This window comes from Xenopus laevis, chromosome 1L (genome assembly GCF_017654675.1).
Source record: "Xenopus laevis strain J_2021 chromosome 1L, Xenopus_laevis_v10.1, whole genome shotgun sequence".
NCBI lineage: Eukaryota > Metazoa > Chordata > Amphibia > Anura > Pipidae > Xenopus > Xenopus laevis.
In genome coordinates, this window is record NC_054371.1 from 131,547,830 (window position 1) to 131,692,008 (window position 144,179).

General features: G+C 37.8%; 1 protein-coding gene across 23 annotated transcripts; it reads left to right on the plus strand.

Moving 5' to 3' along the window:
• Nucleotides 1-6,034: 6,034 nt before the first annotated feature.
• Nucleotides 6,035-111,074, plus strand: elavl2.L (ELAV like neuron-specific RNA binding protein 2 L homeolog). 23 transcript variants are annotated; one of them, XM_018228496.2, is made up of 10 exons: nt 8,832-9,794; nt 21,495-21,537; nt 29,847-29,937; nt 33,904-34,141; nt 36,805-36,807; nt 48,023-48,126; nt 60,412-60,565; nt 72,070-72,295; nt 81,068-81,109; nt 83,658-86,422. In XM_018228496.2, the coding sequence occupies exons 3-10, from the start codon at nt 29,866-29,868 to the stop codon at nt 83,986-83,988; spliced, it is 1,170 nt and encodes a 389-aa protein (XP_018083985.1). In that variant the 5' UTR covers nt 8,832-9,794; nt 21,495-21,537; nt 29,847-29,865; the 3' UTR covers nt 83,989-86,422.
• Nucleotides 111,075-144,179: the final 33,105 nt, after the last annotated feature.

Consider the following 144,179-nt stretch of genomic DNA (forward strand, 5'->3'; position numbering starts at 1 on the left):
ACATTAATTTGCATTTACAAAATGCAGCAACAAAACAGATTAGAGATCACAAAGTATTGAACCTATTTCTGGCCGAATATCAGTTTCAAAGGATATCATATGCAATTTTGTGAACAATTACGTTTTATTTTATAAACAGCCAAACAGGGAGAAAAGAGTGAAAAACAGACATAAGGCACAATGTTTTTTGAGTGCAAGGACCTGCAATTTTGCATGAATACACAGCAGTCTGGGTTCAGCATGGAGGCCCAGAAAATTGAAGTTGCATCACTACCTTGCAGCCACCAGCACTTCACAGTATATTTTTAATCTGGTACAAGATGCAAAGAGCAGCAAAGGGGAGCACTGTAAATAACTCTTCATTTGACCTACTACATAAAGTGGAACATTCATAGTTTTTGCCACATTTCTCTTGCAGCTAGAGCAACAATCATGAAAATAAACTGTAAGGAGACTTGCCACTATTTCAACCCAGAAAATCAACATTTAATATGGTTTAGTATGTGACAGAAAGCCCCACATGTTACACCTGAAAAGGTCTCCAATAAAAAAGTTCATGATGGCAGCCCTTTTGCAGTCCATGAAAAGAATCCCCACCTATTTTAATCAGCTGGAAGTTCTGCTAAATTTGTTTTGAAAGAAAAGAAATATACGTAGGGCAGAACTTTACCTTTTACATTGTTATTTTAACCCCTCTCTATCAAGGAGTACATATATTTTATGTTCAGTAAGCATACTAACAGTGTGGGAGAGTTTGTTTATTTACATTTTTGAGATCCAGCAATATGATTGATAATGCCAGGACCAGATGCTGCTGCTATATCAGCTAATCTTAGAATATCCTCAAGCATGAGTAATACTCTGTGTTTTGTGTTCAAAAATTCAAAACAAGGCAACCCAATTAATGAAAGTATAATATACACTAAGGCTAAATAAAGTATGTCACCTGATTGTGCCCTCTGTGTTACAATGCATCCAAACAAACTGTTGCTACTCTCTTAAACAGACTGAAATCATAGCCCATGTACATGTAGTCTCCAACCTACCCCCACTCTCCTGCCTTGGGTGTGATGCAAAACTGTTAATGCTTATTGTAAACGTGAAGGCTCCAAAGAAATGCTTGTATTACAGTATGTCACATATTTTGCCATTCCAACAATTTCAGAACATTTAACAAATTAGAATCTATAAAATATTAGCACAGCTGGAGCCAAAGTGACTCAGCACAAATAGGAAGTGATATACTGTAGCATATCTATGCTAAAGATTTTGTTTGTGTAATTTGGAGCTTTCTAGATAACAGGTTTCCAGATAACGGATCACATACCTGTACTGAACTTAAGGGCAGATCCATCAAACTGTAATAAACATGTTAATCTCTTACATGTATTATTAATTGGATCATATTTTTTGCACGTGTAGAGACCCAAAAACTTTATTCTGAAGGAGCACAACATTGTCATAGGTTTTGACGAATATATTTATTAACCCAGCTCAGGTAAGCACATTGCTAAACTCCTGGGTTTTACAGATAGAAAAACACTAGAGACAATTGAGAGATCTCAGAAAAATCTTGATTTTGCGGAGAATATTCTCAAGCATTAGTATTACTCTGTGTTTTGTGTTCAAACATTCAAAACAAGGCAACCCAATTTATGAAAGTATACTATACACTAAGGCTAAATAAAGTATGTCACCCGATTGTGCCCTCTGTGTTACAATGCATCCAAACAAACTGGGCATGAAATTTTGTTGGATATTATTTCCGGACATTACATGTTGGATTACTATTTCCTAACACAGACATAAATAGTGGTTTGATTTAGATAGATTCATTTTGTTGTCTACTTTTAATTTATCAGGTCTTTCCTACCTCTCGTTTGTTAATAAGAAACTTACCTAGACTATTTTGCAATACTAATATCTAATGTGCTTTCAATGGGATACAATGTACAGTATATAAAGAACACATGATTGCTAAAAGAATCTCAAAGTAAATAATGCCAATAATGACTTAAAAAAAAAAAAGATTTAATAAAGTTTGTTTTTCCTCTGCTAGCTCAGAGGATGCGGGTCCTGTGGCATCTCATATTACTGTATTGCTACTATAGCGAGACATCCTGCTTAACAAGATAACCCCTGAACCATTATTCATGCACAGTGGAGTTTTCAGATAAAATGGTTCATTGTTGTTCATTGTAGTTCATTGTAGTTGTATGTGCTAGCTGCTTTGTGTCTACTACTGTTTCTGCCAAACAGAGGGCAGTGGTGGTGTGGAGTAGCAGAGAGTCCCAACCTTGCCTTGAGTGCCAGAGCATCTTGACCCTGCTCATCTCTGACAGTGGTGAAGCCTGTTGAAAGGGAGCATGAATGAAATTTACAAAAAGGGGGGTTGTGGGAGCACTCAAAAGGCTAAGTTAAAGTGTATTTAAGTGTAATGGAAGTGCTACTGATTTGGAAAATGAATCAATGCACATTTTCTGGTCCTCTGTCTCATAAGCAATTATGCAAGTATATATGCAAGTGCATGTGTTTACAAAAACAGCGGTTTTTAGTTACAAAGTCATGATCATAAAGTTGATAAGCCACCATACCACGTCAAGGTAAACCCCATACGGTGGTCCCTAACTTGTATACCTCTGGTCATACTATAAAAAGTCGTTTACTTCTCTGCATAGCAGAATTACTTGTAATCAGTGTCTCTGATTCTGGTTGGTTTTTGTACCTCTACATCTTTCTAAACTGGTTCAGTAAAAGTGAGTACATCCTAAATTGCAAGTAAATAATTCGATATTTTTTGATAACTATGTTCAATAGTCATACCAGTTTCTTTGTGTATCCAGTATAAATCAAGCCACTGCACTCAGATATAGTGTGAAACAAACAATAGTATTATGTCTATATGAGAATAACCTTATGACTGAAGAGCAACACAATGATCCTGTTCAGGTTATTATCTGTAAAGAGGTTTGTGCATTCAAGTCTCTGCATGACCTTGATAAGAGCTTTACAACTTTACAAAGCAATTTCTCTTCTTCTTATCGTTCATTTCTCAGCCACTCTCCCTGTTTCCATGTTTGTTTTCCTAACAATCAGGACATGGAAACCAATCTCTGACATTTCTAATTTTATTTTGGGCTGACACGCATTTCCAAAATTAGGACAGTACTCTAGAGCAAGTACAGCAAAGCCAAATCATTCCACACAACCACTTAGAAAATGGTTGGCAATAAAGTTAGTCTAGTCATTGCAAATGTATGTCTGTATAAATTGCATTGGTTCCAGAGATGACATTTATAATATGTATGTTGTCTCTACAAATTTTTCATTCTCGACAGCTTGTAATAACACACCATGGGTACAGGCTCAAGATTAAATGCAGCATAGTAGCATACTAGCAAGTGCTTACAATGGAGAGAATATGTAATGACTATCCATTTACTTCTGCAAAGCACCATATTACCTGCAACTCAGCTCTGAGTGGAAGGTGTTTACTGAAAAACTGTAGTTTGAGAAAGACACTCATTATGTCTCTGTACTGATGATGCTTTTTTTTTGCTTCTCCAATTACTCAGTGGGAAACTGGTGGTATCCACCAAAGAAAACAATTGGATAATCTGTATTTTGCATATATTTGAAACATATCATATTGCCAACCTTCAAGGTCATGGTTCCATTTGCAGATCCAAAATATTATGTCAATAATGGTTCGGAACATATGTTGCACAATAGCAATTTCTAAAGATCATCTGCAAGTTGCCCTTTTGTACAAGAAATAAAGTAATGGTGATAGCAAAAACCACTGTGTATGACTATATCAATTCATAAAGGGGACGAAACGTCGTTATCCTGAAATTCATATATAATGATGCAGGCAGAGAAGACCTTTAACACAAAGCATTCAAGTTAGAGTTAAAGAAACACTAAAAATATGGCATGGTTCTGGAAGTGAACTCAACAAATGTCTGCAAAGAAAACAACAGTAACAGATCTCGATTATGTATAAAGTTTTACTTCTACAGTTTGCCAATAGAAGTAAAACCTCAAACTCAAAGAGGGTTTTACAGATATGATGTATTCTCTCTTCACTTGATATGTATAATTGAGTATTTGTGTAAGTATTTTTGAAACTCCGAGCCAGTTGCTATGTACGGACTGTGATTAACTTTACTTGCTTTTGTGAAGCTGACCCACCGCCGGGCCAGGCCAGCCGGGCGCTATAGACAACCCTTCGGCTCCCATCAGCAGTGCGCAACCAAGTACGCGCGTGCGTAACCGTGCGCATTCAAGGACGCGCGTGCGTAACCGTGCGCAATCAAGTACGCGCGTGCGTAACCGTGCGCAACCGGGGACGCGCGTGTGCAGCTGTGCGCAAAGCACTTTGACTTCAGAGAGGGCATCCACTTTTCACTGAGGTAACACTTTAGAGGACTAGGGGTAGGCTGCATGTGAGGTATGTGCCTGGCGCCCCCAAGCTTTGCGCCCTAGGCACTTGCCTCTTGTGCCTACTTCTAGTTCCAGCCCTGAGCTGACCGGTGTCACCGCACACGACTTAGTGGCAAAGGGTTGCGTCTTCCAGTGACTCATGCATTTGCTTACCAAGTCATTAAAAGTCAGAGAAGTGAAATTCCCTATGCATCGCCTGAGTGTGCAAGAAGGGAGGAGAGGCAACCGCTCTACGAAGTACCAGGCAGCCTCGTATAATGCAGAGCGCTGTCCGGGGTGCTGAAACTCTCCGAGCTCATTCCTAGGCACAGACCTGACAGCCGCTTCCAACACTGTATAAAGAGTAGGCACCTTGCAGGAGACATACACAGTTTGAGAAGCTAGCTATTGTCTATGGAAGAGCAATTGTATTTCTTACATTGATATCAGCTATTCCTCTAGAAACTTGGCGGTGAGGCATTAAAAGGGGCAATTTTAGTAGTAATGGGGAGGTAGGATGAAGGATCACTGCAGCTCACATAATTGCTACGGGTGCTGTCAACGTTGAACAAACTAACAAGGCACAGCGCAATGTTTCATATGTTCACAACGTGTGTACACAACGAATAGGCCTCTGAGGGCACAAGTAAGGAATGATTTGCAGCGACTGAATTGACATGAATGTAAGTGGCACGTGTAATGTGTTGCACTATATGATCACTGTAATCGCTACCCTTCACCCTCTTCAGTACCTGAACGTCTTGGTTCAGCTTTACTCGTCAAAGTGTTAATATCATTCCCAGCACAGACACTATGTACAATATTAATCGTCATATGAGTCTGCACTGCTCGGGACACTTCATACATTTGTACTGCCTACCTAAAGTATTATAGACTTGAATTGTGCTACGCAAGCTAGAATGACTGTAACGTGGATGAAGCGGACTCAAACCAGAACAAGGGGATGCATGCCATGATATAAATAAGGGTAAAGCCTCTTTAAGTATACACGAGACAACAGTCGAGACCTCCTCCTTGGCTTAAGGATAAACTCAGTCTCAGGTATAAAAATTAATTGGGATACTAATGCAGAGCTTTACTGTGGTTAAACTTACTTTGGACTTAAGGGTGGGTTTTTAGAGAGTACCTTTTGGCTTGTAAGAATGCAGGGCTGTCCAACCTCAGTACCTCCAGTTTAAGAGAGCTGTAGTCCAACACCTGGAAGGAAGGCTGTATAATGGCAGATCATTGCAGGATTGCTTACCAATTTATATTCTGGGTGAATTTAGCCCGCACCTCCACACGAACAATCAAACAATCTATTATTGGGCACTGTGAAAAGAACTCCTCGTTTAATTAAATACATTTTTGCTAAGAGATGCGGGACAGACTCTGGCTAAGGAAAAGGACTGATTGGGGGTGGAAAGAGCAGCCCCTCGCGTTGGATTGCTAGTGAGTAGCAGCTACTCTATCACATCAGGTTTCCCCTAACAAAGCCAGGCTCGCATCATGCTGCAGTCTGAACGCACACTCTACGCCTTATGCCATACTGATAAAGCAGCCACACATCCTCCTAATAGAAACGGATAATAGCATCGCATGCAACTGATTCTATTTAGTACTACCCAACCCCGCTTCCATAGAATTACAGGTAATATAAACGTAAGCTTTTTTGGTGGGGGAAGGGCGGGCTGGATGATAGGATGTTGTTGTGAGTCCTGTGGCCCCGCACAAGGTGCAGTGTTTATATATACACGCCGCCTGCCCATGACCTTGGCTCAGTCCTTTGCTGCCAGTGCTCTTTCTGCATTGCACACATACATATACTCAAGTAGCCCGTGCCTTTGAACAAGTGAAACTTTATAGGTCAGCAATTAGCACTGGTAGGGAATGCTGAAGCGGACGCACGCCCATCGCCTTATCTGCGTCCCCCAGTGGGCGTGGCCCGCTCTCGCCAACAGGAGCGCTGAGAGCCCAGAGCAGTAGCAGTAGAGCGGGCAGGTGTCTGCAGCAGCACAGAGCAGAGGAAAGGGAGCGGGCAGGCTGATTGCATTCAAGCTCACCCATAAGGGGCTAATAGAAGCCGGCCATCCGCTCCACCTCCCTCTTTCCTAAATCCCTCTCCCCTTTTCATTTTTTTATACATGAGACCCCCCACTCTTTCTACCCCCGCCACCCATTTTTTTAATGCACCGGGTCCTAGTGGATAGCGCACATCTCCTCTGCAGCGCCCAATTAAAGCAGCAGCCAGGATCATCAGGGTTCCAAGGGAAGCAAATGCTAATAATAAAGAGAGGCACACGTACACACACGCATTGGCATCCCTCCCCGTCTCTTTGTTTTTGCAACCCTTTCATTTTTTCATTAGCAACACCGAGTAGTAAGCCAGGGGCTGCTCCCATTCACTCGCATTTTTTCCTTTTCTCTTTCTTATTCATTTGCTCCATTTTTTTTTCTTTGCTTTCCCCGGCCGCAGGTTTCTTTGTGTAATAATCCGTGGCCGGTGTCATTGTGTGGGGTTGCGATTACAGATCTGTGCAGTTAGGCGGCTGCTTCTTTTTAATTCATTATTGCTTCTTTTTTTTTTTTTAACAACCGACCTGCTTTCATTATCTGCTTTACACCCATTTTTGCGAAGACTGAGCTCATCTGTGCCCTGACAGCAGAAGGTAAGTGGGAGCATTTTTGTCCATTTATTTCCATAGAGATGCAGGACTGCATGCATTCTGAATGGGAGTTTCCATCAAAGCGGTCGCTGTCCATAGCGAGGTGCTGCTGGCACTGCAAACATTTAGGTGTTGGGCACACACGTTTAACCCAGTCACTGCTGGAGGGCAAATGTCACCCTGGAGTGTTAGGATTGCCTCAAAGGCGCAGAGAGGGGCAATTGAGGATATTATCAGCTAACTAAGCAGTGTGAAATCCAATGCAAGATAATAGGTTTTCACTGCACCATGTACCCATACTCATTTAACACTATGTACCCCAAACATACCTTACACTGGTCATTTCTCCTAATGGCCGTTTATTTTTCATGTCATGGTACTGAATGAGCTAATCAGATACACAATGGACTCATACTTCTAAGTAGTTTTGCCTTGATCTGCTTAGGGCTGGGGATTAGTGGATTACTTGGGATACTGATATCCATTACATTGGCCGATTATGTCTTGTACGATCAGTTTAAATTAATGTTTCACATTTCTGAGCCTAGTAGAGTGGTGTGCATTGTTAAAAGATGCAACAACTGCATTAGTTACATTTCCTGATTTGGGGAAGGGGTGATGAATCCCTTCTTGTGTACCATAGCCTTAATCGTTTAATGAGCACTCAGTTGTGAGGACATTGTAGAAAATGTAGCTAGAGGCAATATACATCATGTGAAGAAAGATAGTGGTATTTCTGTAGGCAAAACTCCAGGGCCATAGCATGCCTTGCAAAAGTGATGTGGATGGACCACATAACACTTAAAGCATAGAACTTTCCTAGTGCTGCCATCTGAACTCGTCTACCCGTGCTTTGCTATCCTAATTCAGAGTACACTGCTCAATAGTCACATTCACACATCGCAAATACTAAGACTTTGTGGCAGCATACTGCAACCAGCAAAAGCAGACATGCCATATGAAATATTCAGCAAGCAAAACGGCTGAACCCCTGCAAAGTCAAGTTCCTCTTCTACTATGCACTGTCGCTTTAAAGATCTCCAGCAAAAACGTTTTTCCCCCCTCATATTCGTTTTCCGAAGTCGCCAGAAGTTTCCTCGTGGGGCAACTTTGGAAAACGAATCGCCGCTTGTGATTAGCGCCTGCGTTTTTATTTTAGCAGGAGCAGAGTGAGGGAAGGCGTTTGGGGAGATTGGTCGCCGCAAAAACGAGGCGATTAGTCGCCAGGCGACCAAATCTCCCCAAAACACCCAGTGTAGCCTGACCCAAAGATTCGGGTAGATTTTGTCGCCTGGCGACTAATTGCCCCGTCTTCTGAGCGACTATCTCCCCGAACTGCCTCAGCGTGTGTTTCCATAGGCTACAATTCACAGTCGCCAGCGCTAATGCACACACGGCGATGTGTTTTCTATAGTCGCTCGAAGTTGCCTCACTGAGACAAAATCTTCCCGAATCTCCTTGTGTGGACTAACCCTGAAAGAGCTTTTTATTTCAACCAATCTACCAAATATCCAATTTAAAAAAAAGTATTGCCGCTGAAAGCAGTTACCCGTTTCTATTTCCTCTGCTTCCGACTCCTGAAATAATGTAGCAAGTCCAGGTCTGTTGTTCAACTACATTGTTGCAGAAGTCATAACAAGTAGTGCAGAGACTATATACAATCTAATTTGCAAATACATTGAAAAAAAGAGAATTTATGTTATGGATATAGGACCTATGCTTCGAATGACAATGTATAAAAATCGATTTTAAATGGAGATTCCGTCAAAATGTGGCCCCGTTGCTTACATTAGTGAGCCACTATAATCAATCGTATGTGTGACTATAGCAGCATTGCAGTAGCCTTGATGTAATGACAGAACTCGAGCCTAGAAGATCGCTTGGTATGATAGAATGGCAGAGAAACGTTCTAGCAGCAGGTGTTTTCTATTGTGGCGGCGGATGGATTGTTGCCACGAGCCCTCGTCTCAGTTAATTAAGATTAATCACCTCGTCCGCTACCATTGCAGTCCGGTATAAATAGATTTCATTTAGTATAGTATAGAAGTGGTAACGGCCGAGTTATTATCAATCAAATAGTAATTCACCAGCCAGTAACTTATTTGCCTTTGATAAATAATGACCAGGGCTCATGATTAAGGAGAGTTGTGGGAATTGTAGTCCTAGTAGCATGGGCTGGCCCATTAAATCATTCATGCGGTGTTCTATCATTGCTTTTACTGTCCCAGAAGTGCGGTTATGGGAGCAGTGTTCCCAGCCGCTGAGCCACAGGTTCCTGATCCCCCACCCGTAACGCAGGTGTTGGGAATTCCCAAGCGATCATCTGTTGCTGGTTGGAAGAGAAAGGGAATTCAATGCTGTACGGCGCTCAGTGCCGAGGAGGGAAGCTCCCATCTGTTTCTCAAGTCGGTAAAATGCGAAGGCGTTTTCTGGGCACCTACTCCAACCTGGCAAACTTCAGCCCACGTCCGCACTCTGCAGGGTTAATCCCCTATTCGCGCCACCTTCTCGCTGACGTCACAAGAGGAAGCTTTATCTTGCCCTCGCGGAGAGCGGGAGCTCGCTGGCGGCCTCTGCTGTTGCGCGGGAGCACACAGAGAGCAGGCGGTCCGGCAACTTGCGTTCGGTTTACGCTTCCTTTTGAGCGGAATTCTCGCCTCCCGAATGACGAAACGACAGGCTCACCTTGGACGCGTGAGTAAAGTGAGCGTCAACACTAAATTATTCACTCGTTTGTTCTTTACAAGTCTCCTTACTAACCCACGGCTTTTTTTTTTTTTGGTGACTGCCATTGTAGAGAATGTCGTCTCAGATACTAGGCATTGAAAGTAAATTGTTCCCTAGCGCGGGTCTCTCTTCAGAGCTTACATCTACTTTCCGTCATTACCCGTTCGCCTTTCCACCTGCGCAGTGGGCCCCGCCCATCTTCTCTCTGCGTTCCACCCAAGGCGTATTCACAGTACTGCTTTGTACGCGATCATTGCGGCCTTCATTTTTACGAAGGAGGAAACTTATTGAGTTGTCGGTTTGGTGGCAGGAATATGTTCAGCGGTGAGAAAACCACAGGTCGACGTTGTTGGTGAAAACGCGATAGGGCAGGGAGTCATTTTTTTTTTTTAATTTCCCCCCATGGGCGTGGCTGGAGGAGCGTGCGGGAGTTGCGCAACTTCGCGCGTGTATATCCACGTATGGAGTGAACCCTTCGGTTTTCCTGTCTGGTCAGATAATTCGTTATAGCTTTAAAGGAACAGTTCAGCGTAAAAAGAAAATCTAGGTAAATAGTCTGTGCAATATAGTTAGTTAGCGAAAAATGTAATCTATAAAAGCTTGAATGAGTGGACTTGAACAGAACACGACTTCCTGCTTTACATCTATCTAACTTAGACTGTTAGCTGCTTTAAGGGGCGCTTCATGGGACATAACTGTTCAGTGAGTTTGCAATTGATTCTCCGCATTCAACTCAGATTCAAAAGCAGCAGATATGACCCATGTGGCCTCCCCTCAAGTCACTGATTGGTTACTGCCTGGTAACCAATCAGTGGAAACCAAGAAAGCTGAAAAGCAGGAAGTAGTGGTCTGGCTATTATGTTAGACAGCCACTTCAGCCTTTATACATTACATTTTTTGGCTAACTATAATACAAACGTGTTTTATTTTGCCCTACGTATTCATTTACCAAGTTTTTATTTTTAACGGAACAATTCCTTTAATATTTTTAGCTTCTGTGGTCGATGACAGTTCCAGTGTTATGACTAGGGTTGCCATCTTTGCTGAGGGCTAAACCCCAACAGGGGTGGGGGCAGGGCAGATAGCACTGAGGGTGGGGCAGTAATGTAGGAACAGGCATGATGACATCAGAGGTGGGCACAATAATGTTGGTGGAGTTAATGACACCCGGGCCAGGCTATTTAATCTCTTAGATGCAACTGGCTGGATTTCTATCCAGTTTTCACAATGTGTTGATGCCCAGTTAAAAACCACACAGGTGGCAACCCCAGTTCTAGCTATATTCTGCTTGATGAGTAAGCCCAATCCTTTAATTACTAGTATGAGATTGATTATACAGAAATCCGTTATCCTGAAAACTCTGAGATACAGCAATGCTAATTTAGATAAAAAAAATCTTAATTTTGATTGATTTGCTTTTTCTGTAATAATTAACTGCACTTGATAGTAACTAAGCCATGTTTAGGTGAGTGTCTTAGTATTTAAATGTTTTTTATGTATTGGACAGATTATTGTTTGGGTTTCATAAGGCTGAAAACCTAACAAAGTTCAGACCCGAATAGGCCTTGCAAAAACCGAACTGTTCTGGTCAAAACCGGACGGATGGCAACCCTAGTTATGACTGGGTGTGTGTGTATTGATTCAGTGTCTGAACTACACGGTGATCTTCTCTCTGGGACTTTGTTAGGCCAGATCCTGTTAAACGCATGTGGACGTGACACCAGCCCTCAAATAGAGGGTTATATAGTGAAAGGTTTAACGTTTGCTACAAGCCTAGTCACCTGCAGCAACCAATCAGCAGGTAGCACCTGCTTCAAAGCAAGCCTCTCATTGGTTGCTATGGGTTACTGCAAATGGCCAGCTTAGTGCCTTTTATTAAATAAAGGGAATAGGATTTTACGGCACTCAAAATATCCCATTCAATAAAATGTCGGTCATAATTGTAGGCAATGTTTGGTTTTTATTTTTTTCCCCAGTTAGGACAGTAGGTGGTAAGTCTTCAGGTACAACTTGGCATATGTATAATATTAGGAATGCTAAACCTCTGTACATGTGGACTTGACACCAGTCGACAAATTAAATCACATCTCTTTAAGTGATTTACAATTACAGCATCCTGAAGTTCATATCAAAGGATGCTGTTTTTTCTGAGACCTAATTATCACATTTATATATCGCATGAGGCTCTCCAAAGATATTTATTATAATTTGCCTGTAACTACTTTCTTCAGAGGTTTTTAGCACTTTAGTGTGTAGCCAATACAGTCCTGAATTAAACAAGATCTTCCTCCTCAAACTTATTCAAAATGTATATTACTTATTATACTGTTTAAAGTATCGCTTTTAAGAACCTCCAGTTCCCACTCTCGCTTAACCAGGGGTCACTTGACACCCTGAAACAAGCTGGGGGCATAATCTATACAATAAAATCTGTATATCTGGTTTGTTGAACGTGTTAAAAAATGTCATGCTACTGCACTAGCGCACAATGTATTGCCAGTTATGAAAGTAAAGGTAATCCACAGATCTTTCTTCTCCTAAAATAGTTTGGACGGTATGGTCACTTGTTTGGTATCCATCAGTTTGGCACACGGGTCCGATCCTCTACGATCATCAGTAGTTGATATCTATGGTGCCATCTCATCACACAGGGCAGTCCTGAAGCACTACTACTTATGCCTCTTTCTCTCTCTCTGTTTATTGTATTTCACTGATCTAATTGGCAGAATTGTCTTTCACCCATCTAATTGGCAGTATTGTCCATGCAAATGCAGAGGGCATTTGCATTAGGCTTCTGTAGAAAGGTGCTTGCAGAACATATGGGTAATTAAGCAGGGGTTGTAGGTTGGGTCCTGTACAGAATTTTGCTGTATGTCTATTAAAACAACCTTTTTGATGTTTAGTCAGCAGGTGGTAACAGTTAGGTGTGGCTTGTTCCAGCCACAGGCAGCATTGGCTAATTTAGCTAGGGGATTGGTGACTCCATGTGTATATAGTTGAATATGGGGACCTGATCGCCTAAAATTGCTACTTTCCAAAGTATACATTTTGAAAAAACGAATTTCTAAGGAAAAGCAGTTTAAAGTACAACAGAGTCAAAAGATTATTGGGATTTGTGACTTTCTGCATAAGGTCCTTCCAGGCCTAAAAGGAAAAGTTGGTCCTTTCTGACATACCAAAATTTGCAAAACTTCAAGTTTTCTCAGATTATATTTTTCTTGGAAAGTTGATATTTATATACTGATCTCATACCCTTTTTTAATTGCTATATGCTCCACCTTTATGGGAGTGCTGTCCCTTCTTGCAAATGTCAACGATTCATTTAGCATATGGGATTGTTTTTGTTGTGTCTTCAGTCGTATAAATAGCTTTCTTCAGAGATTTTTCATATTTTGCTGAAGTCCTTCATTGTCTGTATGAAATGTATATATGTATGAAGAGTATTTTTGTGGATCTGTAGCTGAACTTGTTTTAATATCTGACATTTTATTATATTCTGGTTTTAGTGATAGTATTTTTTTGTATTTGAATTAAAAAATAGCTAAATTTGTGTGATCAGTTCTGATTGTTAACTTCTTTGAGACACATTATAATTTTTTTATAATTACTTTGTATCCCCCAGATGATTGAACTGTAACTAACAGAATTTAGCGATTATATGTTTGTCTTGTATATCTGGGAACCCAAGCTTAGGAAATAGGTCTGAGCCATAAATACAAGTGCCATTCATACGGAATTCTTTTCACCCTTAGAGTATAGTTACACATTGCTAACGGATTCCTGAAAACCAGTGTAAAGGATGATTGTCTATAAGCCACACAGTACGAGGAGGCACATGGAGCTGCATTACAAAACAATGGCATTAAATATAGCTATTATGCATTGTCTTAAAAAAAAAAAAATGTGGTCGGTACTTGAATTTGATATTCTACAGAACAGTCTCACCACCTTGGTGGCCATTAAGCAAATATCTGCAATGGATTTTTGGCCAATTAATAGAGGTTTGGTCACTTGCTTTCTGTAATCTTATGTTGGTTTGTTTTACCTGTAATGTATTTTTGTAAAATTAATGTGTTAAAGGGTTTGTTCGCCTTTAAATGAAATTTTAGTATTCTGTAGTCCTATTCCGAGACAATTTGCATTTGATTTTCATTTTTTTGTGGCTTTTTTTTAGTTATTTCGTTATTTAGCTTTTTATTTAGCTGCTCTTCAGTTTGCAATTTTAGCCATCTGGTTTCTAGGGTCAAAATTATCATAGCAACCCTGTGCTCATTTGAATAATTCTGGAATAGGAGAGGGCCTGAATAGAAAGAGGAGTAATAAAAAGTAACAAATGTGTAGTCTTACAGAGCATTTGTTTTTAGATGGGGTCAGTGACCCCTATTTGAAAATTGGAAAGAGTCAAAGAAAGCAAATAAAAAAAACAACAGTGTGCGAATCTGACACGTTTCGATTCGGTGGAAATTCGTGAAACTGCAAGAATTCTACAAAATGTCTATGGGCGATAATTTTTTTCGCAGAGTGACAAATTTTTGACACATTTTTTTACCCGTTAATCTATGGCTTTAATTTTCATGGAAAAATTTTGCTCCTCGTTAATGGAAGTCCAATTGAAACTTTACTTACAATTGGCCATTTTACAACATAGATAAAAGAAATGTATCCAACAACATATGGTAATGGTAATGGTAGAAGTCCAGGTGCAGGAAAACCATGAGATGAGGTCTGAATTAAAGGGGTGGTACAGTAAAAATATTTTTTATAACATCAAAAGCCTTGCACGTTTCATGTTACACGAGTGTGTAACACGAAACGTGTAAGGCTATTATTAATGACAAAAATAAAAAAATATTTTTACTGAATCTTATTGCCTGGTGGAAGATTGCCTTCATTGGAGTGTCTGCTCTATAAATTCCCGGTTTTGATCATTCTACAACATATTAAAAGTTAATTTAAAGGTGGCCCACCCCTTTAATTCAGTCCTCATCTGGCAGTATATTCAAACCTGCCTGATTCACAGATAATCTTGGCTAGACTTAGACTTGACCATGCCCAGTATACTATAACGTTAAGAAATGTATGCTGCGCCAAGTCTAAAGTCTGTGAAAGTAATGCCTGAGAACTACAGGTAAGATTGAGATTGAGGCACAGAACTGCTTTAAAAATTCTCCCGCGACTGGTGATTTTTATTTTTTTTATGTAGAGGAGCACCAGTCTGGGGAAAAGACTTGGCATTTTAATTCACAGTGGCATTCAGAGACAACAAAATTAAGTATTGCACGCACAACGTGTACGAATAAAAACATTTAATCCAGAGCAATGCATAATTCAATAAGTGTAAAATCTAATTTAACCAATCAAAGTAATTAAAATTACACAACGGATGGTGATCAAAGTCCAAGTTCCACTTGTAATTTTAAGTTTTACAGGTACAATTAAAGAATACCGTTTTGCATAAGATAAAATGTTAGATACATTAACTAAAAATTCAAAAAAAAATTACTGAATTGATATGATCACTGTGACTAGCATGTACAGGTGTGTACACTTATCACATTGTGTGTATGCTGTGAGCGTTTCAAAGGCCCCCTCCCTCAAAATACAGTTAATGTAAAAAGTGTGAATCACTTACCAGAGGGCAGGCTCAAGCAGGGACAAGAACGGATATGTTTTTTCGTTTAATCTGGGCAGATTGGTGTGATCATGCTTTAGTGTGCTAGTTGCCTAGGTGTGAAAGTACAAAGCAAAATCTGTATATCATCGAATCTACAGTTTATGGTACTTGGGACCCCATTTATAAAAAATGTAGCATGAAGCTTGTACATACCTTACTTTTTACATGCTCATTTCTGTTTGTTTTAGAGTAGAAAAGTTGCATAACAGGGACCAGTTCCCCACCCTAGTTAGGCTTATGGTTTAGCCATTTCCTCACCTTGTTTAATTTTGAAGTGATGGATTCTGGGGACTGGAATTACCACTAGGCTAATGTTACAGGCACATTCTCATGACAAAATCCGCCCCATGTTCCTGTACGTGAGGCGACACTGGTTCCCAGTGCAGACAGGAGGCTGATTCTCAGCCTGTGTATTTCAGAATGCCAATTTCAGCTCCCAATTGGCATTAGCCTTAAAGAGAATCTGTGTCCACTTACTGTAAAAAGCAGAGTGACTTCAGTACCTAGAATTCCTTACTTTACAATGGAACACGGTGAGGCTAAAGGGCCTTCATTTTAATTTATTTTTGGTATAATTTAAAAAATTCTAAGGTTCAAACCCTGAGAAGTGGAAAACTGTGGTGGTCCTCCAATATTACCCAAGGACTGGTTAATTATTATTTTTTTTTTAGAGAAACAACTGCCTCTAATAACAGGTTAGCAACTGGAATCAATGGGTGATAACTTGGCAACCCCAATGATTTTTTTATTGTCCTTTTAATACTTCTGGTTGCATACACATATCTAATGTCTTTACAACTTTAGTTTTTACCATTTGGGTGCAGGTGCACTAACCCCCCTGTGGACAAAATAATTCACAAGGCTGCTCTTTTCATCAAGTTTGTGAATAATCCCTATCCAAAAAAGCAAAATGTGGTTGAATACAAAATTACAATTTGCAGAGACTGAATAAAAGCATGTTGAATCGGGTGTTCATAAAAGCATTATCTCTTCTTTTCACATTTGATCACTCCATAAAGATGTAAAAGTCTAAATCTACAAATACCTGCTTCAACTGTGCATTCAAAAGCATCTTCAATATGAACTGATCATGGCTTCTTTAATTACTGCAGCTGCACGAAAAATATTTAAAGTTAATGTATACAGTCCAAATGGGTGCAGTATTTTTACTGCAGAGGAGGCTTGCTGACAATACTAGTGTTGAAAAATATACACAAGCCATTGCTCTCGAATGCAATTGCAAGCACATTGGAAAAGCACAGGGGCACATTGACAAATTGTGGCCAGCAGTGGGCTATTTGAGGGAATGCGTTTGCAACCAGTATTGCTAAGCAGCTGCTTACGTCGGCTAACTATTTGGCCTGCTGTGCATTACTTTGGTTGTAGAAATAGTGTCGGACCCCCACAAACCTAAATCTGTCGGTTCTGGAAAAATGCCAAAGCGCTACCGTAAGTTGCCATAGACTGCAGGGGGGCTGTATGGGTGACTTGTGTACATGGAATGCTAGGGCTTATTTCCGCTCCCTGTCCAGACCTGACTGGTCCATCCACACATTTAGATAAGTAGAACTGTGTAGTTAAGGGGTTAAGTGATTGTAATATAAATAAAAAAAATATCTGAATGGTCCAACTTCTGGTCAGTATTGTCTTAACCTATGCCATAAAGAAAAACTCCAAGCTGCTCTGTGTAAAAGTGTTTGAAAATGTACTAGCCTGGAGATAAATGCAAGAATATTTCCTTGGAGCACAGTTAAATCAATCATTAAGAAATTGACAGTGGCTAAACCTGATTAAAATAGGCCTTCAACCAAAACGGTGTGGCTGTGCAAGTGAGAGAATAGTTACAAGCCCCAGTGACTTGAGATTTGTGCGACTATGCATGCAACCTCTTTATAGAAGATTGGCAAAAAGAAAGTGAGGTGATTGTCATGAGTTGGCTGTCCATCATAAAATTATTAGAAAATCACGTGCTTAGGGTTGCCAGTGTAACTTAAAATGAAAGTGCTATACCGAATAATTATCAATAGATTTAGATGTTTGCGATTGACTGCACTCTGTTCTTTATATCTTAGAGATACTGACACGAAATAATAGCAACGTGTCTATCGGAGATAATGCACGCTAACCTTTTATATCCAAAAGCCGCCCTCCAGCCCCGTGAACCTTTGTGAAGCCGACCCTCTGATATTGCTAATGGATCTTCTGTGGTTGTTTGCCATAGAGTCCTGTGCGGGTCCATTTTTTGGGACCCGTACACGCAACCTGCAATCCGATTGGAACAGCTACCCGACCCTACCTGCAAGTACCTTATCCGCAACCCGGACCCGCAACCCACTGACCATCAAGTATCAAAGTGCTGTCATTGTAAACCGGAAGTGATGTCATTGGAAGTAGCTATGACGAGTAAAAAGGAGTAAATATCGCTATTGAGAAGGGCCGACCCGCGTCTTTACCCGCATCCGGAACTTCTCCCATCAACCCGCAAGGTACCGCAAGTACCCGACCCGCTACAGGACTCAAGTTTGCCGGGCAGGGGCGTAGTTATTAAATAGGCTAATTACAAATGAAAACAGGACCTAGCCAGCCCAGCTTGACTGAAACAACCGTTTCCATTAGCAGTCTTGGAGGGTCGGCTTCAGGAAGATTTGTGGGGCTGGGGGGCGGCTTTGGGGGTGCTTTTGGATGTCAATATTTGGTGTGCCGCACCTCTTTGATGGATGGATACGTTCCTATGATTTTTATAGGAACATGTCTTATCGCTTTAAGAATATTCACTAGTTTTAATGAAGAATGAGATTGTGTCCAGTTTAGCATGAGACCCTGGTGAGTTGACATGCTTTAATGCATTTTTTAGCGTTTCTGTGCTTCAAATATGCAGTATAGGTGTGTTTTTATTTTATTTATCTATTTTATTGTAGTCTCTACAGTTATGCCCACCCACCAGCTCATAAATTAAAATTGTGGCATTGTGTAGTGTGATACAGACGACACATTTCCATATAGGGACTTTGTTTAAGCACTACTGCCTTTCCAGGCTTGTATCCTTTGTTTCTATCCTTGAATTTGTATTTCCTCCCCATGTCTGTGGGATTCTCTGAATTCTTTGGTCTTCCATCAAACCCCCAAAAAAATAATAAAATAAAAATGGGGACTTTAAGCTTCACTGGGGTTTTTTTAACCACAGACTACAGTCTGTGGGCACAGCTTACTGTGTTTTATCTGCTGTGTAAAACATGTGCCATTTATCCTATTTAAAGGAAGAGCATCACCAAAAAAAGTTTTAATGGAGTGACAATATAATGTACTGTTGTCTTGCCGTAGTAAAACGGGTGTGTTTGCTTCAGTAAGACTACTATAGTTTATATAAGCTGATTTGTAGCCATCGGGCAGCAGTTCAAGGCCAGGATACACAGTAGATAACCAATAAATTCTGAATCCCATTGTATACTACAGAGCTTATGTTATCTGCAGTGTATCCTTTGTTTGTCATTGTATTGTCATTTAATTAATTTATTTTTTGGTGTTATTGTTCCTCTAAGTTGATTAGCTTAGCTGTATAACTTGTAGTGGTGTTTCTGAAGCAAAAACTATCCCCATGTGGTAGAGAATAATTCTATTTAAAGAGGTAGTGCTAAGGCTAGTTCTACTTGTCTGCATACATGCGGACAGGCACAATATAGGTACTGTACTTTAGCCTCCATAGATGTTTGACTTTTAATGGAGTGAGTCAAACCTTGAGATTATGTATTTTAAGTGCTCTTAAACATGAGCTTTTGTTCCTGCAATTCCACCTATGTTTATCACTTCCCTGTGGTAGAGTGTTTACAAACTCAGAGAATAAAAAGCTGTGGCCAAAATATACGCCACTAGGGACTGCAGAAAAAAACGCTCCTATTACAGTCTGCAGTACCTGCACTAATTGTTTTACATCAAAACATCTGGTCTTGATGTCTGCTCCTTTGGGTGCAGGCCCACCGTGCAGAGTAATTAACATCTGGTCTTGATGTCTGCTCCTTTGGGTGCAGGCCCACCGTGCAGAGTAATTAATAATTACATTCCCTTAATATAAAAAAAGAGGATGCTTGTCCAGGGCAAAAAAAGTAGTTTAGGGCCACCATGATTCTTACCTTTCCTGGTCTTCCCTAGTGCAGGCTTAGACTCTTGAATTTGCTGTAGAGTAAAGGTGGCCATAGACATTACAATCTTTCCTGGAAAGATCACTTGTTTTAGTACACACGTGTAGAATGGAATAGTTCGATATACTTGGAGATTCCGCACCAACGATGGCCAATGTTCAGGTGCCTTCAAAGGTGTACGATCGATGTGCTGACCAATATCCAAGTTTTCTGCCGATCAGTCGGCTTGTCTCCCACTATACACACAATACGAATATTGAACGCAAATGAGTTTCCTACAATATTATTGGTGTCTATGGCCACCTTAAAATTGTGCTAAAACTTGGATGTGCAAGTCGAAGTCTGCTGAGAGATGATGGGAAAAGATCTAGTTAACATGAATGTGCCGATTGCAAAATGTGAATAAACAAATTTCTTCTTTCCTCTGTGCAGTGTATTGATGTGTCCAGTGTGTTGGCTGCTGCAGATGGCTGTATCACCCCTTGTTTAAAACACAAAAAAAAGGGCCAGTGCCTTTTTACCTATTTTAATCAAAGGTGTATTAAAAGCCAGTCCCACCTACTGAGAATGTACCCTGTGATAATTAGTCAAGTAGCCAGATGTCAATTGATCACTGCTGATTTGTACGGTTTGGAAGGGAATGAGGGGTCTACAGTGGTCCAAATAGTAAAATGGCATCGGGAGGAGGTTAATCATCCTTAGCTGCGGTTTTATTTCCTTGTCTGTACAGGACAAAAGACTGAAACTGAAAACAGGCTTACTTTTTGCATTATCTAGTTCTTGTGAGCAACTGTTGGAAGAGGAGTTAATCAGGCTACTATTCCACACAAGTGCATACAATTTGCTTCGGTTTTTCTAAATGCTGAATCAATTCCATGTTTTTTAATTCCATAAAGGGATATATAAAGGGATCCATATAATTTACAAGAGGGGGTACTTTAATCAATATATATATATATATATATATATATATATATATATATATATATATATATATATATATATATATATACAGATGAAGCCACTTGGATTTGTGAGTTAAATGCGTCATGACTCAGAGTTAATTGAAGAAACTGTGTTATCTAAAGTTATCTTAACTCATTTAATGCATTTAACCTTTTCATTAGCATACCAAAGCACCATTGTTCACAATGGTGAATGCTTTAATTAGATGGGATGTTGTGTCACAGTTTTCTGTGTTAAATGAGATAAATGGGATATCTGTGTTTAGTTATTCTGTGTCAAACAGACAAACCAAAGTGGCTGCATCTGTATATATATATATATATATATATATATATATATATATATATATATATTGATTAAAGTACCCCCTCTTGTAAATTATATGGATACCCCCTCTGGTTTTTCTGGTGTGAGGTGTATGTGCTAGTGTGTACTGTGGGCGAGGAAGGATAACAAGGAAAAGGTGGTACCTGGGGCAGGCAGACAATTTGGACACGGGGAGGGGTAGGCAACAGTCACTACAGGGTAATAAGAGCTTTGTTTCTTAGCCATTTGGTCATCATTTCCCATTTTTAACAAGTTAAATTCAGCCTTACGAATAAGCAAGTATCGATACTGTGTGAAAAAATACTGATTGTGCTATGGAGGCACTGCATTTTCGATAACCAGATTGGGGAAGTCTGCAGTGCTGAACCACAATCTGCTCTTTTCACAAAAGAAAGCTATTGGGAATTACACAGTGAATTCTGTGCTTTCATATTTTGCACTGTACTGGGAGTTCCAATTGTAGATAAGAGCTTTGTACACTAGAGGTGTTAGAGCTGTTTATAAGGCTTTAATATGTCCCAACCCATGTTTGCTTGTACTTCAATTTAATTGTTTCCTTAAACATTTCAATAGGCACAAGTAAAGCATCTGCTATAGTGTGCGGCTCCATTTACAGGTAGGGAATATTGTATGTACCATTCACTTACATAATTTTATATCCTAATGAAAAATACGTTTTAAATGAATGTTTAAAATATGAAACAAATTGAAGCCTTACAGCTTGAGTGTGGGGGGAGGGTTGTTTAAATAGGTCACCGTGGCTATATTTAAAAATGTTCTGTATTCTGCATGGATGCAGAAATTTGCTGTAATACAACAAATTTCAGTTGAATTTCATTTTTTAATAACTGGTAGACCTTTATATACCCAATTTTAATTGAGAAAGTTATATATCCCCTGTTAAATTTTTTTATGAATCTTAAAAATCTCTTCTAAAATCTTAATGTCTTCTAATGTTTTGGCCAAATCCTTCATGAAAGGTTAAGCCGAATCCTGAACTGAATTTGAGTCCTAACTTTTACAGGTATAGGATCCATTATACGGAAACCAGTTATCCAGAAAGCTCCAAATTAATGAATAGCAGTCTCCAATAATCCAATGTTTTTTTTTTTTTTAAATGTCCTTTCTCTGTAATAATAAAAACCACACCTTTTACTGACCCCAACGAAGGTATAATTAATCAAACCAGCCTACTATTTTAAGGTTTACATGACTTTCTTTTATGTCAAGGTATGAAGGTCCAAATTACAGATAGATCAATTATCCAGAAAACTCCCAGTCCCGAGCATTCTGTATAACTGGTCCCATATCTTTATATGCAAATTAGGGCCGGGAAGGGCTAAAGAGTGAAAATTTTTTTCCATGTACTTGTTTGTGCAGCAGTCCTTGATTTTAAGAATTCAGTTTGGCCAGGCACTTGAATTTGGCCAAATCCTGCTGGAAAAGCAGAATCCCGAACAAAATCCTGGATTTGAGATCGGTATACAGGTATGGTACCTGTTATCCAGAATGCTTGGAACCTGAGGTTTTTCAAGTTAACTGATAACATAATTTGGATCTTAATGTCTTCTAGAAAATCCGTTAAACATTAAATAAATCCACTAGGCTGGTTTTGCATCCATTAAGGATTAAGTATATCTTGGTTTGGATCAAGTACAGGCTTATGTTTTACTCTTACAGAGAAAAAGGAAATAGTTTTTAAACATTTGGATTATTTGATTATAATGGAGTCTATGGGAGATGGCTTTCCTGTAATTTAGAGCTTTCTGGATAATTGCTTTCCAGAAAACAGATCCCATACCTGTTCATCATTAAGCAATAAATAACATGTAGAAGAAATTTCCATATAAATTGCTTATTTGAAGTGTGCATTTTTTTTTTAAGACATTTGTTTCAAGCTTAATACTGTACAGCAGCCTCATCTGATTTTATCAACTTTGAGAACCGGGCACTGGATGCTTATGATCAATGGCATGTTGGATATTTTGCTACCTGCAAGAAATTGTGCTCTGCCTGGATGCCAATATGTCTGTCAATATTGCTGTCAATATGATTCCATTTGGGCAATCGTGTGAAAATGCTCCCATCCACATCATAACAAACCAACAGTTTTTTTTTTTTTTTTTTTTTTACAAGCATCGGTTTTCATTGTTTCTCAAGTTTCTTTTTGAGCTTTTCCTGCATGTTGCAAAATGTCCTCCATTGCCCTTAGGAGTAATAGATGCAGAGTTTGTTTTATCTGCATGCCAGTAAATCCTAGAACCGTGGCAGCAGTTATTTTAATTTTGTATAAAGACACCTATTTGATTGCAGTGACTAGATTTGTCACCCGGGGTAAATCTGTGCTGCTGCAGGTGAAAAAATTCCTGAAAATGGCTTTCCCCTTCAGAAAACCTTGGCTCACTGCAATTACGCATCATATCTTGCTGTGATCCAGCTTAATTGAGGTAAAATGCCTTCCTTAAAATGGGATTATGCCCATCAAAACACACATCAGTGCACTTGGTTGATTTCAACACAAAAATGCAGTTAGCTTTTCTGAATGAGAACTCACTCTGTTTCTTGACAGGCTGAACCTGTGCACTTATATTCAATGGTGTGGCCAGGGGCAGCTGGGAAATTGACAATATGTCTAACCCCATGTCAGATTTCAAAATTGAATATACCAAAATCTGTGTGCTCTTTTGAGAAATGGATTTCAGTGCAGAATTCTGCTGGAGCAGCACTATTAACGGATTCATTTTGAAAAACCGCTCGGGAACCAGTATCATATTTTGTAGAAATTACAAATTTATTCTCATTACTCTGCTGACTTGCCTGTCCCTGTCCATATGCCTGCGCTTTGGTAAGAGATACATCCAATAGATCATGTTTATAACCTCTTTCCACAAAGCGTTTGCCCATATCAACTAGTTGTTCCTCACAGATATCCTGATCCGAATTATTTCTCATAGTTCTTAAAAACTGGGAATATGGAAGAGATTTCTTAGTACCTGGGGGATGAAAGCTGTTAAAATGCAACAAATTGTTGCGGTCTGATATAGTTTGTAACCTAAGCCACTGTCTTTTTTTTTTTTTTTTTTTTTTTTTTTTATAAACACCTCAACATCCAAAAAGTGAATCCTCTTCTTTGTCTGCAGAAAGTGTAAAGTGGACTGGGGTGTTTAACCCATTTAATTCGGTTACCATTTGATTCAGAGACTCTAGCTCCCCCTTCCAAAGAACAAAGACATCATCAATGTAGCGTAAATAAATTACCAGGTTATTTAGGAATAATGTATGTCCGTAAAATGCCATATAACAATAGGCATACACTGGGGCCACTGGGGCTCCCATCGACGTGCCACTCTTCTGTAAGTAGTACTGATTTTTGAAACGGAAGTAATTACATGTCAAACATAAATGTAGCAGTTCACAAATATATTCTACAGGGCGGCCATTATAAGAATTTGAATTTTGTAAAGCCCACCGTACTGATTCAACACCCTCTCGGTGGAATTATTGTATACAAACTGCATACATCCATGCTCGCCAAAATCCAATCACTTTCTGGGGTAGTCATCCCAGAAATATATTGTAGGAAATGGCCAGTATCTTTCAGAAAATAAGTTAATGATTGGACTGTATGTTGAAGATGGTAGTCCAAAAACAGACCTATTGTATTTAGTAAACTGCCCCTTGATGATACGATTGGTCTACCTGGTGGGTTAACAATACTTTTATGGACTTTTGGAAGACCATATAGAACAGGACAAATGGGTTACTGTTGCACCAAAAACAATTTCTCATCTGGTGTAATGAAACCTTGTAACAATACCCTGTCTAAAATGGATACTACTGCCCTCTTAAATCTTTCCACTGGAGCTGAGAAATTGACAATATGTCTAGCCCCATGTCCGATTTCAAAATAGAATATAAAAAAAAACTTTTCAGTGCAGGATTCCTGGCCATGTATGGGGTTGTTTTTGGTACTTGTGCAGTGCTTTTCCAGTGTGTTATACCAAATTTTGTCTTTGGTCCAACCCTGCCCATGGTGCTGGGCCCCTCTAATTTCCCCATTCTTGTGACATTGTTTTGTACACTTCATCTTTCCCTGCTCCTCCAGTGAGTCGAAGAAGGGCGATTCAGGTATGGCCCTATCGGCAAGGACTGTATGCCAGGTCTGATGCAGGTCAACCCCTCCCCCATTATAAAATTGTTAAAATTAAAGCTTAATTTCAGTGCAGAGTATATCCGCATTGGGGCATATTATGCTTTTACAAATGCTGTTAAAACAATTGTCAATGATTTTATATTGGTTAGAATATCTTCTTTGTGTAAGGTTTTTTTTTTTTGTATTTTTTTGGTGGAGATCCCTTTGAGTGGATGTCTTCTGTAGAAAGCATTAGTTGGATTCAGTAGTTAAAGATGAAAATATGTATTTTATTGTGGTCAACATCCAAAATTTGAGTTGGGGGACATATCTAGTATTTGCACAGAAGACTGGATTAAGCCTACCATTTTATAATTTCTTTTTTGGCTAACTATATTAGGAACCTTTTTTTTTTTTTTTGCACAGTCTATCTATTTAGCCAGTTTTTAGTTGTACGCTGAATTGTTGTAAAAATATGGTTTGTCATCTAACATTTTCCAGATAACCCAAGGTTGGAAAAATTCATTTTAATAATGTGATGTCTTTACCAACTGAAAACAAGTATTGTAACATTACAAATAAAATTGGGATTTTTGTTTTTGCAATTGGCCTAAATTAAACTAAGCTAAAATAAAGTGCATGCATTCATGTATTATTGCAGATAAATAAGTTATAAAGGTTTTCTATTTTTTTAAATAGAACACGACTAATGATATTGTGCTATTTCTAAGCATTATGGCTGCTTTGTTTCCATACAGTGAAACCTCAATTTTACATACCCTGATTTTGTTTTGCCTCATTTTACACTTTTGTCGACCCACAGAGATACAATGCATTTCTTTTTTCCCTGCATAGGATTACCAAAGTATCTGGCGCCAAAGACCCCAAAATGAAGTTTGTGCATACAAATTGTCCACGCCAAACTACTGAGACTCTATGCTTTTCCAAAATTGCCAGTTTTGATGAAATACTAGAAAATTGCCTTAAAGCTTCCACATTCTAGCATCTTTTCTCCCATATAGCTTAAGCCACCAAAAAAAAAACCATCCTGAATATGAATGCCAGGGGTCCACTGAACAGTTTGATCCCATTGTGAATAGGATTACTAAAGCATCTGGCGCCTAAAAGACCACAAAATGAAGTTGGCGCATACACATTTCATAGCATATATGAAAGAAATATTGCCTGATTGTATGTGGGGTAAAAGCAGGGAATTAGTCATCCTCCAGAAAACCATACATTTTCTGGAAATACACATTCTGATGAATCCAAAATGGGTAAATACGCCTTTCTACACCAAAGGGAAAGGCCATGCGAAATGTAGGGGTCTTCTGAAAATCGTCAATAAGCTTGAATTTTATCCCATTATATACCCCAGATTTTGTTATGAACCAACATAAAATATCCTAAATAAGCATGCCAGGCGTCTACTGAGCACTTTAATGCCCAATATGCATAGATTTACGAAACTATGTGGCACACAGAGAACCCCAAACTAGAGTCCTGCAGTGGGTCGGGTACCCGCGGGTTAACCGCAAAAACTTGTGGGTAGAAGTTCTGGGTGAGGGTATAGATGCGGGTTTGCGGGTCAGGCCGCGGGTCTTCTCTCTAGCGATTTTTACTGATCAGGTCTACTTCTGATGTCACATCCGGTTTACAATGACAGCACTTCCTGATTCTTGATGGTCAGCAGGTCCGGGTTGCGGAAAAGGTACTTGCGGGTCCGATCGGGTAAGAATGCGGGTACGGGGTGGGTATGGGTTCCAAAAAATGGACCCGCGCAGGACTCTACCCCAAACTGATATATAGCAGCCACAATTTCACTTTTAAAAAACAAGTACAAATGAGGCGTAATGCAATAAAATCACTAAAACACCCTCTTCAAGCCCTTAATTAGAAACTGTGGTCTATATTGAAACACTAGACCACAGGGTTGAAACATAATTTACAGTCCAAAATAATGACCAATTGAAAAGTTGCCTAAAATATTCTTTAACATACTATGTTAACCTTAAGGTGAATCAACCCTTAAGTGTCCTCCAGCTAAACCATGAGGCAAGGATATTAGTTTTTGTAGAACTTGATATTGAATATTGAGAAACTGAAAATCAAGTAATTGAAGTCTTGCGGCAAATATCACATGCTGTTAAAATTCAAACTGTACTTTGCTTCCACTCTGAGATGCAGATCCACCTCACAGCCAGATCTCCAATGACCCCAGTAGGCAGTACTTTCATTCCTTGAGGGAGCTCGGTGGCAGTTAGGAATAGAGGGTCATCTTTAAGATCCTGCTTAAACATCTGAGTTTTAAATGCATGTGGGCTTTTAGAAAGGTGCTGTGTGGAAATATCTAGGGATACTAGAGTATGCCTACTGGGGTCTTACTGCCTTGATGCTTAAAATGTGTGTGTTTTAGATTTTATATAGATATTATTTTGGAGTGCAAGTTCAAAGTTTCAATCCTGTGGTTTATAGTTTAAATATGTCTTGTTCTAATCATATGAGATGGTGAAATGCCATGTAGACTGATCTTGGAGCTTAATTAGGTTGACTGTAGATCACACACGGTTCACTTTTTTGTGCACGGCAACCCCCCAATTATTAACTTGCGCAGTGCGATATTCAATCTGTCACATTTGTGTTGTTGTCGTTATGCCAATAATGTCAAGTCTGCCACTGGTGAGATTTTCGGTGTATCCTCTACAAAATGTTTTTTCTTTCTTTCAATGCATTGTTCTTAACAGGAGCACCCATGATCCACCCCCAGCATCCAGATGACATGTCTTGAGTGTGGGGGCTAAATTATGTATTTCTCTCTCGCTCTTTCTCTCTTTCGCACTTTGCAAGAGGTATGAGTGCAGTTTCATATTATGTTATGTTTTTTTATTTATTTTTTTGGCACCCAGGCAATTAACTTATAAAACAAAGACTATTGCAAAACCTTTTTATTTTCTTCAAATAGCACATGGTGGCTTTGAGTTAAGTACATGGAATTTTTGTTTTAGGAGCCATCCACCTCTTAGCCGGACTGTTTTCTGCATTTGTGCTGCTATATTGACCCAAAGTTTAATAGCCCCCCCCTCCCATTTACTGGTTGGCAGTTTTGTTTTCATCAAGTGCTGCTTCTATTTTTTTCTAAACTAACCTTTGGAGATTATCGGTGGACTAATACATTTTTAATCAGTCCACAGCATTTGTTCCCGAAAATGGTGATGGTGTTTTGAATAGCTAAAATGTTGATGACTTTAATATAGATCATGTTTGTGCAAGCAATGCTGCACCATGAGACAGTGCAACATCACTCCAAACCTTCCTGCATATGAGGGTTTGCCTTTCTGTCCAGCATACAAGGTGCAGAAACCTTTGCATTCAACTGTATAGAGCAGGGGTGCCCAGGACGTCTTATCGCAGTAATGTTCCTGGTAGACCGCAATCTGGGGCCCGGCGTCGGGACTCGGCAGGGAGGCTGAAGAGCGACACGAAGCAGAGGGAGGAAGGGCAGGGAGAGAAGAGCGGCATGAAGCAGAGGGAGGACAGGGAGGGAGGAAGGGTGCAGAGAGAAGAGTGGCACGAAGGGGAGGGAGGAAGGGCGCGCAGAGAAGAGCAGCACGAAGGGCGGGGACACAAGCACAGCATGGAGGGAAGGTGGGGGACAAGCACAGCATGGAGGAAAGGTGGGGGACAAAAACTTCCAAATTTGCAGTCACTTGTATTTATCGCATGAGGGGACCAATGTGAGTATATAAATTTAAATGTGGGAGCTAGAGAAGCCTATCAGACAGCTGGTGAGAGGGCATTGACAACATAGTCCTGTTTAGTCACCTGCCCTGTAACCTGCCCAAAATGTAAAGTCTGCCCAAACCAGACCTTCCTGTGAGTTTTGATCAGTCCACATACTACTACTTATTACTACAGTGTTCTCAGTATAGATTGAGATTGTCTGTCACAGTATATTTGTAGTCATTTACATTATGCTGCAATCGGATTTTAGTGGGATGCATGGTACTAGGAGGCGTGTGGTTAAAAAGACATTTATTATAGAAGAGCCTTTTACAAGCCATATACTATTTTTCATTTTCTTTTGCAATTTCAGATTTCCGCAAGCTATCTCTAACTAACCCTGTCTCCAGTAAATGAGCTACCTTCAAAAGCCAAGTGGGTAAAATAGTCCTTGGCATTTCAAGCACACTGAGACCCAAACAGCCTACTGCAAGGCTGAAAACATTTCACAGTCTGTGGCATCTTATTGCATTCTGGCGTTTGCCAGAATAGACAGATTGCCAGTCTGGACCTGAAGCCTAATATAAATTCATGAGCCAGGTAACCATGGCTCCTATATTTTTCTCTTTGCATATGTATAATATGCTTCACAAAAACAAAAAAAAAAGTGTGTGGGTTCTGTATTATGTTGGCTGCATCCTAATTTTTTTTCTAAATATTTTAACACTAGTAATGCTATGTACAAAGATTCTGTACGTGTCTGTTGATGTTTTCTATACTTCCTTGGTTATGCCTGTTAAATCTGTACAATAATTGCAATAATCTCAATATGCAACAGGATTATGTTGGTCTTTGTATGGACCAAATATGTTAGTGGTAATTTATGGCAATGTACCGCTTCTTTCGTTCCCTATCTGCTTTGTAGTTTATAAATCCTCTTTAAAATGCCTATCTAAGTAGGAATTTTCACATTCTCCCTTCATGTAAGAGTTAGGATGATTGTATACATTTATGAGTACACTTGTATTTCCTTCACAATCTAACATGCAGTACTTTTTGTGTCCATATTGCAGACGGCAACTCCAAACTAACATGGCAGTCAGACTGTGTGATGTGGCTTCTCTGCTTAGAAGTGGCTCGTGGGCAGCAGAGCCTTGGACTGGGGTCTGTGGGCATTTTTCTTACATATTTTATACAGGCTGTTATTTCCTAATGTAATGAGGTCATACCAAAATTCCAAAAAATATTTCACAATCTGATAAAAAAAAGTAACCTGGACACTAAGCACAAGTGTGCTTAGATAAAAAGCTTTATAAAACAAAGTTGTGGGTGTTCGTTGGTCAAATAGCATCACATTCTCATGGTCATGGGACAACATTCATGCTAATTGCGTTTTGGTATGGTCTCAAATTATGTTATAACCCTTTATCACTGCATTTCTGAACAGCATACATTACTGTGCAGTTTTCACATACCTTTAAGGAGATAGAGATCTGTCTAATAAGACATTTTGCCCGTTCAATATTAGCATTATTGTTGACTACCATTGGAAATAAACTGAACAAGAGTATCATTTTAGTAAGAGACAATGGTGCTTTAGCAACCCTATTATGTCTGAACATTCAGACTACTGCAGCTGTTCACTTAAGTATTTTACATCACGCGCCACCCAAATAAGAATAAATGAACCGTTAGGAAGTATGTTTTTCCAGTAATTCTCATTTTTGGAGTGACGTTTTCTGCCCTCTGTTAATAGGCATGCAATAATATTGCATGAGTTGTCCATTCAGCCAACGTATTTGAAATTTTCCCTTTATTTTTCCTTTTATTTATTTTATTTAATGCTCTAGCATACTTCCCTTTGGTGTGTGCAAAGTGTGTACTTTCTTCAATAGTTAAATAGTATTGCTGAAGATTTTTTTTTTTTAGTACTTTTAAAGAACTCCAAAGCTTCTGCAAATGCTTACTTGTTCGTTTTTTTTGCTGTGTCACTATGGGATTATGCTCATTCTGCAAAATGGCTTAAGGCAAAATTATGCTATTGCTAATTTAAATAAAACCTGTACAGTTCTGCACCGCTGCCATAAATACCCGTCTGGGGCAAGGTGCAACCAGGGAAACAATAGTGGACACAAATAAAAGATCAGTGTGAACACCCTGAAATCTATTCTCTGTTGTGTAAAAAATAGATTTATTGAATTATTTATAAATACAAAACACTACAAATTTGTTCATTATTTGCATGGCAAAAATCATCCCTGCACTTTAATGAGAATAGTTTTGTGCCATGAATAAACTGTATATCACACGAGGTTTGAAATGATGCAGTAAAGCCTTTATACTTGATGTTCTAAAAATAGACAAGCCATGGGCAATTTAATCCTTTACTTCTCAGGTTTTCTTTAGAGTAGATTGGATTTAAACTTAAAAAACAAACAAACAAAAAAACAAAAAACAATGTAGTATATTTACACACTAGTAATAAAAGGACATAACTTCAAGGTAGTGAAATAGACACCTTTTTTTAACCTCTTCTCCCACCCAAAACATTTTAACTGGTTTACAGATGTGCATATTTTTGTTGTTGCAACTTCATTCTTTTAACCCTATCAAGTTGCAAATTATTTTTAAATTGATATTTGACATCCAGTACATTGTATTGCAACATTCCCTGAATAGTAAAGCTAGTATGTTATGTTTTAGTTTTTTGTCTTATATAATAGCCAATATTTGTGCAAACAAAAACATTTGGTTCTTGGTTTTTTTTTTTTCTACAAAAGCTCCTGTAATGACTTTAAAAGAAAATATATAATTACCTTTAGAACAGCATATGTTTGGAGATATAACAATAGCCCAGTGTTCCATAGTAAAAGTAAAATACTGTAAATGGGCAGATATCAGATTCAGGTTGGATCCAGCATGGAGTACACCTTCTCACACTACTGAAATAGTTAAATCTGTGGGTAAACATTGGTTGTTGTACAGCAAAATTTATATATGTTGTGCTTTACTTATCCACTTTCACATAAGGGTTACATGTGGGGAAGCAGATGGGCAACAAAGCACATCATTGTTATAACCATAGTGAACTTTTTTTGTACTACTATGCCACCTTAAATTATTTGCACATAAATGATACAAGGGAAAGAAAAATGTTTTAAAATAAATCAGCCCAACCAAATTCAGCAGTGTGGGATAGTCAATACTGACAGGGCAGGGTTTACACAGAGCTGTTCTGCCAGGGTTGCAACATTTTCCATTGGTTCTTATTAAATTATCACTCACTATTCCTACCAGCTATGCCCACAAAATACAGTGTATTGTAATTGTGTGCATATACAATGCTATGGCTCTTTTAACATGGTAGGCCAGTTAACACTTAAACATTTTTAGTGGCATTTGTGGGCCGTAAATTCATATGTATAAAGCTAGCAATGGCCACTCATAGGGCTAGCAGAACAGCTATAAATAAAACATTATTAGTTCCTATAGATCATGGAAGTAAGTCTGCAGCAATTGTAAAACAAACATACAAGACACATAAGGGAGTAAATGTTCACAGTAGAAAATTCCTCTGTGTGTTAAGTTTGAACACTAGGGGTGTCATTTAACAAATGATTTGTCTGAGGGCCAGAGAATAACCTGCAGCTATTGTGGCTGTTTTGACTGTGCCTAGCTCATTGATGGTAATGCATTTTACATAGTCCTGTTTCATACTAGTGTTTTGATATTTTATACATTCTTTGTGGATGTTACGGAAAGGGCCCAGTTTGGTGCCTGCACATGCCTGATTAAGATCAGGATTATTTTCACCCCTATTTATTATCACTACCTAATTAAAATGCTGCAGTGTCCTAGAAATTGATCTGTGATAATACAGGTGTGTCCTAGTGTCAAATAATGGTAAACTTATCTTGCTGTTTGGTGTAGAAAAATCTCACTTTTTAATCTTGTTTGGAACATAGTATTTAAAAACACTTGTGTATACAATGTGAATGAAGGTGGATTACATAAAACAACGCATAAGACATATACTTATACTTTAGGGACATGGGTAAAAAAAAAGACAGGGCAGACAAGGGGTGCTGTTACTCCAGATACTGTTTTCATTTGTATATACATATACAAAATGTATATCTTGTTAAAAGTACAGTGACACTTGCAAATGTGTGATTAAACAATCCCATTCATTTCAAACTGGAATGGATTTGGTTAAAACTGTTGAAACCAGATTATGACATTTTTATTGTAGTTTCCATTAGGGATGCACCAGGATTTGGTTGAATCCTCGTGCCTGTCTGAACCGAATCCTTATGTCACATGCCTTTTTGTCACAAAACAAGGAAGTAAAAAATGTTTTATTTTTTCCCCTTCCCAACACTTATTTGCATATGCAAATTAGGATTAGTTTCGGTATTTGGCCGACTCTTTCATGGCCAAATCCAAAATAGTGGATTGGGGCATCCCTAGTTTCCATGTGGTTCTATGGACATTGAAGTTACACCAAGCTTTCTTGCCATGAGTTGCTACTATATTATTTCCAATAAATTTGTTGTAGTAGTATATTATGCCTTCCTATAGGAAGGTTTAACATGAACAAATCCTAATGAAATTTAAGGTACAGGTATGGGATCAGTTATCTGGAAACTAGTTATCCAGAAAGCTACCAATTACGGAAAGGCCATGTCCCATAGACCCCATTTTATCCAAATTTTTTAAAATGATTTCCTTTTTCACATAGGAACTAAACAGTACCTTGTACTTTATTGGAAGCAAAAGCAGCCTATTGGGTTTTTCATTTTTACATGATTTTCTAGTAGACGTAAGTTATGAAGATTATGGAAAACCCCAGGTCCCGAGCATTCAAGGTAACGGAACCCCATACCTGTATAAAATTACTATAGGCAGAGGCTTAACAATTTTGTTTTTTGTCCAGTATTCTATAACTTCAATTGAAAATGATTACAGTGCTATGAGTTTGTTGGGCCTTGCTAGGTGCTTCTGGTTATGCTGGAGCAAATAGGGTTGGGCATTAAAAAAAAAAGGGGGGGGGGCTGAAAACCATGTGTTATTTAAAAAAATAAATAAATAAATAAATTGACAGCTTCTCCTGTATCCTCTCTATTTTAGCAGGTAATTGCTGCAATGGAAACACAGCTATCCAATGGACCCACTTGTAACAATACAGCAAATTGTCCAAATACCATAAACTGTTCATCACCAGTTGAATCTAACAACACAGAAGACAGCAAGACCAATCTTATAGTGAACTACCTTCCGCAGAACATGACACAAGAAGAGTTGAAAAGTTTGTTTGGAAGCATTGGTGAGATAGAGTCCTGTAAGCTAGTGAGGGACAAAATTACAGGTATGTATGTATGTAACATTTTATTTGCATGTCAGATGAACTGGTAAAATTGTATGGTTTTAACACTGCATTATAATTTTTATGCTCTACCCTCTAATAAGGTATTTAGTATTCATGTAATAGCTGAGGCCTAAAGCTGGACATAAACCGCAGTAAACTCCCAACAGATTGCTGTGCAGGGCTTCGTCAGAAATCTGCTGCTACGGTTCAAAATTTTCATGGGCAATGCTACATCCGACTGGATGGAAACTTCCTTAGTGAGTCTGTACATGAACATTGTTCCTGGGATCCATGACAGATTTGACTGCTTCCTTGGTTGCCAAGGATCTTGTTTTACTAGGTTAGCTGCTTCTAAAAAGACTAATTTTCACACGCTGGCTTTCAGAGGTTATTTTGCCAGGCCACCATATGTTCATCACACAGTCTTTCATTTTATCTCGAAATGCTCCTTTTAAGATGACCGTTCTGTTATATTTATACTTGCTGTGCTCATGCATTTGCCTTCCTGTTTTTGCTACAGTAGTTTTAAATTGTTGCACCTAAAATAAAATAATTACATAGTAACATAGTAAGTTAGGTTGAATAAAGACACGGGTCCATCCAGTTCAACCTTAGAGTGTGTGTATATATGTGTGTGTGTATGTGTGTATATATGTATGTGTGTGTATGTGTGTATATATGTATGTGTGTGTATGTGTGTATATATGTATGTATGTGTGTGTGTGTATGTGTATATATATATGTGTGTATGTGTATGTGTGTGTGTGTGTATGTATATATGTATATATGTATATATGTATATATATGTATATGTATATGTATATATATATATATATATATATATATATATATATATATATATATATATATATGTATATATATATATATGTATATATATATGTATATATATATGTATATATATATATATATGTATATATAAACCCATCTGAGGCTTCTCCAGTTTGCCTCAGAGAGTGAAAAAATGAATTCCTGACTCGAAGATGGCAATTGGACCAGTCCCTGAATCAACTTGTACTATAAGCTATCTTCCATAGTCTTATTCCCCCCCCTTGCTAAAAATTCATCCATCCCCTTCTTAATGCTATCTAATGTATCAGCCAGTACGACTGGTTCAGGGAGAGAATTTCACAGCTTTCACTGTAAAAAATCCCTTCAGAATATTTAGATTGAAGCTCCCTTCTTCTTATCTGAATGGATGACCTCTTTGTCAGCTGGAAAGACCTACTGGTATTATACATAGTGTTCATATCCCCACATAAGTGCCCCTTTTCTAGCACCAACAACCCCAACTTGGCCAGTATTTCCTCATAGCTGTTTTTCCATACCTTTTACAAGCTTAGTCTCCCTTCTCTGGACACTCTCTAATTAAATAATGTCCTGTTTTCACACTGGAGACCAAAACTGTACGGCATACTCTAGAATGACCCCCTCCTCCCGTGACTCTATGCCCCTTTTAATACAGCTCAAGACCTTGTTTGCCCTTGATGCCACTGACTGGCATTGCTTGCTACAGCTAAGTTAATTATCTACAAGGGCTCAAAGGTCCTTTTCCATTATGGATTTGCCTAGTGTAGTCCCATTTAGGGTATAGTCGTGAAAAAGTTTGGGTACCCCTTTCAGCCTGCATAATTACTTCACATTTACCAAAAAACAAAACCAGGACTTGATATTCTATTAGGATTGTTTGAAACACCTTCTGTATTGGCACATTGTGTGGGCTACTACTAAAAATCTCAAACTATGAAATTACCAAAAGGCTAAAACCTACTTAGAATGTGCAGTCCTTGGGGCTCATTTATAAACACTGGGCAAATCTGCACCTGGACAATAACCAATTAAATGTTTGATTTCATCATTCAACCTGCAGCTGCCTGTAAAAAGCCAGTCACTGGTTGCTATGGGTTACTGCCCAGGTGCAAATATGCTCAGTGTTTATAATTGAGCCCCAAAATAAAAATGAGTCAACCCCAAAATAAAAATGTGCCTAATAAAAGAAAACATCATTCTAAGCAACTTTCTAATATATATTTATTGAAGATGTTCAGTGCTTTTAAAGTTCTAGTATTTGCTTAACTCCTGGTTGGTACTTTTTAAACAATGTTGCAAAAGTCTTCATTCCCCAGCAGCAAAGGCATTTCTCTTAATCAGCTGTCTTGTCTTAGTTGTATCCATAGTCTGAGCCATCAGGACAGAGAATATAGAGGGACATCCAGTACATATACAAATAATTCGAAAACCATAGAAAAATGTATATTTCAAAGTTAGTACATTTTATTTTATATGGCAAATTTTTTTTTTTCGGTTAACATTCCCTTTAAAGGGGTGTTCACCTTTTGTATTAAGTAGATATGGATATTCTGAGACAACCTGCAGTTGAGTTTTCATTATTTATTATTTGTGTTTTTTGTTATTTAACTTTTTATTCACCAGCTCTCCAGTTTGCAATTGTAGCAATCTGGTTGCTAGGGTCCAAACTATCATAGCAACCATGCACTGATTTGAATAAGAGACTGGAATATGAAAAGGCGAGACGAGTAATAGAAAAGACGAGTAATAAAAAGTAGCAATAACAATAATTGTGTAGCCTTACAGAGCATTTGTTTTTAGATCAGTGACCCCATTTGAAAGCTGGAAAGATTAAGAAGGTGGCAAATAATTCAAAAACTATAAAAATTAAAAAAAATAATGAAGACCAATTGAAAAGTTGCTTAGAAATACCCATTCTATAACATACTCAAAATTAATTTAAAGGTGAACCAATCCTTTAAGGCAAAAATTAAAGAAATTGCAAGGTGACTAATCTACTTTTTGTCAGGACCATTATATTGGGACATTTTTACATTTTTAGTGTTTATCACATAAAAGGATAGGTGTTCCCTCCGCAGCGTTACAGCATTAATGTGCTGCCAGGGGTTAAAAGCATAGCCAAAAAAAATGGAGAGGGGAGTAGGACCTCAGTAAGAAATGCAGCAATGCATAAGGCTAACAGCATGGAAGAAATGTTACAATACCCCCCTCCTTTACTTTAAAGAACAATTATTTATGTCCCACTCCTACTACAAAAAAAAAAAAAACACTGCTTTCCATGACCCCTCAATGCCCCTTTATCCTTATGTGCTTCCATGCCCCTTCACCTTCCAAGTTTCTCAATCCACAATGTCAATCTATTTCCAAGCACATTCTTTTCCAAAATCTCCTTTCTCCGTGCTCGGGGCAAACCCCCCCCCCCCACACTGCCTTCCACAGTATTTATTATAATATGCAGGGGGGTAACTGAGCTTTCAACTTTTCTTTTCACTAATACTCTGTTCAGAAGGGACAGGGATGCAAAGGGACAGATTTCACCTCCCATCCGTTTGAATCCTCGGAGCTGCAATCTCGTGAGATTTATAGTTTTTCCCTTGAGGCTTTGCGTGCCGCCTTTCAGAAAGTCGGACTGGTAGTCTCATGCACACTTTGAAAGCACTGCATTAGTTACATTTATTCAAAAAAAGATGGTGATATGTGAGTATTTATAACTCTTTAATTACAGTCCTACTGTCAGCAAAAAAGTGACAGGTTTCCTTTAAGGTGGCCAATAGCAAGTTGTCCTTCTCTTTGACTCTCCTCTGAAGAGTGACAGCATGGGATCCTCAAAGTAACTGTCAAAAGATCTGAAAACAAAGATTGGTCAATATCATGGTTTAGACTTTAGGGGAAGGCTACAAAAAGCAATCTCAGAGGTTTAAACTGTGTTTCAACTGTAAGGAAATTGAAGGCCACTGGCACAGTTGCTGTAAAACCCAATACAGCATATGCAGAGGATTGTGAGAGTGGCTACAGACAACCCAAAGACCTGCAAGAACATCTTGCTGCAGATGGTGTATCTGTACATCGTTCTACAATTCAGTGCAGTTTGCACAGAGAACTTCTGTATGTCGGGTTGACGAGAAAGAAGCCCTTTCTGCACTCACGCCACAGTCACTTGTTGTATACAAAAGCTCATTTAGACAAGCCAGTCATTTTGGAACAAAGTGCTTTGGACTGATGAGACAAAAATGTAGTTATTTGGTCATAACAAAAAGCGCTTTGAATGGTGGAAAAAGAAAACCGCATTCCAAGAAAACACCTGCTAACTACTGTCAAATTTGGTGGAGGTCCCATCATGCTGTGGGGCTGTGTGGCTAGTTCAGGGTTGTTAACGTAGAGAGTCGGATGAATTCAACCCAATATCAACATTCTTCAGGATAATGTTGAAGCATTAGTCACAAAGTTGAAGTTGCACAGGGGTTGGATATTCCAATAAGACAATGACACACTTAAACACACTTTGAAATCTACAAAGGCATTTATGCAGAGGGAGAAGTACAATATTTTGGAATGGCCGTCGTCCCCAGACTTGAATATCATGGAAAATCTATGGGATGATTTGAAGCAGGCTGTCCATGCTTGGCAGCCATCAAATTTCACTGAACTGGAGAGATTTTGTATGGGTGAATGGTCAAAAATACCACCATCCAGAATCCAGATCCTCCTCCAAGGCTATAGGAGGCGTCTAGAGGCTGGTACATTTGCAAAAGGAGGCTCAACGAAGTATTGATGCAATATCTCTGTTGGGGTGTCCAAATTTATACACCTGTCTAATTTTGTTATGATGCATATTGCATATTTTCTGTTAATCCAATAAACGTCACTGCTTAAATACTACTGTTTCCATACGACATGTTGTATATTAAAAGGAAGTTGCTACTTTGAAAGCTCAGCCAATGGTAAACAAAACTCCAAAGAATTAAGAGGGGTTCCCAAACTTTTTTATATGCCTGAGTGGCTTGCATATTTTTACATCTTAGGTGCATGACTTTACATTTATCAACATTGAATCTCATCTGCCACTTACTGCAGCTGCCAGTTTGTCAAGATCTAGTTTCAAGGATGCTGCATTCTGAATGGAATTAATTGGGCTGGATAGTTTTGTCATCTGCAAACACTGATACATTACTTACAATACCCTCCCCTAAGTCAAAAATGAAAAAGTTAAACAGAAGTGAACCCAATACAGAGCCCTGAGGGACCCGACTAAGAACCTTACTCCAAGTAGAGAATGTACCATTAGCAACCACCCTCTGTACCAGATCCTGTAGCAAGTTTCCTATCCATGTGCAAATTACCTCATTAAGTTTAAAGTGATGGATTTAATTTAGTTTTTTTTAATTCGTGTAATGAAAATCACAATGTAGCAACACCTGCATGTATAATAAATGTCACTTAAGTTCTTATATGCAAATATAAATACAAAAATCAGTACTAGAATTAAACATTGTTGAATGAACTCCATTTGCCATGTTACTTAATTTTGGAAAGGGTGATTTTGTGAAAAGTAGTGTACTACTGCAGGAATCTGTGTTAAAAACATTTTAGGAGTTTTAAGAACCAATAAAATAGTAATTGTGTCATATAAATGTTTGGACACCCTTCTTGTTTTAAAGGGCACTGACTACATTGAGCGAAGGCCTTAATTGCTGTTAGGTATTGTCACCTGTTGATAGTTTAAGGCTTGGTAGAATCTGACACCCAAAAATTGCAACGCTTACCGTAATGGAATCTCACATCCAAACTTTTGAATCACTCAACCATGGGCTCCCCGAAGCAAATGAGCGAGGATCTAAAAATCAAGATAATGCTTTCTGCTTACAATTTCCACTGCCATCAAAAAACAATAGGGAAACTGTGGAAGAGCAAGAAACGGAGCACTGCTTGTAAGCAGGCCAAAAAGGCAAAGGACCTGCAGGAAGGTTTGACTAAGCTGTGAGTCGTACAAACCAGCATCTAGACTAGCCAGAGGCCTTTTGGAAAGTTATCTGGACTGATGAAGTAAATCTGGCCACAGTCTTAATTTGATGAGGAAAAAACATTGACAACTCTTAAAGCTACACTTCACAGGAGATTTTGTAGGATGGTGTCTGACAAAATGCATCCTACAAGTTTGATGTAGTCACATGGTCACATGGGACATGTGTAAACTACATGATGCATGAACAAACTACACCAACCGAATTTCTAATCTGACGTTGCATTCTAGCTTCATCGATTTCAAATCTCCTGCTGTTGCACGGTGTTGGATGGCAAGATCGGATAAAATCTGTACCACAAAATCTGACCAACATCTCCTGTGTAGTTTTACCTTTAAACACAGGGGTAGATCATTCTGCTTTGGGATTTTGTGGCAGCCATTGGTTTTTTTTTTATGTAGGGGGAAGAAATTATTCCACTAAAAATCGGCAAATTCTGGATTTCCGTGAGAACGTCGGCCAAGAAGCCGAAAAAGGGATGGATCCTATAACAAGACAGTGATTCTAAACATACCTCAAAAGCCACCATGTACTACTTGAAGAACAGAAAGCTGAAGGTTTTGGAATGGCCCTTAACTGTCACCTGACTTACACACAGGGTCGGACCAGGCCGACTGGACACCGAGGAAAAACACCGTGGGCCCCATGCTCTTGTGGGCCCAGATCCACACCCTGCATTTGTTTACATGCTGCAACCTCCCTTGTTTGGTCCGGTTGCAGCAAAGACAGTGTGCTCTTGCATAAGCGCGGGGTGGCCCAGCGGAGGGGGGGGGAGCATGTGACAGCAGCCCTGGTGGGCCCTGGGCCCTCCAGTCCAACCTTGCTACATATCATTGAAAATCTGTGGCAAGAGCTTAAAGCAATAAGCAAGACGGCAGGCTGTCCATAAAATGTAGCTGTGCTGTAACATTTGCAAATACAGGTATGGGATCAATTATCCAAAAAAGTTATTCAGTAAGCTCCAAATTATTCAGAAAGCTACAAATTACAGTAAGGTTGTCTCCCACAGACTTTAATTTTATCAAATTAAAATTTTTAATGTTAAATGTTCTCTGTATTAATAAAACCAAACATTGTACTTCAGCACAACTAAAATATAATTAATCCTTATTGGGTTTACTTAAGGGGTTGTTCACCTTTGAGAACTTTTATTATGATTTAGAGAGTGATATTCTGAAAGAATTTGCAATTGGTTTTCATTTTTTATTGTTTTTGAGTTATTTAGCAGCACTTCAATTTACATTTTAAGCAATCTGGTAACTAGGGTCCATATAACCCTAGCAACCATGCATTGATTTGAATAAGAGACTGGAATAGGAGAAGGCCCCCATAGAAGGATCAGTAATAAAAAGTAACAATACATTTGTAGCCTTACAGAGTGTTTTTTTAGAAGGGAGTCAGTGACGCCCATTTGAAAGCTGCAAAGAGTCAGATGAAAAAGGCAAATTAACTATAAAACTATAAAAAATAAAGAAAACCAATTGAAAAGTTGCTTAGAATTGGCCATTCTATAACATACTAAGTTACCTTAAAGGTGAACCACCCCTTTAATGTGTACAGTATATTGGTAGACTTAAGGTATAGTGATCCAAATTACAGAGAGTTCTCTTATCTGTAAAACTCCACGTCCCGAACATTCTGGATAAGAGGTCCCATACCTGTATGTTTATTTTAACTACTGATTTCTGCAGCAATACTTTTCACTGGTTAGAGGCTTTAATTTTTTTTGTATTAAACCCAAAGCACTAGCACAAATGTAATCTACTGTTTATATTGTGGATGGTGTGATTTAAAATTAGATTATGGTCTGGGGAGCAAAAGGTCAAATCTTATGTCAAAGGAAGTTAAAACTTCACATGCTGGCTCTATAGTAGTTGATGTACTGGCTGGCCAGAAACCCGTGGGTTGGCTGTTCGGCCGGCTACCGCAAAAATCTTCGGGCAAGTTTGGGTTGAGTGCTCCCTTCGCTCTCCCCGCCTGTGACCTCATACTTTGGCTTCCGTTCCCTGAATTTATAAACTCTTCACCTGCCCCACCCCTTTGTCACAGTGGGGTGGGCGCAGATCTATAAATAGAGGGGATGGAGCTGGGCGGGTTTGGGTCAGGTGCCGGTCGAGGGAAATTCGACCCGCACATCAGGTGCTTAAGGGCTGTTAAAAGGAAATTAAAGGGGCATGCACCCTAAATGTGTTTTTCACAATAAAAGAAAATGTAATTCTAAGCCATGTCCCACTATACATTATAAATGGTTTGCAAGTAGATTACTAGAAGTGTAACTGCTATGGAACAGTAACACCAAATAGTGTAAAGTAATAAAAATATAATGTTCTGTTGCCCTGTACTAGTGTGTTTGCTTCAAAAAAAATTACTTTAGTTTATATGAACAGGCCACTTTGTAGCCATGAGAGCAACCAATCAAAGTGTGCACAGCAAATAACTTGATAAATTCTGTAGCACACACAATGGGATTCTACAGAGCTGTATTCTGATTTTGAAGGCTAACTCCATGGCTACACAGCAGCTTGTTTATATACTGTGAGACAGTGCTGTCCAGTTTCTGTGGTACAGAGGGTCAGCATTTTTCTGATCTCTGTGGTGGAGGGCCGATAATAGAAGCCAGTGTTGACCACTCCCCTCTTTAAACCACACCCATGTTACCACAAGACCATATCCACATTAAAGGTGGTAGCACCAAAAAAAAACGTGTGAACAGTAAAGGGCTTTAGAATTGTGAACAATAAAGGTGCTACAGGTGTGAACAATGGAGGGGTATTACAGGAATAGGAAGGAAATATAAAAGTATAATGGGGTATGGGGTGGGAGGGGGTTGAAGAGTGGTGGGGTTGATGGGCGATGGAAAAGGGGAGGTAAAAAGAGGGGGAAATAAATAAGTCTACAAACAGGTAAAACTGTAAATTCAGGAAGAAAATAGTGTTTGGTCAAATAGGGCTGTAATTGTAGGTTGGTACTTCCATTTCTGTTCAAAAGGCATCTTTGAGTAATTGAAGAGGATCCATCTAATCCATCTGCTAGAGAATTTAGTAAATTGAGTGGCTTTTTGTGTGGATTTCTCTTAAAAAAAAAAAAACAGTTCTTGTATAACGGCCATTCACGGGTAGTCGGGGGGTACTGAGATTTCCAGTGTTAAGGCATTAATATTTTTCCAGAGTTTGAGAGAAGATTCTGTAGTAGAAAAGAATTTGGAGAGAGGCTTATCTATTTGGAACAGCAGAATGTATGCTGGGTTATTTGGAATAGTGGTCCCCAGTATTTCTTTAGAAATGTGTAATATTCTATCCCAATATGCATGAATTGCAGGGCATTCCCAGAAAATGTACTTTTTTTTTTTTTTTTTTTTTTATTGCCAGCACTGATCAGAGGTGTGTGCCTCAAAACAAACTAATATAGTACCATCTGGTCAGTAATTTATAGGTGAATTATTATATTCTAAAACATCCAGAGATACTATAAGTTATTAAAGCACAAACCTGTTATTTCATTTAGATCCAGCTCTAGATCTCTAAGCTTTTTTGATTGTCCTTTTTAGTCAAACCACTAAAGTGGGGGGCACCTGAAGCAGATTCGCTCCCTTCCCCCATTACCATTGATTTGCACTGAAAAGTACAGCTTCCACTTGTGTGCAGCTAAAGCAGACTTGAAAGTATTTTCGGGCCAACCTCCACTCCAAGTGTTCCTACACACAAGCGGAAGCTACATTTTTTTTCCCTTTGGTGCAGATAAACTGATCGGGGGAAGGGAGAGGATCCACAAAAAAGACAGCCCTCAACTTATAATAACAGTTGCTATTAATCTTTAAATTTGCACTGGGCCATAGGAATATCTCCTCTGGTGTGTAAAAGATTTTTCATAGCACACATTTTCCTACTAGTGTGTGTATCATTTATCTTAGCGCATGGAATGCAGCCTAGTGAAAGAATATGTTGTTACACAGAAATGTTTTACATGCCCATTTCACCACTTTTTTACTATTCCCAATGTTTGTTCCCCCCCCCCCAGAATATGTTGGATGTTCTTTCTAGCACTGCGTATATTTATAGATGTGTGTTAAAAGCTGGTACGGGTAACCTTTAGATGTTTAGCTGGACTAAATGTTTTAAGAATTTCGTTCTAAAGGGAAAGCATTTTTGAAAACTACAAAGCACCTTTCTGTTACTATTTGTGTACTTTTTGTGTCCCATTTTAATGTACACAGTATTTGGAAAATGAGTCCCAGTTTCATAAAATGTAAAATATGCTTTAAACGGCCTTCATGTCTTAATTTCTTTTTAATTGGAACATTTAAGAATCAATTGTATGTTTTCCTTTCCTCCCACAGCTTCTTTGAATATGGCCTATACTGCTATTGTCTTTCAGATGGGCTGTTCTGTGTGTGTGTAGATATTTTCTTGCACAGTTCAGGAGTATTTTAGTGTAGTAGTACTTTAAAAGTGTTCCAACTCCAAAAAATACTTAAATGATTATGCATTAAAGTGCATGCTGCCTTTGTGAATATGTGCCCCCTTTTCATTGTCCACCCCTGCTGATTCATCTGCATTTTCTTTTCTGCCATGCTTTGCGGACTTACAAACACTGGCAATCACTAAAATAGAAGGTATGTTGTTCAAATATATGCACACTATGTTCCCCTGAACTGCTCATTTTCTTTAACGGTCACATTTTCCCCTGTGTACCTATGTATTTTAACAAAAGAAAAATGTTAATTCTGAATCAGCATGTTTTATTGTTCTCCTTCTATAAAGACTTTACTTTAGTATCCCCCCCATTCTGGGGGTAATTTATTTCCATTTCCTCCTACATACATTTATAATCTAGTAATATAAAAATGGTTTGTCCTCACTACACAAAACTGTTATAATCACTTATAGTGCCAGCAATATATATATATATATATATATGTATATATATGTATGTATATATATGTATATGGACTTTAAACTAATTAACAACTAAGTAACAGCAGAAATCCCCAAGTAAACAGAGCCTATGTTATGTTGGCGCCCCTGTCGAGTGTACAAAGAGATGACTTTGTGGTGCAAAGTAGGAGTGCTGGTATATCCTGGTACAAAATTATAAGCTTTGTGAAATAGCATTCCACTTTGTCCTATTGTGTTATTACCATTGGCTGTTCTTAGAATGTTATAGCTCGATATATGTATCTATTTGCCCCTAGTCAATAACTGCTTACTCCTGTTACTTACTGCTTTACTGTATAGAAATATGACTTCTGCATTCTACCAGTCCGCATCCAGTCCTAGATATTATATACCGGTAGTTCATTAATGTTTATTATCCTAATTTTCAACTATCCTTCCATGTGCTACATATTTACAATGTAAGCATTTCCTAAACCATACATTTTGTGAAAGGCAGGAACATATGAAACACAGATTTAGATTGAAGGTAATATACAGATATGGGATCAGTTATCTGGAAAATTATTGTCCAGAAATCTCCAAATTACCAGAATGCCATCTCCCATATACTGTATTTTAAAAAAAATCAAATTTTTAAACATTTATTTTCTCTGTACCTTGTTCTTGATCCCAAATAAGATATGATCTAATCCTCACTGGAGGCAAAAAAATTCTTTTGGGTTTATTTAATTTTTCAAATTATTTTTAGTAGAATTTGCGTAATCCAGATTACGAAAAGGTACCTTATCCAGAAAACCCCAGGTCCCAAGCATTCTTGATCACAGGCCCTACACCTGTATAAGTATCCATTTACCTTGAAGTTGAAAGGGGGGGTTACAGGTTCTTACCTTAATAAAGCCATATTGGGGGGGTTTGCCTAGAGATGAAACAGGCATTTCTTTCAGTATAATGTTTTTGTTTTGTTTTTTTACTAATCTTCTCTCCTAGTTTGGCAGAAGACCTGATTTACCTTTACCATTATGCTCTAGTAATTATTTATCAATGTTGCTTTTGGTTCAAAAACATCTCTAAATAAAACTTCCACTTAGCAAATTAGTCAAACCTTGTTTCCTTTATTGTTTCGGAATCCACAATCACAGTAAGCAAATTTGCAGCATTTGGTTGAAGCTGTCAAGGCAAGCTTAGTATCCGTCCCTAAGAGTATTACTACATTGGGTTGTTTTTAAGCATGCAGAGTGAATTGACTAAATTAGAAACCTGAGTAGCATACTTTACAAGTAAATTTGAGGACGTTATAAACAGAAAGCTGTGTGATCTCCCCCCCCCCCGCCCAAAAAGGATCAATGCACCAGAGCCACCTCTTCAGACTTGAGCAGCGCTGTACAGTTCTTGTGGCACCATGGACCGGAAATGTTCTGGCCTATGTGGTGGAGGGCTATTATATGATCAAATATTTTTGGTGCCCCCCCTAGATTTCTGAAAGTGTCTTCAGCCTTTTTTCTAGCCCCTGTAGGCTTTGGTTTTACCAGCATTTTTTTTTTTTTTACTTTTATCAGTTTATATACCATACCATTGAAAAGAGTTTCTCTGGTGGAATGGGGGAACTTTAGTGCTGCCAGTGCCACTTGATGGGCAAGTTCCTCTCCAAGGACAGCTAACCAATTGGCCTAACAGGAAGGGGCGTGAAAGAGATGAGACATTCTCAGGTCTTCACCAGGCAGTAAAGCAGCTACAGTGGTCACTGGGCAGAGTAGATATTTGTTGCTTCTGTTTGAGGAGAGATCAGCCTGGTGCTTCTGTTATATTTGGGGAGTGCCTTTTCCAAATGCATGCCAGGGCCTTCTGCTGGTGCATCTCATTTTTGTACTCTGTGTGGTCACTTCACTCGTCGGCTAGTCCTCCTAGTTGGGGACAGTCCTCAGTCAGATGCATAGATATCCTCTGTTCAGCGCAGCAGGTACTGAGGAATTTGACAAAGCTTATATATTTAAGGACCTTCTCAGGTATTCTGGTTGAAAATGACAAGGCACAGGCTTTAAATTAAAAAGAGTAAAAAAAAATGTACATTTAATTGGAAGGTCAATTTTAAAGGGTTAGGACAGAAAGATATTTTTAAGGGTAAGATGGGTAGATAAGTTCTAATATTTGGTACAAGCCATGTTCACCTAAAAAGAGCAGCTAAAAGCGGTTTTCAGATAAACGGATATGAAGTCTAAATCAATGTATCTTTTGCTAAACCATCTTTTTTTATGTTTGTGGGTTAACTGAAAACAGAAAAAAATGCATGAACAGCCAACGTGACGTTTCGGTCCCCACTGGACCTTTCTCAAGGCAACCATGCCTACAACCCAAACACACACACATACCCAATCAATAGGAAGTGACAAAGCAAGTGTAAATTAGAAACCCTGTTTTTTTTTTTTTTTTTTTTTTAGAAAATAGAGGAATGTGATTTCCTATAGTGCCCTATTTAAACAAACCTTCACTGTTCACTTACTTGATTATTTGTAAGAAGATCTGTACATGACAACTTAGCAAGCATAAATCTACAGTATAGGTATGGGATCTGTTATCTGCATACCAGTTATCCAGAAAGCTCTGCATTTACAGGCTGTCTCCCATAGACTCCATTTTATCCAATAACTACAAATATTTAAAAAAAAAAATTTTCATTGTAATAATGAAACAGTAGCTTGTACTTGACCCAAAGTAAGATATAATTAATGCTTTTTGGAGGCCAAACCAGCTTATTGGTTTTAGTGTTTACATGATTTTCTAGTAGACTTTTTATGGCATGAAGATCCAAATTAAGAAAACACCAGGTACCGAGCATTCTGGATAACAGGTCCCATACCTGTACTTTTTTTTTGTGTGCGTTTAGCCTTATCGTAGTAGGCTCCACGTTTGAGAACTTCCATGTCCTAAACATTCTGGATAATTCATCCCACACCATACGAAATATTGTACTCTTTAAAGTAAAAAGATCTTGGAAGTCTTAATGTTCAGTGACTTTAGTATAAACACGTTTAGCTTTGTGTATTTTCAAAAAGCTCCTTGCTAATTTCTGTATTTTACAGTGTGTACATTTATAACCTGTAATAGGCAAAAAACAAATGTTTTTAATTTTTTTTGTTTAGGACAAAGCTTGGGCTATGGCTTTGTGAACTACATTGACCCTAAGGATGCTGAGAAGGCTATTAATACACTGAATGGGCTGAGACTCCAGACCAAAACAATTAAAGTAGGTTAAGATTTATTTTTATTTTCTGTAAAATTCCCTTTTTACTATTTGTTTGGCCAAAGGTTTGTGATTATTGTTCATTAGAAGTTTAGGATGAGAAAGTAACCACAGAAATTTCACATGCAGTTTTAACTATTATGAAATATCGTGTGAAGGAATGTTAGTCATATGCAAGGACTGTAAATTGGCTATTTGTGTTCAAGTGACACTGTTGAATAGTAACATTTTGCACAAGTCCACGCCCTTCTAAGGTAAAGGCTGTATTTTGCAGTAACTTAACTGACTGGATAATGCTGGCCAGCATTGTAATGATTTTAATCTTTGTATTCGTTGAGTGTTGGATTGTAGAATCAAACATAATAGAAATAACCACAATGTTTTTAAATTGTGCCTAAGTGTATACTGTTTCCTGTATTTTTGTTACCTATTTTTACATGTTTGCAAGCTTAGAGGAACAATAACACCAAAAAAGTTTGTTAAAGGAATTACATTATAAGGTTTTTTTGCCCTGCATAGGTAAAAGTGGTATGTTTGCTCAGAAATTCTACTAAAGCATATATAAACAAGCTGTTTAGCCATGGGGGGAGCCATTCAAGCACAGGATACACTGGATAAATAAGTTCTGAAGAACCCCATTGCATACTATAGAGTGTATTCGTTATCTGCTCTGTATCCTGTGCCTTTTCTCCTTTTTCATCTTTGAATGGATGCCCCATGGCTACTCGGCAGCTTGTTTATATAAATAAACTATAGTAGAGTTTCTGAAGCAAACACACCAGTTGTACCAGTGCAGTACAACAGTACATTATATTTTCATTATTTCTTAAATTTTTTGGTGTTACTGTTCCTTTAACCAGAGTGTTGATCTTTTCTGATGGTTTTATAACGATCTAAATACAATCCTTAGAAATGGTGGTTAGCGATGTCATCTGTAATCGGTGCTTTGTGACTTGTTGGTGCTTAGTGATGTATTTACCTTCAGGTGACTCACTTGTGCATTATTATGGTCAAAGGCATTCAGCTTTTTTTTTTTTTTTTTTCACACTAGGCCTGAGACTGTGTAGTGAAGAACAAAATACAAATTTATGCAAAAAACACATTATATATCTTGTTATAGACTGAACTAATAAAATTAAAGATTTGGTAGAATCTCCTCTTGCAAACTCTTCCAAATCTATCCTGTTTTTGATTAATCCAACTTGACACTACAGAAATCATAGCCAACACCTTAAAAAGTCGAAGCCTAGTTAACATGTTTGCAGATAGTTGGTTGTCATTACCAAAATCTTAAGTATACCGATAAAACGATGAACCCCTCTATACATTGGGCATAAACTGTATACGTTTTGCCAGAACAGGAAACATGAACTTGGATCCTGGTGCACCAATTCTTACGAAATGGATTGTTTTAACTGTGACAAAATCGCTGCTCATTACTTCAGGCCATGTATGCCACAAGTACAAATAATGGGAAATTACACAGCAATTCAATTTTAGTATCTAGAGCAGGAGTTTCCATCATTTTTTACTAGTACACCTAGTTTTTATGCAATTAAAAACTTGCCTCCAAGTCTGGAATTCAAAAATAAGCACCTGCTTTGAGGCCACTGAGAGCAATATCCAAGGGGTGAGCAAAATGTTGCTAGCGAGCCACTGGTTGGGGACGTATTACAGTATATAGAGATATAGAATCCGCAAGGCTTAACTAACCATGTCCCCAAACACCTTTATGGTTAAAAAAGATGATGAGCACCTGTCCATAAAATTGGTCCACCAAAGAGGAATGGATTGGTGCTGGGACAACATGTACAAATAGATAATGGCATATAACTATAATATGTATTCACATATGCCTTTTATTATAAAACACACAGCCCTAAACGGACTGCACAAAATAAAAGGGACATTTTGAAAATTTTTGAAATTGTAGGAATTTGGATTTCAAACAGATGAATTCTACTTACAAAAAAGTGAAACAGCGCTGTGGTAAGTTGCAGGTGCCTACAGTATAATAAGCTCACGTTTAGCCAATTTGAATTGTCTGTGCACCACACTGAGAATATAGAAGAGAAGGAAAAGGAGTTGAGAGAAAAAAATGTTGTTAAAAGCACAAACAACTCAAGGATACTAGTTCAGAGGCCTTAATGCTCCATAGTTGGAGGTCCTTGCAACTATGGTCTTTCTTCTGGATGTGAGCGAAGAATTGATTTTAAATTGGAAGAAAGGATTGTTTATCCTTTGCTTTGGATTGCGGTTAAAGAACCGGTTGGCTGCCATACTGATAGAAGCTGACCTTTAGACACAATGTGCAACACTTATATTTTTCTGCAACAGATGGTGCAACTTGATAGGGGGTGGGGGTCTCTGGTAAGAAACCCAAGAAAAGTGTACTGATTACTGTACTCTAATGATCGCTCAACTGGAATTTGCCAAAACACACACTTGAACAAGCCAAATGGTTCTGGAACAATTGAGGTAAAATTAAAATGTTTGATTAAAGGACAAACTCTAATAACAGAGGAAAAAACAGAAGCTTCCAAAGAACAGAATAACATACCTGCAGCCAAACATGAAAGGGTCACTGATGGTTTGGGAATGCTTCACAGCTTCTGGAACAGGGTGGCATGAGTCTGTGCATGACCAAATAATATTAGATCACCAAGGCATTTTTGGACCGTTTTATTAAAACTGGTGTAGATCACAGGACTTCAAGTAGGAAAATAAGCACACTTCTAAAAGCATCTATGAATGTGGACGCTGCACTGTTTTAGGTGGCTATCAATGAGTCCAGATCTAAATCCACTGAACACTTGTGGAAAGATATGAAAACTGCAGTTAGTAAAGGGCATCCTTCAAATGTGGATGAAGAAATCTAAAACTGTCGGTAGGGTTGTACAAATGGGGAAGGACTTTGTTTGACTTATTCTTTCTAATAGGTGCACTAAATATTATGTCTAGTGTATAGATTTTCAGTCAAACCTTTTCAGTTCAGGAAGGAAAAACAGTGTTGTAATATTATTAGTAAAACAAGTAATTGTAGAAATATTTTGTGTATAAAAAAAATGGAAAAAAAAAGTTGCCTATGGCTGTGTATATATAATATATTTTATAAAGTTCAGAAGGAACTGCACTCCACTCTCAAGTGAATCACAATTCTTTAATCATACTTGAAGGGGAGAAATATTGCAGCATTGGAGATCAAGGACAGAATGCAGGAGAAAATTCAGACTGAGAACAGCAGGCAAACTAGCACTGGGAGACAGAGCCGGGTGGGGGCACACAAATGTAGACAGGAATGTGAAAGGTAACGTGAGATAGATGAGCAGAGACATGTTTGAGAGTACCGAGACACAGAGAAAGTGGAGGGGAACAAATGTGGGCAAATAACTTAAAGGAACAGTTAAGTGTAAACATAAAAACTGGCTGTGCAAATTAAAAGTTTCTAATATGGTCAGTGAGTTTGCAATTGATCCTCCGCATTCAGCTCAGATTCAAAAGCAAACCTTTATGACCCATGTGCCCCCCCCTTCAAGTCACTTGATTGGTTACTACCTGGTAACCAATGAGTGGAAACCAAGAGAGCTGCAAATAGGAAGTAGTGTTCTGTTGTGTATGGGATGACTTTGACGTAGTTGGCCAGCTTAAATATATTGCAATTTCTCAGCTCAGATTCAAAAGCAAACCTTTATGACCCATGTGCCCCCCCTTCAAGTCACTTGATTGGTTACTACCTGGTAACCAATGAGTGGAAACCAAGAGAGCTGCAAATAGGAAGTAGTGTTCTGTTGTGTATGGGATGACTTTGACGTAGTTGGCCATCTTAAATATATTGCAATTTGTCGGTCGTCCCTAGGCAGCACAGGGTACCAATGGGTTAATACAGCAATCCCTCTAGGAGGCAGGATGGAACTAAAACTTCAATCCCTCATAGGGGATCCTCCTCTAACCTGTATTGACCCCGCCTACTTTAGTTTTTTTCCATCCTGCTTGAAGGAGGTAGGATGTGTGGGGAGTTAGCTCCCTTACATCTTATAATAATTGTATTTTCTTTTTTTGAAAATTTTTGAGCATAACTACGTACATTTGGACTGGATTTGGTATGCTTGAGCGCTGCCACGCATTTATACTGTATGTAATGCATATCCATTGCAATGCAAGCTTCAGCGCTGCCATAAAGGGAACAGAGTGAAAGGTATGCTTTAGCGCTGCCAGAGTATCGTTCCTCTAAAGACTTTCAGTGTGAATACCGGCTGTTTCAGTCAAACACTGCGTGGATAACGACAGGATTTGTCGTTCGCGCCAAAACAGTTCCGCCCGCCATTTTGGATACGCAGCGCACGGAAGAACGGAAGCGCATACTTGTACCAAACGATCTAATTACATCGTCGCAGACGGTACAAACAGGCGGCCGGAACCTAGCGGAAGGTATTGTCTACGTATAGTTACTACTAGTACAGCTTATTTCCTTCTGCTTTACTATTTCGCTGATTCTTAGCATACTTTTCTGGTTTCTCTTATTTACTTAAGCTATATTTATAGCCTAACATGGCCTCAGACCCTACCAAAACACGTGTCCTCACAGGACAAGCTAGACACGTTATCAGGCTCTGATACGGCATCAGTGTCGGCTAAAAAGAGACAGAAAGAAAAGGAAATGCAGCAATACCACAAAAAACGCAAAGCCAATACAGAAAGTAAAACCGATTCTACTTCAGAGGACAAACAAATTCCTGAATGGTTCCAACCTTTTCAATCATCTCTGTTATCAATGTCAACAGCAATAGAAAAGCTAGCTACAGCTCAGGTAGCACAAGCCTCTACTTCAGTAGCCAAGACATCTCATGTTTCACATAGAGTAGAGGAGGAATCTCATTCCTCAGAAGAAGGAGCTGTTCAGGATGATGACTCTGACTGGGAAGATTCAGAACAAACTAATTCTCATTCAGAAAACACACACAAATCCCAAGCTGAAGCTATGCACTCACTTCTAGCAGACATGTTTCTGACATTAGGTATACAAGAGGAACACAAAGAGGCTAATACTCTAGATAAAATGTTTGGTCCGACTCAAAGAAAACAAAAGTTTTTCCCAGTACATGAAACAGTACAGGAGGCCATTTCGAAAGAATGGAAAAATCCTGACCGCAGAGCAGTTAAAGACAAAAGAATGGATATAATGTACCCATTCAACCAGACTCATAAAGACAAATGGGAAACCATACCCAAAGTTGACGCACCTATTGCCAGATTAGCTAAGCGTACCACTATACCGCTAGAAGATGGCACGGCCTTCAAAGATCCTATGGACAGGAAGGCAGAAAATCTATTAAAGGGCGCATTTGCTTCCTCCACAGCTGCTTTTAAACCATCAATTGCATCAGCATGTGTTTCTCGTACCATGGTCCTATGGTTAGAAGAAGCTTTATCAGCTGACGAAGCGTTTGACATGCAAGGTCATCTCTCAAATGTGCTCAATGCAGCACACTTCTTATGTGATGCTTCCATGGATATACTCCAATTACAAGCTAGGGCATCAGCCCTTTCAGTAGGGGCAAGACGAGCACTGTGGCTCAAATCTTGGAGTGCGGATCCGGCATCTAAGAAAAATCTGGTTTCTCTACCTTTTTCAGGGTCCTCACTTTTTGGCCCAGAACTAGATGCTCTAATAAGCAAAATTACCGGAGGAAAGAGCAACTTTCTGCCTCAAGACAAAAGATCCAGACCTACAAATACCCAAACAAGACGACCTTTCAGGTCTTCAAACTTCGGAAGGCGTTCTCCACCACGTTCCAGACAACAGTCATACTCCAACCAATCAAAGAGCAATTTTCGTCACCCCAAGAAATCGTCTTGGAATTTTCAAAGGCGTACACCTAGGGGTACACCAGAAAAACCTCAAGATGCATGAAGAACTAGCCTCTCCCGAAATATCAAAAGAGTTAGGAGGGCGCCTCCTATGGTTCAGGGAGATGTGGCTATCAACAACATCAGACGCCTGGGTTCACAATATAATAACAGTGGGCTTTACACTTCAATTTCGGAGGGCTCCTCCACAAAGATTTCTCCAGTCATCGTACCAACTCTTCCAAACAAGAGGCTGGCCTTAAATTCAGCTATACAAAACATGCTAAAAACCAAGTCCATAATAGCAGTACCACCAGATCAACGTCATCAGGGATTTTATTCAAATCTTTTTCTGATAACCAAAAAAGACGGTTCACTGAGACCAGTGCTAGATTTGAAGTTCTTAAACAAATTTCTTCATGTTCCATCATTCAAAATGGAGTCCTTGCGGTCAGTAATCGCAAACGTAGAGCAAGGAGATTTTTTCACAGCCATAGACTTAAAGGACGCTTATCTACACGTACCTATCCATGTAGAGTCTCAACAGTATCTACGATTCGCGATACAGAGGGAACATTTTCAATTCCGTGCACTACCCTTCGGCCTCGCTACTGCACCCAGGGTTTTCACCAAAATATTGGCGACTCTTGTGGCACACATGAGACAATTAGATATTTGCGTTCTTCCATATCTAGACGATCTATTAATTCGGGCACCATCATACGCAACTGCAGTTACTCACACCAACCTCTGCAAGAGAACTTTAGAAGCTCATGGTTGGATGATCAACAAAGCGAAAAGCACATTGATTCCAACACAAACCATCATTTTTTTGGGAGTCAGATTCGACTCATCTCAACACAAAGTTTTTCTCACTCCACAAAAACAGCTCATCTTACAGACAGCAGCAAAGCAAGCAATGTCGCAAAAATCAATCTCGGCCAGAGACTGCATGTGACTTCTAGGACTCATGTCCTCTGCCATAGAGGTCGTACCCTTTGCACAGGCTCACATGAGGGAACTCCAATTAGATTTTCTTCGAAAATGGCGCAGAAATTACAACAAACTAGACTACCCGGTATTCCTTTCAGAAGTCACAAAATCCTCCCTTCATTGGTGGCTTCACCCAAACAACCTATCCAAGGGGAAACTTTGCTCGGTGGCAAGCTGGGAAATCATCACCACAGATGCCAGTCTTTCGGGTTGGGGAGGTGTTTTCAACCACAGAACTGTTCAGGGTCGGTGGTCCCAAGAAGAAACCTCACTACACATCAATGTGTTGGAGCTACGAGCAATCTACCTAGCTCTATTACACTGGTCAGATCTTTTGAAGGGATCTCCAATAAAAGTCAAAACAGACAACGCCACCGCAGTGGCATATATAAATCATCAAGGAGGTACACACAGCAAAGCTGCCTGGAAAGAGACGGCTCGCATCTTGCAATGGGCGGAAAACAATACAAGCCGATTAGCGGCTGTTTATATCCCAGGACAACTAAATTGGGAAGCAGACTTCCTAAGCCGAACCACTCTAGACCCAGGAGAGTGGATGTTACACAAAGATGTATTCCAACAACTTAGTCAGATGGGGGATACCACAAATAGACCTTATGGCAAGCAAATTCAACCGTCAACTAACATGCTACTGTTCCAGGTACCAAGATTCGGAAGCATGGTCAATAGACGCAATGGCTACTCCCTGGGAATTTCAACTCGTATATATTTTCCCACCCATTCCAATGATCCATCCAATCCTCAGAAGGCTTCATCTCTTTCACACAACTGCCATAATGATAACACCGTTTTGGCCCAGAAGGGCATGGTTCTCAGATCTCTGAAAACTGTCAATTGCACCTCCATGGACACTACCCCTCAGACCAGATCTCCTCTTGCAAGGTCCCTGCTGGCACCCTACGTTGGAGACACTCTCCCTGACGGCATGGTTATTGAAAGCTCCATATGGAGGAGCAAAGGTCTGTCAGAAAAAGTAACCAACACTATGTTAAAAGCACGCAAACCAACAACCAGTACCACATATCATCGTATATGGTCCAATTACATTACATGGGCCAGAATAAAGAAAGCATGCTATCAAACTTGTTCAATTCCGATGATACTGGAATTCCTTCAGGAGGGCATGGACAAGGGGCTCGGAGTAAATTCCCTCAAAGTGCAGGTATCGGCACTTTCAGTGTTCTTTCAAACACAAATAGCGTCTTTTCCAGACATAAGGACTTTTCTTCAAGCCGTAGGGCACATAAAGCCACCGTACAAACACCCTCTGCCTCCCTGGAATTTGAACCTGATCTTACAAACACTGCAGGGGCGTCCTTTTGAACCGCTTGATACCACAGAGGTGCAGTTTCTGACTTGGAAGACGGCTTTTCTGGTGGCCATTTCGTCAGCAAGACGAGTATCTGAGATTGGGGCTCTAAGTTGCAAGCCTCCATACTGTATCTTTCATGAAGATAAAGTGGTATTAAGAACAGTTCCAGCATTTCAACCTAAGGTAGCAACAGAATTTCACCTCAATCAGGAAATTGTATTGCCTTCATTTTGTCCTAAACCAGACTCCGAAGCGGAACACCGTTTACATAGTTTAGATGTGGTACGGGCACTCAAATTCTATTTTCACAGAACAGAAGGATTTAGAAAGACGGATGCTCTTTTTGTGCTGTATGGCTCGTCTAACAAAGGTGACAAGGCTTCAAAAACATCCATTGCGAGATGGATTAAGAACCTCATTATATTCATTTACAAACTCAAAAAGCTACCGACACCTCTGAAGGTAACGACTCATTCCACGTGAGGTTTAAGTGCTTCATGGGCACTCTACAATCAGGCGTCCATGGAACAAATTTGTAAGGCGGCTACTTGGTCGTCCTTACACACTTTTACAAAATTCTACAAATTCAATGTTTTCGCATCTGCTGATGCCAGTTTTGGCAGAAAAGTTCTTCAAACTGTTGTTTAATAATATAGAGTCTGTTGGCCATGTTAGTGCCTTTGTTCCAATACATTTTTCTAAATTCTAAATCTAATAACTTTCTTCTTCCCACCCTTTCTTCTGGCTTTGGGACTCACCCATTGGTACCCTGTGCTGCCTAGGGACGACCGAGAAAAGAGGATTTGTTATCATACTTACTGATAAATCTCTTTCTCGTAGTCCCGTAAAGGCAGCACAGGGAGTTTCCCACCCATATTCTTGCTATATTCCTACTTATAAGCTGTGCTAGTCGAAACTAAAGTAGGCGGGGTCAATACAGGGAAGAGGAGGATCCCCTATGAGGGATTGAAGTTTTAGTTCCATCCTGCCTCCTAGAGGGATTGCTGTATTAACCCATTGGTACCCTGTGCTGCCTTTACGGGACTACGAGAAAGAGATTTATCGGCAAGTATGATAACAAATCCTCTTATATGGACAAACAATCCCTGTTTTGTTTAAAGAGTAAGGCTTAAATATATTGATAATGGGTTGAGTGCAGAGGACCTCTTGTATTTGTCTGTGTTTTGTTGTGTTACACATCCAGTCACTCCAGCCTTTATACATTACATTTTTGGCTAACTATTAGAAACATTTTTTTAATTTGCACAGCCTATGTTTAAGGCTATCTTTATGGGTAGCACTACATGGACGTTTTCGGCTGATGCGCATGCGATGGAAATAAAGTAAGAGAGAGAAATGTTGGATGAAGTTGCATAGTTGATCCGACGTGACACGACTGTCTGATGCAGCGTGCAGTGCTTGCATCCGACAGTGGTGTTGCGTCGGATCAAGGCTGCAACACCATCCGACATTTCTATCTCTTACCTTATTTCAGTTGCATGCGTTTGGACGCAGCGCGATGGATCGCGCCAAAAACGTCTGTGTAGTCCTACCCTTAATCAGGGTCCTCTGTGTAGCAGGGCCCCAGAGGTTTGAGTAACAGACTAACATTTTCAAATTTGAACATATATGTTCAAAGTTGAACATCCCTGTTATGTCTGTGAGAAAAGGAACCTCTTGTGATGTTACTCTGCTTAGAAAATGAAGTTTGTAAGCTGAGAAGAATTTGATATTGCTCTGTTTATGACTGACACAGAAACATAACAAGAAGTTTTCTTTTCTGCTAACTTAACTTTACACAAACTGTAGCCAGTTGTCCAAAATTAACAGGTGGTGCTGCTTCATTTTCGTTATAGTGACCATTTTATAACTTGTAATTTAATTAATTTTTTCTAGTTTTTAAGATGAAAAGTGCTTAACTGAGCAATTGAATGTAGTATTGGTGCTGTTGGTGACTCGTTGATAATATGCAAATTCTTTTTCAAAATAATTCTGAAAACCAAAGGCTTTAGGGCCATTGGTCAATTATTCACTCCATTATTTGCATACTTGCCTTATATACTAGAGTATAAGCCGAGTCTAAGAATGGTCGCCGGCGTCCAAGAATGGTCGCCGGCATCCAAAAACGAGACGCCGGCACCTCCAATGGGAGCAGAAACCCTCAATTTTTTGATTGAAACTTACCAGAAGCTGCTGCATTTCTCACCCTTGGCTAATACTCTAAGTCAATAAGCTTTCCCAGTTTTTGGAGGTAAAATTAGGTACCTCGGCTTATACTCAGGACGGCTTATACTCGAGTATATACGGTACATTACCAGCATTGGCATAGTGCTTGCTAGCTGCATTTTATGTCTGAAAGTGTTTCCCATAACTGAAGTGCAGGGGAAACATTTTTCCTTAATAATGCTTTTTTTTATGCTTTCAGTTGGGTCTGTTAATGGCTTCATGCGGTTTATTGTGGTTAGCCTTGAATTGTATTGTCTCCAGGGTGTATCCTCGGTGTGCAAAATGTAATGTGGGCAAAATGCCACATTTTACATTTTACAAAGTGCTAAAACATTGAACCACTGAGTAAAACCCCATTGGTGGTCAGGTCCTTCCTTACAAGTAAATTGGTGGCCAGCCATGACCCCTTCAAGTTAAAACTAAAACGAAAAAAATAGGAGGGCAGTGTCCCCCCTATAAATTAAAAAAAAAAACATTGGTGGCCAGGGTCCACTAAACAAGTTTACAAAAAAGTGGTGGTCAGGGCTCCTGCATAAAAATTTAAAAAAAAATGGCCAGGGGTTTAAAAAACATTGTTTTTAAAGTGTCAGTTGGTCTTCTCCTCGATGACAGCATCTTCTTGGTTCGCATGGAATACAGTGGGCCAAAGGCGACTGGTTTCCCACTGATGGCAGACCTGCCCATCACAAAAGCAAAAAATTAGAGGAACATTCATTTAAAACACTTGTCTTGTCTTCTATGGACAAGTTACCAGTGAATGGACCCTTAAAGAATGCTCAGTAATAGTGCCTAGAAACCATGATTTTCTTTTTTTTTTTTTTAAACGGTAAATGCTGTTCTGTTATTGGACATACTATCCAGAATGCTTGGGACCTGGAGTTCTCAAGGTGAAAGTGTTCCCACTTACAGAAAGACCCTTAAAATCTACCGTATATACTAGAGTATAAGCCGAGGTACCTAATTTTACCTCCAAAAACTGGGAAAGCTTATTGACTCGTGTATAAGCCTAGGTGAGAAATGCAGCAGCTTCTGGTAAGTTTCAATCAAAAAATTTAGGGTTTCTGCTCCCATTGGAGGTGCCGGCGTCTCGTTTTTGGATGCCGGCGAATATTCTTGGAGACTATTCTTGGACGCTGGCGACTATTCTTAGGCGCCGGCGACTATTCTTAGACGCCGGCGACCGTTTTTGCGCTTGACTCGAGTATAAGCTGAGGTAGAGTTTTTCAGCATATTTTGGGGGCTGAAAAACTCTGCTTATACTCGAGTATATACGGGTACTAAAAATTATTTAAACATTGCATTAACCCAATAGGATGTTTTCAAATAAGGAGTGACTTGGCATCATGCACAAGGTACTGTTTTATTAGAGAAAAAGCAAATAATTTTTAAATATGGATTAAAAGTCTATGGGAGATGACCTTCCTTTAAATCTGAGCTTTCTGGATAATTGATCCCATACCTGTATGACTATCTCGCTGCTCGGGTGGCACAAATATACTCATGGTTAATATTTAATTATTTGGCCTCTATAGGTCACTGCTTTTAGAGTATAAATTCAGGTTGCAGCTATTAGAAATAGCATAGTATCTTTTACTCTTATTAGAATAAATACCCAGTTCAATAAAAGTATTCTAGAAACACCTGTCCCAAGGTTTGTTGTAAGATTATAAAACTATACTCTATATAACAGTTTATAATGTAAGGAAAGTGTGATGGGACTAATACCTTGAATTCTATTTGACATGTAGCCTCAATTAATTTTTATAGTTTTGCCCCCCCGATATCTTCATGACTAAATATTTTTCATTATTCCCCACTAAAACGAACAACTTATTTGCAATAACTGTGTTTGTGATAAACCTTTAACTCAAAACACATTTATTCAATAGGTATCCTATGCCAGACCAAGTTCGGCATCAATAAGGGATGCAAACTTGTATGTCAGTGGGCTTCCAAAAACCATGACCCAAAAGGAGCTGGAACAGCTTTTCTCTCAATATGGCCGCATTATTACTTCTCGAATTCTAGTCGACCAAGTTACTGGTAAGTTTGAGTATGTTAAAGCTGTGAGCAATGTCTGTCAACTTTGTTTTCCTGGACCATAGCCATCAGTGTGCTTTGATTCCAATGTATGAACATTCTCAAGTACTGTTTATAAAATGGGAATTATGAATGACAGGATATTACTACTGTTACTTTGAATTAAACCGTTCTTGTCAGGAATAAATCTCCATATGAGCATATAGCATCCAGAAGTGTTTTATTCAACATAGTGCACGGTTTATATGAACCTTAGTTTCTGCCTGATCTTCTGGTTTTGTGATGCAGAGGGCGACGGGGAGATGTGTTGCCTGCGATAAAAATGCACGACTGCAGATGACAAATCTCCAGAAAATGTGTCTCCATTGGAAATAGCTGAAATCCCCTGCAGTAAAATACTCATTGCTTTGTTTTTCTGAAGTTGCCTCTGGAGGAAACTTCAGGCCACTTCACAATATGTTGGTTTTACCACCAGCGATTTTCAGTTATTTACAACAGAGATGCATTTTCGGGATACTTGTCGCTCATAAATAATCATGGGGGACAATTCTCCCTGTCGGCCACTGCTCTAAGTTGGTGGAAATGTATTTTAAACTTTATATTTTATAAGTCAAAGTTAAATGTAAAACCAGCACACAGCACACAATTTCAGTTTGTGTAGTGTTTATTTCAATGTCTAACCAATGCACGTGTCAGGGCATCTAAATAGTGAACCTTCTCGGCAGTTGTACTCCCTGTGTATGTTTAAAGGTAATATGTGGTCCAAACAATTTAATTTGCTGCTGAGATTTTAAATAAATATGCATGTACAAAAATAGATTGTCCAATAAAATGAGCAAGTCTGAGTTATTTCCACCCTGAAGGGTACAGGTTTGAAAGCAATTTTATGGGCCGTAATAAATTTACAGCTGTTATAGTTACTAGTGTTCTACATAAAAACATTACACCATAAAAAATGCTAAAACTATTTTTAAAGCGATACGGACAACTGAAATTAAACCAATTGTTATATCTATCATAATATTGTCTTTCCTTGCCATTTATAATATTTGCCATAAAGTATTTTTCCAATGCTTTTACATTACTTATCTAAGAGAGGGCTGCCATATTTGTTCAGCAGTGGTCCATAAGCATTAGAAACTCTGACCACCTTTGAAAGGACAGTCAGGTTGGAAAACAAGTTAGGTTTAGAAACTTCAAGTCAGAATTACTTACAAAAGCAGAACTATTGGAGAAAAATCATCCACATGACTTATAGATAACGTTTAATGCACATTAATATTATAGAGTAATTTTTTTAGTGTCCAATTTTTTTGGGTTATTTTATATATTTTAAAAATAATTAGCATTATAATAATTTTGGCTAACTAGTAAAAAGTGGTTTATAAAATCCCAAACAATTACAAGCATTCTTTTTTTCATTGAACATCTTTCTAATGACATTCAAATCTAGCTGAATGCTAGAAATGTTCTGAATAAATAGTAGATGCCAAACAAAGTAGAATAATTTTAGGTTTTGTGTATATTTAATTTATTGACCATACCTGAATCTCTTCAAAAAGTTGATTCCTCCCACATTCCAAAAAATTGGCAGGTTAATTGACTCTTTAAGTGTTCAGTCATGTTCAATTTTTGTAGCAATGTCACTTTTGTAAGCAGCTACTGAGATTTGGAGGATTCTACAAAATCTGGTCCCTGTATAGCTAGAATGTAAGTCGGTTCAGATAGTCAGATGGTGTAGTTTGTTCATGCACCTACATCTGACATATTTGACCCTTGCAACTTTATCTGATTTATAGAATGCATTTTTTCAATCCAACACCATCTTACAAAATCTCCAGTGGGGTTTAGCCCTTAGTTATGACAGAAAGCTGCCTGCATTTTTAAGTAAGGGCCTGTTCAGACTTATGTTGGCTTGACTTGTATGAAGCCCATAGACAGTCATGAGTCATCTGAATTTTTGGGCTACTTTATTGCAGTTTTTGATATTTGTAAGGTGCTCTTTTATTACCTTCTCTCACCTTAGGGAATGGATAAAAGAAAAAAGAGAAGGGTAGGCCTCCATAGCGCCCCAACTTCTGTTTCACTCCCCATTTTTTGTAAGCTTTGTTGAGTAGGGCCCTACCTACTCTTCTGTCTTTTAATGCTAGTTGCTTCATTTAAGATACATCGCTTGTTCTATTTGTATCCCCCCTACTCTTCTTAATAACTGTTTTCAGTGTCTAGCCTGTTTATGCTTGCCTTTACTTTCTGTGTGGAAAATGAGACTGATTTGGTTGGTCGAAACTTTTATGTAGGAAAATTCATGCAATCCCTAGACTTGTGTGGTAGCTAAAGTTTCTTTTGTAAGATCATGTAAAATCGGGTTACTCTTCTAGATTTTCCATCTACAAAGATGTCAAATCCAAACTGACCTTTCTGGTTCACAGTTATTTGGTAAAAGCATATAAGCCCTCTAAAGCTACAGTTACATTTTTTTTCTGTGCCAACCATGCTTCTCAAAACTAATGGGAATTTCCCAAAGTTTCCGCTTTTAAGAAATGAAGCCTTAAGATAAGAACTCCAGAGCAAGCTGTTTATAACTTGGAGACATGAACATTATTTGGAATCTCTCCTAGCACAGACTTTCTCTGGTCTGGTGTTTTTTCCAAGCTGCTTTTATCACTGCCCTGCTCTCCCTTTCCACACCACTGGTGATTTGGGCTACTTGTCTGTGTCTCTCCTGCACTCTACCCCACCAACCTGCATCTTTCTCATAGCCCACACCTCTTCCTGGTATCCACTGCCACCCCCCCTTGCTCTTTCTCACTGGTTTCTTTGTTTTGTATGTGCTGTCTGTTAAGCTTATGCTTTAAGTTGTGCCCCATAGTCAATAAATTGTCTGTTTGGGAGTAGAATTCAAAATAACATGACCTCAAACTAGTTCTCCTATATTGGGCTAATTTTATATGTTCTGAAAAAGGATTGTGGAACACACTTAGCGAAGGAAAAGCACTTCTTGAAGAGATGCACATGAAACACAAGGCTGTGTGTGAATAATGAATAAAGTACCCCACCTACATTTTTATATAAATGCACTTGGTTAATTGTAAGTGAAAAGTAGTAAACTAATACTACCTGAATAATTGTGTGAAACAACCTATTTGCAAATGTTCCATATTATTTTATGCACATTATGCACATTAAAACAGTTCAAATGAAAAACATAATTGTGGCATGTTCAAAAGTTTGGACACCAAAGAGTTTCTTGTAAGGATTTTTGCTCACCCTTGCAGATCACTTCTCATTAGGGCTCATCTTGGGTAAATTTATAAAACTGTAAAGTAAATTAAGTTTTTTCTTTATCATGTATTATACTTCATAAATCCATATTGGGGACACAACAATACTTTTTGGTTTAAGTACAGTTATGATTTGTTGATCCAATATACAGAAAAAATGCCTTATCTGGAAAACCACAGGTTCCAAGCATGTCGGATAAAAAATTCCCATGAACAACCCCGTTTTCCATTCCTGCATTTTATTCAGTTTGAATGAGCGCCCCTATGGGATTTTTGTGAATAACAAGATGATTAAAATATTAACTGTGTGGATATTTTTCCGTGGCTCCATGTGAATAGTTGCTGTTTGCCTTTAAAAGAGATCAGGCAAATGCTGCCCAATTGTTAGTATCTTAAACCTCCGTAAAGCAGTGTGTTTCAAAGAAAAGCCCATGTGTTTATAACCTTTAAATACTTTAAGAATAATCTGATTTAACAACACTTACCTTTGGTCATTCGTCCTATGCACTAAAATGATAGAGCAGTGACGTCCAACTTCTGTGGTACAGAGTGTTGTAATTTTTATGGCCACGTGGTGGAGGGCCGATAATGGAAGGCAGTGATGATCACTCCTTGTTTTTAAAATACATGTAAGTTATCACAAGACCATGTCCACATTAAGGGTGGTAGCAAACAAAAAAAAACCAAAAAAACAATATGGTTGGCGCTCACTGCAGGGATATCACTTATCACTCGTGCAAAATTTAAGTCACAAAAATGAGTTGTGTAAAAATAAAAACTGGTTAGATAGGCTGTGCAAAATAATAAAAAAAATTCCATAGTTAGCCAAAAATTTAATGTATAAAGGCTTGAGTGAGCGGCTGACTAACCTAACCTAATAGTCAGAACAATACTTCCTGCTTTGCAGCTCTTGGTTTCCACTGATTAGTTACCAGGCAGTAACCAATCAGTGACTCAAGGGGGAGCCACATGGGTTGTAACTGTTTGCTTTTGACTCTGACCTGCATGCTAAGGATCAATTGCAAACTCACTGAACATTTATGTCCCATGTGCCCCCCTTAAAGTAGTTGACTCGGTTAGAGCTCTGAAAATCAGGAAATTTTGTTCTGTTTTATGTTAGACATCTGCTCACTCCAGCCTTTATAGATTACATTTTTGGCTAATTAGCTATAAAGAAACATTTTTTATTTTGCACAGCATATTTACCCAGTTTTTATTTTTACTCAGAACTGTTCCTTTAAAATATAGCCTTAAATCCATATGCCTCCTCCCCTGTGGATAACACAGCAACCCCCAGCACATAATTAAACACCTTAGGAGCCCCTAACAACAATTTCCGAACGCTAACAAACCCCCCAAATAAAACCCTACACAGGGCTGGATTTTTATTTCTGATGCCCTTAGGCCAGCCTGTGTCTTTTCGCTCCTGCCTGTCGTCTCCCAGCGGGGGGATGTCCGGACCAAGGAGGAAGTTTGAGGCAAAAGTCGCGGTAACAATGGTTTAGAAATAAACATAGTGAAATCCAGGCAGTGGTTCAATAGACAGGCAGATAAACAGCAAGGTCAAGGTACTGGCAGGGTCAAAGTCCAGGAATGCAACAACAATAATTTAGGAACACGATTCAGCAATTTCTATAATCTGTTATTGAACTGGCGTCCATTGGACCACTATGACCCGGTTTCTGGGGAAAGTGTCTATAGACCTCTCGCACCAACCGAGGAGCATGAACATCAGAATGTTTCTCCCAGGAACACTTTTCAGGACCAAAGCCCTTCCATTTGATGAGGAACTGTAAAGACCCCCTGGAAAATCTGGAGTACAAAATCTTCTCTACTTCGTACTCCTGTTGACCGTCCACAGTAATAGAAGGAGGGAGAGACTGATCTGGAGAGAACCATTTGGAGATTGCTGTTTTCACCAGGGAAACATGGAAGACATTGGGGATTCTCATCTCAGGAGGAATTTCCACAATGGGGAAAAGGACCAACAAATCTTGAGCCCAATCCTGAGATGTTTCTCATAGAAAGCCACACTTTGTCCCCTACAGATGAAGCCACTTGGATTTGTGAGTTAAATGCGTCATGACTCGGGGTTAATTGAAGAAACTGTGTTATCTAAACTCATTTAATGCATTTAACCTTTTCATTAGTATACCAAAGCACCATTGTTCGCAATGGTGAATGCTTTAATTATATGGGATGCTGTGACGCAGTTTTCTGTGTTAAATAAGATAAATGGGATATCTGTGTTTAGTTATTCTGTGTCAAACAGACAAACCAAAGTGGCTGCATCTGTACCTTATATTGGGAAAATTATTTCTGTCTATGGTCGGCATACTCCTTGTGGGTCAAAGAACTTGTCTCCAAGTTGGCCTTGGTGCTAGACCAATTAGACCTATGGGCCACATGGGTCGTCTGCAGCAGAAATATCGGAGGAGGAAATCTTGGGGAAACGCTTGAGGATGTTGTCCATACACATTCAGGAAGGGCGATCTCCCAGTGGATGTGTGACGTGTTATTATGGAGGAATTCCACCCAAGAGAGAAGATCAGACCAATCGCCATGACGGAGGGAGACGTGATTCCTCAGGAATAGTTCCAGTGCTTGATTCACCCGCTCTGCTGCCCTATTGTTTGGGGATGGTATGCGGAGGAGAATTGGAGTGCAATACCCAGAGTTTTACATAGAGCACCAGAACCGGTATATGAATTGTGAACCTCTGTCAGATTATTTCCACTGGGAAGCCATGCAGATAAAAATAAATTGAATGAATAGCTGGGAAACTTCCACTGCAGAGGGAAGTTTCTGATGGGGAATAAAATGTGCCATTTTACTGAAGCGGTCAATAACCACCCAAATGATGGTGTCTTTGACATCCTTTCGTATGGTCGGCCTCCAAACGAGTCCATTCAATAGCTCAAAAGTCTCTTCAGTGCCAGGATGTCCAGTCTGCTTGAAACAATGAGTCTGCTGCAAAATGGGAAGATGGGTCAGGATGATGGAGGACCGAAGCAGAAGTGAAAGCATCCTTCAGGGATTGGAAGGCGGCCACGAATAAGGTTTACCCCCTTTTCGAATAAGACCGAGGATGGGGGCTATGCGGGAAGAGAACCCCTTGATGAACTGCCGGTAGTAATTTTCAAACCCGATGAATCTCTCTCTATGGCCTTGGTGCTCAATGGAAGGAGCCATTTATGGATCGCAGAGACTTTGGCGGAATCCATCTCCAATTTTTTTTGCGCAAATTTTTTTTCTACAAATACAAAATGTCGCCATACATTGTTATAATTAGTGGAGCTATTTAAAATTAAAGGGGTATAGAGTATATATCACAGTATATATCACAGCTTATTTTAATTTATAGCCATAGATCTTAATCAATACCAGTATGAATTGGATATCTAGAAATATAAGGTTACCACATCAGCCTAAACTTATTCACCCCATTATTTACAAGTGCCGTTATTTTCTCCATTACAATTATCTCCCCTATTTTAGCCTGTATTAGAGCCCACATCTGAGGAATAGGACCTTTCCAATGTTTAGCTATACACAATCTAGCAGCTAAACTTATCTTGACTCAGCAATGCAGTACACTCCTTATAGACTTTATTTGTTGGTCTTAGATTACGTAAAGCAATTTTGGGACATGGAGAAACATTTAAAGTGCATATACTAATTTCCCAAAATACAAGCTTCCAAACTATTTTTACCTGGGGACACTCCCACCACATATGCATTTATGTACCGGTCTCCCCACAGCCCCTAAAGCATCCGGGAGACTTCTCTTTCTAAACACTTTTTTTCTTTCCGTTTACCTCCTTACCCCCTTTTTTCATTCCCATTCTACACTTTACCATTCAAAGTTTGCCGTTCTTTTCCACTACATACTGCTCGTTAAAAGCCGAGTTGATCTACAGTATGGATACGATACATCTCGTTACTCAGCGGCTTCAGTTTCCTGCTCTCTCTTCTCTCCTTTTGATCTCTTGTTCGATCCATATCTTTAGACACTACTTTGTAACAAAAAAGACTTAGATGGTTTCCCTATATGAGCTACATGATAACAGAACAGGTTTGATTGTTGTTATGCTCAGCGGAGCCACACAATGAGAAAGATATATGCGTATTAGCGATTCAATGCATTAATATATAACTACTCATGTTCTACACACTTAAATTGTTAATTAATTTACTTTGTATTTGTACAATATTTTTCACAGAATTTTCTCTTGTATTTTTTTCTTTTTCGTATGATGTCACATTCACTTCACTTTCCTTGCCACCTGGCTGTTTTCTTCCCGCCACATGTATTTAATCCGTTTAATACCCCCCCCCCCCATCACTTTGAGAAAGGCTGTTGCATCAGCCGAAACATCAGCGATTATCCATTAATAAATATTTTTTATTTAATCTAAGTCTTGCGATCTCTACAGTTCTCTTACATGGTTATCGTGAAAGACTGCACCCAGGCGATCGTGATCACCTTTTCGTGAGTGCTGGTTTCTTCCAATTATATATGTATATATGTATATGTATATATATATGTATATATATGTATATATATATATATTATATATATATATATATATATATATATATATATATATATATATATATATATATATATATATATATATATATATATATAAACGAAAAAAGTCTCTCGCACACCTTCAGGTACTCACAGTAACCAGGTGCTGCTGTCTTGTCAATTATGTAGAATTCCGGTTGTAGTTAACAGCGCACACTGGAATTATTTAAAAGATTAATTTATTTATCAAATGTTAAAATTCACATGTCTCGACGTTTCGGTCCGGATCTTGGACCGTTTTCAAGATGCAACATGTGATTACAAACAGCATTTTATACCCTCACCTAATGCAAGACAGGAAATGAGATATATCAAATTTTACTTATAAATTTCCACAGAGTCGCAACCAAATTTTCAGTGTATCAAATCACGTTTATTGCATAATTTGTGTCCAGTGTTTCAGCCCACCTTTGGGATCCAAGGATCCTTGAAAAAGGTCCAAAGGTGGGCCAAAATGAAGGACACAGATTTATGCAATAAATGTGATTTGATACACTGAAAATTGGGAATGCTGCTCTATGTGGAAATTTATATCTATTTTTCAAGGGGAATGTTTAAATTTATCTTTCTGCTTATAGGTTGACCATAGTTGTAAAAAATGTGCTACACATGATGTAGCCTGTTTACTCTCAAATGATAGGGAGGATTTCCACATAGTCAGCCAAATAAAATTTTGAATGTAACTTCTGTTCTAGTATCTTAGAAACTTTTCAGTCGGCCTTCACTTTAGTTTTTTGGGGTTTTTTTCAGCTTTTAAATGGGGTTACTAAAATCAAATGCTCTGTAATCCTGCAAATGTATTGTTACTGTTGCTTTTTATTACTCTTTCTATTAATGTCCTCTCCTATTCATATTCCAGGCTATTATGCAATTTAGTGCACAGTTGCTAGGGTGATTTGGACCCTAGCAACCAGCAGAAAATTCCAACTTGAGAACTGCTAAATAAAAAGCGAACCACAAATTCTAAATTAAACTCAATTGCAAATTGTGTCAGAATATCACTCTCTACATTTTACTAAAAGTTAACTCAACGATGAACAACCCCTTTTAACGAGTTGCAAAGCACACAATTGCTCAGGTTTCAGCTGGTCTTACTGATTCTAGCATGAGTTGGCTATTTGCAATGCATTACTTACAAACTTAATTGCCTTTTGCACTACAGTCCTCAGTCTCCGCTACAGGGGACAGCAGGTACACTATGATTTTGTGTGCCTCCACCCAGGGTCAGGACAGACTGGGCTGTGATGCCCCCCCTCCCTGGGAACTTCCCTGATCCGCAATCAAATACACACAGAGGAAAGGTTGATAAATGTATTTGCCTGAGCTATATAGGGCAATCCCCACTTATGTGGCAGTTTCTTATGAGGACTCCCTTTGGCTTTCTGTGCCACTGGGGTTCTTTGCTGACTTTTCACACAGTGATATGTGGGACCTTGCAGCACCTTGCTTTCACACTCTGCTGCTTCATTCTCCCAGCACAATTTAAAGTGTGCAATCGGCAAGATTCACTATAATCAGACTGGTAGTTCTACCTGTTCAGGTAAGAGTCTCTCAATTGGTGGCGTCTACCCCAGAATCTTCAAAAAGGAAACAATCTTTTCCAAAAAACAAGCAATTGGAGCTGGGGAGCCCATCTGGATGGCTGCTACAGACAAGGCTCTTGGGGTCCAAACTCACTCTCCCAACCTTTAAATGTTTTAGTTTTAGGCAGTCTGGAGGGCAGTTCTGGCCTTCAGATATTCCATAAGAAGTCACTTGGTAAGAATCCAAGGGAAATATTACCAGCAGAATGGAGTCTCAATTCAGCGGTGTATCTCCAGATTTGTGCCCTTTGAGGTACCCCAGAGAAGACTGCATGGCCACAAAGCAAAATGGCAAGTGCCGAAATTTTACTCCTGAAAGGAAAACCAGGGAGAAGTTGCTGTGGATGCTCTGATACAGCCATGGAACTTCAGTTTAGCTTCCCTCTTCTAGCAATAAAACCTAAGGTAATCAAAAGATCGAGCAGCACTGTAAAACAGTAATTATAATTGCACCGGCTTGGCCAAGAAGGAGATGTATGCTGACCACAACAGTGGCAACATCTTTAATTAGTAGATACCACCATGGATTTTTCAGTTGTGGAATCAGGTTAAAAAAAAGTTTAAAAATGTCATGTAAGAATGACACACCTTCAAAAGTATCCTCTGAAAGAAGGTTTGGGGTAGAGTCCTGCGCGGGTCTGTACCTGCAATCCGCAACCCGGACACGCAACCCGTATTCTTAACCACTTGGAACCGCTATCCGACCAAGTACCGTATCCGCGACCCGCTGACCAAGAATCAGGAAGTGCTGTCATTGTAAACCCGAAGTGACATCCTCGGAAGTGGACGTGATCAGACAAAAAAGATTAAACCGGGAAGTGATGTCGTAAACCGGAAGTGATGTCATCGGAAGTAGACGTGACCAGAAAAAAGGAGTACATATCGCTATTGAAAAGACCAACAGCGCGACCCACAGAACCGCCGACCCAGGTTTGGGTAAAGACGCGGAACTTCAACCTGTAGGGTAACGCAGATTTTTGCAGGTACCCGCGGGTACACGACCTGCTGCAGGACTCTAGTTTGGGGTCCCAAAATTGATGTTCTATTATAAGGCAGTACAGACTTGACAATTGACCAAATGGCAACTCCCACTGTTTACTACAGTATGGGTCTAGATCAGGGATCCCCAACCTTTTGAACCCGTGAGCAACATTCAGAAGTAAAAGGAGTTGGGGAGCAACACAAGCATGAAAAATGTTCCTGGGGTGCCAAATAAGTGCTGTGATTGGCCATTTAGTAGCCCCTATGTGGATTGTTAACCTACATTGAGGCTCTGTTTGGCAGTACAACTGTTTTTTATGCAACTAAAACTTCCCTCCAAGCCTGGAATTCAAAAATAAGCACCTGCTTTGAGGCAACTGAGAGCAACATCCAAGGGGTTGGAGAGCAACATGTTGCTCGCGAGCTACTGGTTGGGGATCACTGGTCTAGATGGAAACAATGGGCGGTCTGTTACTTTTTAAAAGTAAATATTCAGTGCAGTAATTTCTCTTAACAGTAATGGGGAGTTGGTTGCCAATTTAAATTATTGATGGTAGAGAAGCATTTTTTGGGAGACTTGTCACCTGCGATAAATTCACACTACCGCAGGCGACAAATCTAGCAAATGTTTCTCTACAGTCAATAACTGAAATCGTCTGGCAAATTTATTGTGGGAGAGAAATCTTCCCATTACCTTAAGTTGTATACCGGATGTGTTCAAACATGATTTGAGCCCTCTGTAATATTTCTTACTAGGTTTGTGACTCCAAAGACTATCACATGTATGCCTATATCAGCATTTGGGAAACTTAAATGCAATATCTGTTTATCTAGGAACTATGATTGCTTTGTACTTGCATTTTGACATTACTAAAAGCACAGGTTGAGCATGTGAAAAGAATATGTATGCCATGTGTGATGTAGTGAGTCTTATGTTTGTGTTTACTTAGCAATTAAAATTACACTGACAAGCTTATACAACTTTGAAAAAATTAATTTTATCTGTGATTTTGTCCCTACATCTGTACCTTAATTTTTGAATATTCCGATCTCATTTTGCCCAATCAGGTGTGTCAAGAGGGGTTGGCTTTATACGCTTTGACAAGAGGATTGAGGCAGAGGAAGCAATCAAAGGACTGAATGGACAAAAGCCGCCTGGAGCAACAGAGCCTATAACGGTGAAGTTTGCCAACAATCCAAGCCAAAAAGTAAACCACACTATTTTATCTCAATTGTACCAATCCCCAAACCGGAGGTACCCTGGACCACTAGCTCAGCAGGCTCAACGTTTTAGGTTAGTATGCACTGTAAAACAATTTAGGCTAATGTTTAATTTTTAGGGGAGGGAAGTTCAACAAGCTATTTTTTTTTTTATTTTAAAATTGTCTGGTGATCTTAATAGTTTAAAGAACATATGGGACCTGTTATCTGGAAAATAAGTTACCTAGAAAGTTTCACATCATGTACATCCATCTCTTAGAGTTTGTTTTAAATAGTTCAATAATGTCTGTCTTTTACTAATAGATAATTAATGGCAAGTAAGCCAACATCAATCAATATTGGTATCAAAATAATCCTATATTTTATTACTTTTTTTTATTCAGACTTAAGGTATCACAAATTTCAGAAGGATCCTTAACCCTTTCACTGCCAGCCAATTTGGCTGAGATGGTAGTTTATTTGAACATTTTGCGTCTTTTAGTTTACTCAGGAAAACAGTATTAATTTTTTTTTTGTCCGTTCAGTCTGCACACGCTGTACCAATCTTCCTAACTTCCGGGCGCTGTGTAATGGTTGAAGCACCGTAAAATACCATAGTCCCCACGCACTCTTGTATTGGTAAAATACTCCAAGCAGTAAACTACCAAATTTCCAAAGCACCTCTATACAAACTGCATACTTACTGATAATTACTGATTTCAAGGCCAAATGTTCCACCAACAGTAGGTTTAACCTAGAAAACTACACATTATTGGAAACAAAAGATTCTGACAAATCCAAAATGGGTACATGTGCCTTAGTATTCTAAACTTCTAAGTTGCACTTCTTTCCTAAAGTTATTTTTTTATAAAAAAATTGTGACATTTTTGAAAAATTACATCAAAGCTTCCAGTCTACAGTATCATATCTCCCACCTATCATTAGGTAACCAGATAAAATGCGCTAAGCATAAATGCTTGGGTCCGCTAAATAGTTTGATGCCTGATATGCTTAGCTTTACCTATGTATGTGGCATAAAAGACCCCCATAAAAGCTATCAGTTCTGTTATTCCAGATACTGCCAAATAAACACATTTACAGCATTTTATGAAGGGCCAGGGGTCCAACAGTTTGATAACCAATGTCTATTGAGCTACCTATGTATCACATACGGACCACAAAATGAGGACACCGTATATGAGCCATCAGTTATGTAATTCCAGATACTGCAAAATAAACACATTTACATAATTTTGAGGGACGGAAAAGTACATTCACCACCAGAAAACCATATTTTTGGAAAGTACATATTCCCCCGAATCCAAATTAAAGGAACAATAACATCAAAAAATGTTTTTTTTTCTTAAAAGTAATAAAAATATAATAGTGTTGCACTGGTTAAACTGCGGTTTGCTTCAGAAACACTACTATTGATTATATAAATAAACTGATAATGCCATTATGTCCTACAGAGTTTATCTGCTATTTTTTCTACTATTTAAAGGGGACCAGTCACCCGAAAAATCCAAATTCTAATTTTATCATGTTAGTCAAGCAAAATGAACTTTAATTACATTGTATAAATTATTTGAATCTGGTTTCCGAAAGTCTGGGTACTCATAATTGCAGCAAGCAGGCAGGAGACATTTTGTGGACACTGTCATTTTTACACAGTTTTTACATAGTTATATGAACTATAGTACAGTTTCTGAAGCAAACATCAGTTTGACTAGTGCAAGCAGTGCATGATATTTTCATTACTTTATAACACTTTCATTTTTGGTGTTACTGTTCCTTTAAGTATGCATGTATTTCTACTTCAACGAACCAAGACGCAAAGCTTTCCTAAATTTGGCGATTTTAGTAACATTTGCAAAAAATCACCTCATAACTTCCAATTTGCGGCTTCTTATCACCCTTGTATCATTATGCAACAAGTTAAAACACCCTAAATATGCCAGGGGCCCACTAAACAGTTTGATGCCCAATGTGTTGTTCACCCAAATATGTTGCTTGTGGCTGCCCCAAGGTGAAGACGTCCCATATGATCTGTCCTTTCAGAAACTGCAAAATCAACAGATTTACAGCATTTTGAGGGACAAAGCTCCAAAAAAGTACACACCCCTGAAAGCCGAATCCAAAATAGGCAAATATGTCTTTCTACAACAAAGTACCCAATTAAAATTAACACATATATAACAAAATAATGTGATGTGTGTGTTTAAAGGCTGCAGTATGTGTGTAGTACTACAGATCTCAAACTTGGGGGCAGACAAGGCTGGTAAATCACCAGGAGGGCTGTAGGCAGACATCCAGAAGCAGCTCAGCAAGGAGTGGGTAGTGCTGGGGGTTTGACCTTACATTCCACATGAGCAGACACGTGCTTATTCGTTGTTTGCTGTTAGGGGTAATTGCGCAGGCGATCTGATTGCATGGAGGGAAGAGAGAGACCTCTGCTTGTCGCATAGGGGATCCAGGTACTGTCCGTGGCTCAGGGAAGGGGGGGGGTTGCACTGTGGGTCCGTGCTTATCTATCCCAACAGCAAACAAATATTTACGTCGTCTTGTTGTTGGGGGGGGGGCTATGATTGGGTGGGCAGGAGGGTTAATGAGCAGCCTCTGCTCGTTCCCTAGCGGGTTGCTGTGAGTGGTGATGCTCTTGACTCAGGAATAAAAGAGCTGATGCAGAGAAATAAATGAAAATGCCAAAGAACATATTACTTAATTGATGCCATACCTGTACATATTCTAGATTTGGTCAGGGTGGTTTTTAAATCTTTTCATAAATTTACATTTTTTATTTTCGCACAAGGGTTCCCTTCTTAGAGAAATGCATAAAAAATATTACTATGAAACTTGATCAGAGTATATGCTGTTCATGTCCTGTGCTAGCTATCACCTTTTTATATAGAAAAATTCTGTAGCACATCAGTAGATTGCAGAAATGAGTTTTTTCAGCCCATATACACATGAACAACAACCTTTTGGGCAATATTTTGGCTTTAAGGAATTTTTCAGTGTAAAAATAAAAACTGGGTAAATAGGCTGTGCAAAATAAAAAAAAATGTTTCTAATATAGTTAGCCAAAAATATAATTTATAAAGGCTGGAGTGACTGGATGTCTAATGTACCGGTAATAGCCAGAACACTACTTTCAGCTCTCTTGGTTTACACTGACTTGTTACCCTGGTTACCAGGCAGTAACCAATGAGAGACTTGAGGGGGGCCACATGGGTCATATCTGTTGCTTTTGAATCTGAGCTGAATGCTGAGGATCAATTACAAACTCACTGAACAGATATGTACAATGTGGCCCCCTTTCAAGTCGCTGACTAACTCGGTTATAAAAGCTGAAAAGCAGGAAGTTGGATTCTGGCTATTACAGTATGTTAGACACCCAGTCACTCCAGCCTTTATACATTTATGGCTAACTATATTAGAAACATTTTTTTTTTTTTGCACAGCATATCTATTTTAGTTTTTATAAACACATCTGCACTTTATCTTGCTGCTTTAACCAGCTTTTATTGTATGATTGCAGCCTGAGATATTATCACACAAATATTTATATTTTATAGAATTGACATAACTAAGTTGGCATATTCTGCCTAGTAAATATTCAAGGTCTTTATTTAGCATTGTTTTTCCGAAGAGCCATTTATTGGCATTCTAAATTAATAGCCTAACTGTTCATCTAACTGTTCATCCTTTTCCAGTCCTGTCTTGCAACTGAAAAATGCTATTTTTGCTGTTGGGGTCGCTGATCCAGAAACCCAAATCGGTAAATCTCTAAAGATGGCCATACACATACCAATATTGTCATACAAAATGACTATATTATATTTGGTGTGTTTGTGGTGGGAGACAAGGCAACAGAAGTTGGCAAAAGCCTTGGATATCGGACAAGAAACTTTACACCAGAAAAACATTTTCAGTTGTCCGATAGTCCAGGCTTTCTGCCTGAATATCTGACGATACAGCTCTTAAAACAGTAAAGAAAACAAATGTTATTTTCCACAACCAATGGTTGCGGGAAAAATTGTTACATGTATGGCCACCTTATAGGGCGATGGTTCATCTTAAGTTGACTTTTAAAGGGGAAGGAAACCTCGTCGGCGCTAACCCCCCTCCCCCCTCCTGTGTATTGCCCCCCCTCCCTCCTCCCCCCTGGCCTACCCCTCCCGCTGGGCAAATGCCCCTAACTTGTTACTTACCCTTCTGCGCAGGTCCAGTCCAGGGAGTTCACAGGCGACATCTTCTTCCACGCGATCTTCTTCCTCCTTTGACCGGCGTTTTGGCGCATGCGCAGTAGGAGCATTTCGCCGGTACGGATCTACTGCGCATGCACCAAAAGTCACGCGCATGCGCAGTAGATCGTACCGGCGAAACGATCCTACTGCGCATGCGCCGGTCAAAGCAGGAAGAAGATCGCGTGGAAGAAGATGTCGCCTGTGAACTCCCTGAACTGGTCCTGCGCAGAAGGGTAAGTAACAAGTTAGGGGCATTTGCCCAGCGGGAGGGGTAGGCCAGGGGGGAGGAGGGAGGGGGGGCAATACACGGGAGGGGGGGTGGGGGGTTAGCGCCGAGGAGGTTTCCTTCCCCTTTAATATGTTCTAGAATGGCTAAATATAAGCATCTTTTCAAGTGGCCTTCATTTTTATTTATTTATTTATTTATTTATTTAGCCTCTTTTTGCTGACTTTTCCAGCATTCAGATGACCCCATCTAAATAAGAAATGCTCTGTAAAGCTACAAGTTTATTGTTATTGCTATTTTGTATTTCTCATCTTTCTATTTAGGTCTCTCGTGTTTATTTCATTCTTCCTCTTCCTCAAATCAATGCATGGTTGCTATGGAAAATTAGACCTTAGCAACCAGATTGCTGAAATTGCAAACTAGAGAGCTGCTAAATAAATGAAAAGCCACAAGTAAAAAATTAAAACCAGTTGCAGAATTTTATTCTGCATCATACTAAAAATTAATTTGAGGGCAAACTACACCGTTAAGGCTTACTTCTGCTTTTATTTATCAAACTTTCTAGGCTCTCGGGCTCTTTACTACTGTTAGGGAATAATCCAAAGACCGGAGATCACCGAGGTAAAAGGAATAATCCAAGTTTATTATTTATATAATAAACATACACGAGCTCCATGGGTTCTGATACACAAGTAGGTCAGAACTGAGAAACAAAAGATTGACCACACATTATATACCCTCTGGTGGGGAACTTCATGGGAATGGTATGTGAAAGGAGTACGGAAGGGAGTATAGGGAGTGAGGAGGAGTACAAGTCAGTGTGATTAGCTAGTTATGTGAAAATAAAGGGAGTACCACTATGTGCGAGCTTCAAAGATATTGCACCTTGTTACTGAGAACAAAAACATAACAGTAATACGAACCTTCTCACAGATGTTACACATAACCTTGAACAGTTTCTAGAAGGGCCTCATGGGCACCTAGAAACTGTTCACTCCATTAAGGGGGGCCAAGCAAGGCCTGCAAGACTTTTCCCCTACACTACTATGCATATTCAATTCTGCTTTCCAGACTGGAAGGGTAGGGTAATAAATCCATAGTAACCAAATAGCCATTAAAAGTGCAAGGCTGAAACCACTTTACAATCAAAATGTTAATTGAAAATTCACTAACTGGATTGATAGTGTGGGGTAATTTTACTTTCTTAATCTTTAATTACAAATATCTTAGCTTTTTTATCTAATTCAAATGTATGTGGCAGTTTGCCATATATATTGTCTACCATGTATTTCTGGGATGTAATGCAATTCTTTTTTTATGTATAATGCTGTGTGTGTGGGCTCATGTATTACTCGTAGTTTCAAAGAAGTTACAAACACTGATTTACTTGTTGCCCTATCATTCACATTAAATCCTGGTAACTGCTGAGAGTTCTTCTATAGCTCTGCATTTGGACCAAAAATGAGTCTCTGACTAATATCTGATTGAGTTCCATCAGAAATTGGTTGGGATAACTGGAAAGAGACTTGCATCATACTGTGTATATTTATCCCAAGTGGTCAAAAATCTGCATTGCAGGTTCCAGTGGCATCGGTGTGGGCATGTGTAACTACTTTGTCTGAGGTGCAGCTGGCTCAAGTAGCAGCACAAGATTTTTTACACTTACTGCTCAAGACGTGTGCGAATTAGTGCAAAATATTCTGCAGCATAGCTTCTTAGGATATGTGTGTGTTAATATATAATTTGCCATGTTTTATATAACCACCTGTGTATTGAAGGAAATGTGTGCTCACTGATTATATCTTGTCCAAAAAGATTCATCTAATACAAAGCCAGCTTTCAGTTTACTCTAGCCTTTTTCTGCAATACAATTGCAATAAAAAATTGATGCCCGTGTTATGATATATCCTTGAGACACGGCATGTGCTGTTAACGCACAAAGCAAAACAAATAAACTGAAAGCAAAATGGTAATAAAATTGGTATCCAGAAAAAAACCCCATTTTATGTTTTTCTGGTACACTGAAATAAATGGTGTAAATTCAGTGACCTATGTGGGACCACAAAACATGGGAGATGTAAAATTGAGATTTGACTGTACTTTTTGATAGAATGAGTTTTTATTAAACCTAATCTGTTTATCAATACATGGCTGAATAACACAGCCATGATACAATGTTAATTCTAAAATGAACATAACTGGGCATAAATTGGTAACATTAGATAATCCCACAAACCAAATGCAAAGTTATTAATAAACATTAGAAACTAAAAGGTCATAAATTTGAGAAGCTGTGTGGTTCAGAAATATTGTGTTAATAAAACACACAGTTCTTTTGCTAAATACTGAGTTTAGTTTTTCTACAATTTGTGATTATACCTGTATATTTCATAATAAATCTTTATCAGTTTCAAAATATTGTTCGAATTCCCCATGGCCTGTATAGAGTATTTTAGTGGTTTGGGCATTGTCAACAAACGATACTACGTATACTGTATTTTCAATTTAAACTTTTCTTCTATTTTAGCCTTCGGCTGCTGGATATCCCACACCTCACAATGCTGTGCCCGGCATCAAATGTCCTGTTCTTTGGGGCGACTAATCTCCCCGAACTGCCTTCCTGCCGACTAGAATGAAAATTGCTGGTGGGATGGCAATCTGAGAGCTTCGGTTTCTGAAGTCATCCAAAGTTTCCTTGTGAGGCGACTTCGGAAAATGAAGTGCTCAGAGTGCCATCCAGCCAGCAATTTTCATTCTAGCCAGCGGGACTAATCTCCCCGAATCTGACAGTGCCCTAATTGTTATGTGTTCGGAGACCAGCAGTGATTTGGTTTTGGCACGCACTCACTCACACTATTTAAAGGGGTCCTGTCACCCTAAGTTACTTGAACTATATAAATTCTTTAAATCGTATTTCTGTCTTGGAATTACACACACAGCAAGCAGGCAGGCACCATTTTGTGAACGCTGTTAAGCTTTGCATAGTCCTAAAATCATGTTTATGCACCAGAATCGGGTACATGATGCACATTCCTATGCACTGGCTTCACAAACAGGTAGGAAAGATGGATAGGCATTGAGGCAGGGCAAACAATATAAGATTGTCAGCTGAGATTAAGTGCCTTTTTATACCAGGTATGGGTGCTACGATTAAAAAAAGGGGTTTTGGGCTTTGTATCTGGTAATTGCCCCCTTTAGCAATGTTGGCAGTGCAGTACAACTCCAACAATACTTTGTTATTGATATGAAATGGTACTGGCTTTAGGCTGTGGATCATAACAAGATCTTAGGCTTTTTTCCTGCTGTCTTTTTGTGATCAAAGCACCTACAAATGATTTCCAGCGGCCCCTAATAGTACAGCTTTTTAATTTATTCTCATTGCAAACATTGCAGGATGGTTTAAGGCAGTGCTCCAGCTCATGCCCCTCCTGTGTGGCCCTCCATTACTGCTTACCTTTATGAACTAAGATTTAACTGGCCCCTGCATTGTTCACACTGCAGATTCAGGCTGTAAAAGCCCTGCACCTGTAAGGACCTCCATTATTCACAACTCGCATTGTAAGTGCCCCCATTGTTCACATGGCCTCATTTCAAATAGACACTAGGAGCAGTACTGACATTGGGCCACTGTACATATTTAACTATGTACTGCTTATGTTTGTGGTCCTGATAGGTTTCCCTGACTCTTTGCCTACTCTGCCTGTCGTGCTCTACTATACCTTTACCATATTCTGCCTGCCCTGCTCTGCCTGGGTGTTCCATATTCTGCCTGCTCTGCCCTGCCAATGGGAGGTAAACCTGGTGGGGGTTTGTCCTAGGGGTTTTAGTATTTTGAAATACTTGTAAGGGGGTCCTCAAGGTGTTTGTGCTGGGGTGGTTGTGCTATCCACAGGGGGAGGAGGAGGTACATTGATTTAAGGGTATGTCTTGATATTCACCTATGAATGAGTGTTATCACCAACCTTGTGAACCTGTGATTTTTCTTTTGGTGTGCTAGCACCATTACTCTGGGTATTGTCTTAACATTTCTTGTGATAACACGGGCCTGATTCAAAGTGGGTGTGGTTTTAAAAAAACGGATTGGCCAACAATGGCTTCCATTATTTGTGCAATTGCCCTTAGATTTCCATGGTAATTAATGGCAGTTTCACCTCAGTCATTTAAAAAAAAAAAGTGTCTTCAAACTGGATTGCTAGTTTTAAAGACCGCAGATGCATCTGAAGTAAGATATGTATAGAAATGGTAGGCATACATAATGATTTAATGATTACATATTGTCTAGACACACTTTGCACAAATTTTTATTGAAATAAAAAAAAATTACACATTATGTTCCCTTTCTAAATATCAAGGGAGCAAAATATTCTAAGACAATCTAAATGTTTTGCAGGTTGGACAATCTGCTCAATATGGCTTATGGAGGAATAAAGAGGTAAACTGTAGTAGATGTCTCCTCTCTACCACCCCTATGTATTTCACTGTTACATTGTGTTCTCAGGTTTATTTTGTTACTCCGTCCTATTTGTCTGCATGCCTGATATGATTGCTCATCTATGGGACCTCACCCACAGGTGTTTTACATGTTTTTGCATGGTTTTCATATGGTGGCTTTTTTCTGCATTTCACAACGTGGGGACAATTTAGTTTAACAGAGCCAATTCTATCCTCTGGAGCCTGTATCAATGGGACCATGGTGCAATGCTGATTGCATCTCATGAGTGTACAGTGGTCCTCTCGGTACAGGCATAATAGAGAATAGGCTCTGTTAAAGTATGCGTACCTATACTGTAGAAAAAAGCCATCCTGTAGGAGCGCAAAATAAATACCTGTGTGTGGTTTTTCGTTTTTGCAGGGTCTATTTTGAAGCACACCACCTAAAAACCTATGTTTTGGGGGCTGTCTTTACTTTTTGTTTTGCTCTGAATTTTCCAAATGCATTAAAATCATTGACACTTTAAAGTTAATTGGAAATGTTAAAATATCTGTCACTGCTGATTCTGACACCTGAAACAGTGTAGCAGAAACCAGCTGATTAAGAGACCAAGAGTAGTAATGGTGACTTCAATGTTTCAAGAGTCGGAGAAGAGATTAGATAGAGAAAAGAGATACATACTACCAGTACCTTCAACTGCAGTTTAGTTTACAAATAACTTGTAAAACAATGTAAACCTTTTAATATGTATAGAAAAGTTGCTTAGAATTACTTTCATTTATAAAAAAAAAATTTGGGTGGAGTTTTCCCCTTTTGGAAATCAGAAAAACAAGTTAAAAAAAAAAATGAACATGCTGCAAATATATGGTAATTTTAACAATTTAGAAAATAAAGTGTGATGTTTCTCTAGTTCCAGCTCTCTTTTCTAGATTAAATTTTATTTTAATAGGCCTGTGGATCAGGGTCTCATGGGTCTGTTTACAGTAGGGATGTACCGAATCCACTATTTTGGATTCGGCCGAACCCAAGAATCCTTTGCGAAAGATTCGGCTGAATACCGAACCAAATCCAAACCCTAATTTGCATATGCAAATTAAGGGTGGGAAGGGGAAAACCTTTTCACTTGTTTTATGCCGAAAAGTCACGCGATTTCCCTCCCCACCCTTAATTTGCAAATTAGGATTTGGATTCGGTTTGGCAGGATTCGGCCGAATCCCGAGCCAAGTGCTGGATTCGGTGCATCCCTAGTTTACAGTAATAATTTCTCTTTCCCTTTCTCTCTTTCTCTCTTTTTCTCTTTCTCTCTCTCTCTCTCTCTCTCTCTCTCTCTCTCTCTCTCTCTCTCATAGTAAATAAATGCCCCTGTGGAAAATATTATACATACTGTATTTTCATTGGGCCAACATCCTTTTAGCAAATGGTCCATTTAGGTTGGAACGTTGCATGTAGGGTGCGTTCCAGTTTCATTGTGTATTGAGTTTGGACCCATGGGAGATGCCAGTGCTGAATATAAAGTGTTCAGTTGGAGCAAATTGATGGCTCAAAACAATTTGAAAATGTTTGCCATTTTCTAAAAAGTCTGCAAATGCAAGTGAATACACCCTGGAAAAATATAAATAGATATATGTGTGTGTGTACTTTTTGGTCCTAATACTATATTTGCATGGTCTGATAGAACAGTTCTTTCAAATTGGATCCTGATGCTTATATCTTGCACTAAAGCATTTCCACTTAAGTTTTGACTCATTTCCCTATTCCAATTAGTAGTTGTAGTGCTCATTTGACTGTCCCAAATTACTGATAACAATTACTGTACTTATTTAACTTTTTGCATTTAGCTGGGTGTGCCATTTTACGGTTATGTTCATTTTTGAAAAGCCAGGGGGTGGGATGGCAGTAGTAAACTGTAGGCTTGGGTGAATTTGACCAGTTTTGTTTCACCAAAAATTCGCCGCTGGTGAAATGTCGCCGACACCATTAAAAGTCTGGCCCTTAATTTTTATTTTGACGCGCGACGCCATACAAGTCTATGGGCGTCATTTTTGCGGTGAAACAAGGCAAAAAAATTCACCCATCCCTATTGTTCTCTAATTGATTTGATACTTGCACATTTGCTTACGTCTGTTAATGCAGTGCAATCCTGTTTTACATATAGAAAAACATATTATTTTATACTGACCCCTTTACTATTCTCCCAAGTAATTTATTGACATTGTGTCATGGTCAATTTAATTTGTCTATTGTATAATGTTGACGTCTTGTGTATTATTGTACTACACTGTGGGTGCATTTGCATGGTGTGAAATGGCATGTTTTGTATGTATCCATTTTTTATTGTTGTTTTTATGGTCGTTGTGTTCCTTTACAATTCTGTTGATTGTAATGCTTTTGTGTTTGTTGCTTGAACGTTTCAGTAGTGACTGGGCTTTATTTTGTACTTAGCTATTCATCACCGCAAGAACCCAAACATTGATCTATTTTGTCACCAATTATATCCATTACCTGGCACATGTTGAAGAAACCTAACATACTTTTTTTACTTTTTTAGTAGATTCTCTCCGATGGCGATCGACGGTATGACTAGTTTGGCTGGGATTAACTTTCCTGGACATGCTGGTACAGGATGGTGCATATTTGTTTACAACTTGGCTCCTGATGCAGATGAAAGTATCCTGTGGCAAATGTTTGGCCCCTTTGGAGCAGTCACCAATGTAAAGGTCATTCGAGATTTCAATACCAACAAGTGCAAGGGCTTTGGTTTTGTGACTATGACAAACTATGATGAAGCTGCAATGGCTATTGCCAGCCTCAATGGGTACCGCCTGGGAGACAGAGTCTTGCAGGTGTCGTTCAAAACGAGCAAAACACACAAAGCTTAACAAGTTAACTTCTCCCATTATATACACACATGCAACAAAGGCAAGTTGATAAACTTTATACTTTTTGAAATTGTCTTTGCAAGTAAGTGTTACACCAAAGTGTGTGGGTTTGAGGGAGCCACGGCAAAATGAGATCATCATTTAGCATCTTTAGAATATGTGAGATTGTTATTGTTGGATTTTGGATTTTTATTTTATGTTTGTGTATGGACCTTGGGTAACAGGGTTTTTACCGGTCATATTACATTATGCCTTCTATTGAGGGGGATTTTTTTTAGATATTTCAGCAGTGGGAAGACATTTATGTTCCGTTTTTTTACATTCTTACCTTCAAACCTGAGTTAAAGCTTTGGAAGGATTTTTGTTAAAATGGTTAAGTATATGAAAGTTATTTCATTTTTATTATAATTTATAAATGTGTAAAACCATATTTATTTTGCGGTTATTTAGGGAATTGGAGGACTCCACTATAAAAAAAAAAAAAGCCTATTGTAAGAATACTGGAGACTTTTCATAAAGCAGTACCTTGCCAAAGAGATAAGAGCCTCTTTGATGTAGGTTTAAAGCATCTATTTTTATAAAAAATAAAAAAATGTTCAAGAAACTTTTTACTGGTCCTGGAACAAAATATTTTGACTTGAATACTTTGCAAAATCTACTTCATATGACAGCCTTGTGAGCTTTTAAAACTTACCAGGATATTTGTGTGTAATCAATATTTTCTGAAGGGGGGGCTGCAGTCTAGCAGTGGGAGGGAAAGAGCGATTTCTGATACGGGAGTAATTTTCCTTTTTGCTTAACATACTGTATTTATATTAAGGGTCACTATCAATAGGGCCCAACTATTTCTAATATTTATCTTCCTGGTTATTATGTGATAAGTGCTCACATCAATTGTGAATTTTTCAACCAATTAAATGGACAGGAAAATCAATCATTTAAACATAAACCGCAAATGGCAAGCAAAGTAAATTGCCAATTGTACTTTTGGGGGACACAAGAAATCTGTTCTTCCGAAAGCATTCCCTTCAGAAGGAGCTCATGGTGTTTAGTGATGTACTTTCAGTATTGTTTGGCAATTTTATTTTGAATGCAATTATTTTACTTTTTTTGTTGAAGGAACAAAAAGTTGCGCACATGGTTGTACTGCCAAGCTGTAAACTGATATAATTTCTGTTTAAAAGATTGTTTAATTCTAGCACCTGAGCTTTGTGTATTGTAAATAAGATCAGGATCATTTTTTTTAATGGCATAGCTAAACATAATTGTGCAGTTTAACGGTAGATATGTTTTACTGCTGCCAGATGCTGCATATATTTAGTTCTGCCTATCAAATGGTCTCCTTTTTTATGTTTAACCAAACTGACTTTGCTTTTTCTTATGCTAAGTGATGTTGAAACTTTAATAGTTTTGTGTATTGGTTTTCATTTTTCCCCCTTTATATATGGAATTATATTCTCATTCATGTTGTTGTAATTTAGGACCCCAATTATGTAGCATCAGATTTGTTGCTAGGTTTTTTTTTTCCCCCCCCACTTTTTACTTTTCGTTCTTTGTGTAGTTGTTAACTTTGATGCATCAGATTTTCACCAATCTTATGTTAGTGGTATAAAATGAGAATCCATAAATTTGTTTTTATTTGAACTACATGAATGCTATTAAAATTTAAGTTTGTATGGTGCATAAATCACTGTTGGGGAAAAATTAATAAAAAAAAATAAATTAATAAATCTTTCTTTGCATCTGGTTTATAAAAGTGAAATGTTATACACTTTCCTCAAAGACAAAAGTAATTCTTTATATACCGTTTTTTTTTTTTTTTTTGTACAAATGAAAAATTTTGTACAAATGAAAAATCTTCCCCCAGGATAAGCAATGTGCTATACATTACATATTTGTAAATTGTTCGAAAATTATTTTTTTTTTAACATGTAGTTCACCATATATATACCTTCTTTGGTAGTCCATATACTGTGACGTGCGTTTCAAAGTGTCAAGGTAAATTTTCATGCTCTTTCCACTATGGTTTTGAAAATAACTCTAGTTTTGAGGGAATGTTAGAAATATTTTCAGAATCTTTGTAAAGCAGTGGAAAGCAAATGATTAAACTTGAGTTAAATTTGTTAAAACTTTCATTTTCTCCAATGGACTAATTTAATTTACTTTTATTATGTATCTAATCCAAAGTCATACTGCTTGTAGCAGTATGGTGCAAAGAGCATGGAAATTGGGCCTCTCTTTGCAGTGTCAGAGCACTTATCAAAATGTGAGGCTGGTATTTATTTGAATTGTACTATATGACTTGATTAACGCATCTGTTGAAATAGAATATATATTCTGTTGAGTATTAAACAGGCTGTAAATTTTATTTTGTGTTTGGATCCTTTGTACTTTTCCATGTTCAGTACATCAATAAACAAAAGTTGAAGGGAAACCTGTTGCAAATTTTAATTTTTTACGGCTTTGTAATTTTTCCTGTACCAACTATACAGAAGTTTTACTATATTTTAAGTCTTATGGAAATTCCTGACTCATAGTCGAAAAGCCTAGAGTGGTACAAAAGCTAAATTTTCACTGCACAAAATTAGCACACTTTAGATTTTAGGGCCAAAAAGGTTATAACGGTAAGTTAACCCTGAAATCTTTTTTGTAGACTTTTACATGCGAAAAACATGTAGTTAACTTATATAGGTATAGGATCTGTTATCCAGAATGCTCGGGACCTGGGATTTTCCAGATAATAGATCTTTCCGTAATTTGGATCTACATACCAAGTCTACTAAAAAATCATAAAAACATTAAACAAACCGAATAGGCTGGTTTTACTACCTATAAGGATTAATTCTATCTTAGTTTGGATCAAGTACAAGCTACTGTTCTATTATTACAGAGAAAAGGGAAATCATTTATTAAAAATTTGGATTATTTCGATAAAATAGTCAGACTGCCTTCCTATAATTCTAAGCTTTCTGGATAACGGAACCTATACCTGTAATTGCATCCATTTAATGACAAAGTAAGCAGTGGGTTTTTGAAAACACAACATAGTGACCTGTTCCTGTCAACATTGCTTTAAAATGACTAAACGGTAAGGTGATTACAGAAAAATATATTTTTTTGCGTACACATACTAAAACCACAAATTCTCAATTAAACATGAATGCTATGCTTGGCTAATGGGATTTTCTAGTCCATTTATAAACAAGCCCATATTGGGGAGGTTATTAACACTTGGGGGCAGATTTATCAAAGGGCGCGTTGTGTAAAAGAGATTTTTTTTGTTTATACTATACCCAGAAGCTGGAAATAGCTTGAATCTGAAAATACTCCAGCTAAAGCCCGTCTATGTCATGTAGAAGTCAATGGCAGAGGTCCCTTGAACCATTTGAACATGTTAATAGCCTTCATGATGTTTGTTTGTTTTTCCTGTGGGTTTTGCTCCAAAACTCAATTAATTCTAGCGAGTCTTTCCATGGAAAACTTGATTAATTCGAGTAGTCAGGTTTTTCACCCCAAATTCACTGATTCAAGTTTTTTTACATTCGTTTTTTCATAAATTAAAAAACTTGAGTTTATTCGAGGTATAAAAAAAACCTTCCAAAGCTAACAAACTCGAACTTTGATAAATAACCCCCTTAATGTTTTTTGTAAAAAAAAAAACGTAAAAACACACTGTGGCAACAGACTCCAGATTTAATATCCATAAATTAGAGCATAAATCTGACACAAAAGATACAGATATTGTTTAAATATTAAATCCTATTGCCACCCTATGTGGCTTAACTGATAAGTTTACAGGAATGAAGAGGAAAGCATTTAAAATCTATTTGGCAGTGACGAGCTTTGAATAAAGCTAAAAATACTGCAAGTGTTCTTTAAAAAAAAAAATGCAAATATAGAAAATGAGAATCTGATTGCTTTACAGGTTAAAACTAGCCAGCTTTTTTAAAAACTGCGTTGTGTGACTCCACTGGAAATAGTTTAGTTTATAAAGGATTCAAAAAAGTAAATGCACTTAATCCGTTCTTCAGTGCATACAATAGAGGAGTCAAAGCTTCAAGACAAACTGGTCGTGAGACAAATGACAACTCCAAGTCATTGACTGACCGGATATTGCTCTTAAATGTCAAACTTAATGTGAACCAGGACCTAATGGAATACATCCTCGAGTGCTTAGAGAGCTTAGTTCAATTTTAGTTAACCCACTTCCCCTCCCCCAGTCATTTTTTATAGTATGGTAAGGTAACTGTTTTGGAAACATAAGTTTAACCTCTTTGGTGGGCAAATGATTTGTTATGGGGATTGAAATTATGAGCAGTAACCAGCATAACTTTATGAAGGACAGATCATGTCAGACCAATTTTAATTGCTTTTATGGTGGAGTAAGAATTTGGCAAAAACCGAATAGATCACATCTACTGGAACCCACTGTCCAAAGACTTTGCTACAGATGTATCAAACAGGATATTTTTGAATGAGTCCAAAGAAGATATGGAGATCAAAGACAATAGGCAGTAGCTAGGGATCTACACGCAGCAGCACTGATATTGGGTGCATGCTGGAGACTTGAGCGCTGTTGTCTTTAAACAAGTGCATGGAATGGACAAGTAGGAAAAACCCACACTTTGGAGTTCTAACATGTTTGATTATATTGATAGCAATGAACATTACTACATTATATTCTTTACGTAGGATTTAAATTTCTAACTTAACAGTGGTTCAGAATTATACTATTAGGATTGATGCATCAATTGATGCACAATAAAATCAAAATCATGATGGGCGTCTTGTAAATTGCAGCTCAGGCAAGACGTAGTGGTAATAACAAGCAGTCTGTATTTCTTTGGCATTGCTAGTATTCTGGGCTATATACCCTTTACATTAAGCATAATGATTGTATTTGTTTGAAGGGAACATCACATTGATAATGTATTTAAATTGTCATCTTGCAGCAGTGTTAATTTTATGCAAATTTGCAGAGAAAGTCTGTTCTTTTTTAGTTGTAATATTGGTGTGTAAGCAGACATTTCAGGTAATTTTGCCTGGTCATGTGCTTTCAGAAAGAGCCAGCACTTTAGGATGGAACTTTAGGATGGCAGGTTGTTGTTTCTCCTACTCAATGAAACTGAATGTGTAGCAGTGGGACCTGGATTTTACTATTGAGTGCTGTTCTTAGATCTACCAGGCAGCTGTTATCTTGTGTTGGGGAGCTCCTATCTGGTTACCTTCCCATTGTTCTGTTGTTAGGCTGCTGGGGGTGATATCACTCCAGCTTGCAATACAGCAGTTAAAAGTGAAGTTTATCAGAGCACAAGTCACATGACTGGAGACAGCAGGGAAACTGACAATGTCAACCCCTATGTCAGATTTTAAAAATATATAAAAAAAAAAATGTTTGCTCTTTTGAGAAATGGATTTCAGTGTAGAATTCTGCTGGAGCTGCATTATTAACTGTGTTTTGAAAAAAACATTTACCATGACCGTATCCCTTTAAAAAGGGATGCATTTCCTTGGGAAAAAAGCTTCCCCTAATATATGCCCCAAAAGTAGAACACAATGTTGAAAATTTGGCTTTCAGAAAGGATGCGCACACTGGCACAGCGTTTAAAAAAAAAAAAAAAAAAAAAAATCTTATTGTAATCAGTATTTTTTTTTTTTTTCTTTTACAAAAGTAAACTTTTATATAGATTTATGGCTTATTCTTAAAAACAGTACAGCTGTAAGTGGTTTTCATGTTTATTTTAAAGTTTCTAAATGATTTGCTTTTAATTTTGCCCGGTTTCCAGCTTCCAATTTAAAATGTTTTCTGTCTGACGGGGTCAATGATCCTGGCAACCAAACACCTGTTGCTCTGTTTTATCTGTATTTTTGTAATTTCCAGTCTCACAGCCACGGTCTGGTTGTAACGTTAAGTGGGACCCTACCAACCAGGTAAAAGCTGAAATTACAACTTGAAGAGTTGTTAAAAACCGTTAAACTATTCCTACCCCCCCATTAAGAGAAATTGGAAATGATCGTAAAATATTTTTATTATACAAAGTTTGTGACAGATCATTGTTGCACATGTAGGCTTGCTAAGCACATTTTCAACACTGTTTTTACTGTTAAATCAGACATTTTCTTCAGTGTATGCAAAAGTGGAGGCAGAGTTCTAAGATCCACCTGGTAGCTACATTGTTTGATAGGCTCAATCTAGTCAGTGGCTGACACAGGATATTATGCATAAAGCTTTATTAAAAATGTAATGGGAACAAGGGGCTAGATGGAATACACCCTTGGGTATTGAGAGAGCTTAGTTCTGTTTTAGACCGGCCTCTATTTCTGATTTTTTTTTCTCAGTATGGTGCCTATCGATTTGAGGAAAGCTGATATAATTCCTATATTTAAAGAGGGATTACGAGCTCAGACTGGTATTAGGCCAGTAAATTTGACATCCGTGGTGGTCAAATTATATGAAGGCTTGTTAAAGGATCACATTCAAAATTATGTTCTGGAGAGATTGGAATTCATGAGCAGTAATCAGCATGGCTTTATAAATGATAGGTTATGTCAGACAAATTTGATTCTTTTCATGATGAGGATAGTGTGAAGCTGGACCGTGGGGGTCCAATAAGTGTGATCCATTTGGATTTTGCCAAAGCATTTGATACAGTGCCCCACAAACGACTGCTTTCTAAACTAAAGGCTGCTGGGCTTAATGAAGTTGTTTGTACCAGATCCTGTAGCCAATTTCCTATCCATGTGCAGAGGGTGGTTGATGGATTCTCTACATGGAGTAAAGTTCCTTAAATATTTGGAAAGGGGTTTTGTTTATAGTGAGAGCTTACTTTGTGAAATTATTTTCCCTGAATCGGTTGTACAGGCTGATACATTGGATAACTTTAAGAAGGGGTTGGATAGCTTTTTAGCAAGTGAGGGAATATAGGGTTATGGAAAATAGCTCATAGTACAAGTTGATCCAGGGATTGGTCTGATTGCCATCTTGGAGTCAGGAGGGAATTATTTTGTCCCTCTTGAGGGAATCATTGTACCAAACCATAAATACCCCCCCCATTGTGCCAAAACCATGCCACTGTGACGTCATAGAAAAAATATATATTTGTTTAAAACTTGGATGTGTTTGCAGTGGTATTTTTGATCTATTCATGCTATTTATGAATTTGCGAATTGATCTCAATTATACTATAAAATTGTATAGAGCTGTGTATGATCGTAATGCTATATGTTATACAGACATACATTTTTGGAAACTTCCATTAAAGCTAATTTTGCAATTGATTTGCTAAATAGGATTTTGAGCCAAGCAGTGGTTTTTGTTTTGCATTTTAGGTACAAAGTTCTATTTAGCAAATCAATTGCAAAATTAACTTTAATGGAAGTTTCCAAAAATGTATGCATGTATAGCATTACTATGATACGCAACCCTATAAGTAAAACTAACCTTTAAAGTACGGTAACCCAGGTGCAAAATAACCCCAAAAATATGTGTTCTTTATCTTCAAAAGTGGGTAATAGTAGTTAACATACCCGATATTCTAAATGAGTCAGGTGTACAAACTCTGGGCCCTGCTCTCATAGGGAGCAATTCCAATCAAGCCACAAGCAAGAGCGACACCCACATGTCCAACCATATGGCCCAAGTGTATTGCCCAAAATCCATAGCTAATGGTTAAACTGCGTCTAGTTGATCAAATAGCAAGCACTTTTGGAACCAGCCTATATAAAGGTAAAAAACACGTACTGATAGGCTCGGTTCCAAACTACTACAAAAAATGTTTAAAAAGTGTATTTGTTTGAGTCCAACAATGACCAAGGGCAAGGATATCTAAAGGAAGAGGCAGATGGGAAACAGAAAGAAGATTAAGTCGCCATTGCCAAAAATCCCCAGGTTGTATGTACAAACTGCCTCTGTTCTTTTATACCTTTTCCTTCCAAGCACGTACACTGTATGTGCTGGCAAACTAGGGCTCAATCTGCCAAGAACGTACCATGTATGTTACTTTGTAGATGAGTCATTCTCTCTGCATCGGCAGCTTTTGCTACTTCCGCAGAGCGTCTGGAGGAATGACCTTGCCTTGGCGACGAGGCTGGGGCTGTCACGTCGGTTGTGTTTTTTTTTGCACTTGCACAGGCATACATTTATATATTTACACATTTTTAGTGAAGATTGCTCTTTTTTAATTTGGCACACTATTGCTTCCTTTTGCAAAAACATTTTGGTGGGATTTGTCAATGTAATTTCCAAAAATATATGGTGTTTTTGAATTAGTGTATACGTAAGCATGAAAGATGTATTTACCAACATTGTGGAGGGGGGATATGTACTTTTTCTTAAAACACATGATTTTCCAGGGTTACCATGTCTTTTGTAGCATTACCCTGCATAAAATGCAGTCAATGTGCTTTTGAAGTACTGTAGCTGGATGATGGATCATATGGCGTGTCTTCTTTTTGGGGCCCCTAGAGGCCACATACTTAGGTAAACCTATGCACATTGGGCATCAAACTATTCAGTGGACCCCTGGCCTTCATATTTAGGGTGGTTTATCTGGATACCTAATGGTATGTGGGAGAGAGGATGCTGCGAAGTGGAAGCTTTGAGGTCATTTTTAAAAACTGGTAACTTTAAGCATTGTGGCAGAGTTGTTTGGAATAGAAAGACATAATTTATTATTTTGTGTTTTTTCTGAAAATTTATAGGTTTTAGGGTAAACCCACCCTTGAAATTAGAAATGTTTAGCTTTTGCTTTGGAATATAAATCAGAAATGTCCAAAAAAACTATACAGATTTGGTATTGGCGTGTTCTGGAGACATGGGCCTTTCCCAATCAGTTGTAATTTCATGAAATACATTATCTACTTTAACTATTTATTAATATTTATATAATAGAATAAATGGTTTTTTTGACAGAAGCTTATAACTTCTTACAGAAGTGGAATTGCATCAAAATCCTAGCATGTCATTATTATTAACATTTACTTATATAGCGCCAGCATATTTTGCAGCGCTGAATATTATGAAAGTTTTAGGTTGTTCTGGGAAAAAAAACAACTAAGTCCCCTCCAGGAAAGGTCCTTAAAATGAAAGAGCACAAAATGTTCAACTGTCTGGCAGCAAAACACACATTAACCTTTTCACTGTCTGATGTATGCACAAGTTGTGCTATAAATACAAATGTTCATAATCAGTAGGTTCAGGTGGGGGTGGAATTGATCACTGCCTAGTAATTGGTACTGTGAGGTAAACTGAAGTAAATAATTTACTCTTTGGGGAATCTTGCTGGTGATCATAAATGCTATGAAGTGTACTACCCAGAACATTTGGGTTATAATGTACAAGCTTTTAACATGATCCATGCTCTTGAAGAGCCTCAGTTGCAGGTTTTCCCGACAGTACTTTTAATTTACCTATATAAAACAGGAATAGTCTGAAAAAGTTTGTATTTAGATGGTAGGGATGATAATATGAAGAGGGAATACAAAATTACATTTTATCGCAAGATTAATTTTTACCCAGAAATCCTAAACCTAGTGGTTTTCCCCAAAGTGCATGTATAAAGCTCAACTGCATACCAAAAATAATTTGTATTGTGAAATTACGTAATTCAAGTTCATACATTTTGATTTATTATACATTGTACAGGTATGGGATCTTTAATTTTCTGGAATGCTTGGGACCCAGGGGTTTTCTAGATAATTTTTTCTGTAATTTGGATCACCTTTCCGTTAAGTTTGCCAATAAACGAATTAAACATGAAATAAAACCAAAAGGATTGTAAAAAAAAAGTACTGTTATTACAGAGAAAAAGAAAACCATTAAAAATGTATAAATTATTTGCTTAAAATGGAGTGTATCTAATGAATAATAAACAAAACAAATTTAATGTGGAATATATGGCTATTTAGAGAAAGTATGCTACATATACAGATGAAGCCACTTGGATTTGTGAGTTAAATGCGTCATGACTCAGAGTTAATTGAAGAAACTGTGTTATCTAAAGTTATCTTATCTCATTTAATGCATTTAACCTTTTCATTAGCATACCAAAGCACCATTGTTCACAATGGTGAATGCTTTAATTAGATGGGATGTTGTGACACAGTTTTCTGTGTTAAATGAGATAAATGGGATATCTGTGTTTAGTTATTCTGTGTCAAACAGACAAACCAAAGTGGCTGCATCTGTACTGGTAAAATAACACCAACCATCGAAACCTCCCCTTAAACCCCACCCCTCCCTGTTTTCTTTTTTTCTTTTTTCCCCTTGTATAATTACAAGTTCATAATAAAAACGAAACTTGCACTATACAGAACATAAAAATACTAAGAATGTATATCAGAAATGTTCTTTATTGTATTGAAAGAAAAGAAAAATACATATTGTGAAGTATGTGTAAATATTTCAATATACACAAAGTTAAAAAAAAATATGGGATTGTATCCCTTCAAGGGCTGCTTGCTTGGAACTTCATACTGACTTGAGCTAGCACCAGGGTAACACTGCTGCAGACCAGCAACACCAAGGTTTCTTATGAAAATAGTGTGCAATTTAAACAACACGAACAGCCAATGTAACATTTCTGTCCCCATCGTTAATTCTATGGGGACCCAAGAGTTACTTAGCCGTTCATACTGTTTTGATTTTTTTTCATAAGAAATATTGGTGTTGCTGGTCTTTTGCCATATTTGAACTATAGTAGAAACCCAATTTTTATGTACCTTGCAACTACACCAATTATTTGCTGTCCAGTGCAGGTAAGCAGCATTGGTTTTGTTTTTTTCCACATTTTAGTTTTTGGCTGAATTCAAGGCACGTCTGATTTTTATCTGATATCCAGGTAGGTGAGAGTACATAATCATGGGTTACCACGGGTGGCCTGCAATTTATAGTTGGGGAGGTCCCAAAATATATGCCACTGCCGCCTCATGTATTTTTTTGCTGATTCAAGGCACATATTCTATTTGTCTCAGTTACCAACTCACAATATATAAAGTATAATAGTTATGACACAGCTGATTAGTAACTAATTCAGATTCACATTACATTGTTTAGAAAGCATTTCAGTTTGCATCCGAATTGAAGAATCAATCGACTGTCGGATCGCACCAAAATCGTTCATGTAGTCCTACCCTTAAAGGAATTGTTCAGTGTAAAAATAAAAACTGGGTAAATAAATAGGCTGTGCAAAATAAAAAAATGTATCTAATGTAGTTAGTTAGCCAAAAATGGAATTTATAAAGGCTGGAGTGACTGGATGTCTGATACAATAGCCGTAACACTAATCCTGCTTTTTAGCTCTCTTGGTTTACACTGACTGGTTACCAGGCAGTAACCAATCAGAGACTTGATAGGGGGGGGCACATGGGTCATATCTGTTGTTTTTGAATCTGAGCTGAATGCCGAGTATCAATTGCAAACTCAATGAACAAAAATGTACCATGTGGCCCCCCTTTAAGTCGCTGACTAGCTCAGAGTTAGAGAGCTGAAAAGCAGGAAGTAGTTTAGTTTTCTGGCTATTACGTTACACAATCAGTCACTCCAGCCTTATACATTACATTTTTGGCTAACTATATTAGGAACATTTTTTTATTTTGCACAGCCTATTTACCCTGTTTTTATTTTCACACTGAACTGTTCCTTTAAAGAACAAACCAAAATATCTTCCAAACATACCAAAAAAGCACTTAAAGCTGCTTTTGCTTAAAAGGTGGTTTTACACGATATTAGGGTGTGGGGGCTCAAATATTTCAGAACCCTTTAATTTGCGTGTTTTCCTAGCATGTCAAATTAAAACTATGTGCATGGGCACATTGAAATAAAAATATCGGTGCAAAATTTCACTATTTTTAAATAAACTGGTCTAGGGTCTAAATTATGAATGCATGGTGTATGGGCTGTTTACTTTTTTAGGATACTGGTATTAGCAGTAGAACTATGGAGCTCTGTTCTGCCAAGTTCTGTACTGTATTTGATGTGCCAGATTTAAATCGCCTTCACTGAGTGTAAATCCAGACTAATGACAGCTGGTAATGATAATGCAGTGGGAAATAGACAAAAAACCCTTTTTATCATTGCTTTTAAATTCACATAAAGTACCACATTACTGTATATATCTTCTAAAACTGGCCAAACTGCCAACCCTTGAGCAGTTTGTCATAAAGAAAGTTTCTTAATCATTTTTCTAAATAAAATATGTTAAAAAACAAAAAAAGTAGGGTTATACCTTACATGCAATGTTTAACTGGGTAGGGGACAAGTTTAAAGAGTGGAAAACAGTGTGCATCGCTATTTAAAATATTACTTGACTTTCACTAAACAGGTACCAAAGTCCAGCCAATACTTTGGTCCAAATAAACCTCCGTTATAAATGAAAACCAACAATTGATAAGCATTTGCAGTCACGAGTTGTACTAAAAACAAAGCACTGCTTAATTGAAATTTCATTGGTTTCCATGGTTTTCATGCGTTGTAGCAACTTAAGCTTCAAAGTACATAAGCGCAGGAAAGTTGCAGAAAGAGGAGCTCAACCTGCACCTACCGACGACCCGCAAGCATTGTGTAAAAGTCAACCCGAACCCACCGACCCACACATCACTAGTGTTTGACAGCTTTTAATTAATTGCCCAGAGAGACCATAAAAATTGGTTTAATATTGAGCATAACTTTTTACATTTTACTAATATAAAGTACAGAACAGCACATTTATGGATTGTTAATACTGGCACCAATTTTCCTTCTAATTTATAGCGCGCTACAAAAGTAAAACAATTACCTCGTGATTAATTGTATTTTCCTGTCAACTAGTCATGTGGTTTAATTTGAAACAATCCCATAGTCGCAATAAAGAAAGCCGCTTATATCCTGGATAGAAAATCAGGGCAGTTTTATAAATGTCACACCTGTCGCACAAAACACAAAATCTGACCAGCAACATTAATTACCTTTAGATCAAACTGCTTAGCATCACGGTGCAAACCAGCTGTTGTGAAATTCATTAGTGCTTAGCTGCCAAAGCATTTTCTTCCTGTAGCAATTGGGTTTGTTCTTTGTAATGCTGGGAGCAATTAGCTGGAATGGGCACAGCTGTTAGAGGCTGCTCCAGCAGTGCTTATAAAAAAGGCAGTGATTGCATTTAGGCACTCTCAGGCAGATACTCTAATGGGTTCTTTTTTACTTGGGCATTTTCTCTATCCATTAAGAAAAAAAAAAAGCAGCACAAATTAAATGGTTAGAAGATCCTATTGGTCACCTCTGTGGTTTGATTGTAACAAATCTATAGCACCTGCTGCCCAAGCATTACACTGTTAATTTTCATTTGTCATTTAATAGAGTTTACGCAACAGCAGCAATATCATGTACAATTTAGAGATAAGAAACATTGATTATAGTTGTATAGCATACTGTACAAATAAGCCTTTCTAATAATAAGAAATTATTGTACAGGTATGGGATCCATTATTCAGAAAGCTCAGGATTATGGAAAGACCATCTCCCATTTTATCCAAATAATTACATTTTTAAAAATGATTTTCTTTGTAATAATAAAACAGTACCTTGTACTTGATCCAAATTAATATATAATTAATTGGATGCAGACCCAGCCTATTGGGGTTATTTAATGTTTACTTGATTTGCAGAAATCCCCAGGACCAGATCCTATACCTGCACAGGCTTTATTTTCTCCATCGTTATGTATTCTCACATCTTATACATAAAATGTTACTGAGAATGCATTTTTTTTTTCCAAAAAGATAAATGACTACTAAGGGTAAGTTATTTAAGAAAGGTATAGCTGTTCTGTGTGCAGTTTTGCACTTCTCAGGCAGTTGCTCACTGCCTCTTGAACACATTTTTAGGAGAGAATTGCCTGATGACCACTAAGGCGAGTAAGGTGGAAAGTGAGCACTGTGCCTTCCTAATAATGCCAACAGGTTTCTCCTCACAGTATGTACACTGCATGGTTGCATACTGTATACAAAATGTGTTTTGTTTTTCATCTTTATACAGTGTCTGTCTTATAGTAATTTTTACTGCAGAAATATTCTTCCTCGATGTTTTAATTTTATAGCATGACTTTTATTATTTTTCTTATTAATGCTGTGTTCTACTTCAGAGACAGGCAGTTTGATATTTATCTTTCCCTTAGTCAAATTCATCTAAGCATGGAAAATGTGATTAGTAAACAATAGCTGATGTCACATTTTCTTTGCAAAAAAATTGGTCTGAAGAGCTCACATAGAAAAAACATCTCAAAACTGCAGCTGATCACATCTCATTAATATTAATGATTATTTTGTCACCACCCCAGTTTTGCCAGCCATGATTGCCATCCTTAGCCTTTCCACCCCTTCTTTTCGGTCTCTTATTCGTTAAATGTAATTTTTTTTAAATTTAGTGTTTTTTCAGTTTCTTTAGAAGCAGATTCAGAATAAAATATGTACAGTATTTCTTTTCACATGACCAATGCTATTTGTTAGAAAATTTTCCATCTTTGTGATTGATCCCTAATGTGTTTTCTTTAGGAGCAGTTGTATGACCTTTTGTGAAAAGTTACCTTTCTCACTTTTTATCATCACAGAAAATCCTTTTTGGACAACTTTGCTCATAGATATGCATTGTGATAATTTTCCCACAATTTAAAATGTAATAAAAACCTTACACAAACAACAGAACATACGCTACACTGCAAGAATGTAAAATAGCAAAGCCCAATATAAAACATCTTTAGCAAACCCCTTTATAATCGCATATTGTTGGTTTCAAATTTCAAACTTGATCTAGAGGGAACATTAGCAGAAATATTTATCAGAAGCATATTTTTCTATTCATTGTGAGCAGCCACATAACCAACCATTGGCAGGAATGGTCTAAAGCTCAAAGGATTTTAGAGACGGAAATGGGTTGTGTGCAGTGGTAAATAGTGCCTTGGGAATCTGGGCTTGGAACCGTTGCCTGCCTGAATGGGTAAGACCAGCTATAAAGTTTGGGGATGGTTTTTATTGTCTATCAGTCCATTGGTTCCAGTGAGAAGTAAACCTTATTGCTACAGCATGGGATTACATTCTTGACAATTTATTCTTCCTACTTTGTGCATGTGGGTATTGTTGTTATCATGCTGAAACAGGAAGATTTTTCCCCAAACTTTTGACACAAAGTGAGTTAATGTGCTAAGCTAGTTTTCTGAGATGTAGAACTCCCTAATTTACACACAACCCTGTCTTCATCCCAACTGGACACTTTTTGGATGATTTGGAACACCAAGTGCAAGTTAGGATCCAGCAGCAGTATCCATCACAATGCTGTTTGGGCTGAATTGACAAAAATCCCATACAATGGAAAACCATCCCAGCAAAGGTCAGTCCAACTTCATATTGATACCACCTTTCAATGAGATGTTGGCCAGAAAGTCGTCTACACACTAGCCCATATATGGTAGTATAACAGTATTGAAAAGAATCCAGCGTGATCTAGCATTCACACCAACTCTCAAAAGACGGTGAAAGCCAAAAGGCAGGGGAGCAATGAGGCTGTGACCTACGATGCAGCAGACCCTGCAGTCTGGGCGACCCTGTCATTCCATACCCTGTGACCGCTGGGTCTGCAACGTAGTTGTGCCACTGATTAAGGCTGTCTGTGCACTATGCAACTAAAATGCCCTCCCCTTTAAAGTAGTGAAACTAAACACTCTTTATAAGAGCTGGAGGAGATCTGCTTGTTTCTCTACTCAAAATACCTGGGTGTGTTGTATTGATAATAGTAGTGTTGTCTTATTCCTTAATATTTTTACCCTGTTATCAACAAGTCCTTATCCTAAATCATTGGTTATGGATTAAATGAAACTTGTAGGGCTCTTACAGACGAGCGTTTTTACCTGCGCTCCCCTGTGTTCAGTTTTTCTGCGCTCAGCCGCAGGGGAGCGCAGTAATAGACTCATAACATTTTTTCCAATGGGGCTGTACTCACACAGGTGCGTGCAGGCGCCGAACGCAGGTTGAGACGCAACATGCTGCATTTTTCCTGCGTTCGACGCCTATGTGAGTACAGCCCATTGGAAAAAATGTAATGTGTCTATTCCTGCGCTCCCCTGCGGCCGAACGCAGAAAAACGGAACACAGGGGAGCGCAGGTAAAAACTCTCGCCTGTTAGAGCCCTTAATCTTTGTTTCTAAGTGGTTTGGCAGTTAAGCTTTGGGAAAAACAACTGCATAGCAGGGTTGTCAATATTTAGTGCATGTATCAAATTTAATCAATGTTTTAATTTATTAACATGCCTGTATGATTATGCAAATAAACTCGCCACAGCTGAAAAGTTTGTCTCCTATGCTTTTGCTGTAACTGACTCATTACAAATTGTAAATCCTTGATGGCTTACTAATGAATGAAATAGCCGTACAGTTTTGTTAGAAACGCTAGTGATAACAATCTGGAAGATACAATGAAACAAAAGGCAACTAATCTCTCTTAGGATTCTGATTTTCATGGTGCCTTGACAACTTACTGCCAGCCCCCTCTTTTCTCTAGAATTATGAATCGAAGTGCAAAAAAATGCAGAAAATTGCATTTTAAAAATGCAGTAACGTTGCTGCAATGAAGAATAATTCTAAGCACATATAAGTACAGGCTATGACTAAGTGCCCATAAGGCACGAAACGCGTAAGGCCACCCTCTGAGATGATTCTTTCTGTACGATAAAACTTTTTTATTTGCATCTATTTTTTGGAGTGAAGTCCAGTTTTTGTGCCAGCCTACCACTGCAATTCGAACACACATAAGTACAGACTGGCAAAATATAATGGAATCCATTAGCTAATGCTTTTTGTGCACTCAAACCTGCATCTCAAAAGCTGAGAACTTGTTTAAGAGCTGTTACGCTTGCGGAACCAATACATCACAGCCATCTTTAATCTATCTATTTAATCTCGGACTTTGAATTCACAAATTTTCTTGCTGAACTTTACTTTGAAAAAGAGCAATTCCTTTACTAAAATTATCAAGTCCGTGACCCAATGGGCCATGCTTATGTTTTTTTTGTTTTTTTTTTAAATAAAATTATGAACTAAAGTATTGGGGACAAAAAGGTAGTATAACAAGACCCTTAAAAGGGTTTAAAGGTTTTTGTGTTCGAGTCTTGTTCTGACTCTCAACCAAATTAACCATAGGGCTAGCATCAAACAGTCTAATCAACATGCCAACTTCAATGACGTTTATATCAGTGATAGCTCACCAAAGCGATCATAAATCACAAATACATATTTGAAATGAAAATCAATGTACATATGCTTTTACAGACTGTTTAAAGGGGCAGTATACTGGCTTTTTCAACATCAGTTCAACGAATAGAGCTTGTGTGGCACATCCTTTTTGCCTGCTCTGTTTAATGTGTACCTTGATAATCTGATCATTTTTGTGCTAAATAGGGCAAAATTTGATATTGACAGTGTCACCTTCTGCTTTCCTTTCATACCAGTACAATTAAAACCAATTAACAGTCCATTTAGAAGCCCTTTGTATAACTTTGTATGCGTTTTATTACAATAAGCAACAGCTATACCCCCGAACAATGTAGATCTCTCAAAAAATATATAGCTTAAAACCGGTCATACAGTATGTAAAACCCTGCTTCATTTAAATAAACCATTTTCATTATATACGTTTTTAGTAATATGTTGCCATTTGATAATCCTAAATAGATCATTTTAAGAACTAAGGGACACCCCCTGGGATCCTACGATTTACAGTGAACGCAAACAAACAACCGTACATGTTGGGTCACTGGACAAATTTCAGTCATCGGCTTCCACACTTCTTCTTCTTACAGTTAGAGCTGTAGTATTTGTGGTGATTTTTCTGAGGGAGCACAAAGAATATCATAAATGGTGGCTCAAAGTAATAGATGTAAAAGGGCATTATTAACTGATATATTGCTGAAGTATTTGGGGGTAAAGTTTTCCTTTAATTTATACAGAGGGCTCCTCAGTAAAAATAAAGACCAGCTTAAACACCACTTTACCGTGGCCTGTTGAAATTTTCTTCTTATAAAAGTAAGCTATATTTACATGTAAACTAGGCATTTTCTTTTTTGGTAGCACTATTTTTAAGACGGTTATATCCACTTTTTTAATTATTGTATAATTATCTGCTGCTAAAACTTATGAAATTGAATCAAACAACTGTGTTTCAGTACTGAGACAGAGAAACTAAGTGTTGTTTATCAGATACTTGAGGTGATGGCAAAATGAAATGAGAATGTGTAATTCTAATTTGCACCTTTCTCTCGTGTGCCCAAAGTATCTCCTTGCCTTTGCCGGCACTTCAGACCCATGACAGGGATATGTTTTCTGGATGTGCTGCTAACAGATGTGGCAGTCACTCTTATGGTGTTTTTATTCTCACAGTATGCCACTCTTGTTCTAAAGTTTCCTTCTTGTATGTGGACTACAAGAGAGCAGCATATGATAATTAAACATTATCACCCTTGTACAAATGTTTCACAGCAGGATCTGAATAGGGTTTTCAGCAAATCTTTAACCTCCAATCATTTTGACTTGTTCTTGATAGCTGAATACCCAGGTGTGGGTTTCCAAGTCACATAGTTTGTGCCATATGTCTAATATCTATAATAAGTGGCTAATTAATATGCCAGTCTTTTACATTTTGAAAACCACTCAAGCTTTACAGGAAGGGAGATAACGCGATCTATCTAATGTAATTGCTCTAAAAAAATATCTGAGCAATTATCATTTACTTATATGTCATGCTCTAGTCCTTTACTTCCTCTGGCAGGTTAATGAACATGGTAAATATAGGTGGCTGTTTTTGTCTAAATTATCTCTTTCCAAAGAAGACAAGCTACGATTTAAATCATATACTTTGTTGTACGGTGGGGATTACACTTCTTCCCAGCTGTGTATAAAAAAGTAAGTTTGATATTTTCTCAAATGTCTCCTATAAACTCATGAAGCTGAGAAGGTTTCAGGATATGCTTTAATTTTCATTACCTCAATTAACACATCACCAGTGGATGTCAAATGACACTTTAACCTGATTTGCTTTTCAATTTCCTTCAATGTTTTCAGTACAAGCAAACAGCCAATTTATCCAGGAAATACATTGTGTGCTTTATGTAGTTTTCTTCCATTTAGCAGGAAGATCTTGTCCATACAGAAACATAAAGAAATACAAGCACAATAATAGAACATGGACATAAGTATTTGGACTGTTCTTGTTTTATGCATTTGTCTTACGAAGATACAGTGAAACCAAATTTTCATACCCTTATTACCCTTTTTCTGGTCTCCTGAAAAATATAAAATGTGAGCTCTACTAATTTAATATTACAGTATATATATTTTTTATTTCTCTAAAAAGTTTGAGAATTCCAAAGTGTAAAAACCGCAAAAAACTTTGGTATGGAGATAAAAAGAAAGCTGTGCTGATCCTACGGGACCTTTTTTAGCCATTAAGAGTTTGAGGGTTTTTGATATTTTTTTTCCATATTAATTGACCCAAAAACTCATTTTTAGAGGTTTTTGGATTTTTTAAGCCCATCATTCAGCATATTTTTCCGTTTGGGCTTTTAATAAATTATAAGACATTTATGATTTTAGAGTATGTTTCATCGTAGTTTAGAAAAACACTAAAACCACTAAAATGACAGTTGATAAATGGGCCTCCCAGTGTATGGAATGGTGAGCTAGAACTTTATGATGATATGTATTAAGCTACACAAATGTATTTCACCAAGAGTTCTAAAAAGTTGTTGTATATTCACTTTTTTCTTTGTATTCCATAATGGAAATAACAACAGTGTAGGGTTAAAAATAGTAAGTACTGTGTATAAGTAAAATTTTGTAGGCAAAAGACTGGAACAGAAAGCTTTTATTCTATAAAGAAAGAAATACAATGTAACTTACACTGCATAGATTTTCTGCAGAATTCAGCAGGAGCGATGTAGCAAGAATATCAACTTGTACATTACTTGTACTCTGGAAACAAGTTATGAGACAACATTTAATGACACGCATGAAAATGTTCAAGTTAGCATTGTTATTCTGTGCTACGTTAATTTAAAAATCACAGTATTATATAAAAATGTTTCATTTTGAAAGGGCTTGCTATTAATGCTAAGCTAATTACTTAATCAAGTTCAGGTCCTGCATTTTTCTATATACATGAAAACACTACTCTAAATTTAGATGTTTACACAGTATGCTTCCTTGCATTGAAAACAGAAAACAATACACAATGTGAAAACAAAAAGAAAACATCTAATAACAAGTCTAATAAGGAAGGAAAAAGGGGAAGCTGGAACTTTTTAGAGAACGGGAAAAAAAAGGAGTAATGGAGGATAAACAAAATGACTGCAGAACCAGCCAACGACTTGAATGGTGGAGAAGAAAAGTGATGAGGAATATAAGAGACAATTACTTGAAGACATGAAAAACACAGACCTATGAATCATTTGAATAAAGAGTAGAAATTGGTCCAAAGGGTGAGTATGAGTGGTAACTGGAGACAATAGAGATGGAGCATATTACATAACAAGCTAGTAAAGGGGATAAAGCCAAGAGAAAAAAAAAGTATAACATTAGAAAAAAGAAAAACATGAAAAAGTAGGTGAGGAACACAAAGTTCAGGAAAAACAAAACCTTAAGGGAATGCTGTGTTTAAAATGAAGTGTTCAACAAATAGAAAACTTTTTAGTGGAGTATTGTTTTTTCTTTTTGGTGTGGTCCATTAACACTTATCAGTTTACTGCTGCTGCCCAACATGTTTTTGCCCTCAAAGTGAAGCACCACATGTTCATAGTGCATATTCCTCTGTTACTATATGAAGGATGCTCTATATCGCATATGGAGGGGAATTGAGCAACAGTATTACTGAATTTATTCACATAATTTTTCTTTTGCTTTGATAAGGCATAAGCGTAGTCCAGTTCAGGCAAATGTTCAGCAAGGCAGACAGCAGAAATCGGGGTCAAGCCAAGGGTCAGGAAGCAGGAATTTAAGAACACGATATAGCAATTCCTATATTCAGGCATCGAACCCGTGACCTGGAAGTCCTTTTATTTAAAAGTTTGTGATGTCAAGACGCCCGCGTCGATCCACGTGGAACATGGGCACCGCCATCTTGCCTTGGAGACTGGAGCGCCAATGGGCACTCCTGACAAAATATATGGGGGAAAAGACATGTTGTGCAGCATTTACTAGCTTTATTAATCTGATTACCCAAATCCCATAAAAAACTTGCTTATTGAAAAATCTTTTTCATGGTACATTTAGGGGCAGATTTATCAAAGGTCAAAGTGAAAATTCAAATGAAAAAAATTCAAATTTCGAGCTAATTTTTGTGTACTTCGACTAGGGAATAGTCCAAATTCGATTCAAGTTTGAGAAAAATTAGAATATCGAAATTTATCATGAACGGTCTCTTTAAAAATTTGACTTCGACCATTTGCAGTTGATGGAAATCCAAGGTTTTTTTTCTTAATTGAATTGAATTAGATCGATTGCAATGTTACTTAGATTCGTACGGTTCGAATTTGAACAAAAACGGCCTATTCACCCGAAATTAAACTTCGATTTTTTTAATACATTTCAGTTGGTCTTTTTTAACTAGAATTTAAGTTTTTTTAATTCGAAATTCGACCCTTGATAAATCTGCCCCCTATTGTAAATATAATCAAAATCATGGGTAAAGGCGGCAGCTACACTGACCTGCCTGACTGTTGTCTGGCTACTGTTATTTTTGCCATACCCATACCTTGTATACCTTGTATACCTAGTCCATATGACTACGTTTGCCTTTCATCATGTTCTACTAACTAGGAGACCCATTAAAACAGACATCTGGTTAATTTTTTTTTTTTTATATATATACGATGCATTAAAAATGTCTAATATGACTTAATAAGCTAGTTCTAAAGGAAACAAAATACACAATCAAAGAAGATTAAAGAAGAACTACTCAAAGAGGAACTCTCAACAATCCACTAAAGTTTAATGGATAATGATTAAAGTATAGTTTTGATTTTGAGCAAAAAATGGCGTTTTGCTTTATAAACCTACTGCTTTCCTACTCCATATTTCTCAACCATGGTGCCACTTAAGTATTGCAAATAGCTGAATCTAGCCAGTTAGAGCAGCATAAAACTGTTAGTGATTTACTTTATATGTGTGTTTGTTACAAGTGATTATAAAGATATTTGATAAACTCACAAATCCCTAAATATACTGAAAGAGTAACAAAAAACTATCAACTAATTTGGCCAAATTATTGGGCCTAACCAATATGCTGGACCCTGGGCAGACCTGTTGAGAGCGAATAGATATCGAAATCATCCTAAGCACACTTAGGGGCCCATTTATTAAACCTTGATTTTTTTTTTCTGGTCAACGTTTTTAGGGGGAAAAGTAAATTATTATTTTTTTTTTTAGAGATTTATCATACCCCAAAGCTGCTAAAAATCCGAAAATACACAGCAGATGTCCCCTAAAGTTGTTTCTTAACATGATGATTTGCACTGGCTAATCTGAAAAAGTAAGTTTTTGCAGCAAAATGAGATGAAATCAAGTTTTTGAAGCACCAAACGTTTGATACGAATTGATGCTCAATTTTGTCTATTTTTTATGGTATTACCTGTTGTATTGTTCTCACTGTGTTCAGGCATGTTCATACTGTATTGGGTTTTGAAAGGTTAGGAAAATAAGCCTGGCTGCACTGCAAAAGGATCAATAAGCAAGGAGCAGCACAGCAACTAAAATAGCAAGATGTACAGGCTCAGATAATAGAATGTTGGCACAGAACATTCTGTTATATGCATGCTGGTTTTGTTTGCAGATTTGCAATTTAATATTTGGAGATGTGTGTCATCCACCGGCATGAAAACCAATTGTGTTTATCACATTGCAAAATGATTAAATGCCAGTCTTGGGAGAGATAATGCTTTATTTTTTGATTTACTGGAAGTAGTTTTTGCATCTGTTTTTCATGCTACCCAAATGCAATAGAAAAGCTGATGCTGTACTATCCATTCTTTTTTTTTTTTTCAAATAATGTTTTTTTACCAGCATTAAATAGCATGGGTATAACTATTTGCATATATATTAGTGTACATCTGAATGCATGCTGATCTAATGGAAAAGTCAGCCTATTAAGCGCATTTTTCCCTGAAGACATTGTTTGTTTTCACTTATCTTTTAGCTTGCTTAAAATAATTTCCTTGATGTGCAGTCTACATCCCTACCTTAATTTTCCCTTACATGGTAAAGCAGGTTCCTTTGCACAGCTTTTCTAAGGGATTTCTCCATTTTAAAAATGCAAGTAGCTTTGCAATTTAGCTTTTTCAAAACAATCTACTTTACTTTTTACTGTAGAGACTATGAATGTTTATGCCTTAAGGCATGCAACATAGTCCCACGATTTGTGCCCCACTTTCTGCTCTTGACCCAGAGCTTCTCCGCAGCCTATAAATAGGATAAGAGTATGCTAAATTAAATTTGATTACCACAACACTCACTCCTGGACTGTCCGTTTGTATTGTAGACAGACGCAGTATATGCCCTGGCATACCAAGATATCAGGTAAACGTATGCAGAGTGTATGTTTTTATTTAATGTACTGCTGTATCTCACTAAGCCAAAAAATAAGTGGGGGATAGTAACAATTAACTAATTATCTAAGTAACTATTTAGTAGCTTATCGATGATCACCATTTGCTGACAATATGCAAGTCTATTTATGGCAAGGCTTGATCAGTACAATTTTTCATTCTCTAATGTATAAATTGTTATTTAGAGTGCATATATGAAACACTAATAATGTGTTCTAAAATTCCACTCTTGCTACATTCTATTCCAACATAGCTCCCCTATTCATGGACAGAGATCAACTTCCTAGGCAGTCTAGTCACAGTAAAACAACTCCATGCATACTTTCATAAACTACAAATCAATTAACTTACCCCAGAAGGAGAAGCTTCCACCATAAACATACACAAAACTCTTTAGTTTAAATCCAAGCCATAAAATAACAACTATCCTGTTCTTAAAACACAGAAATAAAACCAAATCTAGCTAACCTAAGTAACATTTTTATTAATTTATACAGGTAAGAGATTTGTTATCCAGAATGTTGGGACTGGGAATGGAAATGCTGGGGTTTTCCAGATAACAATTTGTTCCATAATTTTGATCTCCATACCTTAACCCTACTATAAAATCATGTAAACCCAATAGGCTGATTTTGTTTCCAATAAGCATTAATTATATCTTAGTTTGGATCAAGTACAAGGTACTGTTTAAATCAAGGGCAGATTGCTACATTTATTATAATATCTCTTATCTTTGTCAAGTAGTGGTTCCATTTCCTTGATTTTTCATATGACATTCCAGGTGAGGGTTGTATGTAACAACTATGTATATATCCTTTAACCTTTCAAAAGGTTACACTTTGGAATTCTGGTTGATTTTTCTATTTTATCATTATTTTTTTTATTATTATTTAATTAAGGCTTTCAAGTTAGCTGGTACAGCCGAAACATTTATAAGGTACAAGGAGGCCAATAAATCATGCAAAGAAGCTATAAGGCAAGCTAAAATTGATATAGAAAAGGATAATGCAGCAAGCAAAAAAAATCCAAAATTATTTTTTAAATATTATTTTTTAAATATGTTAATAGTAAAAAAAATGAAGCAGGAAGAGGTGGGACCCTTACTATCAGAGGGGGGTCAGCTGGTTGATGAAAACAAAATAAAAGCGCAGATTCTGAACTCATATTTTTCATCTGTCTACACAAATGAGGAACCAGTAAGTGAAGGTTTCCTTCTTAACAGTACCAATTCTAGTAATACAACTAATGATGCATGGTTCACACATGATGAAATTCAAAAGAGACTAGAACATGTTAAGATTAACAAAGGTCCGGGGCCAGATGGTATTCATCCCAGGGTAATTAGCGAGCTTAGCTCTGTAATTGCCAAACCTCTTTACTTAATTTTTCAGGATTCATTGAGATCTGGCATAGTGCCGAGAGACTGGCGAATTGCTAATGTGGTGCCTCTGTTCAAAAAAGGATCCCGTTCTCAGCCTCAAAACTATAGGCCAGTTAGTCTGACGTCAGTGATAGGAAAGCTTTTTGAAGGGTTAATAAAGGATAAGATACTGGACTTCATAGCAAATCATAATACTATGAGTTTGTGCCAGCATGGTTTTATGCATAATAGATCTTGCCAGACTAACTTAATTTATTTTTATGAGAGGGAGTTTCCTAAAATGAGAAGGATCTAGGGGTTTTTGTCTATAACAAGTTGTCTAATTCTGGGCAGTTTTATTCTGTGGCTACTAAAGCAAATAAAGTTCTTTCTTGCATAAAAAAGGCCATTAACTCTAGGGATGAAAACATAATTATGCCTCTTTATAGGTGCTGGTAAGACCTCATCTGGAGTATGTAGTGCAGTTTTGGACTTGGGTTATAAATGAGCCGGAGAGAGTGCAGAGACGTGCAACTAAACTATTTGGAGGGATAGAAGAATTAAATTATGAGGGTAGACTGTCAAGGTTGGGGTTGTTTTCTCTGCAAAAAAGGGGACATGATTACACTTTACACGTAAATTAGAGCACATTATAGACAAATAACAGGGGACCTTTTTACCCATAAAGAGAATCACTGCATCAGAGGCCACCCCTTCAGATTAGAAGAAAAGAACTTTCATTTGAAGCAACGTAGGTGGTTCTTAACAGTGAGTTTGTGGAATGCACTGCTCGGTGATCTTGTGATGGCTGATCCTGTTAATGCTTTTAAGAGGGACTTGTATGATTTTTTGGACAGACATAATATCAAAGGCTATTGTTATACTAAACTCTATAGTTAGTATAGATATGGGTATGTATAATTTATGTGAAAGTATGGAGGGTGTGTGTATGGATGCTGGGTTTTCATTTGGAGGCGTTGAACTGGATGGACTTTCTTTTTTCAAACCGATTTAACTATGTAACTATTGTTTAGTAAACGTAACATACGGTGATCCAAATTACGGAAAGACTTATTGTCCAGAAAACCCCAGGTCCTGGGCATTCTGGATAATGTGCCATACCAATATAAAAAAAAAAAGACAAATGCATCCCAAAAATAGTAAATGCAACGGTATGCTCCATATGTAATCATAGGCACTACTTTTGTGCATGTGCAGTGAGCCATAGCAACCATTTACATGTTTTTGCTCCTAAGTGGCCACTCCCCTCCATCCTGGGAGAGATGGATGGATTGTAAGACCTGATCTGAATTGTACTGAAAAAAGAATGCCGCTTTTGAATTTATACATTTAGATTGATGACACAGGGTCATTAAAGAATTGGCACATAAGGTTATTTTGAAATAGATGGTGATGTATCCACAAAGTATTATGTTCCCTTGGTGTATATACTGATATGTACGAGAAGGTATACATAGACCACACACCAACTTAAGGTTACCATAAACCACAGGGTTGTCACTGGAGAGAAAAGGAAACTTTCCCAAGGAAGCAAATATCAATAACTGAATGCGAGGTGCAATACAGTATGTCGCATTATACTACAAATCATACCCAAACACAAATAAAATCTGTGCTTGCCCTGTAATCTCTCAAGTGGACAGTTTTTGCTGGAAAGTTTTTTTTTTTTATTGTCTATTGTGGGTACAAAATAAAGTGTGTGTGGCCAGCAGTTATGACTAGATATTTTCTTTTTTCCAGATCACCTTCCATGGCAGCACTGAGCAATCTCCCACTGCTGAGATCCTAGATGGACTGTTTAATAGGGTAATGGGAGTTGCTTTACCCCCTATCTGGAACTCAATGTAATGTAATGTTATGCATTTTATGTCTTTTAGATTTCTTTCCAATTATTTTCCTGTCAACAGCAGCAGTTTGAAATCCAATATCAAGCAAAGATTTACAGAGGTATTTGAGAACAGCATTCTTCTATTTATATTTGTGAGTAACATGGGCCCATTAATTATAAGCTGGTTAACTAAGTTTCATTTGACTGTGACAAAGAACTTTAAATTCGATATAGTCAAATGCCAAATATAAAGCAATGGCATGATAAAAAGTTAATTGTAAGATTTTAAATACTGTACATGTTTATGTATATGTTTATATTTATGTTGTCACTTATTTTTAATTTATTTTCAGGAGACAGTCTATGTGCGCGCTTTTAATTTAGGCTGTTTGCACTATTTTTTTCTTTGCCTTTTTTTACTCAGTATAGCATGTCAGTCATGTAGGCATTTAGTAAGCATCATGAATTATTATATATTTCACCTTAGATTAGGGGCAGCCTATTTGTCTATTTGGGACACCATACAAGACTTTCCCTACAATGTTTAGGGTACAAAATAGGTTTATATGATACGGGTATTTTTTTTCTAATGTTCTAGTTTTTTCAGCATTTAAAGCAGCATTGTTGTATAAAGTATTATCATTCTCTCTTTATGTTCATTTGCCCCCCCATATATCTGCTCTCATCCTCCCCATACACTCCATTTGTGTCCTTGTATTGAGACCAGATAATTCCAATAACATTAACATTACTATGAATGTTTAGCAAAACTTGTCACCAGTGGTTCTGCACTTACAGCTTTATCAGCATGTTTGTGTTAATTTGTGCCAACTGACAATTGTGTTAATTTATACTAATGGGGATAGCACTGATTTTGTTCACTTGAACAAATTAAAAACACTTGCAAATTATAAGGATCAATTTTGGAATGCATGTTCAGCTTGGTCAAGCAATAATATTTCAACAAACTTTTTCAACAGATTTTTCGAGACACAGAACTGTTTTATTCAGCAAGAAAATCCATGCAAAATATGTAATATTTCCAAAATCTGTATTTTTATTGCCATGATTACTAAAATGGTTACTGATCATGCATAGATGAATTGCCACCTAGTGTTTACATGTTATATGTGCAAAGCCAACATGCTCACTATCAAGTTACATACAAACAATTACAGATTACTATTAGGATACGATATGGATGTGAAAATTAGCTATAGAATCTGAATAAAATGTAAAGCAAACACTTTTTGATTTGGGTCAATGCCCATTCCCAGCCCCAAGTTTCACAAATGATTTTTATTTGCAATTAAATATACAGTAGAACCCTCATTTTACATCCCCTGATTTAAAGTTTTCCCTCATATTACATTGTTGTTTTGTGGTCCCACCTACAAATTATGCATAATAAATTTCCCTGATTTCACATTTTCCTGGATTTTACACCATTTATTTCTGGTCCCCTGAAAAATGTAAAATTGGGTTTCTACTGTATTGTAAAACCAGGAGATTTGGGGTAAAAGCACACAAGATATGTTTCTGCCCTAGAAAATTACTTTATGCTAAATTATTACAGGATATTTTTCCCCAAACCAAAAGGTCCCACTTCAGTTGACAGATTTTGGAGGCATGAAACAGGTGGAGAAGGCTGGGGGCAGCAATACTGTGATGAAGAATAAAATGTAATACGGATTCAGTCCTAAGAAATTATATCTGGAATACAAATCATTTGCATTTCTCTGTTTAAATCAGGCTGCTTAAATTAACTCTTACAGTACTCTGCACCTGCTTTCTACCATTAAATTGTCAAGTTGATGAAAACTTTTGCATGCTTTAGACTATTATTAAATAACACATAGAATGACAACATAATGGGAACACCTAATGAAAATTACATTTACTAAATAAAAACCATTCTACACTTGTTTCAGTAAAAATAAATGTTACATTTCTGCTGTACAAGAGGGAGGAAAATTCAGACTTTAATGTTTGTTTAAATAGGAAAAAGGCATAGCAATCTAATAAGGTTTTTCCAAAGGATACTTTATATTCATAAAAAATTTAAACATTGAAAAGTCTTTATCATGGCAGCAATGGCCAAACAAGGAAAGGGAAATGGTGCCTAAAATCAATGCATGCGGATTTTTGTTTTGAAAAAGCCAAGAATAGGTTTTTCCTTCAAAAATTACTTTCTCTAGCTATTATATTGGACTTATCATGGAATGAGCAACCACCTTGTGGTGCTGCGGATTATCCCACTGTAGTACAATAGTACATTGTGCAATGTGAATGTTTTTTTTATACTTGAAATAAAATAGAATTTTTTTAATCAAAGTTGAATGTTTGCTTTTCTATTAAAATATCCTAACATAAACATTTTTGATAAAATCGTGAGAGGAATATGAATACTTTAAATTTGTATGCTAGTGTTCTCTATGGGTCAAAAAAAAGGTACATTAAAACTTTTTCACGTTTTGCAAGTTTTTTGCTCTTAATACATTTTGTACATATGCGTTTGAAAGAATAATTCATATTCAAGCATTTTAACGCACACAATTTCAATTTGTGGCAAAAATTTTAATTTGAACTTTGATAAATCACCCCCTTAGAAGCCAGTATAGAGTATTATATTATATAATTCAAAGATTGGTTCCATAGATATTTTCTTGTTCTAAGACATGGATGCATTTTTCTGAAAACCAGAAACAACATATGCAGTTTTTTAAACAAACATCTTTCATCACCTAAAAAAAGAGGAGCTGGTTTATTAACCAGTTACATGAGTGAAGTTACCAGCAGCACCCAATCAGCAATTTGATCTAATCAGACTAATACAAATTCGAGAATGAAAGCAAAACCTGCTTGTAGTTTAAAGAGATCCTGTCATCGGAAAACTTGTTTTTTTTCAAAACGCATCAGTTAATATTGCTACTCCAGCAGAATTCTGCACTGAAATCCACTTCTCAAAAGAACAAACAGATTTTTTTTTATATTCAATTTTGAATTCTGACATGGGGCTAGACATTTTGTCAATTTCCCAGTTGCCCCTGGTCATGTGACTTGTGCCTGCACTTTAGGAGAGAAATGCTTTTTGGCAGGCTGCTGTTTTTCCTTCTCAAAGTAACTGAATGTGTCTCAGTGAGACATGGGTTTTTATTATTGAGTGGTGTTCTTCGATCTACCAGGCAGATGTTATCTTGTGTTAGGGAGCTGCTATTTGGTTACCTTGCCATTGTTCTTTTGTTTGTCTGCTGGGGGGGGAAATGGAGGGGGTGATATCACTCCAACTTGCAGTACAGCAGTAAAGAGTGATTGAAGTTTATCAGAGCACAAGTCACATGACTTGGGGCAGCTGGGAAATTGAAAATATGTCTAGCCCCGTGTCAGATTTCAAAATTGAATATAAAAAAATCTGTTTGCTCTTTTGAGAAATGGATTTCAGTGCAGAATTCTGCTGGAACAGCACTATTAACTGATTCATTTTGAAAAAAGAAATTATCCCATGACAGTATCCCTTTAACATCTAAGTTAGTAAATCAGACCTGCAGTGTGTGTAAGACTTCTCTCATAGCCCAAAGCACTATATGGCAAGGTGACCAGATATTTAGAGTGAAATCCTGGGACAAAGGGGGAGGATGGCAGCATACTTTGTGCACAATGGCAATTTTTTTTAGACCGCACTCCCTGTTTTGCAGATACACCTTCAGAAAATATATAAATGAATGCAGTGGCAATCATTTATGAAATCCCAGAACTCATAGCAGGATAGCACAGTGGCAATTCCATGTACAAATACCCCCAGAACTCACAACATGATGGCACAGTGGCAATTCCATGTATAAATACCCCCAGAACTCAAAGCAGGATGACCCAGGCAATTCAATGTATAGTACCCCAGAGGATAAAATTCAGAATGGTTAATTGTCAAGTAAAGAGTAAATGGCATTAGTGTAGGGAAAACAGAGCCAATTTGCTGCAAGATAAGGGAATTGGGAATAAATAAACAACACCAAGTAAGAGTAATACTTAACAGCATTTTTACCAGCATTCCTCTCTGTCTGTACTGATAGTTTGAGGGGGAACTGCCGAGTCACCAGGATTTCTCACACAGGGAGTAAGGAGCAAAGTTCTTTCCCTCACCTCACCAAAAGGAGCCAGAATGGGGCGGGAAATTCAAACCATTCTCCCACACACTCAATCCTCTTGCTGCAGTTCTTCTGCTTCCCTTCCAGCTCTGCTGCCAAATACAGGCTCATGCTTGCTCTTCTTCGCCCCCTAGCTGTAAAAAAATTCAGTGCAGGCCCTGATAATATTTCGGCACAGGTCACAGGGCTTTTCTGTAGTTATTCTTCCAGACTGGGACTCTTGGGGAAATTCTCTACAGGGATCGAAGTCCTAAAACGGGGACTGAGCTTACTATATGATTTTCTTTTTTTGCCAAATAGTTCAGTATAGAAATGTATTATTGAATACCTTTCCAATATATTGTTAACACATGTTGTTTTAATAACCATTATAATTTCTTATTTTTGCATAATTTGCCATTTCCAAACAAAATAGGTTGCAGAGATCTACAATAGTGAAATGTGACCCTCTGGGGGGTCCGGGTGGTATGTGGCAGCTCTAAAATAGTGGTATGATTAAAAAAAAAAAGTTACTAGCATGTTCAATACCAGGTTTCTATTGATCAATCTACTCAAGGCAGGTTGTTTAACAGTGGTAATTCTGCAAACAGATGATTTACAATCATTGTGCTCTTATTATAATAAATCCAGTAAATTGTACTCTCCAGAAACTCAAAGAGAATTTCAGATTGTGACTTTTATTAGATTAGCTTTATGAGATCCTAATGCTCGACAGCAGTTCAGTGATAGATTTGCATATGAATTACAGCCCTGATGCAAACAGGTGACATTCCAATGACAAGGTTGCAGATGTGTCTGATTAATGTAATACCCTTCTTATGGAAGCCGTATTTTTCATTTACCTTTTCAAAGGAGAACTGCTGAGACATATTACTGTTACTGCTATTTTGTTTGACATCCTGCACCCTTTTCTCTATACAGCTTGAAGCATATTTTTTCCATAATTTATATGAACACATTTATGTTTAATCCACATGAATATGAGCCTCTGTTGTTTGTAACAATATTTGCAAATAAGTACTGATAGCTTTGCTACAACGGGCTAGATGTTTTTATTTAAATAAAAGTGATTTGTACCCTTTAAACTGCCAAAGCTTTGCTGACAGCTGGCATTCTGTAAGTAGGACAATCTTGTTCACTGCAATGAATCATTCTAGTGCAAAAAATAGTTTTTTTCCTCTAAATTCCTAAAGCATATTACTGTTTATAAATGTATATAGTTAATGAACTGATGATATGCACGTTTTGGGGGTCTAGGACTATTCAGCTTTTCTGTGCTGACCAGCCAGATAGGTTTTAACATGTGTTATACTGGTTTGAGGGAGTTCATGTTTAGATTTTTAGCAGATTTACATTATGGGGCTGATTTATCAAAAATAGAGTTGGGTTTTTTTCTTCTTGTTTCAAGAAAAAATCTCAAGTATTTTCCAAAACCTCGAATAGTCAGAATTAAAGGAACAACCACAAGAATTCGCCAAGTAAAAGCTGGTGTGGTTGTATAGAATGTATGGGAATGTTCTCTTACATCTTTATTTATTCATTTTCCATGTTTATTAAAACATTTCAAGATTTTCAGCCTTGTTGAAAGTAAGTGGGACACTGAGATTCTCGCTGGCATTCGACTTTTCATCGTGAAAAAAACACGCACAGGAATATTTTGACGTGTTCTATTCAAGCATTCGAGAAAAAAGTTTCACAAGTTTTGTCAGGTTTTTTTCCCCTGACCATGTTTTTTTTTTCACAAACCTTGGATTTTGATAATTCTGCCCTTAATTGTATTATCATTAGATTAAGGGCAAGATTTATACTGATTTGGTTTGAGGGAGTTCATATTAAGATTTTTAGCAGTTTTACCTTGTGTATTATTATTAGATTAAGGGGAAGATTTATCAAAATGTGAGTTTAGAGCTTAATACTTAAAAACTCACCCACATTCTATTAATTTTTTTGGGATTTTTAGAACCGTATTTATCAAATGGTGAGTTCTACTTTTCACCCATTTATAAATACAATTCTAAAAAATAAGCTCGAAACTCACATTTTGATACATCTACCCCTAACTTCATTTGGAAATGAATCCTTTGAGGGACCTTGTTCACTCAATTATTTGTGTTTGCTTAAATAGGACATTATGGGAAATGGCTAATACTTAAGAATTATCCGTGTAACGGATAGGAACTGCTGAGGGCGGCAAGAGCTGTGACTGCACCCAGAACCACCCCCTCCATGGGGCCTGGTGGTGGAAGCAGCAAGCGGCTGGTGATTTTTGTAGATAGATATTCCTGGCGATAGGGTGATTTTTGTAAGGGGCATGGGTGCCGGTTGCAAATTATGCCACTTGGGCCGTGGGTGTCTGTTTCTGCTACTGAACAGATACCATACCTATATTACAGAATATAGATATGAGAAGTGATGTTTGTGAATACATACATAACGGCCTGCATTTTCTTACTTTTTCACCCAAATAAGATCACTAGTTATTAATGTTTAAAGAGTTTCATTTTTCCAAGGCACTCTGCTTTTTTAGTTTACTGTTTCAATACATCCTGAATTATTCAAGATATTTTTATTGCAATTTTCTATATTTTATTGAAATAAATTACAAGGCTTGTGGTGCTATAGATATTGCAGCTAGCATGTACACACCTTGAATGTAAAATTCTGCAGACAAAACAATACAAGAATACATTTTCCTTATATTAACATTTTTTCGAATCAAATTCGTCATTTAAAATATGCACTTTACTGAATATATAAACAAGCAGAATGTTCAGCTTAAATGTTATGTATGACAGCAGCAATTTTATTTTTGTATGTTTGTGTTATTAAATATATTTCTCTGCAGCTCTTAGGCATAGATTATGCTAGCAACCAGTGAGCAGTTTTAAAATCAGAATATCTGTAGACGTTGAATAGTAGAGGTACTGAAAAGAAAATTAAGCACAAAAAAAATAATAGCAATATAATTGAAGCTTATGTTTTGGATACTGGGAACAGTGACCACCTCTGACAAGAGTATAATATGTTGAATTGCACTCTGATTAGGGATGCACCGAATCCACTTTTTTGGATTCGGCCGAATCCTTCACGAAGGATTCGGCCGAATACCAAACCGAATCCGAATCCTAATTTGCATATGCAATTAGGGGTGGGAAGGGGAAAACATTTTTTATTTCCTTGTTTTCTGACAAAAAGTCACGCAATTTCCCTCCCGCCCCTAATTTGCATATGCAAATTAGGATTCGGTTCGGCCGGACAGAAGGATTCGGCCGAATCCGAATCCTGCTGAAAAAGGCCGAATCCTGGATTCAGTGCATCCCTAACTCTGATAAAAACTAGAATTGGAAAGCGAATACAGGTTTGGTATCCATTATCCAGAAAACTCTGAATTATGGAAAGACTGTCTCCCATTTTATACAAATAATTAAAAATTTGAATAATGATTTTCTTTTTCTCTGTAATAGTAAAACAGTACCTTGTACTTGATCCCAATTAAGATATAATTAATCCTTATTGGAAACAACCAGCCTATTAGGTTTATTTAATGTTTAAATGTTTTTCTAGTTGACTTAAGGTATGAAGGAATTGCTGAAAGATCCATTATCCAGAAAACCCCAGGACCTGGATAACAAGTCCCATACCTGTAATTAAAATATGATACCAAATAAATAACACAGACCTATTTAAAAGTTTTTTTAACATAAGTTTATCTATAATACTACAAAATTAATGGAAATGAAAAGCAATTTCAAAAAATAGTGATCTCTAGTGCACTAAAAGTTTTGTATATAACTGATGTGTAATGGGATCTGTTATCCAGAAATCTCATTATTAATGGACTCATTTAATTAAATAATTCAAAATTTTAAAAACGATTTCCTTTTTCATTGTAATAATAAAATAGTACCTTGTACATAATCCTAATTAAGATAAACTCATTATCCAGAAAGCTCCAGAAAGTCTCCCAAAGACTTCAAAAACTAGAATTGAAAAGTGAATACAGGTTTGGGATCCATTATCCAGAAAGCTCTGAATTACGGAAAGACCGTCTCCCAGTTTATCCAAATAATCCAGATTTTTAATAGTGATTTCCTTTTTCTCTGTAATAATAAAACAGTACAGGTATGGGATCCGTTATCTTTAAATCCTTTGTCCAGAAAGCTCCGAATTACAGAATGGCCGTCTCCCATAGACTCCATTGTAATGAAATAATCCATATATTTAAAAATTATTTCCTTTTTCTCTGTTATAATAAAACAGTACATTGTACTTGATCCAAATGAAGATATAATTAATCCTTATTGGAAGAAAAAACAGCTTTTTAGGTTTATTTAATGTTTACATGATTTTCTAGTAGACTTGGCAGGTATGAAGATCTAAATTACGGAAAGATCAGTTATCCAGAAAACCCCAGGTCCCGAGCATTCTGGATAATAGGTCCCATACCTGTACCTTGTACTTGATCCAAACTAAGATATAGTGAATCTTTATTGGAAGCAAAACCAGCCTATTTGGTTTCTTTAATGTTTAAATGATTTTCTAGTAGACTTATGCTATAAAGGAATTGCGAAAAAATCCATTATCCAGAAAACCCCAGGACCCGAGCATTCTTTATAACATACCTGTAATTAAAATATGATACCATATAAATAACGCAAACCTAGTTAAGTGTTTTAACATAGGTTTACCTATAATACTACAAAATAATGGAAACAAATAGCAGTTTCAAAAAAATTATGATCTGTGGTGCACTATAAATTTGGGCTCTGTTATCCAGAAATCTTATTATTATTAATGGACTCATTTAATCAACTTATTCTAAATTTTATTAATAAAATAGTACCTTGTACATAACCTAATTAAGATAAACCCATTATCCAGAAAGCTCTGAATTACGAGGTCATCTCCAATAGACTCCATTTTAATCAAATAATTTAATATTTTTAAAAAAAATTTCATTTTTTTACTTAATAATAAAACAGTACCTTGTACTTGATCCCAACTACAATATAATGAATCCTGATTGGAAGCAAAACAATCCTGTTTGGTTTAATGTTTAAATTATATTTTAGTAGACAAGATATAGAGATCCAAATTATGAAAATACCCCTCATCTGGAAAGCCCCAGGTCCCAAGCATTCTGGATGACAGGTCCCAAACATGTAATTCATCCTTATTGGAGGCAAAACAATCTTATTGGGTTTTTTGAATTTTTACAGTTTTTGCTTATTACATTTTAATTAGGCAAAGCTAAATACAGGTGCAGTATTGTGAAATCTATTCAATACGCACAAAACTGAATGTGCTGACTAAAAAAAAAAAGCTGATTACGTTTTGAGTTTTGTTGTCTCTAAAAATTAGTTTTTTTCATTAGAAAAATTTGAATTTTTAGAGATTTATTATGCCCCAAAACCGCAAAAAATCCAAATCCGAAAATGCTTCTGCTAAGTCTGGAGATTTCGAATCTCTCCAAAGTCAAGTAATGTAACTGGAATTTATTTAAGAAAAAAAAATATTTAGGGTGTGCTTTTCATTAAATTACTACATTTCAAAGGGTTTCCCCCGCTTTTTCAGTATAAATTTTACTTTGTATTAATCATTGGTACCGATGAAAAACTGCAAAAGTCAGATTTTTTAAAATAAATATTACTATCTTGTAAATGGAATAATTAGGGCATATAATATCCATTGATCGAGTTCCTTTCATCATTTGTAATATGGAGGGGAAATACTCGTGTGAGCCCATTGGATCGGGGAACCAACCTTCTTCTTAAACAAAAACTTTGGTTATTTTTCATTATATAGCATTATTATCTCCCACAGAGCTTTACATTTTAAAGGTGGCCATTTACCTTCATGTATAGCCCTATCCTCGATATATGCCCAGTCCAATAATCAGATCATAGCTTAGGTAAATGCAGGCCATTGGAGAGAGAGAGGACCATGTCAACAACCTGATGCTGTCCACCCTCAACAGGAAAACCTGTCTGATTGATATCTACTTGATTTTAGGTCAGATTCGCTTGGGCAGGTCCATCGGGGGTTCATAGGGCCTCACTTCTTGTACACAGTGCAGTGGGGGGGCTCTCTACGGAGGTCCACAAAACTCCTACATACTGTGTTTTGTGGGCGAAGGGAAACATGTAAACAATGACCAGGGCGAGTGGAACAGGAAAGTAATGTCTCTTCAGGGTACTAATCCCTTACCACCTAGCTAAGGGGAGGAGGTGAGTAACCTGAAGGGTTAAAGTAAAATCCACTTATAACACAACCCCTGACAGCAAGTCTATGTAAAAAGTAAAGCATAGCCCTTTGTATGACCCCAGTTCTCAACCAATGGCATTTCTTTCAGCATTCCCCTGCAGCAGACGAGATCTGATCAACTAAAAACAGATGAAAAATAAATAAACACAACATTATGAAAGCAGTAAAGACACCTTGGGGCACATTTACTAAGGGTCGAATAGCGTGGGTTAATTAACCCTTGATATTCGACCATCGAATATCGAAGTCGAGGATTTACTGCATTTAGTCCGATTGAACGATCGAAGGAAAAATAGTTAGATCGAACGATTAAATCCTTCGAATCTAATGATTCGAAGGATTTTAATCCATCGATCGAACGATTTTCCTTGTATCATAAATTGCTAGGAAAGCTTATAGGGAAGGTCCCCATAGGCTAACATTGGTGCTCGGTAGGTTTTAGGTGGCGAAGTAGGTAGTGAAAGTATTTTATAAAGAGACAGTAATTAGACTATCGAATAGTCAAATGATTTTTAGTTCGAATCGTTCAATTCTAAGTCGTAGTCGAAGTAGCCAAAAAAAAACTTCAAAATTCGAAGTATTTTTCATTCTAATCCTTCACTCAAGCTTAGTAAATGTGCCCCTATGTGTACTTGTTTTCAGTGCCTTTGTTTCCACCAAAGACTGTTATTGGTGACCATGACTGTGCATAATAATAAATGTCTCTATGAATATTACTACAAAATTACTTGAAATTAATCATAATACATTGCTATATATTAACTGCTTGACCTCCTAATTCACCTTTTTTCTAATTCAGGCATGCATTCTAATTGATTTAATATCAACAAAATGTGCTACAAGCTTGGCAAGCAATTAAGAGAATTACGAGGCAAAATAATGGGCTAAATGAAACTTTACTCAGTGTCTTATGTCCATGTCGGTGTTTGAAATTCAATTAAGCATTATATATGGAGTATTTCGAATAGCTTTCCAGAAGGATGCGTGAAAAATTGTTGCTGTGGTGCTAACAAGAAATTAGCTTTATTTTGTTGTGGTTTACTTTATTTGAAAATGTTCTTTTTTTTAATTTCAATATTAGCCAGTACTGTAGGTGTAGGTAACTACACTTTAAAATGGACTGCCAATTTCCACTAATACAGTCCTCTATGATTGTGTGGGATTACATGAACATCTCACAAGTCTTTAGAGTAGGTGATGATGCACTATAATATTTTTGGAATGACGACGAGGTGGTTGTGTTTCATCCTAATTAACAAAGTTCATGGTCCAACAGCACTTGCCCAAACCACTGCTGAATTCCTCAACAATGGAAAACACTTATGGTGGACTATCTTGAGGATTTTCTGTCTTTTGATCCTTTAAGAGAGTTTATTTGTGTAATATTTCTGTTTTGCTCTAAACTGATTGAGATTACTCCTTTCTAAGCTTGTTGAGAACACTTAGGGGCATATTTATTATGCTGTGTAAAAAAAAAAAAACAGTAGGATAATACACGACACATCGCCAGGCCTTGCTGTGTAACGCCATCAAATTTTTGCAAGTTTTCTTAGTGATAAATTTGATATTGGCAAGCAATTAAAAGAATTACAAGGCAAAATAATTTAGTGACAGCTTTTTATACAGTTTTTTCAGTGAATTTCGTTTCACACAGCATAATACATTTTAAAGGCTCTTCAAATAGATTGAACATTATTCAATCAGTACTGTTACCAGTATATCTCCATCTCCCAAAACCTTCTAAATGATCTTAATTTATAATTATCCTTGAAGAGATCTTAATCAAATATACATTTTCACCAATGCTTATGGTAATTAATAATTACATAGTAACATAGTAAGTAAGGTTGAAAAAACACACATCCATCAAGTTCAACCTTTTAGTTTTTTTTTAATCTGCCTAACTGCTAGTTGTTAATTACCTTAACAATTTTAGAATAGAATTTTTAGATTCTACTGACAATACTCCTATATACTGGATAAACCATGCACTATATATATATATATATATATATATATATATATATATATATATATATATATATATATATATATATATATATATATATATATATATATATATATATATATATATATATATACTGTATATATTAGTGATGTACGGGTAAAATACAACCGCACCAGACCCTAACCCCCCTCCCTCGCCGACTTCTGTGTTCCTTTTATAGACCTGTACCCGCCCCACTGATTACATCACAAAAGGGGCGGGACGAGCAGGCGGCGCGTCTGTAAAAAAGGAAGTTGGAAGCTGACAGTGCAAGGTGGCGGGCGGGGAGAGCAGGAAGAAGAGCTCAACCGCAAATAGAGGTGCGAGGTCAGCCCAAACCCGTCCGACCTGCAGGTCACTAATGTACAGTATATATCTTCACCCCCACTTGGCATTTTTCATGATTTGTTGCCACCCAACCTGGAATTAAAATGGATTGTTTGAGAGTTTGCAGAACATGCCTACAACTTTGAAGATGTTTTTTTTTTTATTGTGAAGCAAACAACAAATATTACAAAATAACAGAAATCTTCAGCGTGCATAACTGTTTACCCCCCCCCCCCCCTAAAGTCAGTATTTTGTAGAGCCACCTTTTGCGGCAATTACAGCTGCAAGTTGCTTTGGATAAGTCTCTATCAGCTTGCCACTGGGATTTTTGCCCATTCCTCAAGGCAAAACTGCTCCTTCATGTTGGAGGAGCGAAGGGTTTCGCTTGTGAACAGCAATCTTTAAGTCTGACCACAGATTCTCAATTGGATTGAGGTCTGGACTTTGACTAGGCCAGTGCTGTCCAACTTCTGTGGTACAGAGGGCCAACATTTTACTGGCCTATGTGGTGGAGGGCTGATAATGGAAGTCAGTTTTGGCCACTCCCCTTTTAAACCACACCCACTGTAAACCACACCCATATTACCACAAGAACTTTTAAGATCATATACACATTAACGGTGGTAGCACACCAAAAAAACCAAATGGTTGGTGCTCACTGCAGGGAAATCCCTCATCACTCATATGTGAAAAATTGAAGTCATGTTAAAACATACCCTTAAATCCATATGCCTCATCCTCCCCTGTGGATAATACAACAACCCCCCAACACAGGATTAAACACCTTAGGGGCCCTTAACAACAATTTCCAAATGCTAATAACCCCAAGAACAAACAGGCTTACATCCCACAAGTAGCATAGGGCAAGCAGAGAATGGCACACACAAGCAGCACTGGACAAGCAGAGAATGGCACACACAAGCAGCACTGGGCAAGCAGGGACTGGCACACACAAGCAGCACTAGGTAAGCAGAGAATGGCACACACAAGCAGCACTAGGCAAGCAGAGAATGGCACACACAGGGATGGAAACCTCTCATTCTACGATGTACTACATTCAGTGACACAGTGCTGGTGCCCCATTAGCATTTTGAAGAAGGTGTGAACAATATGGGCAGTTTCATTCTGGGTCTCAGGTGTGAACAGTACAGGGCTGTAGGATATAAACAATAGAGGTGTCACAAGTGTGAACAATACATGGGATTAGAGTCTGAATTTGAGGTTTAGACAATGCAGGGGCCAGTTAATTTCTGTAGTGATACCTTTTAAATTTTACATATGGTAAGTAGACACAGCATGTGGGGGGCCACAGAAGGGAGGGGCGCCAGTTGGACAGCCCAGGACTAGGCCATTCCAACACATTTAAATATTTCTCCTTAAACCACTCGAGTGTTGCTTTAGCAGTATGCTTGGGGTCATTGTCCAGCTGGAAGGTGAACCTCCATCCCAGTCTCAAATCACAGGCAGACTGACACAGGTTTCCCTGTATTCAGCACCATCCATCTTTCCCTTGACTTGGACCAGTTTTCCAGTCCCTGTTGCTGAAAAACATCCCCACAGCATGATGCTGCCACCACCACGTTTCACTGTGGCAGTGGTGTTCTTAGGGTGATGGGATGTGTTGGGTTTACCAGACATAACATTTTACTTTAAATGGATGAATTATGTGAAGCGTGTGAATTACCAACACTGCAAATCTTGGTAGAGACATAATATTTGCAGTGATTATAGACAATAATATCATTAATAAATAAAGGTGTGTGGAAAACTTCTAGCAAACTGTCAACTGCTTTCGAAATGAATAAACCAGATCAACAGGTTTCATAAATGGTTGCCTATTAAGAGTTGCCACTAGAAAATGAGGATTCAATACAGATTGCTAGAGCTTGTTGAAATCTTTTTCTGCTCTTTTGTTTGTGGATATGGCAATAAATGTAATTAGACATATGAATGCTGTGGTAGAGATTTTAATTATACACCATTTATGAGATTAGCCATTCTGGCTTTATGAACCCATGCTTCATAATGTCCCAGATCATCTTTCTATACCATTCAGATTAACCAATGACAGTTATCCCATTTGACCCTTCAATATTTATTCTATGCATAGACCATTTAGGAAAAACTATCTGTGAGTCCACAGTATGTATAGCCATGGACACAAACCATTATTGTTTGCAGATGAAATATTAAAATAAAGACTAAAAATTATATTTCTCATTTTATTGATTCCATTACACGTCCAAAGGAAAAAGTAAACTGAATGTAATCACTGTGTAATATCTCTTGTTCTATCTGCATGTAGTAGTATTTATGACTAGGGCTTGGCTTCTTATGGAATATATTTTGTATTTATGTTGTGGCTCTGAATATGTGTATTGCTCATCTAAAAGTAAAGCTGCTGCTTTTCTACAAGAAGGAAAACCTTATTATTCAAGATGAATGTTTAAAGTCCTCACACCGCTCTCATTATACTTTCACACATTAATACTGTTTGCTATATAATTACAAAAGAATTAATTTTATAGTCATGTTGCATATTAGGTTTTTATAACAGCTTATAATTTATCTTAGCTGAAAGAAAAGGAAACATAAACAAAAGCTGTCTCCATTGTAAAGAGACTTAACACAGGGAAGCTGGTTTATGTTTGCCTTTTCATTATTTAATTAAATTTGCACCAACGTAATTCTTTACTGTCATCTGTGACCTGTATAATGAGACATTGCTTCAAGATAGCCTCTCACTATTCAGCAACATTAAAGGGATACTGTCATGGGAAAAAAATTTTTTTTTCAAAATGAATCAGTTAATAGTGCTGCTCCAGCAGAATTCTGCATTGAAATCCATTTCTCAAAAGAGCAAACAGATTTTTTTATATTCAATTTTGAAAACTGACATGGGGCTAGACATATTGTCAATTTCCCAGCTGCCCTAAGTCATGTGACTTGTGCTCTGATGAACTTTAATCACTCTTTACTGCTGTACTGCAAGTTAGAGTGATATCAGATAGCAACTTCCTAACACAAGATAACAGCTCCCTGGTAGATCTAAGAACAGCACTTAATAGTAAAAACCCATGTCCCACTGAGACACATTCAGTTACATTGAGAAGGAAAAACAGCAGTACAAAATTTGTGTATCGCTGTTCAGCGCTGGCCCGTCCACATCAAGACTCGCCACACTTCATCTTTGAAAAAGCGGCTTTATTCAGATTGCAAAAAGTGATAACAGGCAGTGGGTAAGTGGTGCGAACTAACGCGTTTCGTGCCCTCTCTATTGGCACTTCATCAGAGTTCAAAGTGTGTCTCGTGATAACCCATTATATAGGGTGTTAGGTGTTAAACACCTGTGTGTATAAATTAATTAACATAACTCCCTTCAATGTATCAAAACATCCCATTGGACACCAGTAAATCCTGAATTATAATACTAAATAAATTCCTCTCAGTAGATTGTCATACAAGGTATAGGGAATAAAAAACAGTGAATAAAAACACCAATAAATGAAAAATAAGATATACAAACAAATATGGATATAAATATAAAAATATTCCTGTGACAATATATATTTAAATAGTGATATTTGTGAATAAACCTATTTAATACCAATACGCTATAAGACCAATACTTTCATTTGTTCACGTCACATATGAATTAATTAATTTGTTTAATATCATTAAATCCCAATGTAAGTTATATATCTACATGTGGGATCTCTCTTGATCCACATGAATATATATAAAAATACAATATAGATATAGTGTAACCATTAAAATCACCAAGCTTTTAAATAGGTGTTAAAAAGTATATATATGCACGTAACAGTATTAGTTTAGTATATAATAGTTCAATATTTACTTAAATTAAATTAAGATAATATAGCTGTATCATGCATATATAACCACATACATTATTCATTTCTGACACACATGAGATATATATAAATTCCAAATGTTACTTAACAACTTTATTTATTTATTTATCTTATTGTTTTTTATTATTTTATTATATATTATATTTTATATGTAAGAAGGGACACAGGGGAATTGTAATTTCACCCTTATCCTCCATGGAGTTCAGAAATCTACAGCACTATTGCACGGGATTGTAATTGTTAACACTCACATAAATGTTTTTGATTACATCCTCTTTCTATCCCTTTTATTCTATATAGGACTTAACATCACACTCTCTATTCAATCCTTCAGGTGATACTGTTTCTAATAAAAGTATCCACTTGATTTCCTTTTTGGACAACAGTTTATCAATATCTCCTTTTCTTTTCCCCAGACTGACAGTTTCAATTGCCAGATCTTCAAAGTCCACATCATCACGTATTATCTCTTCTTCGCCACCATCTTGCTTTTCCCTTTCTTGGGTCCTGTTGTTCTTTTGATGTTTATTATTTCCTCCTCTCTTGCCCCTTTTCCGTTTTCTGTTCTTTTTCTCTTGATCAGATTGATTGATTCGTCGTCCTCCTCTTCTTGGCTCGCATCCAAATCGCTGCCCGATGTCACTAAAAAAGAGACACTAGGGGAAGGGCCGAGACGCCACAAGGAAGGGTGAGCTCCGCTTTAATCTTTCATCACCCGTGTTTTCTGTTTCAAGGAAAAACAGCAGCCTGCCAGAAAGCATTTCTCTCCTAAAGTGCAGGCACAAGTCACATGACTGGGGGCAGCTGGGAAATTGACAAAATGTCTAGCCCCATGTCAGATTTCAAAATTGAATATAAAAAAATCTGTTTGCTCTTTTGAGAAATGGATTTCAGTGCAGAATTCTGCTGGAATAGCACTATTAACTGATGCGTTTTGGAAAAAAAACATGTTTTTCGATGACAGGATCCCTTTAACGGTTATAAAGATAGTTTGTTTTGTTACCTACAAGAAATGCCTCTGCTATGGATTTACTCCCAATACTATAAATGCAACAAGAAGATGTTGTGAGGGAATTTGCTGGTTAACACAATTTGCTTACTGGTTAGGAGGAAATCATGGATGTTGTATATCAGGTACAGGGGTGGTGCTGTAGTGGGGAAATAATATGGTTAGTTTTTGTGGTGAAGTGTGATATCCATAGGTAGGCATCTGAGAAGTATTTTGTGAAGCAAGCCAGAATGCAAGCAGAGATGTAGGCAGATGATATGGAGATGTGTGTATCAGTATAATAGATTGGTACTGAAACTGTGGAAAGTTTGGAAATCATTTTTCCAAAGCGTTTACATGTGAAGAGGAGGGGGCAAGACTTTACCCCATCAGCCAAATGTATTGGTAAGAGTAATTTTCTCTAATATAAGATGAATGAGTTGTTTAAAGGAACAGCAGCACAAAAAATTAAAGCATTTTAAAGTAATTAACATATAGAGGCAGATTTATCAAAGGTCGCAGTGAATTTTCGAATGAAAAAAATTTGAATTTCAAACTATTTTTGTGTACTTCGACTAAGGAATAAGCTTTTTGTAGTCAGCACTCACCCACTTATCAACCTCTTAACGATTCAGGTGGTGCACGTGTCCAGTGGCCCACTGTCCAACCGACTTCACAAAGTATTCCAATATATGACACAGCTCCAATCAAGATAATGGTCTAAAAAGCCTTTATTAGCACATGGCTTCAAGATCTGCAACAAACATAACTAAGGAATAGTCCAAATTCAACTTGAATTTGTAAAAAATTCTAATATCAAAATTTATCATGTACTGTCTCTTTAAAAATTCAACTTCGACCATAATCATTGAAAGTTAGATACAATATATCTTATAGGGGGCTCCTTGTGCCTAGAAGTTGTATTAGAGCTCTATTAAAATCACCAGCCAGTCAGTCTCTCTACATGCAGGATTTGTGCAAAAGGCAGTTATTTTGTTCGATTTTGTTTGTACTGGAATCAGTTATTTGAATGATCTCTAATTGATCTGCTAGGAAAGGAAGCCCCCCTATAAGATATATTGGATCTAACTGTCAATGACAACCTGACATCCACCTGTTTGCATGAAGAAAAAATGAAGAGAAACAGATGCAGAGAGAGGGATAGTCAACATAAACTTGATTTCAGAAACAGTGCAGAATTTTTAATTGATTGTATTTATAAAGTTTCTCATTTCAGTATGATGAAGCTTATATTAAATTTTCATGTTTGCGATAGTTTCCCTTTAAGTAAACTTGCCACTGTATAATTAGCAGTTTCATACATCAGGGTGATGCCAAGATTCCATAACCATACTTGACAAGGCAAAGTGCAAAATGAAATATAACATATTGGGAGATTTTTACATGTATAGAATTCAAGCCAAGGTCTGAACTAGTAATTGTCCATGGAATCCTTTTTTGTACTAAGGAACAAACCACATTGCAATATACTATCTGATTGGCTGCTTTCTAGTAAGCATCTTAATTACTGCTCATAACACTCCAGACTGTAGCTGAAAAGCAACTCCTTCTCAGTGGCCTTACTATATCATGTATAACTTCCTTGGTAACTCTAAACAGGATATTTCTATTTTGCAGATGGGGAGAAAAGTAAGTAAAATGTAAGCTAACCCTATTCCACATTTGTTATTCAAGCAGTTCAAAGAGATTCTTTATGGGATGGGACAACGGAGACAAGTTTGACAGTCCTGCAGAAAGACTTAATGCAAGTTTCTCCAAATGGACCCATTTATTTCTCAAGAAATATATCAAATTACTTACAAAATGTATACAATGGTCTTACTATTTATATTTCCTTACTTCTTTTGTGAGGCATCAAGGCCATAGTAGCAAGGAAAACAGAATTTCATTATCATAAGTCTATATACATACTACCCATCCTAAAATTTAAAAATTGTGTAGATAGTCTACCATACCTTTTTAGAACCCTGTATATGAACACACAGACCTTTGTCACTATAAACTATAGTAATATTCCAGCTATATACATCTATTCCAGCCCTGAAGAACATACATGCTGTTATACGTCAGGCTTCAGAATTAACATAACCATAAGATACTGCTCTAAACCTGCAGGTGTTAGCAACATAGGAATCCCTCTTTCATGTCAAGGAATATACATTACATATCTGAGACTATCCTCTGTTTTAAAGCCTGCTTATAAACTTAATATGATGCATAAGGTGAAAGAACTTTAACAAAAGATAATTGGCAGGTGCTACTTGCTTGAGAAGATGTGAGCCAAAGCTGCTATTTATTTTGTAGGTACTGATCATTGAATCAAACAAAATCCTTAAAATAAGTAACCGTTCTTTTGTCTCCTTGATCCACGATGGCACACCCCTGGAGATTAGGTTGCTGAAACTGCAGTAAATTTAATAAGTGAAAATGCTTGTTAATATACTGCTAGTCCCAGAGTCCAGTTTAGGACACTGCACAGACAACTGACCCTATTTAACTACATGTACATGCTGTGTGATCATGTATATCTTAGCCTGCACCATACTGTAACAGTTCTAGTAAAAGGTACTTAGGTGGGATGCACAAACGTTCATGAGTCAGTGGAGTGGACATGTTTTATTAAACAAACATTCAATTCTCATAATAAGATTTTTGAAGATAAAGTCCTTGGATGCATGGTTGCAGTAACCACGATAACAAGGGCCCCAGACTGATACAACTAGCTTAGATCTGTTTCACCAAATGGTAACTATTTTGAGGATCCAGTAATAATTGGGCCCTTTTGCCCCCATTGCACTATTGGACTGCCAGTGTTGCCTAATTTAGTTTGATATGCTTGGTTTTATAATCTTTTTTGCTTGTAATTATGTGAAACAAAAAGTAACCTATGAATCGTGAGAATGCATTTGTTTAGTGTACCCCAAAAACATGCACTGATATATAATTTAATCGTGCTCAATAAAGTTTTCCAATAAGAACACACAAACATAATTACCACTGCCTTCATTATGCTAAAGCATAATTGTACGATTAACTACTACTTTAACTGAAATTATATAAAATGTGATCTTTTCAAAAGTTTAATATATGCTCTTTTTATATATTTATACTCCGTATGATTGAATGAAAATCCATGCATTCCTACTTCTTCTGAGCAATTTCAACACTGTATTATTTGGATATGCTTAATATATACAATAACAGGGACTTGGTATAGAATCCTCTGCCAGCAAACATATATAATTTTCTTATTCCTTCAGTTCAATAGACTTAAGTAGCAAAACAAAAAGGTTTTCTGGACACCTACCAAGCTAATCAAATTCCAAAGAAGAAAGCATCCGTGCCAGAATATTGTCTTATACAAAGACAACTAGAACACAAAATAAAAACATCACCCACTGTGTTTATTTTAAATAACAGATTTTCTTCCTACTGTTATGTCTGAGCCACCACAATTCATGGTGTGAATGAAAAAGATTAGTAGACAGGCAGAACAAATGGAAGGTTTTCAAATCAGAGATAACACTAAACTTATTATAAGTAAATTCAGATCATTTTCTATAATGTCCAATGACAGTCAATTGCATTATATTCTATTTATTGTAAATGGTAGAACTGCATTTATTTTATATTTAATGAAGCATTGTGTTGTATTTGGCTTAATATGATTCAGAAATGCATTGTCTAAAATTCATAGCTAAATACGCCCTTTTCATCTGCCAGTAATCGAGTGTAACACTGGCCTTTCATTTATGAGGAAATTATTGAACTAGACAGAATCCAGGCCAGATCAAAATTAATGATTATAAGAATATTTCTTTCAAAAAAAGATGTTGTATTCTAGATAAAGTACATAGATTTGCAAAGAAACATGTGAAAAGCTACTCATTTTTTACTTACACATCTTCCAATAGTAAAAGGGACATCTGCCATTGACTTCTTCATGGTTTTGACAGTTTTTAGTTGGTCTATTTTCAGACTTTTTTTCAATAAATCCCCAAAAAGTTTTTTTCTCACAACTTGGATAAAAAAGGCCTGACCAGAAAATTCGACCATTAATAAATGTGCCCAATAGAGGCCTATTTTTCAAAATTCTAATTTAATCTAAAAAACTTGATTGATTAAAAATGAGGAAACATTTTGAATTGATATTCTACTCATCCTTTACAATGGGTCTGCCAACTCTCAAAAAAATGTGAAAAACTCAAATGGAAAAAAACACTTCAATTTTGCTTTTGACTTCTACAAGAACCCAACAGCTTTTAGATGCTGAATTTTTATGTTTGACTGTTTTGTGCTTAAAGGGATACTGTCATGGGTTAGTTAATAGTGCTGCTCCAGCAGAATTCTACACTGAAATCCATTTCTCAAAAGAGCAAACAGATTTTTTTATATTCAATTTTGAAATCTGACATGGGGCTAGACATATTGTCAATTTCCCAGCTGCCCCATGTCATGTGACTTGTGCTCTGATCAACTTCAATCACTCTTTACTGCTGTACTGCAAGTTGGAGTGATATCACCCCCTCCCTTTTCCCCCCCAGCAGCCTACCAACAGAAAAAATGGGAAGGTAATCAGATAGCAGCTCCCTAACACAAGATAACAGCTGCCTGGTAGATCTAAGAACAACACTCAGTAGTAAAAACCCATGTCTCACTGAGACACATTCAGTTACATTGAGAAGGAAAAACAGCAGCCTGCCAGAAAGCATTTCTCTCCTAATGCTTGTGGTGAAAAACAATGACCGATCTCACATAAAAAGGAAAATGCAAAATAAGGGGGGGGGGGAGGAAACTTGGAAGAAAACAATATGCTATGCTGTCACTTCAGGTCCTTTTAACTATAACATCTACCTTATGGCAGAGATTGGTTAATTGTTTAGCGTTTCCAATAAAGTCAAGATGGAGTTCTATAAAAAATTAAGTTTCCCTTGTTAGTGTCTCCAAAATAAGTGTCTCCAAAATAAGAACATTGTCCAGTTTAGTTTTTACTGTCTGAATATCTAGGGCAGGCATTTTCCACGCTCTGGTAATCATTTGCTTTGCAGCTGAGAAAATATGGGTAATTAGTATCCTTGTATCCTTGCTTATTTAGGAGTGCCTCTGTCGGGTCCTTTCTCAATGAGTGACCTGTAACATTAGAAATAAGTGTAGGGCCCTATAGAGTTAATTGGCCCTATAGAGAGTTAATCTTTTTATTCTTTCTTTGGGTTATTGGGTAAGAGCTAGAGAAAAGATTTTTGTACCTTTCGGTCACGATAGAATGCCTGTGTCACGGCCTCTGTCCCAGGTAGAGGCTAGTGCAAATGCGAAATCTTTAGAGTTGTGAACAAACAGGCTCCAAACTGCAGAAGCTGTGCTGCAAGTTTTTTATTTTTTTATTACACTGTGTTAAAATAAAAAACTTGCAGCACAGCTTCTGCAGTTTGGAGCCTGTTTGTTCACAACTCTAAAGATTTCGTTATTGGGTAAGAGACCCTGTAGCAGAATAACCTTTAGCATTATTGACTGAGAGGTGTAATTACACTCCCCTGCTACACTGCTATATAGTGTGTGTAGGGAGTGGCCACTTCCTCTTTGGCCTGTGGATGGTGATCTAGCTGGGTATGCTCAGGGGAACCTGGGCACAGAAAGGCCCATGTGCTTTGGAGAAGAAGTCGGGGACCAGGAAACCCCGTGAATGAGGAATAGTTACACTAAGGGGCACATTTACTATTGGTCGAATATTGAGGGTTAATTAACCCTCGATATTCGACCCTCGAAGTAAAACCCTTCGAATATCGAAGTCGAAGGATTTACCGCAAATACTTCGATCGAAGGAAAAATCGTTTGATTCGAAGGATTTGAATCCACCGATCGAAGAATTTTCCTTCGATCAAAAAAAGCTTAGAAAGCTTATGGGGAAGGTCCCCATAGGCTAACATTGATGCTCAGTAGGTTTAAAGTGGCAAAGTAGGTACTCAAAGTTATATTTCAAAGAGACAGTACTTCGACTATAGAAAGGGCCAAATAGTCTAACGATTTTTAGTTCGAATTGTTCGATTCAAAGTCGTAGTCGAAGGTCGAAGTAGCCTATTCGATGGTCGAAGTACCCAAAAAAAAAACTTCGAAATTTGAAGTTTTTTTCATTTGAATCCTTCACTCGAGGCTGCTTCGTGATAACTTTCAGGAGGGAATGTGTGTGAATACTGCAAATGCCTAATGGACATCTTTACTCTGTGAGAAATGCCTACTGCCTGCAGCTCTGTGTGGGTAAATGTTACTATTGCCTCAGCTCCTGCGTGAGTACTAAACCTGTGGTCACTTGCCTTGTGCATAGTAATAAACCGTTTTCTTGTTTTACTGCAAGAACCTCCTAGCGCCCATCTTTTGTATGTTTTGTGTGCACAGTAGCCTGAGAGATGTAGTTGCACTACACCATAGAGGGAACACTTCCACATGGCGAAGGCCCTGACCCTGTTGTGTAAGTCGCATGTAGCAATGCTCTACCCTGCTAGTGGGTATTTGACAAAATACCGCCAAATAGGTGCTACATAAGTATAAATATGTATCCAGAATCACGCAACTTTTGGGCATTCCCACCATATATGCCAAAAAGAACCTGGTTGTCCGCAATTCCTGAAGCAATGGGATGATGAAGATGGGTACCTTTACACACACACATACTGGGGATCAGAGGTTGAACTTGACAAACTTGTCCTTTTTTAAATCCAAATTAACTAAATAACTTTGTGCATATTGGTGTGGTCAGAGACAGAGATGCTACATACACCTGCTTGCTGCAAAATCACCACCAGCTCTAAGGTGACCTATCATATTAAGTATGATAACCATTTCTTTATTTCATTTGGATTCTACCAGGTTTACATTTTTCTTCTCTCACATTGATTAATGCTGTAGTAGTTTTTATTCTTGTTTAGCACATACTATTATAATGTACATGAGTTGCTGCTATTGTTTCATCCCCTTTTAGTCTGTGCTCTTTTTTATCATGGCCCTAGTTGTTTAGCATCCTTCATTTTCTTTGTGCCTAACTCTTATCTTTGTTTCATGTTGGTTTTCTTTTTGCTTTTGAGCAAAGTGCTTAAAGAGTCCTTTTCTAAAATTGCATCTCCGATTTCCTCTTTCTAAAGGCTCCAATAATTAATGCAGCCTTTTCCAGCATCAATGTTCATATCAAAAGAACTCTCTTCCAAAGCTTTAGTTGCTGGTAAAATGCTTCTTTGTTGGTAGCAAGATAATGGATTTCACCTTATTTTCATGCAACAGATCACTGTCATTCAGAGGTGTTTGTGTAAGGTGAATAGAAAATTATTTTAATTAATGGATGTTTCTAAATATATCCACCTACTCCCTTCACACTGTGCATTTCACTCAATGAGACTCGGTTGCCCGAGCATACAAGGAAACATGAACTCATTATTTGATCATTTCTCTGGCATTCCATTACATCCACTTAATGCACCTTTAATTATAATCATGCTAATAGGACTTTCAGCACATACAGTAATAGTAATCAGGTTGCTCTAGAACTGCCTCTTGCAGTGAGTATGTGGGAAAACATATCCAACATTTATGACATTCACGCCCTAGGCACCTGATTTAAATAATATAGTGATAAAGCACTGGCTGTTCTTGAACTGTATATTATAATTGTATTGCATATTGAGCCTACAGGATCTTGCCTCGGAACTAATGGTATTTTTATCTGTGGAGCATGTATGCCATTTTACACACTAGCAGTTAATAGAGAAGGGTAAGCTGTAGAAAGTGATGTATGCCTCAAGGAACTTCTTTGATTGGTTGCAAGAGACTTGTAAAAGCAGTAAAGCACAAGGTGTTTAAATTGAGGTTTCTAAAGCATGTATTGTAGGGACAGCTATACATATTTTAGCAGGGGAGGAGAGTAAATTTTAGCTGACAAAAATATATATATAACATAGTGAATAATATATTTTTTTTTGCATTCTACTTGTTTACGTACAATAATGTAAATCTTAAAACAAACATTGCACTTTATATATTTACTAGGGATGCACCGAATCCACTATTTTGGATTACATATACTGGCATATGTTGATAAAGCCATATATGAAATGGCCATACCTGTATCTGTAGAAAATGTAATTATTCTATTTGTGCTTTTAACTTACTTAGTCACCAGTTTTAGAATGTTTGCTGACATTGCATAATACATTAGCCATTAAGGTGAGAGAATGTCCTTGTTTTGTTTAACTTAGTGTCACCAGTTTTTTCTTTTATATATATATTTTAGCTGACATATTTTACCATGGCTTGCTTTAAAATGCAACCTTTTAAAATGTAAGCATGTAATAATTACATCTGAAACAGTATAACATTTTTTCAATGTATTCAGACAGTGTCCTAAAGGCATCAACATTTAAATCACTGATGATAAACATCTTATATATCACACGTTACACAAGTGATAAAATATTCTTGTATAAAATTATATAAAAGGAGTATAATGTCTCCTGAGCGCTCACCAGGGCCTCACACAAATTGCCTGCCATCCTCCCTCCACAATAAGCTTCAGCACCTCCTCGCAAAGAGTGCAGGAACCATCTGCTCCTGATTGAGCCCAAATTCGGAGCCCCAGCACGCCGCAAAGTGAAGTGTGGCCTAGAACCCCACCACAAGCAGCGAACACGTGTAAATTTCGGACGCGGCCGACCGGAACCGCGATCCCGGAGAATCCCGGCCACGGCAAGTGACGGACAGCCTAGGGGGGAAATCAAACAAGGTGGTGAGTATCAGGCAAACCCTGAGGGCGCCCTAGGTCCAAGTACTGCAGGCAGCAACCTGATCTAGGCAGACCAGAGAGGTGTATCTACCCAGGGCTGTCCCTAACAAAGGGAAAGAGCCCAAGATCCTGCACCAACTGACACCCTGGCATCTACATTAAGAATTACAGCAGGCAGAGAGCCCATACCCACTAAACAGTCAATTACTGTGAGACTATCATAACACACAGGGCAGTTGGGCTGCTGTACCTACCTATCCTCAGAGCACCCAAATTCCTGGTAGTCTCCAAGTGGACTTCCATACCTGAGGACAAGTTTATAGTGTAAGGGTCACAAAAATGAGTGTGGGGAATACAACAAGCTACACGGACAGAGTACAATGCATGAAGTAGCAATTTAGAGACTTGAGTAGAATCTCCTGGCAGTCCCTTAACTCCACGCACCAGCTAACGCTAAATCAAACTGCTCCAAACACAGGAATGGGTAAACACTCACAGCGCAGAAGATCAGGCCGCGCATTTGCCTAGCCCATCGGAAGAGTGCTCCAACCAATCCTCTCCCTCACAACCACCAGGCTCCCTGCCGGACCGGGTGATGCGCAAAGCCATTAAAGAAAGCAGAGCGGCTACCACCTTGCAACTGGAAGAGATCAAAATAGACCTGTCCCTCCTGCAACAAGATCTTCAAAATCTGAGAGAACGCACTGAGGTAGTGGGGAAGACACCTTCTCTCCATTCCTTGTGGTGTAAATAAAAAAAGGAACACCAAGAGCCCCAATAGTGTAATATGCATTGGTAAGGGATAATGAAATAAGAGTAGATAACATATACTCACAAACCAAGGTTACCAATAGGCAACCACTGTAAAGGCAGGTGGGGAGATTGTCCTGACCCCACTCAGGATTAAGAAGTCGCTCTCTGTAGATAGAAAAAGGGTATCAACCCTCCACCCAGGGTGGACTTAGTATTGTATAAAAAGAACAGAGGCACCAAAAGAATTAAAGGATATAAACCAGTTTAAAAACCAAAACTTGATAAAAAGATAGCTTCATTCACGGTGATTAAAGGATGACTCTGAGAAATGTCAATATCTCCTGTAGCGTCCTCTATCTGGCAAAGCTGCGAATCCAAGATGGAGACTCAACACGGTTTTTTGAATCACTGGCAAATGCAAAAACTGGCTTAACAGAAGGGGAAGTTGTCTCCCTCCACCATGAGAACGTTGCTCCCCACCCAACAGTCCTTGCTAGGATAAGGAAGTATGGAAGTAAGGCGTGATTAACCCCCCCCCCCATGAACACCTAATACAGTTGTAGCAGTCCACAGTAACATGGACTTTACCAGTCACCTAAAGGGTAGGTGACTGGCCTAACTTTATCCACCCTTAATACATGGGAACAAGCAACACTACTTGACTAAAGCTTTGGGCAACCCATTTTCGACAGACCAACAGGCAGATCCTGGCATACAACCAGGTACATCTAAACATACCGGTAACCCCAGATGTGGAGCCCCCAATTCCTCCTGATACATCCAGGAGATACTCCTAAATTAGTATTACTATTCTCACTAATACACTACTAGTTCGGTATTAAGGCAAAAACCTGCTGTTTTTACCTCAACACTTCCTCTATATAACCTTTTAGGTATTCTGTTTTCTGTATAATTTGAAGGGTGGGTAGGAAAGTTATGGGTTGTTTTTATTGTTTTGATGTGTTTTATTATTATCATCCTTATTATACTGTTGGTGTCTTGTCAGGTGCAGAAGGCAGTTCAAAAAGGTTTCAGACCCATGTAGCTATATACCTCACGATACATATCAATGGCTTCCTGTAGCATAGTGCCATAGAATGTAAGGGGGCTAAATTCTAAATGTAAAAGGAGTCTTATGTGGACCTACTTAAAATACTACCCACCGTCTATTCTGCTGCTTTAGGGAATGCATTTAGTAGGGCAAAAAGTTCTAGCCTTAAAGAAGCCGTGGGTGGGGTGGACATTCCATGATTCCTTCTCCTCACATTCTAGAGGAGTATCCATCCTTGACAGGAAAACCCTACCCTTTGAATTACTCCAACTGATCACAGATCACTATGGTAGATACATGATCATGGCATGTCTAATTGGTAACAAACCAATCACAATTGTCAACGTATATGTTCCAACCCCCGTAATATTGCAGTGCTAGAACAAACAGCAAAAAAACTTTCTGACCTGTATTCTGGGTGATTTGAACCAGGTTACAGATCTACTTTGGGATAGACTTCATTCTACTTCCACTGGACCCACTAATTTAAAAAACTGGGCAGACTCTCTAGGCCTTACTGATGCCTGGCGGTGAAAACACCCTGACGATAAAGTCTACTCCTGCTACTCACAGTCCCAAAAATCATTCTCCAGAATAGATCTGGCACTAACTTCAACAGACATACTTCCATCAATTGAGCAGATTTTATATCTACCCCAATCCCTATCAGAGCACTTTCCTCTCCAACTCATAGTCCGGTGGCTCCCCTCTCCCCCAGACAGGTTGTGGAGTCTGAGCCCTCTGTGGCTCAAACACCCAGACATAATAGAGTCACATACAAAGGAATGTCAGGAATACTGGGAAATCAACTTAGGGTCAGCCTCCCAAGAAATGGTGTTGAAAGCCTCTAAGGCTGTGGCTCGGGGCTCCCTAACAGCCTTGATGGCCCAGGTCAGAACAGCCGCCAAAGAGGCTGTTGCAGAAGCCGAAAGGCGACTAGGGCAGGCCCAAAACCAACACTTCAGCAACCCAACTCCAACCACCTATGAGGAGGTGAGACAAGCTGAAGCAGCCTTGGCTAGGGAGTCCATCATCTTGACGAAGAAAGCATTATTATATACCTCCTCCTCCTGGCTTGACCTGCCCATTACTGCAGAAGAGGTTAACTATGCTATCCAATCCATCCCATCTAATAAAACCCCTGGCCTGGATGGGCTTCCCCTAGACTGGTATAAAACACTAGGCCCACTAATAACCTCACGCCTCCTGGAGACTTTCCAGGCAGCCTGGGATTCCGAATCACCACCATCCTTCTCTGAATCAGTCCCACAATCCTCTACTGCCGTGTATCGCATACAGCCTGTGGGAAGCCCAATTCTTTATGAACCCCACTTAATAGCTGAAACATTTTCTAAATACTATGAAAAACTATACAAATCCTCTACCTCAAACACAACATCCCATCTAAGCCAGTTTCTTGATTCGATACCGAGGCTATCCCCAGCACAGCAAGCCTGGCTTGATCTGCCCATAACTGCAGAAGAGGTTGAAAATGCTATCTAATCTCTAATGTCTAATAAAAAACTTGGCCTGGATGGGCTTCCCGTAGACTGGTAAAAAACACTAGGACCACTAATAACTTTATGCCTCATGGAGACTTTCCAGGGAGCCTGGGATTCCAAATCACTCCCACCATCCTTCGCAGAAGCCCTTATAGTGGTCATTCCAAAGGCAGGATGAGATCCAATCATATGCAGTGCTTACCACCCTATATCCCTTATCAACATAGTTTAAAATCACCAATAGCCAAGGTAAGGGTCAATAACTATGTTTCTCCCCCCTTTCAACTCTGTAGGGGGACCAGGCAAGGATGCCCCCTGTCCACAATTCTCTGCACTAGCAATTGAACCCTTGGCTATTATAATAAGGGAGTGCCCAACTATCAAAGGGCTACAATACACTAATATCACAGAGAAGGGGTCTCTCTCTTTGCCAACAACATACTTGTATACCTAGCAGACCCCCTAGAATGCCTCTCCAGCCTACTCACCATTGTTCACGACTTCAGGCAAGTACTCTGGTCTCTGGATTAACTGAGCCAAATCACAACTGTTTAATATTGACCCCCTCCCACTACCCCCACAGCTAGTTAAATCGGGTGGTATCATTCAAGTACCTGGGGATACGGGTACACCCGGACTCCCAACAATTTTTGCAATTCAACTCAGACCGATACTTGACTCTATGTCTCATACCCTCAAGAGTTGGGCCAAATTACCACTCACACTCTGGGGAAGGGTAAACATTAATGAGATGATCTACCTTCCCAAATGTCTTTATATATTCCATATATTATATAACAACCTGTTCACCATAAAAAAAATTTAAAAAACGAAATAGTACCATAATCCAATTTATATGGGCGAAAGGCTCCCCTTGCATTACCTGGGTAAAACTGAGCCATTGAAAAAGGGGGTCTGGCCCTCCCACACTTCTATTTCTACTATGTGGCTTCTCAAATCCATTTCCTATGGTGGTGTCTCTCCACCCAACCCCTACAATCCCAATACGGCACTTCAAGCATCTATCCTTCATTCAATAGAGGGCATGGTAACATACCCTTACAGGCATCACTTGGACATGACCACCCTGCTTGACACCATATTGACCCTACACAAAGCATGGTCTGCAGCATTGAAGATCTTGCACCACTCTTGGCCACTCACCTCGTCCCACTTCCCACTCTGGACTAATTCACTCCTACAACATCTCCATAAACGCCAAGACTTTGTATACTGGCCACGACTGGGCTTTAAAAAGTTCTCTGATCTTATATCCGGGTCTCAGTTCCCCACATACCAAAAACTACAAGAAAGAATCCAAAATCAACAGATACAACTCTATAGATATCTCCAACTCCGGTATGCATTTCATGCCCAGTTTCAAGCGCTCTCCCCCACAGTGGCCACGGTGGGGCTGTAAGACTTTCTCTCCTGGAGTCAATAAAGCCGCCCTTTGACCAAGCTTACCACTTTTGGGCACAGGCCATTCCTGGTCTCGAATATGAACATCCCAATATCAATAAAATACAGGTTAATACAATACAAATTCCTTCATATACAAATTCCAACCTACAAAATGACTCCTGTCCAAGGTGTAAATCTCCCGAGGCCAACTTTATTCATATGGCCTGGCCCTGCCCCACATACAAGAATTTTGGTCTAGAATTAGGAGTAATTAGGAGAATTAGGAGTAATAGAAAGGGTACTACCTACTAATGCAGCTAGAGTCCGGTTACGAACTCTCACATTCTATGCCAAAAAAACAACGAGCATGTGCTGGATGTGAGAAAGTCTTAACTCCCTAACCTCCTGGAGACGCCTGGTAGATGAAGCTCTTCCCCTTATAAAGATAACCTATGAGACAAGGAGAGCTTATAACAAGTTTCACAAAATATGGGGGGACTGGTCTGATCAAGACTTGGCTATAATGTAATTAGCCTTCTCGAGTGATGGGACCTACTCTGTAAGCCAACTGCTATATCTAGCAATACGATTCTTGTAGCCAATACTGAACTTGCCACCAATTACATGTTGCACTACGAGATATTGTTTTGTAATTGTTTGTTTTATGTTTGTTGTAAAGTAAATAAAAATGTTACCTTTAAAAAGGAGTTTAATTTTTTTTGCCCATTTTTTCACCCTTATGTATGCCAATCTGAATAAAAACACCAGAAGCTATGGAATCCTACCTCTATATTATGCTACTCAGTCAAATATATGGATCAAATATGTTTGTTATTATTGATACAGCTACAATAACTGTTCTAACAAGCATCATTTGATGCATCAGGGGGTACAAGCCCTGTCCTTACTGCCTGCTTATGGGCCTCCCCCTACCTTCCCCTTTAGGCAGCATTGCAATCGTTAGTACAGAAATCTGCAGAAATTCATTAAGGTAGAAAGGCACTTAATACACTGCCTTTCTGATTGTAAATGACCAATATAATGTGCATTTTGATTGCATTTCAGACAATTATGCACTTTCAGAAAACATGGTACAGATACGGGATCCGTTATCTGGACACCTGTTATCCAGAAAGTTACAAAACACAGGAAATCATCACCTATCAACACCTGTAATAAAATTATTCTAATTTTTAAAAATGATGACTTTTTCTCTTTTCTGTAATAATAAAACAGTACCTTGTACAAACTAAGCTATATTTAATCTTTATTAAAGGAAAAAAAGCCTGTTGGGATTAATTTTGATTTCAATGATTTTAAGTAGTCTAAAGGTGTGAAGAGCCAAATTATGGAAATACCCCCATATCTGGAAAACCCTAGGTCCCGAGCGCTACGCACTATGTTGGCGATATATAAATACATGATAATAAATAATTCTGGATAACCGGTCCCATACCTGCAAATTAATAATACCTGCCCTTCATGCAAAGTTATTAACATGTTTCATTTAAAACAAGGAAAGGTTTTGCATGTGCTGAATAGGCATAAATGGTATGTTAATGCAAATTGCCATTCATTCATTAGGGGTTACTGCTTAAAGGGGTGGTTCACCTTTTAGATAACTTTTAGTATGTTATAGAATGGCCAATTCTAAGCAACTTTTTGGGTTTTCATTACTTATTTTTTATAGTTATTTGCCTTTTCCGTCTCTTTGCAGGTTTCAAATGGGCATTGCTGACCCCTTCTAAAAAGAAAATGCTCTGTAAGGCTACAAATGTATTGTTATTGCTACTTTTTACTGCTCATCTTTCTATCCGGGCCCTTTCCTATTCATATTCCAGTCTATTATTCAAATCAATGCAGAATAGATCCCTTACAATACAAATTAAAGAGCTACTGAATAAAAACTAAATAACTTAAAAACCTTCAATAATAAAAAATGAAAACCAATTGAAAATTATCTTAGAATATTGCTCTCTACATCTTACTAAAAAATATCTCAAAGGTGAACAACCCCTTTAATTAGAAGAGTAAGTCTACACCAATAATGTATTTTAAACCATTCTGCCACAATGATATTGGTATCAAGCTGTCATTTTTATGATGTGAAATATTATGTTCTATATTTTGATTGATAACTGCAATTTTCACTACTTCAAATTTGGATCAAATATATGATCATTCACTTGGCGTGAAAATGAGAACATTGGCAGATTGCCACAGAGATTTGAAAAGCTCTTGCCCTCAGTAGATGCTTTCATTAGGTCAG

Coding starts and splice junctions, on each gene's coding strand:
- elavl2.L (XM_018228496.2), top strand. CDS start 29,866: ATGGCAGTCAGACTGTGTGATGTGGCTTCTCTGCTTAGAAGTGGCTCG. Junction 48,127..60,411: donor TCCAGACCAAAACAATTAAA/GTAGGTTAAGAT, acceptor TTTATTCAATAG/GTATCCTATGCCAGACCAAG. Junction 81,110..83,657: donor GCTTATGGAGGAATAAAGAG/GTAAACTGTAGT, acceptor TTACTTTTTTAG/TAGATTCTCTCCGATGGCGA.